Source organism: Cetorhinus maximus, chromosome 15, assembly GCF_964194155.1.
Source record: "Cetorhinus maximus chromosome 15, sCetMax3.hap1.1, whole genome shotgun sequence".
Lineage (NCBI taxonomy): Eukaryota > Metazoa > Chordata > Chondrichthyes > Lamniformes > Cetorhinidae > Cetorhinus > Cetorhinus maximus.
In genome coordinates, this window is record NC_135893.1 from 107,222,741 (window position 1) to 107,342,975 (window position 120,235).

At 43.4% G+C, this 120,235-nt stretch overlaps 2 protein-coding genes across 2 annotated transcripts; one reads left to right on the forward strand and one right to left on the reverse strand.

Annotated features, from left to right (window-relative positions):
• Positions 1-17,886: 17,886 nt before the first annotated feature.
• On the reverse strand, positions 17,887-32,464 carry coq7 (coenzyme Q7 homolog, ubiquinone (yeast)). Its single transcript, XM_078559165.1, has 5 exons — positions 32,177-32,464; positions 29,661-29,775; positions 27,077-27,216; positions 24,758-24,826; positions 17,887-19,538 (listed from the first exon to the last, which is right to left on the reverse strand). The coding sequence occupies exons 1-5, from the start codon at positions 32,411-32,413 to the stop codon at positions 19,461-19,463; spliced, it is 639 nt and encodes a 212-aa protein (XP_078415291.1). The 5' UTR covers positions 32,414-32,464; the 3' UTR covers positions 17,887-19,460.
• Positions 32,465-33,083: 619 nt separating this feature from the next.
• On the forward strand, positions 33,084-115,307 carry LOC144690319 (uncharacterized). The gene is made up of 13 exons (XM_078557673.1): positions 33,084-33,181; positions 40,106-40,196; positions 57,292-57,489; positions 64,056-64,108; positions 66,380-66,491; positions 75,743-75,793; positions 80,839-81,033; positions 82,063-82,141; positions 83,407-83,577; positions 100,768-101,798; positions 108,051-108,217; positions 109,116-109,185; positions 114,673-115,307. Exons 1-13 carry the CDS (start codon positions 33,084-33,086, stop codon positions 114,886-114,888), a joined length of 2,532 nt encoding a protein of 843 aa, XP_078413799.1. The 3' UTR covers positions 114,889-115,307.
• Positions 115,308-120,235: the final 4,928 nt, after the last annotated feature.

Sequence of the window (120,235 nt, forward strand, 5' to 3'; positions counted from 1 at the left end):
TTTAACTGACTCGAAATAGAATTGGTGTTTTAAGGCTAATTTATTTATTTATGGACTAGGCCGGCATTAATTGCCCTTGAGAACTGAGTGACTTGCTAAGTCGTTTCAGAGTCAGTCACATGTAGGCCAGACCAGGTAAGGACGGCAGATTTCCTTCCCTAAAGGACATTAGTGAACCAGGTGGGGTTTTTATGACAATCAATTGATGGTCATCATTTTTTTTTATTATTGAACTCAAATTCCACTATCTGCTGTGGTAGGGTTCAAACCCAGGTCCCCAGAGCATTACCGGTGATAATACCACTACACTACACCACCACCTCCCCACACATGTTTTCAGTCCACGTGGAATGCAACTCTTCTCTGAAATGCCAAACAGATCAGTTTTATTTGATTAAAAAGTAGATTGATAGACATAGGGCAATTCATTTAAATTAGGAAAATGAGAGTTGTCTACAGCATAAGGCGCACTGTTACCTTTTTGGCTGAACACAGGAATGTTTATCATTCAAAGCGAAGGACAGTTTGAGTTGTTGCATTCTGAAGTTGGGGAGAAAAAACAAGTTGGAAAAGAGTTTGTGATTTCCCACTTCATTCAGACAGCTGTCAGCAAAAAAATCAGTGGTCCCTTTTCTTTATTTGCTCCTGTTTTATAGTCAGTATTAACCTCAGCATCATAATGCTATGTCTGTCATGTTAACCATGACATCGTAAACCAGAGTAGGATCAACAGGCTTTTCAACTAAACCTAAAAGCATACATTTAAATTACTGTAAATCTAGGAAAGTTTTGAATTCACACACAAACTCTAAAATTGCCAACAAATACAAACTGTAAATAACATGATAAATGGTGTCTGATGAAAATAATGCTGCAAATAACCAAAACAAAAACAGAATTACCTGGAAAAACTCAGCAGGTCTGGCAGCATCGGTGGAGAAGAAAAGAGTTGACGTTTCGAGTCCAATGACCCTTCAACAGAACTGAGTGTAGTTAGGAGAGAGGTGAAATATAAGCTGGTTTAAGGTGGGGGGCGGGGGGAGAGAAGTTGAGGGTGGGGTGGTTGTAGGGACAAGCAAGCAGTGATAGGAGCAGATAATCAAAAGACAACCACCCCACCCTCAACTTCTCTCCCCCCGCCCCCCACCTTAAACCAGCTTATATTTCACCTCCTAACTACACTCAGTTCTGTTGAAGCGTCATTGGACTTGAAACGTCAACTCTTTTCTTCTCCACCGATGCTGCCAGACCTGCTGAGTTTTTCCAGGTAATTCTGTTTTTTTTTGGATTTCCAGCATCTGCAGTAGTTTTTTGTTTTTATCTCTGCAAATAACCATCCTAATGAAAAAAGTTGAAGTGAGGTAGTTCCAGTAAAACATTGGTATACATTTGCAATATCAGTGGGGTCTATAGTGGGTGCACACCTGCTCAGCCAGATTAGTGGTGAGGCAGTAAAGACCACTATGTCTCTCCATTGTGTTTATATGGTAGCCATTTATACTTCATTAATATCTGGCGTGTTATCATACCGTAGCACATGGCTTCTTCAAGTGTTGAGCTAATTATCCTGGTTTCATCTTTAGTGAAGCAGTGAAATACCTGCCTCTGAATACACAAATCATAACCACTAATATGATGGCCTGGATTTTCACTGAGTCGGGATGACTCGGACATCCTGTAAAAATGGCAGGCGGGTCCCGATTCTGGGATTCCTGACCCCATTCCTGAGCTGTCTGATTTTTCAAGAGTGCCTTTAAAGGCTGGTTCCTGTCAAAAGACTGCATCCGGCACTCCCAACCTGGCCAGTTCCACTGAGGAAATCGCCACGTCCTACTCCGTAATTTTCATGGAGTCGGGCCAACGTTTTAAAGAGTGGTGATTCAAGTCTCCTCAGATGAGTCGTGAACCCTAGCCTGTATGAGGGGACGTTTTTAAAGGTAAGTTCAAAAGGTCCTTCTCATTCCCACCACCCACCCTCATGGCCCCTCACGCCCCCATGCCAAGCTCTACCCTTCCACCTATCCCCCCCCGGCCCTTCATGACCCCCATGCCAAGCTCCACCCTTCTACCCATCCCTCCGGCCTCTCATACACCTCATGGTAAGCTATGGCACTCCCATGCAAATTAACACATTATACATTGTCTAGAACCAATGAAACCTATTTTGACATCAGGATGTGTAAAAAAAACTTTCCCACAGAGACCAGGAAGTCTGAGCTTTCAATCAAACAACATTTTCTCTGGGGCACAGCTGTTTCAAGAAGAGTATTGGATATCTGGGCTCTTAGCCAAACCTTATTATGTATGCTTCCAAACTTTACCCAGGTCAGCTGGTCCGACGCCAGCCCACACCCTCCACTCCAAACTACCCCAGTCCGGCAGGAGATCCTGATGTTGCAGGCATTTTCTCCCAGGGTGGGTGGGTCATTCCTGGCTCCCATATCTGCCTTGAGGATCAAAATCCAGGCCAATATCTCATAAAAAAAACTGCCGGATGCAGTCTTTTGACAGGAACCAGCCTTTAAAGGCACTCTTGAAAAATCAGCACATTCTTGTCGCTTCTATTAACACTTCTGGCATTTTTTTTTATTATTCTTTCACAGAATGTAGGTGTCACTGGCTAGTTCAGCATTTATTGCCCATCCTTAATTGCCCTTGAGAAGGTGGTGGTGAGCCGTCTTCTTGAACCGCTGCAGTCTTTGTGGTGTAGGTACACCCACAGTGCTGTTAGGAAAGGAGTTCTAGGATTTTTACCCAGTGACAGTGAAGGAACGGTGATATATTTCCAAGTTAGGATGGTGAGTGGCTTAGAGGGAACTTCCAGGTGGTGGTGTTCCTATCTATCTGCTGCCCTTGTCCTTCTGAGTGGTCGTGGTTGTGGGTTTGGAAGGTGCTGTCTAAGGAGTCTTGGTGAATTCCTGCAGTGCACCTTGTAGATGGTACACACTGCTGATGTGCATTGGTGGTGGTAGGAGTGAATGTTTAAGATGGCGGATGGGGTGCCAATCAGGTGGGCTGCTTTGTGCTGGATGGTGCTGAACTTATTGAGTGTGTGGGAGCTGTATTCATCCAGGCAAGTGGGGAGTATTCCATCACACTCCTGACTTGCGCCTTGTAGATGATGAACAAGCTTTGGTGAGTCAGGGGATGAGTTACCCACCACAGAAGTTCCAGCCTCTGACTTGCTCTTATAGCTACAGTATTTATATGGCTGGTCCAGTTCAGTTTCTGGTCAATGGTAACCCCCAGGATGTTGATAATGGGGGATTCAGTGATGGTAATGCCATTGAACATCAAGGGGAGATGGTGGGATTCTCTCTTGTTGGAGATGGTCTTGCCTGGCACTTATGCAGTGTGAATGTTACTTGCTACTAAATAGTTCAAGCCTGAATGTTGCCAAGGTCTTGCTGCATTTGGCACGAACTGCTTCACTATCTGAGCAGTCGCAAAAGATACTGAATATCATATAACCATCAATGCACAACCCACTTCTGGTCTTATGATGGAAGGAAGGTCACTGATGAAGCAGCTGAAGATGGTTGGGCCGAGGACACTATCCTGAGGAACTCCTGCAGTGATGCCCTGGGACTGAGATGACTGACCTCCAACAACCACAACCATCTTCCTTTGTGCTAGATATGACCCCAACCAGTGGAGGGTTTTCCCCCGATTCCCATTGACTCCAGTTTTGCTAGGGCTCCTTGATGCCACATTCGGTCAAATGCTGTCTTGATGTCAAGGGCAGTCACTCTCAGCTCATCCCGGGAGTTCAGCTGTTTTGTCAATGTTTGAACTAAGGCTTTAATGAGGTCAGGAGCTGAGTGGCCCTGGCGGAACCCAAACTGAGTGTCAGTGAGCAGGTTATTGCTGAGTAAGTGCCACTTGATAGCACTGTCGACGACACCTTCCATCACCTTGTAGATATCAAGAGTAGGCTGATGGGGCAGTAATTGGCCGGGTTGGATTTGTCCTGCTTTTTGTGTACAGGACATACCTGGGCAATTTTCTACATTGCCAGGTAGATGCCAGTGTTGTAGCTGTACTGGAACAGCTTGGCTAGGGGCCCGGTAAGTTCTGGAGCGCAAGCACTATTGCCGGAATGTTGTCAGGACCCATGGCCTTTGCAGTATCCAGTGCCTTCAGCCGTTTCTGGATATCAGATGGAGTGAATCAAATTGGCTGAAGACTGGCATCTCTGATAAACACAGAAAGTGCTGGAAAAAATCAGCAGGTCCAGTAGCGTCTGTGGAGAGAGAAACAGAGTTAACGTTTCGAGTCCAATATGACTCTTCTTTGGAACAGGATTTGGTGGTGGCATATTGGTATTGTCACTAGACTAGTAGTCCAGAGATCCAGGGTAATGTCCTGGGGACTGGGGTTTGAATCCCACCATGGCAGAAACTTGAAATCAATATTCTTTTAAAATCTGGAATCATGAAACCATTGCTGATTGTTGTAAAAACCCATCTGATTCACTAATGTTCTGCTGTCCTTACCTGGTCTGGCCTACATGTGCCTCCAGATCCACAGCAATGTGGTTGACTCTTAGCTGGCCTCTGAACAAGGTGGCCTAGCCAGTGATGCCCACATCCCATGAACTAATCCAAAAAAACATATTAAAATTGGTAGTAGGTTGCAATTTTCATTCACAACTTTTATGTTATGTTCAGTCTGAATGAACACCTATTCTCAATGTGCCAACACATGGAGGGAGTACCAGGTCGTACTAAGATTACAATTTTCACTGTTAAAGGCCACCGTGCAACATAAGGAGACATTAGGATAGGTGACCAAAAGATTGATTAAAGAGGTAGGATTTAATTGAAAGAGGAAGGAGCGAGGCGGAGAGGTTTGGTGAGGAAATTCCAGAGCCTAGGCCCCAGGCTACTGAAGGCAGGGCTGCTAGTGGTGGAACAATCAAATTCGGAGATGTGTGAGCGGTCAAAATTGGAGGAGTGCAGTGATCTGGCAGGATGGTGGGGTTAGAAGAGATTACAGAGATAGGGAGGGGTGAGGTCAGGGAGAAACTTGAAAACAAAGGGGAGAAATTTAAAAACAAGATGTTTCCAGGTCTGGAATGAACGTAGATCAGTGAACACAGATGTGTTGTGTGAAAAGGACTTAGTGTGATTTAGGATACAAGCAACAGAGTTTTCAGAGTGTGCAAGGTTGGAGAGCATTGGAATAGTCAAGTCTTCAATTGCTTCACCTGAGGAAAATAATTTCATTAGGACTTTAAGATCAACTGGTATTATTTAATATATTTTCAAGCAATCTAATTATTAAAGTAATGATGATCAAACTCTTTAGAAACCATTCACATATTAAAATAGTGAATCTGAAACTTGTATCATCTTAAACTTATGTATTAGCAGAAACATTTTTGGTTATATACTACATATAATGCACTATCATGTGCACTAACCTGTTTCTGGATTCCAATGTCTAGTGACACTGTTTCAGCGTCTGGCTTTACGACCAAAGGAAGACTTTGTGTATTTGACGGCTGTACATGCATAAGATTCAGATAGTTTCTTTTAATAGAGGGCACAGTAATCAGGTCACATTGAATAGGTTCACGTATGGTGTGGACCTACTTGGTAATCTAGTCATTTTTAGCACACAACGAGCATTGCACTCATGTTAAGTTGGATGGGTCATCATTTCTAGAGTTCCTATCCTTAAGGTATGGCATTTAAATTGTTGTCATTTGCTGTTTATTTCATGCGAATACACTGCTAAACAGGCATCTTTGCCTTGTGCGCAGATTGCTTTAGAAAGCAACATGACACATACAGCTGCGTAACAATGTGCCCCTGCATTTGCAGCAGGGCATTTTAAGCATCCTGTTTCAGTGAGTGAACTTTAATTAACAACCTGTGCATGACCCTGAAATTATCTTATTCAATTACTGGGGGAAAAAATTAACATGCTGGAGGTCAGTGATAAAGAGAGAAGGAAACTAAGAATATAATGCGCATTCAGAAATACTGAAAAAAATATTAAAGCATGTCCAACATACCACTAATTATCATTAATTCTTAGCTAAATTATTCCTTTATCTGTACTACATTGTGGGGAACAAACAGAAAGCAGTGAATGACTTGAAGGCCACTGCTTATGGACCATACTATGCTTAAGTTATTTATATGATACATGGGGGTAATTTCCAACTTACCACAGGTGTAAAACTTAATTTGTAATTCATGGGTCCACTGCAGAAACCGCATTACCTTTCCTGTGATTTTAATGAAATGTAAAATTAGATATATGTCAGCAATAGGTACCAGAGCCACAATAACAATCTTATGCTCCAGCTCTAAGCTGAAAATGGACCAGTTGTCTGTGTCCTTTTGAATGCAAAGAGAAGCACAGCTTGGTCTGGTCGGTCAACCACTGGGCCACTAAAAGCCAACATTTCTTCCTCCAAGAGGGAGATTAGGGGTTTGGGCCCTGCAGCCTTGAGGTCAGGTGGCCAAAGCAGGAAAGAGGTCGGAATTGGGGGTCTCAGGTTTGATATGGGAATAGTAGAACGGTATGTCCCCTCATCTTATGAGTATTTAAGTCTGTTAGCTGCTTCCAAAAGAGTTTAAAAAAGCCAGAGATTGAATTTTAAAGTTTTACTCCAGGCAAATGATAACATAGAATTATACAGCTAAGCAAAGGGTCACTTGGTCCATTGTACCTGTGCTGGCTCTTTGAAAGAGCTATTCAACTAGTCCCACTCCCCCACTCTTCCTCCATAACTCTGCAATTCTATTATTTTCAGTTATATATACTGTAGGTCGCAACACATAAATCAAATTTTGAAGCCTTCAAAAATAATTCCAAAAACAGGAATCAATTTATACGCCAAGTATAAAATATGAGGCGCCAGTGTGGGGGTAGTCACCATTTTGAAATGTGAAAAAGAAACATAAAACCGGTAATTCAATGTAATTTAATGTGGCATGGCTTATTGAATGAATTAATTGTACAAAGATAGCTTTAACTATGTCAAAGTGTTTTAAAACCGTCATCGTCTTCAGCATTGGACACAAAAACCTCATCAAATTCATTGAGTCACTTTGGCTATGACATCATCATAAGGATTCCAGATGGGATCTTCTGGATCAGATTTGGCATTTTCGCTTTCAGAATCATCCCTACACAACAAATCACAATTCTCTCCATCCATTGAATTGGATATTCCAACTTTTTTGAAAGATCTGATGACACTTTGTGCACTAATAGCATTCCACTATTTGTTAACGAAACCACACAAAACATCAAGCAGGACAGCACACATATTTCCACTCTTTGTAAAGGTTTTCTTCTACGTCAACCATCCACCTATTCCATTTGGCACAAACACGGTCCTTGAATGACTTGTTGAGGGACACATCCAAAGCTACAGACCTTTGACCTCCTGGTATAACTGCAATGTGGATGCTATTCCTTTGCAGGCAGTGGTTGATCTCGTCAATTGATTGGAATCTGAACATGTCCTACGCATAATTAGCTGCATTCTTTACATGAGCTGCTGTATGGATGCCTACATTATCAATTTATAACTTTGTTTAATCCTCATCCATCCAATCATTGTCATGGACATGCACAAAAACTCCCGCAGGGAACTTGATTTTCAGCATGGTTTTATGTTTAGAAATTACCATCGGCTTTATTTTCACTCCCTCTGCCATGTGGGTTCATACCACCGTGAATCTTGTCTTTTCATTTCCTGTAATTTTCACTTGAACTGTTTCAAACCTTTCCACTCCAAAGTTCAGTTGCTGGACATATCGAAATTCATGGATGCTTCATCCATGTTGTGATGTGACATAATGGGAACTCGTGTTTTTGCCGCTGATGATGAATCGCTGGAAATTGGTCATTTTGGCATTGAAGTCCCTGGGCAATCTCTGAGCAATCGTGGTCTTCTGTCTCAACACTAGGCTGTTTCATTCCATAAAGTGACTGCACCAACTAGCTGCTCTGAAATCTTTACTGGACTCAGGGTTTGATCTGACCCACTTAAGTGCGTATATATGCATTGCATTTCTGGTGGTGATGTAACCATCCCCATGATTTTCGAGGACCCATTCCCAATACAAGTTTCTGAAGATCAGACCAGTGGCTGGTCCCTGTTCTCAGACCACATTTGGTCTTGGGCATCTTCTTCAGGGCCGATTCCTCCTCCTCCTTCCATTCTCACACCAGATTTTTCACAAACACCAAATGCCCTCGCTGCAGCACAGTTATTTGACAAGTTAACAAATCTTATGATTTTGAGCTTGAATCGAGCTTCATACTTCACTTTTTGTTGCTGGAGGACTCATTTCTGTTCATCGCTTTCTGTGCCATGTCTGCTCTGTGTGGGTGTCTTAAACTGCTGTGCATCGTCTTAGCAACACAGCCCGTATCACCTGCTTGATCCTTTGTGCCAACTTACAGTGAAAGGTAACTAAAACATGCATTTCTGCTTCCACCACCCTTTGAGGCAGGGCATTCGAGTTTCTCTCCTTTTTATTTTGTTTGCACACTCAACTTAAAAAAAAAACTCTCAAATATTTTATGATGCAGTTTTTATTTGTTTATGAAAATAAATGTTTAGAAATAATGGCACAAATCAGCAAATTCACTCATAACACTTTGCTGGATAGTTGCTCTATTTTGGAAATTATGCAGCCTAGCCCATGAATTCCTGTCTATTGATTTTACAAAGCAAGGAATTTACTCTAACAAAGTCAACCCTAAATTTTGAAGTCTTTCTCCATATTTGTATTTCCATATGCCAGGTTGGAGCCTAGCTACACCTTCTGAACTGCCTCACATCCTTCCTTTACTGTTCAACCCAAACCTTCTCAGAGTTTTATATATGTTCACCATTATATCTCAACTCTTATGCTTTATACCACTTGCCATTAACCCAGTACTCCAATTGTTGTTTTTCTGGCCATATCCACTTAAGATGCTGCCTTTAATATCTTGTGAACCTATCCATATCACCCAGCTAGCCCACATTAAAAGTATAATTATTACTTTTTTTAAAAGCAAAATGTACCACCTCATATTTGCTGACATTGAATTAGATGTCATTTTTTCCGTACTTTACCTATATCTACTTCCAGCTTCTGTTGATCTTCAGCATTTTACCATTCCTCCAATTTTAGTACCATCTGAAAATTTGAACACCATCCCTTTTAGCTCGAAGCTCAAATCATCAATTTATACAGTGAACAGAGATGTTCTTGGAACAGACCTTGTGGGACACCCCTACCCATGGCCAACTACTCTTAGAAACTGCCATTGATTCCTCCTCTCTGTTTCCTTCCTTCTAACCTATTTTAATTTGCTACCATTCTTCCAGTTCCAAAACCCTTTAATATTCTCCAAAAGTACCCTGTGTGGTCCTTGTCAAGGGCTTGCTCAAAGTCCCTGCTCCCTCACCCATCATATCCATCACCTCCTCAAAGAAATCTGAGAGATTTGTCCATGTGATCTTGATTTCCGAAATCCATGTTGACTCTTTCTAATTATTTTCCTGCATCAGATAATTAGTAATTTCATCTTAAATTAAAGATTCCAAAGTATTTCCTACCACAGATGTTAAACTAACTGGTCTGTAATTATCCGGGTTAGCTCAGTTTTGCTTTTTGAAAATCAGTAAAACATTGGCCATCTTCCAGTCCTCTAGCAAATAAACACTCCCAACAAAACCCTGGAACAGGATTTCTAGGGCCTCCACTACAGCATTTCTACCATTTTCCTTAGGATACGTGGATTGATCCCATTGAAGTCCCAGGACTTGGCCCCCTTTACAGTTCCAACTTCTCCAACCCTTTTTAATTTATTAGAGAGTATCGTTCAATTCACTTTTAACCAACTCTAGACTTTCCAGTAGCTTTCTCTTTTGCAAACCCTGATGTCAATGACTTGTTACATAACCCCACCAATTTTCATTCATCCTCTAATTCACTATCATTTCTGCTCAAGAGTCTCATCTCACGTAAAACAATCTTTTTCCTGACGTGTTTGAGATTCTCTCCCCATAACTCTTCCCGGCTTCTTGTATCCCTCTTTTAATCACATTTCTTATTTTCTTGTACTATTTCTTAGTTTTAATGTGACTCTAGGCGCTCTTCCTCAATTCTAATTTGTTTCGAATCTCTCTCATGGTGGAATGTGTTTACAATTGGCCTTTCTAAAAATATATCATTTTTGATCTGCAGTCCTAAGTGTCAATTTCTCTTTCTACCTCACCTCATTTTCCTAAAACCTGCAACGTAGTATCTACATTCTACTAACATTTTCCCTTTCTATTTGAAACTTAAACCATTTCATTTTTAGTCACTATATCTGCAGTGTCCACTCACATTTAACTCATCATTGTGATTATCTTCTCTACAGTTATCCATAAGACATAGGAGCAGAAATTAGGCCATTCAGTCCATTGAGTCTGTTCCGCCATTCAATCATGGCTGATAAGTTTCTCAACCCCATTCTCCCGCCTTCTCCCCGTAACCTTTGATCCCCTTACCAATCAAGAACCTATCTATCTTGGTCTTAAATACACTCAATGACCTGGCCTCCACAGTTGGTTTTCTCCTTCATCAATATTGCCACTTCCTCCATTCTTACCTATTCAGTCCCTGCTGAAAATATGATAATCCAATGTTTCTTTCCTACACCCACCCTGTTTGCAGCCAACTTTCTCTCAGGGCTGTTAAACCTCTACCTTCCTGTGATGTGATGACTTCTAATTTTCTAGTTTCTAACTTCCCACACACTGAGCTTTGAATTAATTACATACACTTTAACTATTTTTTGTTCTTTCTTATCACTACTATTTTTCCCCTTGATTTTTTTTGGAAGGCAGTGGCGTAGTGGTATTGCCACTGGACTAGTAATCCAGGGGCCCAGGGTAATGCTCTGGGGACCCAGGTCTAAACCCCACCATGGCAGATGGTGCAATTTGAATTCAATAAAAATCTGGAATTAAAAATCTAATGATGACCATTGTCATAAAAGCCCATCTGGTTCACTAATGCCCTTAGGGAAGGAAATTTGCTTACATGTGACTCCAGATCTGGAGTAATGTGGTCGACTCTTAAATGCCCTTTGAAATAGCCAAGCAAGTCATTCAGTTGTACCAAACCACTAAAAAGTCAATATGAACATACAAATTAGGAGGAGTAGACCACCCGCCCCTTGAGCCTGCTCCGCCACTCAATAAGATCATGGCTGCCTAACCCAGATAACCTTTCACCCCCTTGTTAATCAAGAATCTATCTAGAGCTGCCTTAAAAATATTCAAAGCTCTGCTTCCACCACCTCTTGAGGAAGAGAAAATATTTCTCCTCAGCTCTGTCGTAAATGAGCGACCCCTTATTTTAAAACTCCTAGTTCTAGATTCTCCCACAAGAAGAAACATCCTCTCCACCTACACCCTGTCAAGACCCCTCAGGATCTTAAAGATTTCACTTAAGTCACCTCTTACTCTTCTAACCTCCAGTGGATACAAGCCTAACTTGATGCCATGAGACTTCATGAGTTCCGGAGTCGACCTGTGCAACCTTTCCTCATAAGACAACCCACCCATTCCTGGTATTAGCCCAATAAACCTTATCTGAACTGCTTCTAATGCATGTACACCTTTCTTTAAATAGGGAGGCAAATACTGTACACAATACTCCAGATGTGGTCTCACCTGAGCCCTGTACAAATGAAACATAACCTCCCTACTTTTGTAATCAATTTCACTCACAATAAACAATAACATTGTTAGCTTTCCTAATTACTTGCTGTATCTGCATACTAGCCTTATGTGTTTCATGCACTAGGACACCCAGATCCCTCTGAATCTCAGAGCTCTACAATCTCTCACCATTTAGATAATGAGCTTCTTTTTTATTCTTCCTGCCAAAATGGAACATTTCGCATTTGCCCACATTATACTCCAAGCCAGATCTTTGTCCATTCACTTAACCTATGTCCTTTTGTAGCCTCCTTATGCCCTCTTCACAATTTACTTTCCTACCCATCTTTATGTAATGCAGCCAAACAGCGCTTGCAATTAAATGTTAAATATAAACAATATTAGATTTTTAGAAAGATATTTAAGTTTCCCTCAGCTCACCAAACTCTCACACTCTGCTAAGGATTAAAACCGGACGGCCAACCAGGCATCGACCTAGGCACCAGAAACATCAACAGAAATCTCAGCCCTATCGGCCCTGCAAAGTCCTTCTTACTAACACCTGGGGTCTAGTGCCAAAATTGGGAGAGCTGTCTCACAGACGAGTCAAGCAACAGCCTGATATTGTCATACTCACAGAATCATATCTTACAGACAATGTCCCAGACACCACCATCACCATCCCTGGGTATGTCCTGTCCCACCGGCAGGATAGACCCAGAAGAGGTGATGGCACCATGGTATACACTCGGGAGGGAGTTGCCCTGGGAATCCTCAACATCAACTCTGGACCACAAGAAGTCTCATGGCATCAGGCTAAACATGGACAAGGAAACCTCCTGCTGATTACCACGTACCGCCCTCCCTCAGAATGAATCAGTGCTCCTCCATGTTGAGCACCACTTGGAGGAAGCACTGAGGGTGGCAAGGGCACAGAATGTACTCTGAGTGGGGCACTTCAATGTCCATTACCAAGAGTGGCTCGGTAGCACCACTACTGACCGAGCTGGCTGAGTCCTAAAGGACATAGCTGCGAGACTGGGTCTGTGGCAGGTGGTGAGGGATCCAACACGAGGGAAAAACATATTCGACCTTGTCCTCAGCGACCTGCCTACTGCAGATGCATCTGTCCATGACAGTATCGGTAGAAGTGACCACCGCACAGTCGTTGTGGAGACGAAGTCCCACCTTCACATTGAGGATACCCTCCATCGTGTTGTGTGGCATTACCACTGTGCTAAATGGGATAGATTTTGAACAGATCTAGCAACTCAAGGCTGGGCATCCATGAGGTGCTGTGGGCCATCAGCAGCAGCAGAATTGTACTCGAACACAATCTGTAACCTCATAGCCCAGCATATCCCCCACTCTACCATTACCGCCAAACCAGAGGATCAACCCTGGTTCAATGAAGAGTGCAGGAGGGCATGCTAGGAGCAGCACCAGGCATACCTAAAAATGAGGTGTCAACTTGGTGAAGCTACAATACAGGACTACTTGCATGCCAAACAGCATAAGCAGCAAGCGATAAACAGAGCTAAGCGATCCCACAGCCAACGGTTCAGGTCTATGCTCTGCAATCCTGCCACATCCAGTCGTGAATGGTGGTGGACAATTAAACAACTCACTGGAGGAGGAGACTCCACAAATATCCCCATCCTCAATGATGGAGGAGCCCAGCACATCAGTGCAAAAGATGAGACTGAAGCATTCGCAACAATCTTCAGCCAGAAGTGCCGAGTGGATGATCTATCTCGGCTTCCTCCAGAGGTCCCCAGCATCACAGATGCCAATTTGTTTCACTCTACGTGATATCAAGAAATGGCTTAAGGCACTAGACATTGCAAAGGCTATGGGCCCTGACAATATTCCAGCAATAGTACTGAAGGCTTGTGCTCCAGAACTTGCCACGCCCCTAGCCAAGCTGTTCCAGTGCAGCTACAACACCAGCATCTATCCGGCAATATGGAAAATTGCCCAGCTATGTCCTGTACACAAAAAGCAGGACAAATCCAACCCGGCAATTACCGCCCCAGTAGTCTACTCTCGATCATCATCATCAAAGTGATGGAAGAGGTCATCAACAGTGCTATCAAGTGGCACTTGCTCAGCAATAACCTGCTCACTGATGCTCAGTTTGGGTTCTGCCAAGGCCACTCAGCTCCTGACCTCATTGCAGCCTTGGTTCAAACATGGACAGAAGAGCTGAACTCCCGAGGTGAGGTGAGAGTGACTGCCCTTGACATCAAGGTTACATTTGGCCGAGTGTGGCATCATGTAGCCCTAGCAAAACTGGAGCATTTGGGAATCAGGGGAAAACCCTCTGCCGGTAGCAGTCATACCTAGCATAAAGGAAGATGGTTGTGGTTGTTGGAGGTCAGTCATCTCAGTTCCAGGACATCACTGCAGGAGTTCCTCAGGTAGTGTCCTAGGCCCAGCCATCCTCAGCTGCTTCATCAATGACCTTCCTTCCATCATAAGGTCAGAAGTGGGGCTGTTCATTGATGATTGCATAATGTTCAGCACCATTTGCGAATTCTCAGATACTGAAGCAGTCAATGTCCAAATGCAGCAACACCTGAGCGATATCCAGGCTTGGGCTAACAAGTGGCAAGTAACATTCGCACCACACAGGTGCCAGGCAATGACCGTTTCCAACAAGAGAAAATTTAACCATTGGCCCTTGATGTTCAATGGCATTACCATCACTGAATCTCCCACTATCAACATCCTGGGGCAGGGGCGTTACCATTGACCAGAAACTGAACTGGACTAGTCATATAAATACTGTGGCTACAAGAGAAGTTCTGAGGCTCAAAATCTAGTGGCAAGTAACTCACCTCCTGACTCTCCAAAGTCTGTGCAAGGCACAAGTTAGGAGTGCGATGGAATACTCTCCACTTGCCTGGATGAGTGCAGCTCCCACAATGCTCAAGAAGCTTGACACCATCCAGGACAAAGAAGCCCACTTGATTGGCACCCTTTCCACAAACATTTACTCCCTCTACTACTGACGAACAACGGCAGCAATGTGTACCAACTACAAAATGCACTACAGAAATTCACCAAGGCTCCTTAGGCAGCACTTTCCAAACACATGACCACTACCATCTAGAAGGTCAAGGGCAGCAGATAGATGGGAAAACCACCACCTGTAGGTTCCTCTCCAAGTCACCCACCACCCTGACTTGGAAATATATCGCCGTTCCTTCACTGTCGATGGGTCAAAATCCTGGAACTCCCTTCCTAACAGCACTGTGGGTGTACCTACACCACATGGACTGCATCGGTTCAAGAAGGCAGCTCACCACCACCTTCTCAAGGGCAACTAGGGATGGCCCAGCCAGCAAAGCCCACATCCAATAAGCGAATAAAAAAAATAAGGAACTTTTATTAGCCTTTACTTCCTTTATCCGTCCACATAAGGAAAAGTTGGGCCTATAATTATTGGAGTTTAGAAGAATGAGAGGCGATCTTATTGAAACAAGTAAGATTCTGAAGGGCCTTGACAGGGTAGTTGCTGAGTTGTTTCCCCTTGTGGAAGAAGGTAGTTTCAAAATGAGGGATCTCCCATTTTGGTGATGAGGAGGAACTTTTCACAGAAAGTTGTTAGTGTTTGGAATTCAATCCCCCATGGAGCAGTGGAGGCTGGGTCATTGAATACATTCAAGTCTGAATTAGACAGATTTTGAAAACCCAAAAGCTCAGAAGGATCGGGAGGCCCCGCTTTCACGGTCTGTATTCGTACTGAAAATCAAGATCAAGCGAGCTTTTGCCCTTCTGCTCCACGGGAGGTTTCTGTCCTCCCTGAGCTTGCCTTAGGACACCTGCGTGATGGGTGTGACAGGTGTACCACCCCAAACTCCCCACCTGCCACTGTCACCGGAGCGGGTCGCGCCCGGCCGCCCGGGTGCTTCTGGCCAGAAATTAGTGGTTTTGATTGACAAGGGAATGAAGAGTTTGTGGGGAACAGACAGGAAAATGGGGTTAAGGCCACATCAGATCAGCCAGGATTTTAATAACTGGCGGAGAAGACTCGAGGGTTGAAATGGCCTACTATTTCTTATGTTCTTCCACATACTATTCTTTTTACTAGCTTTTTTTGGTATATGTTTAATCTGTTACTACATTTTCTATTCGATTGTTTAAATTATCCTTGCCCCCTTTTCTTCCTAGTTCAATGGTGGGAAAAACTTCAACTTCTCTAATTACCCAAATCCCCAATACATTAGCTCCCTTCCTGTTTAGATGTGGCCTATCCTTTCTGAATAGCTCCCACGTTTTGTGGAACCGTCGTCCATGCTCCATAAAATGGATTCCTCTACCTGACAGCACCTTCAACCACGTGTGGAGCTCTCTAATCTTCCTTTCCTCACTTATTCTACCTGGGAGGGTAATTCAGTTATTACCACCCCACAAGTCCTGCTTCTAATTTCCTAAACACCCATTGCAGATTCTAAAGTGAGCTACATTCCCATTTTGGAAGTGCTGTTTTTCACTATATTCCTAACTCACGGTTAGCAGTGCACTCCACAATGCTCTCCACTCAAAACTGTTCCAATGATTATCTCTGGTCACAGGGACCAGGTGTATGGAGAGAGATTAGAGAGGAGGTGAGGCAGATAAGTGGGAAAGAAGTGATGAGAGGATGCTTGAGAGTGTGAAGACCACTGGTGTTCAGCTTTGGAGGGTGGAAGCAATGAGCACCGTGACAGACGACCCACCAAGTCTCCCTGCTGGACACTTTAACCTCCTGCCTTCAATATTATTTAACACTAGGAAGTCTTGGAAAGGCATTTTCTTTGTTTCTATTTATTTGTAGGAATGAACATTTGCTAACAGGCAGAATGCAGAAATTATTCACAGCACGCACAGGCTGCCACAAAGAATCAGTATGACTTGTGGTTAGATTTTATCAGCTTCTCATAATTGAGTAAGCTGATGGATTTTAACACCATGCAGCATGTTCTGGCAAATTACTCTTCCCAAATAATCAGCTCAAGTCAGATTTGCACTCGAAATCTAACTCTTTATCTGGAACATAATAGAGAAAATAATTTAACCAGCAGCCATTGAACTCTATTTCACTTTTCCCCCACACCGCCAAAATATTGACAATGTGTTAAATTATCTAGGCGTATGAAAAGAATGAAAGTAACATAATTATGCTGTTCATGAGTAAACTAATAACACAAAAGCTTTAATGAATGTTTATTTTTAGTCAGGCTAGTACGTACCAAAATATTCATATCATATCAGTATTGATTAAGATCAATGGCTCAAAGTCATCTAAACGACAATGGTGGGAAAAATTATTAACTGCTCACAACAGCCAAAGTTGAGGAGTGGGCCATTGATCAGCTAACAGACAGAGACTGGAATTGATTGATCCCAGAGATGCGGTGCTTGTCTTAAGGGGGGAGATTGAGCAGTTTAGGCCTATACTCGCGAGAGTTTAGAAGGAAGAGAAGAGATCTAATAGAGGTATATAAGATGCTAAAGGGGATAGACAAAGTAGACGTGGAGCGGATGTTTCCCCTTCTGGGGCATTCTAGAATGAGAGGCCATAGTTTTAGGCTAAGGGGGGGTAGATTTAAATCAGAGATGAGAAGGAATTACTTTTCTCAAAGGGTCTTGAATCTGTGGAATTCACTATCTCAGAGTACAGTGGATGCCGGGACACTGAATAAATTTAAGGAGGAGATGGACAGATTTTTAATTAGTAACGGGTTGAAAGGTTATGGGGAGAAGGCGAGAAATTGGAGTTGAGGCCGAAATGATGGTATTGAATGGTGGGGCAGGCTCGAGGGGTTCAATTGCCTACTCCTGCTCCTTGTTCTTATGAACTACTGATGGCCCAGAATGGGTTGCCAAGACGATAGTGAGCCAGTTAGTCAGTGAAAGTCTTCTCTAACCAGTTCTCTCAATATGGCTTAAAATACATTCAAAAAGATTCCCAAAAAGTAAAAGAATAAACTGTACTTTTAAGGCTGCATCACATTAAGGCACATCTGTCTTATCCAAATATAAAATAATCTAGGAAACAGCACCACCAACAGGTAAAAAGGTTACACAGGAGTGAGTAGAAAGATGCCAGGGCAAATGTAAGCCAAATTTTCCGGAAAGTTTGCTTTGTGTTATACTGACCCCAGCAGTCATGTTTTAGAACTGCATGCAAAGCCCTTCGACAGTTTGAAGAAAACACTTACGATTTCAGGTAGTATATTTTAATGCATTTTCAAAAATTTAAGAGTTTTACAACAGTAAAACATTAAATATTTGCATAAGGACTCAACATTTAATTCCATAATCACAAAGAAATTGTTAGCTCTTCCACTCTGCAGGACAACTAGCGTTTTAACCAGGAATGCATTTCAGTTTCCTCTCTAATTTTCTCCCACCGCTGCTGTAGACATTGAAAGCAACGCCTGAGTAAGGAAGTGAAAGTGGCAAGGTGTCCTCAGTACCTCTCCCCAAGTGGTTCTTATTCATGTAAGCCTTGACATTCAAACTATCTGACAGGACAGGAAATAATTGCCAATGATTGCTGATCGCTAGCTAGGTAGTGATCACAAGTTAGGGCTGTGGATCAAATTTCTCTCCACGTAGGACAGGATTTCTTTAGCGCCATGGAGGTGGCTTTGGCCATGAGGGGGCCAGGGAAAAATGCATTAAAAAGCGTCACTGACATACTCCTGCCTCCTGCTTTTCCCAGGAGCAGTCAGTAATCCATCCAACAACGGCAGGAATGCAATCAAGCTAATTAAGGAGCCATTTAATTGGGATTTTTTAGCACCAGGACTGCAATATTTCCAGTGTTGCATGGCCAGGTGCTCCCCCACCCACCCCAAACCCAGCTGTGTCTGCACCCCAGCAAGTGAGAGGCAGCGGCTGCACAGAAGGAGGTCAAGGCTGCATTACAGCTGAAGGAGACCCAAATGTTTCAGGCAGAAAATGGCAAGGCTGTTGTCTTCCCATGTCACAGCCTTGCCACTGAGTGTGGGATTCCTGGAGAAGAATGGCCCCAATCGTCATGGGCCTAATAAGGTCTCAGCCACTCTCCTGATACCACCAGTGCTTCCCGGCCATTCCTGCAGCTTGGACCTCCGCACCTCTCCAAGTGGTCACACACTGGGAGCTGTCAGCCTCCCTGGCACTGTCTGCATCTTCCACTTCCCAAACCCACCCACCAAGCTTATTTGGATGACGAATGAGGCAGCAACCTACTAATCGCTGCCTCCCGTAAAATTCAGTGGAAAGCATGCTGCCACCTCAAGAAGAAACAACCTGGTCATCACGTTGCTGATGCTCTTGGCAAAATTTAGCCAGCAAAAAATGCAGAGCTGAGATCAACAAATTCAGCAGAAACATGGGTCCTTCCTGGTTTGCTTGACTCAGAGGCAGTGGCTTTACGGTTAAGCATGGAAAAAGTTAGCACTGGATTGTGTAGACTTTTTCTCCACAGCCCTTGAATTTGAATTCACACTCGAATTTTAAACAGTGCTAGTGAACTGAGCATGTGTTGGCTGTAAAGAAAACTGGATAATTCTCCTATACTCAGGGAACCAGGGCATTTCATAGACACTCCAGGTTTAAACACAAAGTGAGCCTGGGAAATAGGCAGAGTGTTACAGCACACACAGACACAAATTATTTTCATAATTGAAAAAATAATGATATCATTGCATACTAAAATAAGTTAGGACATTATCCTATTTTACTGTGTATTGGTAATCTATATTACAGGTTATACAGAGTTGGATTGATTTTGTGGAGAAAATGTTTAAATGCGTTCAGATATGTAGATAGCAGCCTTGCATCCAGCTTGTATAACATTCTTCAATAATGAATAAGCAGGTGCCTAAAAAACAAAATTTTGAGAATAAATTAATATGGCAGTACAGCTTTTCCCACCGTTTCTCATTTCCTTTTCCACCTTAATTATCACAAAAACACACAAATTTTGGAAATCTACAGTACATCACATTTGTGTCAGATTACCAACTTGTCGGTCTTCATTCTTCAACGGATACGTATCCTTCATATACTGCATTACAGCCAAGCCTCCGCAGGCTCTGCAGGTGTAATTTTATCACCTGTAATAGCGGGGGCAGGGCCACAAAATTCAGCGAGTCGTTTAAAAGTCCAATGACTTCGGCAGGACTGTAAAATCCCACCGGTGTAAAATTCCGCCCTGGAGGTACCATAAGCATACACATAAAAATGTCTTTATGACATTGCTGATAGTGGTGTCAGACAGAGCCTCCTATTTCCTATATGTATACCATGTCACAACTTACACTATGTACCAGGATGAAAGTAAGTTAAAATTAAATTGATCGTTCACTTAAATGTACTCAATCTCTTCACCAGAACGAAACCAGTAGAGGACCTACCAGAATGAGTGAGATTGCAAAGCAAGGATACACAAGACCCTGCGTCAGCTCATCTGCTGAAACATTCATCCATGCCTGTATTACCTTTAGACTTGAGTGTTTCAGCCTCCCATCTTTAGCCCTCCATAAACTTAAGCTCATCCACAGCGCACTCTGTCCTGTTAAAGCCATCACCTTTGTGCTTGCTGGCTAACACTAGCTCCCAGTTATGTAATATCTCAATTTTAAAATTCTCATCCATTCAAATTCAAATCCCCCCATGGTCTCACTCCTTTTCACCTCTGTAACTTCCTCCAGCCCCAAAACCTCCTGGGATATCTGGAATTCTCCAATTCTGGCCTCTTGCGCATCCCTGATTGGCAACTGTGACGTCAACAGCTTTTGAAAGTTACTACTGAATCTGCTTCCACTATCAGGCAGTGCATTCCAGCTCCAAACTACTCACAGTAAATTTTTTTCCCCCTCAAGTTATCTTAAATTGATGACCTCTGGTCACCAACCCTTAAGTCACTAGAAATAGTTAGTCCTTATTTAATCCATCAAAATCCTTCATGACTTTGCAACACCTCTAACAAATCTCCCCTTAATCTTCTATGGTTTCCTTAAATCAATCTCAACTTCTCTAGTCTTTCCACATAACTGAAGCTACACATTCCTATTGCCATTCTAGTAAATCTCCTCTACACCCTCTCCAAGGCTTTGCCATACAGAAATCTAATGAAATATATAGAAATCTGATGACATTAGTGATATCAGTTTGCTTTAAGTCAATGTCAAAGAGACCATTCTCAATTTTCAGATTCCACAATCACTTCAAGACCTCGAGATTAAACAGAGAACTGTGCCCTATTGGCTTTTTGGGACTATAAAATTCCTGGAGCAAAAATATTTTTTTAATTGGGAGTAAATCTTTCTATCGTCCCTAATGCTAGTCTTGGCTGACATAATCGTTTCATGATCGAGTCCCACAGCTGGTCTGATCTGGGGAATGTCGGTGGTGTATTTGTGTAGGGGTTTCTCTGGCAGTTGCTAAGGTCTATGTGTTATAATGCTTGCATGTGAGGGATAACAGTGGGAGTGATGAACCTAGAAGACCTTAATGAATAAGTTTGATGGGAGGAAGGGATCATCTGCCCTGATCGCCTACGTAGTGCTGGGCAACAGGCATGGATGCGGACCAAAAAAATTCAATGGTTTCAATGAATAGTACTACTAACCTTGCCTAGCCTTGAGCTGCCCTTCTGAGACCAGTGAAAAGGCCTTTTATAGGTGCGATCTTTTAAAAAAAAAATGGATGCTAATGAGTTCAAAACTGCAGAGGAATTTTGCTGATTCTACTCGTTATGTTGGTGTAACCAGAAAGGAAAAGGCTAGACTCCAGTCCATACGACATAGGAGCAGAAGTAGGCCATTCAACCCATCGAGTCTGCTCCGCCATTCAATGAGATCATGGCTGATCTGATAATCCTCAACTCCACTTTCCTGCTTTTCCCCATAACCCTTGATTCCCTTACTGATTAAAAATCTGTCTATCTCAGCCTTGAATATACTTAACGACTCAGCCTCTTATAAGAGCAGACAGTTAATGGTTTTATTCAATATCACAGAACAGTGCAAGGTTTAGGGAAGGCCTATTACATTGCTTTAATCGATTGTCATGAGGCTATGGACCTAGAGTTTCACACAGCCCTCTTGGAAAGCCAGAAGCTATTTTAGTACATTTAACACTGGAAACGCACTCCAGCTCTAAGGTTCATGTATATGCAGGCTCACTCATACTATCTATTAAACACCCTCCAATTGTATGCTGGATAGCGTCACGAGTGGGATAGAGTTTGAATGATGCCTAACTCAAGCATTTCTGAAAGTATTGTGACCCTATTCTTTCGTCATTGGCAGAGTCACCTAGGGATCTGGACGGCTCTAAGATCCAAACCCAATTTTTTTCCTTCACCTCCAAGGGGACAGGTTGGTGTAGGCTGGGGTGCTTTATTCCTGCTGCTATTACCTCTTCATTCCTTGATCCTGGGTCCCTGGCTACCAAAGGGGGATCTCAGTGTCCAAAACTGTAAAGAGCTTTGCATGGTTACAGAAAGTTTTTTTGTTCCGCGCCTGGGAATACTTAATCATGGAGGAGAACTGTTTGAATGTGGATTCTTCATCACAAGATTAATCTATTTTCTCCCATTAAAGAAAGAATGCTCTTTGCCCCTTTCCAGCAAGGTCTCAAAAAAAACAATGCTTTCAGGTATATAAATAGTCGTTTGGTAGTACAGAACTTGAGTACTGTGGGGAAAAAGAGACATGCCGATGCTTTTCGGCTTGAACTCATCAGGACATTTTGCAAGAATACCAATATAAGGGGAAAACAACAATTTATACTGTATGTGAAAAGTGCGCTGATTGGTTGGCAAGTGGCGTTGCTGTGGAGAATGTACCACTGATGGCAACTGACAGTCAACTGTCAAGCATATTTGTGGATGGGGTGTCAATCAAGCAGGCTGCTTTGTCCTGAATGGTGTCAAGCTTGTTGGAGCTGCACTCATCCAGGCAAGGGGAGAGTATTCCATCACACTCCTGACTTATGCCTTGTAGATGGTGGCCAGACTTTGGGGAGTCAGGTGAGTTATTCACTGCAGAATTCCCAGCTACTGGCCTGCTCTTGTAGCCACAGTATTTATATGACTGGTGCAGTTCAGTTTCTAGTCAGTGGTAACTGCCCGGATGTTGATAATGGGGGATTCCACTATGGTAATGCCATTGAATGTCAAAGGGCGATGGTTATATTCTCTCTTGTTGGAGATGGTCAATGTCTTGTATTCGTGTGGTGCAATTGTTACTTGCCATTTATCAGCCCAATCTGGAACGTATTCCAGATCTTGCTGCATTTGGACTACTTCAGTATCTGCAGTGTCGTGAATGGTCCTGAACACTGGGGATGTTCGCGGATCTTTGCACACTTATGACCTTATGCTGGAGGGAATGTCATTGTTGAAACAGCTGAAGGTGGTTGGGCCGAGGACACCACGCTGAGGAACTCCTGCAGTGATATCCTAGGACTGAGATGATTGACCTCCAACAACCACAGCCATCTTCCTTTGTACTAGCTATGACAGTGGAAAGCTTTCCCCTAATTCACTGTTTAAAAAATAATTGGTTACCCATTTAAAACAGAGATGAGGCGAAATTTGTTTCACTCATAGGGTCATGAATCTTTGGAATTCTCTTACTGAAAAGGCAGTGGAAGCAGAGTCTTTGAATATTTTTAAGGCAGAGGTGGATAGATTCTTGGTAAGCAAGGGGGTGATATGTTATCGGGGGGTGGGTGGGATGCAGATTTCAGGTTACTATCAGATCAGCCATGATCTTATTAAATGGTGGAGCAGGCTCGAGGGGCTGAATGGCCTACACCTGCTCCTTGTTCGTATGCTCGTATGATTTCCATTGACTTCAGCTTTGCTAGCAGTTCTTGACACCACAATCGGTCAAATGCTACCTTGATGTCAAGGGCCTTCACTCTCCCCTCACTGTTGGAATTTAGCTGTTCTGTCCATGTTTGGGCCAAGGAGAGTATTTGGTGCTGACCAACAGCCACGCCCAAAATAATTCTAGGAACTCTAAGCTATGGAGTATAATTTTACTAATGTAATACTAAGGATCAGAAGCAATTTCTACTTGATTTATATACAGCTCAACGCCAGCCTGTGCCAACATTACCCGTGTGCTGGTTTATGGCAACATTCTTTCTGTTAGCCCAATGCAAATATGGCAATTCAGAGCATATTTGGAAGACAATATTTCACTCAATGATTATAAGCATCAACAAATGTAAATAAACTGTTGCGCTTAACTGAAAAACTTGTATAGTCCTTTTCATTATCTCAGGAACTCCAAACCCACTTTTGCATCTAATGATGCACTTTGAAGTGTGGTCACTGTTGAAATGTGGGGCAACATGGCAGTCAACTTGTGCACAGCAAGATCTCACAAACAACCTACTAGCAACATGGAGCATTTTTACCTGCATGCTCAGCACATGCTTTCCTCAGAAACTATTAAGCATGAATACAAATGTACGATGTGGTGGATGCAGTATGAATCAGGTTAATTTTTGAAATTAATGCATCAAATTAAAATTCTCACTGAAGCACGCTACCCTTTTTAAAACTATTTTCTTTCTCCCACACTTTTCACAAACTAGGGTTGCATTCGCTAGAATTTAGGAGGTTAAGGTGTGATTTGATCAAAGTTTTCAAGATATCAAGAGTAACAGATAAGGTAGGTAAAAGCAATTTCTGTTAGTTAGGAGTCTAAGCCTGAGGACAGAGCTTTTAAAAAACTAGTGTCATATTTTTCAGGAGTAATATTATAGGCAACACTCCTGTAGGATAAAAATGCAGTTCTTCTGCTCATTACCAAAACATGCAAACATCACCAAGTTTGATTTGTCTTAATTATCCCTGTCACTCTGATGAAGTGTCTGGCTATCCATTGAGGTTGCCCCACCTCAGATAGACGATACGAGATCATACACACCATATGTAGAAATTATGGGAATGAACTCACCTACACCATTTCATACCACAGTTCATTACCAACACAGGCACCCATTGAGCTCGTTATACAGTACTAATGTTGGTTAATATATAAGACATTTTCTGTTTTTTATGAGCATACAGCCTACCATTTCTGCATCATGTGCTAATCCTGTGTCATGATGCTCCATTTCTTCATCTCTGAATTTCTTTAAAACCTGAAATAAAGGTATGTTTATTCCTCCACATTACCATAAAACTAGTACATCAAAACTATGTACATCACAACAAATCTTAAGGCTAAATTACTCTTTATTGAATATAACGTGTAACAGCAGTCTCAATGTGAAGACTACAAATCTACATGTTGGAACATTAAACATTTTTACTATTACATCTTTATTAATGGCCCATTAAACTTTGGTGCTCAGTCTTGAACAGGGAAGTGTGTATTTGATTGAATTACATTAACCCCCCCATCTAGATTCTCCATGACATGAAGCTATACCTATTTTTGCAGACGTCTGGTTTTCTGAACCACACCGAAATGTGTTATTGGAAAATGGAAGAAAGGATACGGCCTACACATAACTAATGTTTCATTTTCTAAATATATCAAGCTAATAAACTAATATAGCCTCATAGCAATACATTTATATTAGCTAGATTTTATACAATTAGAAACATTATAAAGCTTATTTAAGTAGAATAGTGGCACTGTTATACCATCACTACACTATCAGTATAAATCCATTTCAGCAGCACGTGCTGAGATTCACCATATTATTTAATTAATTAAATAATCATTAATCTGACAGCGCATACTGAACTCAGCTGGTGGAAGTCTACAAGGAGACAATCTTATACCACATGCGCTTCCCACTGGGTGTTGCATAATTCCAGCCCAGTGAAAAGACATTTTAATGGTGCTTAGGTGGTTCATTGGACCTCTTTAAGAATGGAATCTCGTTAATCTAGAGGAACTGCCAGATCTCTCATTACTTTCCAAACGAGTAATGCGGGGGGAGCCCAGTTCTGCAGCACACATGCACAGCAATACTTTGCTGATCTCAATGTTAAATACAACTAAAAGTGTTACTCATAGGCTGGCTGATTCTTCTATATGCATACCCTTAATTGTGATGCAAATGCCATAGGGAAAACAATCCTGAAAAAGGGACAATTTTGGTGTTCAAATCCATTGGGACACAATTCATTACATTCAGCTTGTGCATTTTTTTAAATCTCAGCATTGAAAACTTACAATGCAGGTTTGATGCAATACAGTAAAACTCAAAGCACAGCCAATCCCCCAAAAGGATGACATTTTCCACCGCATCAACATATTGTTTTAATTGGTGGAGGAGATGAGGTTACATGGTTAAGGTGAAGGATATAAGTGCTGAGGGAATAGATATGTTTTCGCATTTATGTTACCCCATTTTAATATGAATGACTCTCAGGTCAGCTACAGTATCGCACCACATGGAGAGTAAAACTCCCTTATTTTGCTCTGACAAATGTGCCTCTGCTTCAGTCTCATTAAAAGCAGCTCATGTTGTACCCACATAAATTTTTCCACTTCCCATAACATCTAGACTTATGGTCTTTCAACTTATTAGTCTGTGTTGAATTAAAGCAGTGATTGGAGGTGATGACTACCCATTATGCTACTAATTCCCAAATTAATTTTATTTCCTAATACTGTAGTTATTTTAACATGTAAAAAACAGTAGAATGACAATCGCCCTTTAAAATGCATATTTTGTATCCTCAATTTATCTTCTGAAAACTTTGTGACACTCTTGTTGCTTATGAACTATTGATTATTCCCAGGTCACCAATTTAGCTATACAAACTCATGGACAGTTTTTTCCTCTTGCAACCAATACATGGTACACTATCACTGAAAATCCAGGTGAAACACTGGCAAGCAATGACGGCTATTATGTTTCAGAGATGCTTTAGGTCATACAGCAATTACAGTAATTGTTATTCCTAATTTATTAACCCGTATTCTAAGTATCCAGAAATTACTGCACTATTACGGTTTAGAATTGTTATTTTGTATAGCTTAAAAAACATATTTTAAAGTCTACTATATTTAATTTTCTTGTCAAATTCAAGAGATTATAATTCCCTTCAAGACTGAAAAGCCCATGTTTTCCAGTCTATCCTCATAACTCAGTTTGTCAGGGAAACAATCTTTTGGATCTTCTATGTGCTGCTTTCAAAGCTGCTTTTTATATCTAAATGACCTGTTCTTTTTCTCTTCCCACCTGCACCCTACCAAAAAAATGACTGACAAAACAGAGGTGAATCTGTCAAACTGGAGCCAAGGAACTTAGTAACCATAATTGAAGTATACTATAAATCTTAAACTGCTTTATTTCAAAGCAGTGAAGCCTGTGGCAGTTATTTGCCTAATACATCTGTGTTACATCCCATTTAATAGCAAGAATGCTTACTTCAAGTAACTCTGTGTGTCTTTCTGGATCTTCTTCCATTAGCATCCGGATCTGATTGTTGTAATGTTGTGATATACTTTCTTCAACTGCTACTGTACAAGCCATGGCACCCTCTTTTCCTAAAAGAGCTGTCCCAGCACCTATACAAACGGTGGCAGATGGCACCCATTTATATCAGCACAGTTACTATATATCATTTCAAGATCAGCAACCACAAATAAGAAACAAATATAGGCACTGGACACAGAGTCAGAGGATTTATTGATTTGTAATGGGGTATTTATGTCATAATATCAAGGTTACTGATTTACAGTGACTGAATACATTAAAATTCATTTTAAAAACGGATTCTGGGGCTATATCAAGCTAAAAAAAAAGTCATTCTGAGTCCTGAAGTTTATTCAATAACAAAGGGCATGTAATAGGCGTCAAGTCTTATCTCTCACATACACTACACTGGATAAAAATTTGGAAATTTGCTTCAACTAACTCTTGAAGAACTTGAGCAAAAGAAACAACAACAATTAGGATATTCCTTCAATACAACAGACTGAATGGTTTGGATGATTAGACACACTGTAGGTCAGGGTCATACAGTCCAAATCAAGCTCAGAGTCATAGTTCTGGGCAAAACTATCAATTCCAAGCTTTTAGAAAAGGCTGGGGGTTTCAGACTAAAATTTTAATGAAGGAAATAAAGGATACAAAATATTTAATGTACAAATTTAATCATGTTGTGAAATATGCATTTCTTTATTTTGTTTAATCCCTTATGTTAGAATTAAAATTGTCAGTTATTGAGGAAAGAAATATCAAATGAAGAAAGCATGCAGAAAGCATCGAGTAACTTAACGAAACCTGGTGGCCTGACTGCACAGCACAAGGATGGGTAGGAAGATAAGCTATGAAGAGGACATAACGAGTCTGCAAAGGGACATAGATAGGTTAGATGAGTGGACAAAAATTTGGCAGATGGAGTATAATGTGGGAAAATTTGAACTTGTCCACTTTGGCAGGAAGAATAGAAAAGCAGCATATAATTTAAATATAGAGATTGCAGAACTCTGCAGTACAGAGGGATCTGGGTGTCATGGTACATGAAGCACCAAGTTAGTATGCAGGTACAGCCTACTCCTGCTCCTAATTCGAATGTTTGTATGGTGATATATCCTCGCTACAAAATAGCAACTATTATGTCCCACAAAACAGCACTTAACACTGAAATGACCTACAGGAGTAAACTGTACTGCAGGTAGCAGTGTGCTTGCAATGGAATGTTCACAAAATTAGTGTCATAGTCATTTACAGCATTAAAAAAAGTGCATACAGGCTCTCCGCAGAGCAATCCAGTCAGTCTCACTCCTCCACTCGCTCCCTGTAGCCCTGCAGGTTCATTTCCTTCAACGGCTCATCCAATTTCCTTTTGAAACTATTGATTGTTTCCGTATCCACCACCTTTGCGGACAGCGAGTTCCAGGTCATTAGCACTTGCTGCATGGAAAAAGTTCTCTCACATTCTCACTGCATTTCTTGCTCAAAAGCTTGCATCTGTGTTCCCTGGCCCTTGTAGAATCAGCTAACGAGAACAGTTTTTTCTTGTTCACCTTATCCAAACCTGTCATCATTTTGCGCATTTATATCAAATCTCCCCTCAATCTCCTTTGCTCCAAGGAGAACCCCAGCTTTTCAAACCTAACCTTGTAACTAAAATTCCTCATTCCTAGAACAGTGCTGGTAAATCTCTGCAGCATCCTGTCAAGGACTCTCACATCCTTCCTAAAATATGGTGACCGGATTGGATGCAATACTCTAGTTGGAGCCTAAACAAAGTTTTATATAAGTTCAGCATAACTTCCCTGCTTTTATACTCAATCCTGCTATTTATGAAGCCCAAGATCCCATAAAAGCACTCAATGTGCCCTGCCACCTTTAAAGATCTATGCACATGAACCCCCAGTTGCTCTATTCTTGCACACTCTTTAGAACTGTGCCATTAAATCTATGTTGCCTCTCGCTAACCATTCTGCCAAAGTGTACCTCACACTTCTCTGTATTAAATTTCATCTGCCACTTGTCTGCCCATTCTGCTAGGCTACCTATGTCCTGTTGCAGGTGATTCGTATCATCCTCACTGTTTGCCCCTCTTCCAAGCTTGGCACCATGGGCAAATTTTGCAATTCCATCCCGTATTCCAAGATCCAAGTCATTTATAAAGCAAAATAATCAATGAACCTAGGCCTTTGGGGTACACCACTGTCTATCACCCTCCAGTCTGAAAAATAACCATTTACTACTTTCTGTCCTAAAGACAAGTTTTTTTTATCCAATTGGACACTGACCTTCCTATTCCATGAGTGTCAATTTTGTTAACCAGCCTTTTTTGTGATACTTTGTCAAATGCTTTCCTAAAATTCATAGGGATAGCATTCACTGCATTCCCTTTAACAACCTTCTCTGTTACTTTTTATCAAAAAATTAAATTAGATTAGTCAAGCATGATCTGTCTTTTACAAACCCATGCTGGCTCTCCTTAATTAATTAATTGAATGTATGATAGGAATTTTAAGCATATATGGATGTTTACCCAACACGAATCCTGCAACGTTCCAGAAAGGCATTAGAAGGGTTGGCCGAACTCTGTGATCAACTAACAATTCATTGAATTTCTCCAGGTGTTCCTTTTCTTGATCCCACATATGCTGTAACATGAGGATTAATTTCAGTTAATTTAATGCACTATAGATTTCAACTAGTTTATAAAACTGCTGTCCTTTAAGGATATTTTTGGCTATGAAAAAGTCCCTTGTCCCTATTTTAATTAAACATTCATTTACATTTCAACTTTTCTTTTCATAGCAAAATTAAGATTTTCAGTTCACTGCTGAAATCAATGAAAAATCTATGTTTAACATAGTAACAGATTGTCCATTTACACAACTGGTTAAGTCTCCACAGGGCAAGACAATATTGACATTATGAACACATTGTGGTACTAACAATGCACCAACATTATAAAGCACTTTATGGTAAAATACAAGAATGTTTTGGATTTTTTTTACATTGTTTTCCATCCTATCACATCAATATATAATATTATTATTTTTCCAAAGTTTATTCCGCCATGAAGTCTAACAGAGAAGAAGTAAGGTGACAGATGGGCAAGTGACATGTACAAAATTACAATGGACTTTGTATTTGAAGTTTAAAATTAGAGAAGAATTCTGACATAAAAGACCAAGAATGTTGTCCCCAATAGAGGCATGGCTTGGTGCAACAGTTAGAGTTTACAGGTCTGATGACCACAACTTTAATTCGTGATTGGTGTTAGATTAGATGATCTCAGCCAAGCCAAGGAAGAAATTACAGCTTTACAACTGTCTTGAGTGCAGTGGACTAGGGAGAGGAAAGAGACCCAAAACCCTGCTCCCTATCCAATGACTCCTGCAGGACAAACTGGCCATTGTGCCCGCCTCTGGTGAGTACAGGGCTGAGTTTGACGATCGTGTCTTCCATCAGCAAACAGCCCACTAACAATCTTTTGTCTAAGCTTAAATATGAGCCTCATGTTGATGAAGTACCATTGCTCCCAATGAACTAAATACAGTGAGAATCAACATCTTGTAGAGAAGCAAATCAGAAAAAAAGTGCAGGACATTACATCAATAATAAAAAAAAGCATGATAGTGTTAAGGCTGCATTCTTTCATATATGTTAATTATTTGTTACATTAATCTAATACTCAAGCTTTTATCCCTACCGTGTGATTTCTCATAAGGACAGAAAGCTGGAGTCAAGCAGTAAATTCAGGATATTCTGACTTCACGTGAAGGAATCTCCTTCACAACTGAGGCCACCTTTTATCCAATTACACCACATTCTGCCATATGTGCAAATACACCAAATTCCATGAATTTATCATGAATTGGGACACAATTTAAGTAAAATTATGCCTCACTCGATCTCACGATAGACTTCTGAAATCTCAGAATTTTTCACAGGCATTCAAAACAAGCAATAACAGAGGCAGCTGGAAATTACGCCAAAGCCGATTACTAATGTTGACAGTCTAAGCTTTGACCAATAGGAGAGGAGCAAACGGTTTAGGTGTGTGAATCCATGAGCATGGATCAGTAGCAGAAGTTGGGATTGTCGGTCCTTCACAGCGAGGGGGTCAGTTCGCTCAGTTGGACAGACACAATGTGTGATGCAAAATATCAACAGCACAGGTCCAATCCCTGTACCAGCCGTGGTAGTTCATGGAAGCCTGCCTCCTTGCATTGCCCCACAGTTGATGCAGAGTGGTGCTCCTCAAGCTATAATACCGTGGGAGCAGTGTGAATGGAGCCGCTGATGAACTGGGAGCAGGAGAATGGCTGTTGAGCCGCAAGGAAATAACACAGTGGAATGAGCATGAGTCAGAAAGGCAGGATCAGTAAACAAGACACACTTTGGTTCTAGCAAACTCCTACACTCCAATGTCTTGGTTAGTCTCCCAGAACCTGCTGTTTAATGCAACATAAGAACGTATTACTAATATCCTAGCCTTTACATACAACACCTCGTCACATCAAAACATTGGGAACTTTCTATAAGAGGGCCTCAGGGCTATAAGTCTAAAATTCCTCCACCCCCAGCCCCAATATCCTCTTTCGTTTCTATGGCTCCAGCATTTTCTTGGTCCCATGTCACCATAGGGTGAACCCTCTGCTCCTCCTGTCCCCGACATCCAACATCTGGGAGACTCTGGGGGGGTTCTGCACCTGGTGCCTCCCAAGAGAACGTGACCTTGGACCTTTCCATCTCAGGTGGGATGATGATCATTCTCAGATCACAGGTAAGAGTTTTTAAACCCTATTTTTCGCAAAGCATTTTCAGATGCCATAATATGGTATTGAAAAGGGTTGAATCATTGCTAACAGACCACAAGCCTGTGAAATCCATGCCTCTACCTGCAGGTGCTGGTTTCATAATGTGTAAAGTTTAAACTCTACAAAAACAATCTGGAATCACAAATCTACTTCACAACAACAACTGAACTTTTACAGCAGATTGAAGGATGTCACTGGCTGTGGTCCGACTGGAGTTTGGTTAAACACCAACCTGGATGACAGGCCCCACTGGGCTCTTCCCCAGCACCGCCATTTGTCCGGCATAGATCCGGTTAGCTCCGTACTCGCCGGCATGGTCCACCCGGATAATCCGACCCAGCATCGCCCTCTCGGCCCGGTCACTCAGGCACCGGGCGGCCGGGGCGCTCCGCCGCCTCAGCTGCAGGCCCGGCCTGGCGTTTCTCAGCAGCAGCAGCGAGGACAAAGCGGCCACTCGGCCTCTCTCCATCCTGGAGGCGCCTGGACTGTGGGGAGGGGAGGGGAAACCGCCTACATCCGGGCACCACCCCCCATGGGCCACGCCCCCTCCTGCTCTCGGGCTCCGCCCCCTTCTACCTCATCCGCCCCTCTACGGGCAACGGCCCTCTGAGCCGCGCCCCTTTCACCGGGCCCCGCCCCTGCTCTGGCCACTTCGACCTAGCGCCGCACCCCTTTCCCCTAGTCCCGCCCCTTCCCAAACCCGGCCTTCCTTCCCAGGGCCCCGCCTCCTCTCCCGGGCCCTGCCCCTGTCTTATCCAGCGTCACGCACCTTTCCCCTGCCCCCGTCCCCTTCATCTAGTCCGCCCAAGCCCCGCCCGGGTCCCACCCCTTCACCGATCTCCACCCCCCATCCTCTGCGCCCCGCCCCTTCAATCCGTTTCCCCGCCCCTTCAACCCGTTGCCCCGCCCCTTTTCCCGAGCCTCGCCCCTTTCCCCGGACCCCGCCCCTTTCGCCTGGCTCCGCCCTCTCCCCAGGCTCTGCCCCCTTTTCAAGCCCCGCCCTACCGTGTGCTTCGCTTGGCGTCAAACACCGATCCTCCCCTCCCATTGGTTAATTATGTCCCGAAACCTGTTACCGAATTGGATGATCCAGTTGTCAATCAGCCAGCCCGTACCCGCCCCCCCGCCAGCCGGTTACCATGGGGACTGGGCGCTTTACCCGACTGAAGTGTTCGAGCAGCTCCTCAGAAATGTATATCTCATCCAAGGAGGTTATTCATTCTGTTGCCAAAAACCTGTAAGTTATTTTATTCCCCCTTTCCGAATGCTAGTTTTTAAAGCTGCCGTTGACAAAGCTGAAAGGCATCAGATTTTTAATTTGTTAAATTGTTAATTTAAAGTTTCGGGGAAAGATTTGCATTTACATAGCGCTTTTCTCAACCACTGGAGTTTTACAGCCGGTGATGTACTTCGGAAGCCTTACTCACTTTCGGTAATGTAGGAAAGGCAGCAGCCAATGTGTGCATAGCAAGATCCCACAAACAGCAATGTGGAAGGTAATCTGTCCTGGTCATTGTGCCTGGAGATCAGTAGGAAGCAGCTTGCACAGCAAAGATATCATAAAACTTTCACTTGCCTTTTATACCTAAACTTCCGAGATATTTCAGGAGATGGAATTTCGCCTGCGACCTTAATTGGGGAGTTGCGCCTGAAATTCCGCCAATTTGTTTAGATTCTATCAATTTGCACTTGAACCTCCTGCCAATTTCATTAACAGATGCCTGAGCATAAATAAGGGGAAGTCGGTGTAAACAAAGAAGTGGAATTTGCACCATAACGTCCTTATTGGAGTGTGGAAACTAAAGTTTCAACTTCACGTACCATAGATTATGTACAACCATCCAGAATTTGTTGCAGGGGTGAAGCTTGAAGTCAAATCCAAAAATACCTTCATTTCCGCATGCATTTTACCAATGTCAAGTTATGCTCAATTTTCCTGCAAAATCGCGTAGAGTATGCCAAAATCAGCATAAACAATCAGAGCCCAAGGATAGCTTCAAACTTTCACCATATATTTCTCTTCCTTAAGTCTTAAGATGAAAGTTCTGACTTAGGTAAACATGATTAAGAACCTGCAATCAGAAAAGCGTTTCAATTATTCATGTATTATGCCATAGAAATGCATTCAAAGAAAGAAAAAAATACCCAGAGATCCCAGTGAAGATAAATAGAGAAAAACACTTAAATAACTTCAATAAAAGAATACAATTTTTTTCTGCTGCATTTGCAACTCTTTTTTGAACAGAGCTGAGCTGAGTGTAACTGTGTAGTAAACTTCACTAGGGACTGTCACTAAAGACTGGGCTAGTTTTATGGCTAGAGATGTATTTGAATGGTGGGATTGGTAGAAAGCTGTAAAAGATCAGGGATTTGGGCATGTTTTAGTTCTTCACATAATCCATTTGTGCCCAAAATACCATGATCCTTTAGGCTGCATAATCGATTTATGTCCTGATTTCGCATGTCTCTGGGCACACAAACAGAATTAATCCAATACCAGCATGATTACCAACATACGATCTTGAAAACTTTTCAATTTTGCTCCTGTGTGGAACATTCCAGTAATTCCACAATAATAGCTAGCTGGCTTTTTCTCCTCATATCTCTATAAACTTCTCTCTCTCTCTGAAAACCCCTGTCAAGAGAAAAAGGGGAAAATCACCATTAGAGACATTGAAAAGCGAGGGCTCAACCAGTGAACTAAATATTGAAAGTGCTGGAAGACCACCTCACGTCATCAGCAAAGAACTGAAAGGAATTTGGAAGACATCGATCAAAATCAACCCTTCCAATCCTGTACTCTGAATTGGTGCTGCTGAACTGTTTAATCCCACCCTTAAAATCCATGTCGTGTGTGTGTGATTGTGTGTGTCTGTGTAGGAATTTAAGAAGGGGGTAGAGTTTAAGTTATGGAGTTAGAAATTAGCAGTTCATATTTCTTTCTTTTGCCACTGGCTAATGACAGTTTGTTCAATAAGCAGTTATTTACTTATTAAGTTTAGAAACCTGGTGCTCATTCTGCTAACCTAAATTAAACAGTTAGGTGGAATTGGGCAATCTGGTGGCTTGATCAAACTTTTCACATTCGTTGCAGCTTGGGGAACAGTGGGGCTTGATACTACCCCCAGTGAGCCGTGACAATAGACAGACGTAAAAGACTTAAAAGATGTAAAACACGTGAGCCTGAGTTTGCTCTACGCTGGGTATTTCCTGTATATCTCTGGGTGCAAATACACAATGTCATAAAACTCAAAATACTTATCTAAATCGGCAGTCATAGTTCCGGAACTATGGTTCCCAGCGGGCCTCGGGACCTCTGCGCATGTACTGGCTGGGAAAGGGCCACAGATGTGCAGTGTTTTTATGTTCTCTAGGCCAGGAACCAGCCCTGCGCATGTTCATAGAAGAAAAGGAAGTAAAGAAGTGAAACGGCGTGAAACTGGAAGTCAGGTGATCTGAATTGGAGCGCCATTCAGGAAACGATGTCCCAGGGAGCAGGACACAGGGAAGAGCACAGGGAGAAGGTCCCAAACCAGGGAGTGAGACAGAAGGAGATCCCAGAAGAAAGTCCCACGCAGGGGCAATGACAGGCATTGGAGATATATCCCATTGAGTCAAGATAAACAATAGGAGCAAAGAAAAAGGCTCTGAATTAAAGAAAGAGCTGCAGGGAGCAGACTTGAAGCGGAGCTTGAGAGAAGTCCTGAAGCTCTGAGAGGACAGCCAAAGATTGGTGACTCCATGCTGCAGGCCGTAAGGGCATAAGACGATAAGACCTAGAAGTAGAAGGGAACCCTTTGGAGCAGTGGTGTTCTGATTGGCACAGCCAAAGATCTGAAACTGTGCTTGGAAGGTGAGGCATGCGTGTACTCAAAGATCCAAGGGAAAGGAACCTCGGAAGACAAGATTGAGACCCTGAAGATGCATCATTGTTGAATCCATCCAAGTGGGAGTGACGTTGGGAGAGCATTCCCAGGTGAGATCTTCAAATGTGGTGATTGGAAACCCTTGTGAGAAAGACAGAGTTTCAGTGAGACCGGTTGGTTCACAGTGTGACAGCGTCTGGGTGGGTTGTTGAGAAATCCATTGTCGATTGTTGTGAAGACCCATTTGGTTCACTAATGTCCTTTAGGGCTGGATATCTGTTGTCTTTACCTGGTCTGGCTTACATGTGACTCCAGACCCACAGTAATGTGCTTGACTATTAAATGCCCTCTGAAATGGCCTAGCAAGCCACTCAGTTGTATCAAACCACTACAAAGTCACAAAAAAGGAATGAAACCAGACAGACCACCCAGCATCGACTTAGGCACCAGAAATAGACAATGGCAAACTCAGCCCTGTTGACCCTGCAAAGTCCTCCTTCCGAACATTTGGGGGCTAGTGCCAAAATTGGGAGAGCTGTCTCACAGACTGGTCAAGCAACAGCCTGACATGGTCATCCTCACGGAATCATACCTACAGATAGTGTCCCAGACACCACCATCACTATTCCTGGTTATGTCCTGTCCCACCGGCAGGACAGACCCCACAGAGGTGGCGGCACAGTGGTATACAGTCGGGAGGGAGTTGCCCTGAGAGTACTTAACATCGACTCTGGACTCCATGAAGTGTCCTGGCATCAGGTCAAATATGGGCAAGGAAACCGCCTGCTGATTGCCACTTACCACCTCCCCCCCCTCAGTTGATGAAATGGTGCTCCTCCATGTTGAACACCACTTGATGGAAGCGCTGAGGGTGGTATTCTGTATGCAGAATGTTCTCTGGGTGGGGCACTTCACTGTCTATCACCAAGAGCGGTTCGGTAGCACCACTACTGACCAAGCTGGCCGAGTCCTAAATGACATAGCTGCTAGATTGGGTCTGCGGCAGGTGGTGAGGGAACCAACAAAAGGGAAAAACATACTTGACCTTATCCTCAGCAACCTGTCTGCCACATCTGTCCATGACAGTATTGATAGGAATGACCACTGCACAGTCATTGTGGAGACGAAGTCGCACCTTCACATTGAGGATAGCCTCCATCTTGTTGTGTGGCACTACCACCATGCTAAATGGGATAAGATTCGAACAGATCTAGCAACTCGAGACTGGGCATCCATGAGGCGCTGTGGACCATCAGCAGCAGCAGAATTGTACTCGAACATAATCTGTAATCTAATGGCCCGGCATATCCCCCACTCTACCATTACCATCCAGCCAGGGATCGGCCCTGGTTTAATGAAGAGTGCGACGAGCAACTCACCTCCTGAGTCCCCAAATCCTGTCCACCATCTACAAAGCACAAGTCAGGAATGCGATGGAATACCCTCCCCTTGCCTAGATGAGTGCAGCTCCCGCAGCACTCAAGAAGCTTGACACAGTCCAGGACAAAGCAGCCCGCTTGATTGGCACCATATCCACGAACATTCAGCCCCTCCACCACCGACGCACAGTAGCAGCAGTGTATACCATCTACAAAATGCACTGCAGGAATTCACCAGGGCTGCTTAGACAGCACCTTCCAAACCCACGACCATTACCATCTAGAAAGTCAAGGGCAGCAGATAGATGGGAACACCACCACCTGGAAGTTTCCCTCCAAGTCACTCACCATCCTGACTTGGAAATATATCACCATTCCTTCACTGTCGTTAGGTCAAAATCCTGGAACTCTCTTGCTAACAGCACTGTAGGTGTACCTACACCACATAGACTGCAGTGGCTCTAGAAGGCCGCTCACCACCACCTTGTCAAGGGCAACAAGGATGGGCAATAAGTGCTGGCCCAGCCAGAGAAGCCCACATCCCGTGAATGAATAAGACCATATGACCATAAGACATAGGAGTAGAAGTAGGCCATTTGGCCCATCAGGTCTTCTCTACCATTCAGTGAGATAATGGCTGATGTGATAATCCTCAACTCCGCTTTCCTGTCTTTTCCCCATAACTCTTGATTCCCTTACTGATTAAAAATCTGTCTATCTCAGCTTTGAATACACTTAATGACCCAGCCTCTACAGTCCTCTGCGGTAAAGAATTCCACAGATTCACTACCTTGTGAGAGAAGAAATTGCTCCTTATCTCTGTTTTAAATGGGCGAGCCCTTACTCTGAGATTTTGCCGTCTGGTCCTAGACTGACCCACAAGGGGAAACAACCTCTCAGCATCTACCCTGTCAAACCCCCGAAGAATCTTATATGTTTCAATAAGGTTGCCTCTCATTCTTCTATACCCCAATAAGTACAGACCCAACCTACTCAACATCTCATCATAAGAAAATCCCTCCATCCCTGGGATCAACCTAGTGAACCTTCTTTGGACTGCCTCCAATACCAGTATATTTTTTCTTTGATAAGGGGACCAAAACTGTTCACAGTTTTCTAGGTGTGGTCTAACTAGTGCCTTGTATAGTTTTAGCAAGACTTCCCTATTTTTTTATTCCATTCCCTTTAAAATAAAAGCTAACATTCCATATGCCTTCCCTATTACCTGTTGAACTTGTATGTTAGCTTTTTGGGATTCATGCACAAGGACTCCCAAATCCCTCTGTGTTGCAGCCTTCTGCAGTCTTTCTCCATTTAAATAATATTCAGCTCCTCTATTCTTCCTGCCAAAGTGCATAACCTCACATTTTCCCACATTATATTCCATCTGCCACTTTTTTGCCCATTCACTTAACCTGTCTATGTCCCTCTGTAATAAAAAAAATCCATAGAATCTGCTCTGGCCACATCTACCATTTACTTTGGAGTATAGTGTGTCTGACCATGCTCGCCAGTTGGTTCACATGTACTGCATACTTACCTTGAATATTAGAGTATAAATTGTTTTATCTTTCTGAATGTGTACGTGTCTGTAAAGATATAGCTGGTGTGAAGGAATGGTGAATATTCTTTGAGATCATATTGAGATCCTTCCAACCTTTTTGTATGGTGTAATATGGTTCATTTACATTGTTTAATAAATGTTTGATTCTTTGTGTTAAAAATTCACCAGACTCCTGTGAATTTGTTCAGTAACTTAGAAGTTCATCAGACTCCTGTAAGTGTGTTCAGTAACTTTCCTCTGCGGTTAGGATCTATCAAGCCAGATTTCACTCTGGGATCTGACTTGTCTAGTATTAACATCAGTTAGGATCGTAACCACAGAAAATGTCACCTTAGGGTGAGGTGCGACTGTGGTCACCCCGAACAGACCATGGAACACATAACGACTCAATGCCTGACTCATAACTATGAAGGAGGTATTATAGCGATACACACCGCCACTCCTGATTAACATGTAAATACCATATTGATGTAAAATTATAGTTGTTGCTCCATACCTAGCTGTATAAAAGAAGAAAGGTGGGGAGCAGCCATAAACTAGAATTGGGAAAAGAGTTAAGAGAGGTTACTGAAGGCATTTATATATGACATTCAATCCACTCCCACCCTGACCTCACTGCCCTTAATCTCCTTCACCGTTCTAATGAAGCTGAAGGAGCAGCATCACATCTTTTTGATTAGACATTTTACAACCTTGAGTCCAACAATTTCATATCATTAACATTGCTCCCATTTTATCAGATTGCATTTGTTAATGGATCTGCCATTGTCACTTACAGCACCTCTAGTCCCATGTTTTGTTTCTTTCCTTGTCCCATTACCATCTTTTTGCCTTGCATCATCATCCCTTTTGTCATTTAATCTCTCCTGTCTTCCATCCAATCACAAACCACCTGTTTTTTCCTTCCCCTTCCCTCTTTTCCTTGCCTCTTTATTTACTTAAAATCTGTTACATCTCTAACTTTTTCCAGTTCTGATTTAAGGTCATCAACCTGAAACGTTAACTCTGTTTCTCTATCAAAAGATGCTGCCAGACCAGCCAAGTATTTCAGATTTTATTTCAAATTTCCAGCATCCACAGTATTTTGCTCTTGTATTTTATGTGTTCACATATATTAAAATGTGATTCATGAACTGCAAGTCATATTTCCTTATTATTTGAAAGCAATCCAGTTAAAAATATTAAGTATAGAAACAATATGGCCATTTAATATTTTATTTCATTGTAGTAAATTTATAAAGATCACATATACAGTACAACTTTTTAAAAAGTCTTATTATATGTATTACTTTAGGTGCGTAGTGAACGTCAATAACAAAACTGCTCTGATATTCTCTCTTTGTTATACTTAGAAAATATTATATTGACGTTCAAAGAAAGGAAGATGGATTTGACCTCTCTGGAATTGATAGATCTCAACCGCTCTACCCTAATCTTAAACCAGTAAGTATAATTCATTGAAAATATTTTTGATTCTTTAAAAATCAGACAGTAAGTTTTTTGGTTTAACTGTAAATCAACCATCCAATAGTTTTCCCTATCACAAGACAGGTTATCACCTCTGAGGCTACACCGCAAAATCAGTATGCACTGTAACATTGTGTTGATAATGCACATATGATTTTAAAATACTTATTCAAAATAATTTCCCAGGTGGATCACAGCTGGACCATGATAGATTACTTTGAATTTTGTTGGCAAAAATGACCTAAATGCTTTAAAATCTAATCAATTGTGTAATGCAAATATGCACAGCAGATGAGCTGATATGTTTCTCACATATCAATATTAAATCAATTTGAATTGACTTTCATTTACAAAATGTACTGCCATTATGAAGTAAAATTTTCAGGAGAAGTCTTTGGTCCATCTAAAACTATGATTTTAACATTCAGGTGTACTGAATTGCCATCCAATTACCTACTCACCTCCCTCAGCATTCTCTATTCAAGTTAAATAAATCCACTCATTCCTAGCTACCAGCAATATCCCACATGGCTCAGATTGTAGCTTGCTGTCCTCCTTGTCTTACTGACCCATTATGTTGGCTTCAACAATGCTGACCAAGTTATTTTCTTCCATCAGTTCACTTGCAAAATTCCCCACAACTGTTTTAAAAGGGCTCACATTATACTTTCTCTCCTAATAACAATTGCAAAATCTATAGTGTTATTTTGAAAGCCCTCACAAGTTTCTTTTCATATTTCCTTTTGCAGCTCTTACTATCTTTCTTTGCGGTACTTTATATCCCTCCCAGTCCCCTGGACCTACACAGTTCTGTGCACTACTGTTGTTCTTCCCTTTAATTCTTTGTTATCCTCACCTCTTTTGTTGATTATGGCTGGTTTATTTGGTTAGTAGACCTCTTACAGGGGGAATTGTGGGGCAATGGGTAGTGTCCCTACCTCTGAGCCAGAAGCTCCGGGTTCAAGTCTTACTGCAGGACTTGGTGGCCAAGCAAGGTGTGTTCATAATGTGTCCAAACAGGTTGATTATCAACTTGCAAATCCTTCCAACATACCTATGGCAGGCAGTAAAAGCAGGAGGGTCTCTTGGTCACACAGAACCTGCAGAGGCAATTGTTGTGATGTCGCTTTAAGAGAGAATATGCTAATGAGAAAGTAGCAGGATGTAAACCATGTGACCAGCAGGCATTGTTCAGAGAAGCTTTCAGTTTAGCTAGCTGTGTCTGGTGTGAAGGAGTTGTAGATGTACTTTCCTGTGGACAATAGATTTTGAATCTTATAGTAAATCTGTCTGCTGAGCAATCCTGTATTACATTCGCAAAGTGGTAATGTCACTGGACTAGTGGTCCAGAGGTCCAGACTAATGCTGTGGGGACATGGGTTCAAATCTCACCATGGCAGCTACTGGAATTTGAACTCAATTAATAAACCCTGGAATTAAAAGCTAGTCTCGGTAATAGTGACCATGAAACCATTGTCAATTGTTGTAAAACCCCATCTGGTTCACCAATGTCCTATAGGAAAGGAAATCTGCCATCCTTACCCCTTATTGAGCACAAACTGTTCCTGTAATAAGCTAAATTCTTTTTTGAACATGCTGATCTGCAGTTTTACCTGTAACTGTAATTTACACTTCTCCTTTTCAAATTGAACATTTAATATGATCATGTTATAATACTTGTTCAAGTACTCAGTCGCTCTGTCTCTGACAATGGATTCTAGAAACATCTCCACAATTGGCATTAAATTGACATTTGTATTATTACCAGGTTTCACTCTTCCTCCCTTCTTAGATAATGGAATGACGTTTGCAATTTTCTAATCTGAAGGAACAAATCCTCAATTTAGAGATGCTCGGACAATTATGAATAATGCACCTGCATTTATCTCATCAATTTATTTTAATACACTAAGGTGGAAAAAATCAGGTCTTGACTATCTTAAGTCCCATTATTTCTTATTACCTTTTTTTGAAGTTGTATTAAATCTATTATGTTCATCCCCTTGACTTATTTTTAGGTTCTCTGGTAATTTTCTCCTTCCTCCATTTTGGTTATGGATTCAAGAGTCATAGTCATAGAGTCATAGAGGTCTACAGCACAGAAAAAGGCCCTTTGGCCGATGGAGTCTGCGCCGGTCAAACAAGTACCTATTTTAATCCCATTTTCCGACACTAGGCCCATAGGCTTGTATGCTATGGCATCGCAAGTGCACATCCAAATACTTCTTAAATGTTATGAGGGTTTCTGCCTCTACCACCCTTTCAGGCAGTGAGTTCCAGATTCCTACTGCCCTCTGGGTGAAAAAATTCTTCCTCACATCCCCTCTAAACCTCCTGCCCCTTACCTTAAATCTATGCCCCCTGGTTATTGATCCCTCCACCAAGGGGAAAAGTTCCTTCCTGTCTATCCTATCTATGCCCTTCATAATTTTATACACCTCAATCATGTCCCCCCTCAATCTCCTCTGTTCCAGGGAAAATAACCCCAGTCTATCCAATCTCTCCTCATAACTAAAACTCTCCAGCCCAGGCAACATCCTGGTAAATCTCCTCCACACTCTCTCTAGTGCAATCACATCCTTCCTATAATGCGGATTCCAGAACTGCACGCAATACTCTAGCTGTGGCCTAACCAGCGTTTTATATAGTTCCAGCATCAAAGTACTCATCTAACGGCCTGAATTTTCCTGTCGGTGATTTGGGGGAGGGGCCTACTCGCCGAGGGGAAAATGATGCGGGATGATGTCGGGAGGAATCCCCAACGTCATCCCGGTCCCTTTAAATTTTTAGGAAGGCGGGCGGACAGCGAAATCAGTTTTCCGCCCGCCAACCTGTCAATGGCCAATTGAGGCCACTGACAGAGTAATTAAGATAATTAAAGACCTGACCGTCCAACCTTGAGGCTGGCGGGCAGGCCAGGAGCCCCAGCGGGCTTCTGATAATACATCAAACCTCATCCACTGGTGGGATGCGGCTTCATGTCCGTTTGTAAAAACTTTAATACATTTTATGTGATATTTATTAACATGTCCCATCTCGTGTGACATTGTCACACGAGGGGGACATGTTAATAATTTTTTAATGTTTCTATTTTTAAAGTTTTCTGGACTGTCACTGATCTCCCTGAGACAGCACTTTGCCTCAGGGAGCAGTGCGCTCACTTTGACAGCTGGGGGTTCCCTACCCCCCCCACCCCTGCACAGGGAGCACATAGCGTTTCCCATCGGGGATGCCGCTGGGTGGGCCTTAATTGGCCCGCCCACTCAAAATGGCGACGGGACCCGTTTCAGTGGCGGGGGTCGGCTGCCCGCCTGCCGCCGAGCCGGTGGGGCCCACACGCCCACCAAGGGCTAAATTCTGCCCAACAAGTCTGCCTTTTTCTCATTATCCATTATAACTTCGCCTGAACTGCCTTTAATGGGCCTGCATTCCCCATTTACTACTATGTTTCAGTTGATGTATTTATAAAAGCTTTTGCTGTTGACTTTAATGCCCTTTGTGTTTTTTTCACATTCCCTTTTTACACTTCACTACTTTCATTGTATCCTTTTGTTGCTTTTAATGGTTCCCCAGTCTGCTAGAGTAACACTTTTTGCATTTATTCTTTTCAGCTTGAAACTGACACTAACTCATTTGTTGATCATAGTTGCTTAACTACACAGGTGGAGCATTAATCTTGTAGCAGTATGCACAGATTTTGTATGATACCAAATATTTGTTTGAATACTTACTGTTGTTTTCCTATAGGTTTATCCATTAACTGTTCAGCCCAATTTACCGTGGTCAATTTATTTCTCACTCCATCAAAGTTTATCTTACTTAAACTTAAAACCTTGGAATGTGATTCTCCTTCTCCCTCTCAAACGTAACGTCAAATTCAATCATAATGTGGCCACTAATCGCAAGACACTCACTTGCCATCAGATGGTTAACTAATTCGGGCTCTGAACTTATCACTAAATCCAGCATGGTCTGTTCTCTTGTTCGTTCTAAAACATACTCTTCTACAAAATTAAAATCTCCCAATATGACCATTTTGCTACATGTTTCCTTGTTTTTCATATTTATATACACACTATTGCATCACTTCTATCAGGAGGTCTGTGGAGGTATAGCTTAATATCAGATTCTTACATCCTCTGTTGTTCTTTACACCTACCCACACTGCTCATAGGGTCGAAGGAAGATTAAGGCAGGTGTTAGCAAACTGTAAATAGCCAAGACACCCAAAGACATCAAAATGGTAGGGTGAGTAGCGGAAGTTTGGATGAGGGGAATGTCAGATTGGAACCAGTATTAGGGTTGAGTCAGCTGGGACATAGATAGAATAGGTGCAATATTCCCACCTACTTTTGGGAGGCCTGTACTTCAAGGTAGAGTGAGCTGCCCAGGGACTACCAACGGCATTATACACAAGGATTTACCCAGATGTTACTAAGCATCGCAGAAGTGCAAGAAAATAGTGATGAGGGACATAATTGTGACACTATGAAGTTGGTTCAGTCACAAGAGTTTTAATATATCACTAATGGATCTCCCTTGATCTCCCTCACTCATCTTTATGTTCTCTTACCCTCTCTCACTGCCTCCTTCTTTGTCTCTTTCTGGTAGATGGGGGTGAGTGTAGTGGCATGCAGGGTGGGAAAAGGAGACTGACAGCCGCAGGCTTCAATTTTGATGGTATTCAAAAGAAAAGCAGCGCTCAGTGACTCCCTTCCTATTCCCCTAACCTCAATCTGCCCTCTGCCACTGCCACTTGCCCTTCCCAAGGCTGGTGAGTTAGTCAGACACTAACTTCATCCTCATCTTGCATTCCTCCTCCTTTTCTCCTTCTATCCTCCCTATTTATTTTCTTTCCAGAGATTGTGTTTGTTATACAATCTACTGTTATTTAATAAACCAAAGTAGAATGAGGAAAGGTTTTTTGTCTCACCCTCTCTCTCTCTCACTGCCTCACAAATTTTAGCAATTAGAAGCTATGTCGCAGGTGTTGGCATTTAGATTTTCTGTCAACAAGAAGACGATATAAGCTGTTGTCTTCAAAATTCAGGGGCAGAATTTTCTGCCTGCCTGGCGGGCGGGCAGGCCCGACCCAATCTCCGGCAGGCAGGGAGATGATCCCCGCCGGAGAAGCAGGCCCTGCCGCCATTTTACGTGGGCGGACCAATTAAGGCCCACCCAGCGTGACTTCCGGCGGGAAGCGCTATGCGCTCTCTGTACAGGCAGGGGGGATTCCCTAAGTGCAGCCTCAGGGAGATCGCTTACACTTTTAAAAATATTAAAAATAGAAAAAAAAAATTCCCTAACATGACACCCTCATGTGACAATGTCACATGAGATGGGATATGTTCATAATTAACATAATAACTTTATTAAAAATTTTAAAACCCTGCATGAAACCTCATCCCGCCCGTGGATGAGGTTTCATGTTTTTTCTAGTTGCTGCCGGGGCTCCTGGCCGACCCGCCAACCTTAAGGTTGGACGGGCAGGTACACTAAGTACTTCAATTGATCTGTCAATGGCCTCAATTGGCTATTGACAGGTCGGCGGGCCCGCAGCTGATTTTGCTGCACCCCCGCCTTCCTGAAAATTTAAATGGAGTGGGATGGCATTGGGGGTTCTGCCCGACGTCATCCCGCGTCATTATACATGTCGGCGAGCGGGCCCCGCCCCCTTCTCGCCGACAGCAAAATTCTGCTCCAGGAATTTTTTTTCAAATTTAACTATAGAATAATATAGTTAACTATATAACCACATAGTTAACTAGATAACTACTCAGGGTAGTGTCCTCAACCCAACCATCTTCAGCTGCTTTATCAATGACGTTCCTTCCATCATAAGGTCAGAAGTGGGGATGTTCTCTGATGATTGCACAATGTTCAGCACCATTCACAACTCCTCAGATACTGAGTCCATGGCCAAATGCAGCAAGGGCTGACAAGTGGCAAGTAACATTCACACCACACAAGTGTCAGGCAATGACCATCTCCAACAAAAGAGAATTCAACCATCACCGCTTGATGTTCAATGGCATTACCATCACTGAATCCCCCACTATCAATATCCCAGGGGTTACCATTGACCAGAAACTGAACTGGACTAGTCATATAAATACTGTGGCTACAAGAGCAGGTCAGAGGCTAGGAATCCTGAGATGACTAACTCACCTCCTGACTCTCCAAAGCCCATCCACCATCTACAAGGCACAAGTCAAGAGTGTGATGGAATACTCTCCACTTGCCTGGATGAGTGCAGCTCCCACAACACTCAAGAAGCTTGACACCATCCAGGACAAAGCATCCCACTTGATTGGCACTACATCCACAAACATTCACTCCCTCCACCACCGACACACAGTAGCAGCAGTGTGTACCATCTACAAGATGCATTGCAGGAATTTACCAAGGCTGCTTAGACAGCACCTTCCAAACCCATGACCACTACCACCTAGAAGAACAAGAGCAGCAGATGGATGGGAACACCACCAGCTGGAAGTTACTCTCCAAGTCATTCACCATCCTAACTTGGAAATATATCACTGTTCCTTCACTGTCGCTGGGTCAGAATCCTGGAACCCTCCCTAACAGCACTGTGGGTGTACCTACACCACATGGACTGCAGCGGTTCAAGAAGGCAGTTCACTACCACCCTCTCAAGGCCAACTTGGGATGGACAATAAATGCTGGCCTAGCCAGCGAAGCCCACACCCTGTGATTGAAAAAAAAAATAGCCATATAAATACTGTGGCTGCAAGAACAGGTCAGAGGCTAGTATTCCTGTGAGTAACTCACCTCTTGACACCCCAAAGCCTGCCCACTATCTACAAGGCACAAGTCAGGGGTGTGATGGAATACTCTCCACTTGCCTGGATGAATGCAGCTCCACCAACACTCAAGAAATTTGACACCATCCAAGACAAAGCAGCCCGCTTGGTTGACACTCACCCACAAACACTCATTCCCTCCACCACGGACACATAATGGCAGCACATTCACTCGCTCCACCATCTACAAGATGCACTGCAGGAATTCACAAGGCTCCTTAGACAGCAACTTCCAAACCCACGACCATGAGCACCTAGAAGAACAAAGGCAGCAGACACATGGGAACACCACCGCCTGGAAATTCCCCTCCAAGACACACCATCCTGGCAATTAGGGTGGATCAATAAATGCTGGCCTAGCCAGCAATGTCCACATCCCATGAAGGAATAAAAAAGAAACTAGTGTTAGCAGAAATAACTGTCTATATCATATCTTACAGTCAATGTCCTAGACACCACCATCACCAGCCCTGGTTATGCCCTGTGCCACCGGCAGGACAGACCCAGCAGGGGTGGTGCCACAGTGCTGTGCAATTGGGAGGGAATTGCCCTCGGATTCCTCAACATCGACTCCGGACCCCATGAAGTCTCTTGGCATCAGGTGAAACATGGGCAAGGAAACCTCTTGCCGATTGCCATGTACTGCAACCCCTCAGCTGATGAATCAGTGCTCCTCCATGTTGAACACCACTTGAAGGAAGCATTGAGGGTGGCAAGGGTGCAGAATGTACTCTAGGTGGGGGACTTCAATGTCCATCAGTAAGAGTGGCTTGGTAGCACCACTACAGACTCAGCTGGCCGAGTCCTGAAGGACAGGATTAGTTCTGCGGCAGGTGCTGAGGGAACCAACAAGAGGGAAAAACATACTTGACCTCATCCTCAGCAACCTGCCTGCCGCAGATGCATCTGTCCATGACATTTTAGGTGGGAACGACCACAGCACAGTCCCTGTGGAGATGAAGTCCTATCTTCACATTTAGGATACCCTCCACGTGTTGCGTAGTACTACCACCATGCTAAATGGGATAGATTTCAAACACATCTAGCAACTCAAAACTGGGTATCCATGAGGCGCTGTGAGCCATCAGCAGCAGCAGAATTGTACTAAACCGCAATCTCAAGGCACAGTGTCTTCCCCATTCTACCATTACTACCAAAACAGGGGATCAACCTGGTGCAATGAAGAGTGCAGGAGGGCATGCCAGGAGCAGCACCAGGCATACCTAAAAATGAGGTGTCAACCTGGTGAAGCTATAACACAGGACTACTTGCATGCCAAACAGCATAAGGGGTAAGTGATAGACATGCTAAGCGGTTCCACAACCAATGGATCAGATCAAAGCTCTGCAGTCCTGCCACATCCAGTCATGAAGGTGGTGAACGATTAAACAACTGACTGGAGGAGGAGGGTCCACAAATATCCCCAGCCTCAATGATGGAGGAGCCCAGCACATCAGTGCAAAAGATAAGGCTGATGGATTTTCAACAATCTTCAGCCAGAAGTGCCTCCTCCAGATGTCCCCAGCATCACAGATTCCAGTCTTCAGCCAATTCAATTCATTCCCCGTGATATCAAGAAATGGCTGAAGGCACTGGATACTGCAAAGGATATGGGCCCTGACAATATTCCAGCAATGGCACTGAAGACTTGCGCTTCAAACTTGCCGGGCCCCTAGCCAAGCTGTTCCAGTACAGCTACAACACTGGCACCTACCCGGCAATGTGGAAAATTGCCCAGGCATGTCCTGTACACAAAAAGCAGGACAAATCAACCTGGCCAATTACTGCCCCATCAGTCTACTCTCCATCATCAGGAAAGTGATTGAAGGGGGTCATCAACAGTGCTATCAAGCGGCACTTGCTAGCAATAACCTGCTCACTAACACTCAGTTTGGGTTCCGCTAGGGTCACTCAGCTCCTGACCTCATTACAAACTTGGATCAAACCTGGACAAAAGAGCTGAACTCCAGAGGTGAAGAGTGGGAGTGACTGCCTTTGACATCAAGGCAGCATTTGACCAAGTGTGGCATCAGGAGCCCTAGCAAATTGGATTGAATGGGAATCAAGAGGATAACTATCAGCACAAGGGAAGATTGTTGTGTATGTTGGAGGTCAATTATCTTAGTTCCTGGACATCACTGCAGGAATTCCTCAGGGTAGTGTCCTAGGCCCAACCATCTTCAGCTGCTTTATAAATTACCTTCCTTTCAACATAAGTTAGAAGTGGGGTGGTTCACTAATGATTGGGCTATGTCAGCACCCACCCATATCTAAGACTCCTTAGATACTGAAGCAGTCCATGTCCAAGATGAGGACAATATCCAGACTTGGGCTGACAAGTGGCATGTAACATTCACACCACGCAGGTGCCGGGCAATGACCACCTCCAACAAGACAAAATCCAACCATTGCCCCTTGTCATTCAATTGCATTACCATCACTGAACCCCACTCTATCAACATCCTGGGGGTTATCATTGATCCAGAAACTAAACTGGACTAGCCACGTAAACACTGTGGCTACGAGAGCAGGTCAGAGGCTGGGAATCCTGTGGCGAGTAACTCACCTCCTGACTCCCCAAAGCCTGACCACCCTCTACAAGGCACAAGTCAGGAGTGTGATTGAATACTCCCCACTTGTCTGGATAAATGCAGCTTGAACAACGCTCAAGAAGCTCGACACCATCTAGGACAAAGCAGCCCGCTTGATTGGCACTTCATCCACAAACATTCACTTCCTCCACCACCGACGCATGTTGACAGCAGTGTGTACCATCTACAAGGTACACTGCAGGAATTCACTAAGCCTCCTTAGACAGCACCTTCCGAACCCACAACTGCTACCATGTAGAGGGACAAGGGCAGCAGATATATAGGAACACCACCATCTGGAAGTTCCCCTCCAAGACCCCCACCATCCTGACTTGGAAATATATCGCAGTTCCTTCACTGTCATTAGGTCAAAATCCTGGAACTCCCTTCCTTACAGCACCGTGGGTGTACCTACACCACATGGACTGCAGTGATTCAAGAAAGGCAATTAGTGATGGGCAATAAATGCTGGCCGAGCCAGCGAAGCCCACATCCCATGAATGAATAAAAAAATCCACTTCCTGAAATTTATAGAATAAAAGCTATAGCAGGAAACTAGTTGCTAAAAAGCTGCTTGTCTTCAAATAATTTTGAAAAACTGACAGAATACAAATAAAAACACTCTATGAGTACAGCTGATTGAACAGTATGGTTACATCGTTGGAAATTAGATACAGTGAACATTCTTTGACCACATAATTCAAATTTAATTAACAGCATCACCGATCTGGGCAAAGTATCAAATCCAAACTCGGGCTTTTAGGAGATGATCAAGTCGTCAAGTATAAACTTATAATGAAGGCACTTGAAGACACAAAACACAGTTCAGTAGATATATGTAATATTATTATGAAAAATGTACATTTTGAATGTTTCATTTTATTTAAACCCTTATTTTGGGCATTAAAAAATTCAGATACTTAATAAAATGCAAATGATTGGTGTGATCAATGTTACTTTTAATCTTTGTAGAATAATATGTTTGTGAGATGAAAAGGAGATTAGATGTGGCAAAAAATGCAATTTCAAAATAACTACATAAGTAGAAAAATAAGATATCTGCAGTATTTAACAGCATATATAAACACAACAGATATATTTGGATCATATCAACGAGTGGTTGCACAATTTAGTAACTTAATATTGACATTCTGAAGCATTGTTTGATTCAATTCTGTGGTTCGAAATGCTTCTACTTATAGAAAACAGATCATTAACTTTGCCTTTCTAAATTCGTTTCTTCCTAACTGTATTCATTGTTTTCTCAACAGACCTGTACATGCATTTAACAATCTTTATGGTTTGTTTGCTTCTCAGTTTTTAAATACACACAGCAAATATATCAATACAATTTACTGCTCCTTATAGATGCATTAATGCCTCCTACTGTGAAGGAGTTAACATATTTATTCCTTAAGCTAATATATATATATATATATATGCTGTCCAATATAAAATATATCTGTTCCTGATAATGTTAATTTAATATCAGTGGAATAACCTTAATAGGAGTAAAAGAATAGGAAAGTAGTTATATTTATTATGTAATTTATTTATATACTTATTATTTAAAACTTAACATTGTACCAATTTAGTAAATCAGCAATAAAATGTTTTCTTTCTTCTGTTATGTTTGTATCTCTCTGGAGCCAAAATTCAGAACTGTATTCTAGAAATCACTCCTTGTGCTTTTATGCATGGAGACAGGAATGGGGAAATGTGCCTTGATTTTAATATTTGCTGAAAGAAGCTGAGGCCATCCTTCTCCAATTAAAGGCATGATTCAGGGTAAACCTGAATAAGAGAATGTTTCAGTTTAATATTCTCAAACACTTTTATCTGTTAGGGACAATGTATATCTTTAAGTTTAATTTATATTTTGTATTTGGGTGTTAAGAAAGGTGAAACCTGATTTTAGTTTCATTTAGAGCAGTGTTCTTCTTTGCAAGGCCCTCGAGCTAGTGGTGACTCCTGTCGACGCTAAGTGCGGCTCCCCGACTCCATCCATCCATTTTCAGTAACTGTTTTATCCTGAAAGAGTCGCGGCAAGCTGGAGCCCAACCCAGCCTTATATTCCTATTTATTTTATTTTTAACATTAAAAAATGTGCACTGAGTCTTATCAAAAGTCAACCTTCTTTACATGTCACATTGACCATGTGGTATAATGTGCGGCAATAGGTATATCAAAGTATGTGCGTTGTATACTATATTACCATAGTTATATTACCATAGCAACCACCATAGAACTAACAGAGTATTCAAGCATTGGTGTTGTGTATTTTTTGACCCAAGTGAGTGAATAGAGTAGTAAGCAATGATAATTTTGTAGTCGACGTGGCTCTCACACCGCAGGTTATTTGCTAAAGTGGCCCTTGCTTGAAAAATAGTGAAGACAACTGTTTTAGAGGTTTTTGCAAGCTGTGTACCGGCAAGTCTGGGGTCCTGTTTGTATACATGCATTTTTAATGAGGTTTTACAACTCTTGATGTGAAGAGATGGGATACCAAGAGGTCAGTAGTTTAGTGAAGTTAAAAAATAAACATGGGGCAGAATCTTCCGGTTGGCATGTGGGGGCGGGCCTGACATGCTGACGTGTAAAATGATACACAATGACGTTCAGCGTGTGGCCCGACGTCATCACGTGCCATTGCGATATTTCATTCGGCAGACCCGCACCAGAGTTGGCTGCGCGCCCGCCGAAATGTTAAGGGCCTATTAAGGCCATTAAGAAATTAATTAAAGTACTTAAGAATGCTACCCATTCCACCTTAAGGTTGGCGGGCAGGTGAAAAGCCCAAGCTGCCTTCGCATTTTTCAGGAAACCTCATCCACGGGTGGGATGAGGTTTCCTGAAGCTTTAGTAAAATAAATGAATAAAATTTCACACCTTTACAAACATGTTCCATATGACACAGTCACATGAGGGGACATGTTTGAATAAGTTTTTAAATCCATTCTTTAATTATTTTCATATCCATTCAATCTCCCTGAAGTAGCTCTGTGCCTCAGGGAGAGTGCTGGTCCCGATTCTCCCTCCTCCCCCCCGCCCGCACAGGTACCATTGGCCGCGTATTACGCTGGACAGGCCTTAATTGGCCGGCCTGCGTAAAATGGCGGCGCGTCCGCTCCCGCCCAGCCTGCCCACCATAGGAAAATACCCGGCCATAAAGTAGAAAAATCTGTTCTGTTGCCAACCGGGGTCAAGAGACACACAGAGAGATAGGGAAACACAGAAGAGCGGTCAGTTAGTGTGTGTATACCAGAGAGTGCAGGCAGAAGGTCTAATCTCTCTAATAAGAAACCCTGAAATCCTGCTGGGGAACTTAGTCTAGCTAATTCATGGGTAGAATTTTACATTGATCGGGCAGACGCACACCCGACCCGATCGGGCGTGAAATTGCACGAGATGGCGCCTAGCGAGTGTCCCGATGTCATTGAGTTCTCGTGCAATATTTCACTCAGCAGGCACGTGCAAAAGTCGGAAGTGCGCCCACCGACAATTAAGAGGGCAATTAAACCCATTAATGGTGCAATTGTTTGCTATTTATCGTCACCCATCCAACCTTACAGTTGGCGGGTGGGCGACTCGGCCAGGCGGCCTTTACACTTTTCATGCAACCTCATCCAAGGGCTGGATGAAGTTTCCGTTATAAAATAAAATAAAAATCTGGGGGCAGCATTTTTATCATCTATATTTTCAGGAGCCTGACTGTGATGCTTGGATAGTTTTTTTGCTTTTTAAAACTTTATTGGAACATTTTCCGGTCTGCAGCTCCCTGAGGCAGCTTGCTGCCTTCAGGGAGCTTTCTCTCAGTGCTCATCCACGCCCGCGTTGACGTCATTGCCCACCCTCCCCACAGCCCCGGCAGCGCTGAGCTTTTCAGCGCACACTTCATGCTGGCTGGCTGTTAATTGGTGAACTCGTGGTCGAGTGCCGACTGCAGTCAGCGGTCCATTTCCCGGCTGATCCCAGGCCCGCCAATCACGCCCACCCGCCAAGCTAAAAATTCAGGCCCATGTGTTTGTTCTGAAGTTGAATTAATAGTGAGTTTAGATTCTGGTTTTGAGGCATCTCAGAGAGAGAGAGACCAGCTGAAGAAAAGCTTCTAGTGAATGCTCAGAAGTCCAGAAAACTGCTTGAAACTGAGCTAACCCAAGCAAGATACCTTGGTGTCGAGACAGTGGTAAAATCTTCACTGGGGTTTTGTGCCCGTAAGGTTTTCTGGGATAAAAGGAATAGTGTGAGTTTGAATCATTTTCTGGTCTCTGTATTGAAATCTTTCCAAACTTTATGTCTAGTGTAATGTAGGCCTGAACCTTCTGGTCGGCGTGCGGGTGTGGGTTCCACTCACCAACATGTAAAATGACCAGTGGTAACGTCGGGTGTGCGAAAGAGTGCAGGCCCCAACTTTCCCTCCTCCCCCCGCCCACACAGGGAGCACTGCGGGCAGCGATTGGCTCCACACCTGCACTACAGGGAGAAAATCCTCCCCATAGTATATTTTTTCTTGTGTAATAAACATTTTATTCTTTGTGTTGACAGTATACTGGCAGGCTCTTGTGAATGTGTTCAGTAACTGACTTCCACGGTTTCTAAAATAATTAACAAAGTTGGGATCTACCTGGCCAGGTTTAACTCTGGGATCTGACTTGTTCAGTATTAACATGAGCTGGGATCATAACAAAGTGGGGGCCGTTCAGGATTGAAAATCCTTAAAATTCAATGGGATCTGTGAATCTTTAAAGAAACGAGTATATGGAGCTACTGGGCATCGTAACAGGATTTGCTGTGAAGTATATTACTTGGTTGGAATTCAAAAATCGCTTTGACTGTTGCTAAGACTTTTCTGGGAGTAGAAGATATAAGAGTAGATTATTTGAAATCCTTGACTAAGGCTAAACTGAGAGAGTTAGTAGATAATTAAAGGTAGAAATAAAAGCAGGATTTTGTAAGGATGGTGTGATTAAAGTGATTACCCGGCATTTAGAATTAAAAGAAGAAAAACCGGAAACTGGTGTGTCACAGCTAAAGTTGGCAAAACATTCAGTTGCAAATGAAGCAGCTTGAGATAGAAAATGAAAAAAGAGATGAACAAACTTGAATTGGAAAAATAAATGCTTTGTGTTAACAATATACTGGCAGACTCTTGTGAATGTGTTTAGTAACTGAGCGCCAAAAAAAAAACAAAGTTAGGATCTACCAAGCCAAGTTTCACTTTGGGACCTGACTTGTCCAGTGCTAACATCAGCTGGGATCATAACATTTCACAAAGTTTGAAAATAAAGGACTTGTATGCATTTTTGCTTATAATGATTTAAGTACAGAAAACTACATGTACATAATTTGAAGTACTTTTTAAAAATTGTTGGAAACTGCTTCAAAATACAACAACAAGCCTTCTTCGAGAAATATTTAAATTCACTTCTACTGCAAAATTCAATTCTGCATATAGGTGTGTTCTAGCTTAAGTCCTATTGTGGCACAAACTCTGAGAAATCGCATGCAGTAAATGATGGTATTGGAGCTTAATTCAAATATTGAAAACGGGAAACTGGTGAGTAAGAAAAAGGAGCAGGAGTAGACCATACGGCCTCTTGGGCCTGCTCTACCATTCAATCGTGGCTCATTTTCTGCATCAACTCCAATTTCCCACCCTCTCTCCATATGCATTGATTCCCTGAGAGGTCAAAAATCTATCTATCAAAGTCTTGAATATAGCCGTGATGTTGCTACTCTCTGGAGTAGAGAATTCCAAAGATTCACAACCCTCTACTTGCAGTGGTAGAGTCTGCACTGTTGCAGATCTTGCCGAATTCAACAACAAGGCGCAAAAATGTGTTCAGTTCTGGCTGGGCCATGTATAGACTGTCCGTGGACACGATAAGAAGAAGACAACCCTCTGCGTGAAGTAATTTCTCCTCCTCGGTGTCTACTCTGTCAAGTCCATTAAAACTCAGATGTTTCAATGAGATTCCCCTCTCATTCCTCTAAACTCCAGAGAATATGGACCCAGTTTACTCAGCCTCTCATCACTATCCTCTCATCCCAATGGGCAGGGAATCATACAAGTGTGAGGTTATCCAATCTGGTCAGAAAAATAAAAAGGTGACTTATTATTTAAATGGAGAGAAACTTCAGAATGCTTCAGTACAGAGGGATCTGGGTGCCCTCATGCATGAATTGCTGAAAGCTAGTATGCAGGTACGGCAGGTAATAAGGAAGGCAAATGGAATTTTGGCATTTATTGCTAAAGGAATAGAGTATAAAAATAGGGAAGTGTTGTTGCAACTGTACAAGACATTGGTGAGACCGCACCTGGAGAACTGTGCACAGTTCTGGCCCCCTTACTTGAGGAAGGATGTAGTTGCATTGGAGGTGGTTCAGAGGAGGTTCACTAGATTGATTCCAGAGATGCAGGGCTTGTCTTATGAGGAGAGATTAAGCAGTTTTGGCCTACACTCGCTAGAGTTTAGAAGGATGAGAGGAGATCTAATTGAGGTATATTAGATGCTAAAGGAGATAGACAAAGTAGACGTGGAGCGGATGTCTCCCCTTGTGGGGCATTCTAGAACAAGAGGCCATAGTTTTAGGCTAAGGGGTGGTAGATTTAAATCAGAGATGAGGAGGAATTACTTTTCTCAAAGGGCTGTGAATTTGTGGAATTCACTAACTCAGAGTGCAGTGGATGCCGGGACGCTAAATAAACTTAAGGAGGAGATAGACAGATTTTTAATTAGTAACGGGTTGAAAGATTATGGGGAGAGGGCGGGAAATTGGAGTTGAGGCCGAAATGAGATCAGCCATGATCATATTGAATGGCGGGGCAGGCTCGAGGGGCTGAATTGCCTACTCCTGTTCCTAGTTCTTATGTTCTTATTCCAGGAACCAATCTAGTGAATCTTCGCTGTATCTCCCCAAGGCAAGCATATCCTTCCTTAGATATGGAGACCAAAACTATACACAGTATAGTGTGGTCTCACAAAAGCTGTATAAAACTGTAGCAAGACTTCCTTGTTCTTGTACTCCAGTCCCCTTGCAATAAAAGCCAACATGCCATTTGTCTTAGTTGCTGTACTTGCATGGTAATTTTGATTGTTATATGAGCATACTCAGGTCTCTCTGAACATCAACGTTGAAAGGTTTCACACCTCTTAAAGTAAACATTTTGCTGTTCTAATTACCAAAGTGAATAACTTCACCCTTTCCCTGTTTTGTGTCACTTGAAAATAGAGCAAGAAAATTAAATCAGCCACCGCATCCAACATAACTGATTCCTGTCCATATTTCTGATCGGTTACACAAACTTTATGCTCATTTATCAACATAGCCAGTGGTACTTGTATCCAATTGGTGTGGGTGATGCCCCCTCGTCCCCATTCCCCGCCCATTGGGTAGATGGAGCTCTTTAGCTTTTACTGCAGCGCACCTAGGAGAAAAACTGAAGATAAAAAACAGTGCTGAAGGAAATGCAAAATCGCTTCAGCTATTCTCCTGTAGTAAGTTGCTCAGGAATCTCTAGTGTAAGACTTGAGTTAGGACTTAGATCACAGCACAATGGATGAATAGATCAACAAGTTTAATTTTGTTCAGTTTGCTGCAAAGTCATTACATTCATGTATATTTTTTGTGTTAAAATTGAACCTCTCTCTACAGCTTCCCATTCTGTGTGTTGAAAGGCTCCATGATCAAAGCCTCAAACATTATTTCAATGATCCAAATATTAAGACAACGCTACAGATGACCTTTAGAAAAACAGTTGAAGAACAAGAAAGAAAACTGCACTTAAACTACATCAGGGAAATGAGAGTAGAAAGAATCATCAAGAAAAAAATGTCAAAATGTTCTTTTTCTGTAAGTCTATTATATTAACCCAGTATGAAAAATGAAAGGTTTATTTATATATGAAATTGCAAGTATTAACATGTTTTTTACATGAAAGTTTATCAGTGGAATTTGGCAACTTTTGAATTGTTTAACATTTATTTCAAAGGTAGCTCTGGCTAAGAATAAAAAGGGAGATTCAACTAGGTGGCGCGTGAGTTTGACACAGGTTTTTCACACTGGGCCCAAGATTCAAATTTATAGGGCTGGATTTTCATCCTCAAGGTTGGTAGTGGGAGTCGGGAAACTTCCAAAAAGCAGGATTTTCATTCCGGGGAGGCAGATGGTATCAGGAGGCAGGCCCACTGTCCCCGGAAAGAGTTCAAAGATAGCCACGGGGCTGCCGGGTGTGGGGGCAGGCTGTTTAAAAAGCCTGCCATAGTGCATTGGGGCTTCATCCCAGTTATGGATATGACCTTTTGAACTGTACCTTTGAAAAGGTACCCTCATGTAGACTATGGTTCACAACATCTCTGAGGTGCCTTGAACCACAACTCTTTGAAAAACTGGCCCGACTCCATGAAAATTGCAGAAGACTAGGTCATGTCTATCCCAGCAATGGAGCTGGCCAGGTCAGGAATACAGGATGTGGGTTTGCAACCTGAACAGCCCTCACCCTTAAACAGCACTGCTAAAAATCGGAAACCCAGAACGGGGTTGGAAATCTTAGGGCTGAATTTTCTGTTTGGCAAGTGGGGGGATGGAGCGGGCGTGGACCACGCCACCATTTTACGTGGGTGGGTGGGCCAATTAAGGCCCACCCAGCGTAATGCCTGGGATAGCGTAATCCTGAGGATAGCGGGAGCGGGCAGGCGGCGGCGGGAGTGCATTGTCTGCCGGGTCCAATGACGACCCGGCGGCCTTCTTATCAGAAGCGCTCACAGCCTTTACAAGGCTGCTCACAATGTCAGGAGGAAGGGCTCACCAGAGGGCTTCTGGTAAGCAGCGGAGGGTAGGCCAGCGGAGCAGGCGAGACTGGAGTGTAGGGCAGCGGGACAAGCCAGGGAGGGTAGGGTGGGGGGCCAGTGTGACTCTCGTTTCTCGGATGACTGCCTTGCTGCCCTCCTCGAGGAAGTGGCAGCAAGGCGGGAGGTGCTGGTTTCCCAGGATTGGAGGGGGAGGCCCCCCCATGTGATGAAACGGGCCTGGGAGGAGGTGGCGGAGGTGGTGAGCTCCTGTGAGGTGGTGCGGTGCACCTGGATCCAGTGTCGCAAGCGCTTCAATGATTTATTGTGCTCTGGCAGGGTGAGTACCATGTTGGCATTGGTCATGTAACCCAGTAGGTTGGCTTATCCCCCTGCTGCAACCCCCCCCACCCCCCCAAGTCTGAGTGTAGAGACTGCATTGAATCATTGACGGCATTTTTCCTTCACTGGGTGGGCAAGCAGATATTGCCCGTGCCGAGGTCACCCTGAGAGGGTGGTGAAGAGATGGGTATTGCCCTCGCAACATGTGTTACACTGAGTCCCACATGACTGGTTTGGGGGCAACCTGGAGGAGCTGCACCTAGGCGCTGTGTTTGAACTCCAGGACATGTCCAAGTCAGTGTGATGAGATGCTGGGAGGGGAGCTTCAAGGTGGCGTTGGCAACGAACCATCTGCTGCCCTCTACGCTCCATGTGCTTGCGCCTCCTTGCTATGGAAGGATATACTGTGTGGTGCCTAATGTGATGTAGGCAGCATGTGTCAAAGGGGCAGGTGGGGGGTGTGGGGAGCAGGCCCAGCACCTTTGTCTGAGTGTTCGGCAGCAGCGGGGTGAGGAGGCTCTGGACTCCTGATATGTCCCACTCTGGTTGGGGTGGGCCATGCATGAAGAAAGTCCATGTGCAATTTTGACTAATCAATGCTCGTCTCTCATTTTCAAGAGAAGAATGCTCATTATGCAGGAGGCCCTGGATCTGGAGAGACACCATGCGCCAAGGTCCACTGGTGTTCGTGAGGCTGGGGTGCCACAGCCAGGTATTTATGCCCAACAGTGAGGTCAGCATTGCTCTCCCAACAGCCATAGCAGTGCTGAATGTTAATGGATTTAATTTTGCAACATGGCTTGACCATTGGCTATGGAATGATGAGTGCATAATGATCCGAGGGACAGGGATACACATTAACATTGTCTTTACGTTAACTGATCCACTATCCTTGTTCTTCCTTTCAGCATCATTGGAGCAGGGCCAGGAGGAGCAGCAGGGGCCCTCTCTCACACCTGAAGTCTCACCAGTGTCACACCATCTCTGCCATGCAGGCACCAGCGCAGATACGAGCACCTTGGTGGGAATTCAAACATCGGCTAGTGTCCTGGGGAACAGTGGTAAGGGCACTTCACAGTCACTGGAGGAGCTGGCAGAGACAGAGAGTGCCCATGGCGCCAGCAGTCGGAGGACTGCAAGGAACCAGGCACATGCTCAGTCGGTGCCTGATGATGGAGTCATCAGTGATGCAGCAGGTGCAGGAAATGCGGCCGGGTGTGCGGGAGCATCTGGGGGAGATACATGAGGCTATGCTTGGCTTGGTCGCCGTGGTGGAGGAATCTACGTGGATAATCGCCGAAGTAATGAGCCTCATGTCCGAGCGCCATGCGTCCTCCATGGAGAGAGTGACGACTCTTGTGGAGAGGCTCCTCCAGGAGACCAGTCAGGGCTTCCTGGGGATACGCTGTGACCAGCAAGCCCTCACATCAACATTGACCTCAGCTAGTCAATGCCAGTGTGGGAGATGGTGTGGGCATCAACTTCCCCAGCTCGGTGCCCATCCACCCATGGTGAGCAGGGAGATCTGAAGCGACCTTACGTTGGCGCAGCAGCTGCCTGTTGTCTCTGCGGGCACCTCGCAGGGCGTTCCGGATGAGGGAGGCAGCTCCTCTGCCCCTTTCCCAGTGACCATAGCATCCGGTGAGGCTGTGACGACTGGGGTGATGCCAGCTGTGGAACTGGCAGCTCCCTCCCAGGCGGGGCCAGCACTGGCTCCACGGGCCAGAGGACGATCACCAAGGTCATCGAGGCCAACAGGACAGCAGAGTCAGCAGGCTGGCTCAGATGCCACTCCGAACGATGGGGCAGCACCAAGATGTAGCACCCGGAAATGAAAATATAAGGCACCTTAGGCACACCATGGGTCTTTCACTGGTGCTTTTGTGTTGGCCTGAGATTAGGTCCTTATGATTTTTTTTTGGATAATGCTATTCTCTTTTTTGGAATAAGTTGGTTTGCTTGACACAATGAATTCAGATATGTCACCATGGCTGAGGTTGCCTCTTTTCTTCTGCATGTGTATGGTTTCCAAAACTGTAATGAGTGCTTGGTTGGACATTCAGCTTCATTAACAAGGCCCTTAGTGACTATTCCTAACCTGGCAGATTTTGCACTTAGGTATCAAGTATGGAGCCTACAGCCCAGGCTTGTCCTGGAGGTCCATCCATGGTGTGCTATCTGAAGGTTTGTTGGATTAAAGCCCTCCCGGGTGTCCCTGCCTTCCTGGAGTATGCCCGCGTCAGCGTCTAACCCCTCAGCATTTCCCTGTACATGCTCATCCTCGGACTCACTGCTGGACTCATCGAGTGCAGCCGCAGCCACTGAGTCAACGTCTTCATCGTCCACTGCGTCCCCCTCTTTCCAGCGCAGGATTGTGAAGAGCGCAGCATGCAATCACTATTACCAAGACACGATCTGGGGGGTACTGGAGTGCGACCCCTGAGCGGTCCAGGCATTGAAAGCGCATCTTGAGAAGACCGATGGTTCTCTCCACCACAGCCATTGTGGTGCTGTGGCTCCTATTGTAGCGCTGCTCAGCTTCTGTTCTTGGATGGCGGAGAGGCGTCATGAGCCAACTTCTGAGGGGATAGCCCTTGTCACCCAGCAGCCATCCATCAAGCCGGGCTGGAGCACTGAAGAGTGTCTGAGGATGTAGGCATTGTGGGAGCTGCCAGGGTACTTTGCACAGACTTATAGAATCTGCATCCTGTGGTCACACACTATCTGCATGTTCATGGAGTGGAAGCCCTTCCTGTTTACGAAGGCACCGGGCTCACCTGCCGGCACCTTGATGGCCACATGTGTACAGTCTATAGCACCCTGGACGCAGGGGAAGCCAGCAATTGCTGCAAAGCCTCTGGCTCACTGTGTCTGACTTGCCTGGTCCCAGCGGAAGTGGATGAAGGTCAATGCCCGTCTGAACAGAGTGTCTGTAACCTGCTTGACACAAGTGTGCACGGCTGATTGGGAGACACTGCAAAGATCACCCACCGAGCCCTGGAAGGAGCCAGAGGCATAGAAGTTGAGGGCAGCTGTGACCTTCAGAGCCACTGGCATGGGGTGTCCACCCACACAGTTAGCGGAGATCTCAGGCCTTATCATCTGACAGATATAATTGACTGTCTCCCTTGAGAGACGGAGCCTCCTTCGGCATTGCACCTCAGACACATTGAGGTAGCTGCTTCACCGCCTGTAAACCCTGGCAGCAGGATAGTGGCATCTTCTGCGGCCTCTTCCACCTTGGTCTACCTCTTGGCCCTGCGCCCTTTGTGTCTGCGCCTCTCCTCCCAAAGGTGGCTCTCCTGGAGGCTGAATGTGCACTCCTGGCCTCCTCCCCCTTTTAGCCCTCTCTTTCTCCTCAGTGGAGCTGCCTCCAGTGGACAGTTCAGTTCCCATTCCCAGGCTAAGGGAAGGCTTCCTGAATCCTGCAGGCCCAGAAAAGATTCCTCACTGCAGAGTGCAGACCTGAAGGTTGTGAGTCCAGAAAAAGCTGCTGGGATGCGTTTTGAAATACTGCAGATCACACAGGCAAGTTTTAAAAACTTTCATTAATAAATGCTTGACAGTGCACACTCGCGACCCCAGTGAGCCCTCTTATCCCGCCCGTGGATGAGGTTAATACAAATGTGACCTATCCACCTGCCCACTGCGTCCGTGCGCCGAGCCGAAGATTGCACGGGTGCCGAAGAATCAGCATCGATTAGCGCCTCAGGGGCCTTAACTGGCCCGTTAATTAATGGCGGGCACGCGTCAGACATCATCGCGTGCCCGCCCAGTGAAATATCGCGGTGGCGTCGGGACGCTCGCCCGACGTTACCGTCGCCAGGCCCGCATGCCAAAGGGAATCGGGTCCTGATTGCCATTTTTACCCCTCCGCAGAATCTCTCTGATTCCATACAAATCCAGCCTATAGACCTTTTTTGGCACATAAACTTCTATGGAGTCCCACTGCAAGGCAATAACTTTAGGCAAAGAATGATAAACGTATCACAATTGATGTTTTTACTTGTTGTTGCTAATGTGTTGTGTTTGCATAAACATAATAATCGTACTTGTGTGTGAATGCATTGAACTGAAAATCCATTTATTTCACATTATCACCAGAAACTGCACCCTTCTTGCAGATCATCGAGTGTTGTTAGGCATCATTGCAGTTCCAGTCCTGACAATACCACTGCCCCATTAAGGAGGAGAGTAAATAGGGCCAAATTCACAAGCCCTCCACAGTTCCTCTAACTTTGAATTCTATCTTATATCATGGTTGATGATTTAAACGGCCAGCTGCTAACGCAAATTGCACATGTGTGAACCCCGGCCCGCTCCAGTCCTGCCCTGAGAAGATGGGACATGCCAGGTTCGGGGGTGGGGCTTAGAAATTTCAACCACTTCTGGGATTTTTGCCACAATGGAGAGCCTCTCCATTGTGAAAAGATTTGGGCCCTTGTCTCCCACAGAACAACCAGCTCCACTATGAGTACCATCCAAAATAAGACAAAATCTGGACTCAGATTGGTATTAATTATTTGTACCAGAAAAGAGTTTTGTTGCCCAGAAGCTTTCTGGTCAAGTTTCCAACTTCTGCAATAATCCACCTTTTTTCCCTCTTATTTCTCAAATGCTCTCCTCTCCCACAAGCTCAATAATGTCCTTTAGTGCATTAAAAGAAAGATCTTCTGTTTTCATAGCACTTCATCATGGCACTTGAAACTGTGATCAGTGTTGATTATTTAGGCAGCCATAGTAGCCAATTTTGTACAGCACAAGATCTCATAAACAGCAAATCAAATCAATGACCTTACGTAGTTCGGTGTTTACCTTCATGTGTTTCGGTGTCAATTTTACTTCACTCCTGTGAAGAACTTTGAGGTTTTTTTATTACATTAAAGGTGCTATATAAATACAATGGGTGAAATTTTATGACAGCGGGATTTTACGTTCCCGCCGAAGCCAATGAGGTTCAGAATGTCTCACCACATTTTACAGCCCCGTCCCCACCGAAACAGGACCGTAAAATTCTGCCCAAGCTGCTTTTGTCATTTAATAGTTTTGGTTGATTTAGAACTATTAACAAGGACACTAAAAAAACACCCTGCTCTCCTTCAAATAGTGTCATGGGATCTTCCCATGCATTTAAACTGACAAAAGAGACAGTGGGGGCATATCTCAACTAAAAGGCAGCATTTCTGATACCTCTGTCAATGCAGCACTCCCTCAGTACTCCATTAAAGCATCTACCTGGATTATGCCTTACATCTTATGTTTAAAAAGTAATTTTAAAATATATTTCAGAATTTCAACCCTGGAGATGCATTCAATCTAGAAAACTTGAAGATTAAAAAACGGTAATGTTACTATTTTATTTCAATACATTTAGAACTTCTTGGTCATATCAAATGTTTAACCAATTTTTTGGAGTTCTTTGAAGGAGTCACATGTGCTGTGGATAAAGGAGAATCGGTGGATGTACTGTACTTAGATTTCCAGAAGGCATTTGATAAGGTGCCACATCAAAGGTTATTGCAGAAATAAAAGCTCATGGTGCAAGGGATAACATATTGGCAAGGATAGAAGATTGGCTAGTTAACAGGAAACAGAGGGTAGCCATAAATGTGTTTTTTTTCTGATTGGTGCGATGTAACGAATGGTATGCTGGGGATCAGTGCTGGGGCCTCAACCTTTTACAATGTATGTAAATGACTTGAATGAAGGGGCAGATGGTATGGTTGCCAAATTTGCTGATGACACAAAGATAGGTAGGAAAGTAAGTTGTAAAGAGGACGTAAGGAAGTGACATAGCTAGGTTAAATGAGTGGGCAAAGACTTGGCAAATGAAGTACAATGTGGGCAAATATGAAATTGTCCATTTTGGCTGGAAGAATAAAAAAGAAGCATATTATCTAAATGGTGAGAGACTGCAGAGCTCTGAGATGCAGAGGGATCTGGATGTCCAAGTGCATGAATCACAAATGGCCAGTGTGCTGGTACAGCAAGTAATTAGGAAAGCTAATAGAATGTTGTCATTTATTGCGAGGGGAATTGAATACAAAAGTAGGGAGATTATACTTCAGTTGTACAGGGCACTGGTGAGATCACATCTGGAGTATTGTGTACAGTATTGGTCTCCTTTTTTAAGGAAAGATATAAATACGTTAATATCAGGAATGAGCAGGTTGCCTTATGGAGAAAGGTTGGACAGGTTAGGTTTGCATCCACTGGAATTTAGAAGAGTAAAAGGTGACTTGATCGAAACCTTTAAGCTCCTGTGGGGTCTTGACAGATTGAATGTGGAGAGGATGTTTCCTCTTGTGGGAGAATCTAGAACATGGGGTTACTGTTTAAAAATAAGCAGTCGCTCATTTAAGATAGATTTGAGGAGAATTTTTTTCTCTCAGAGTGCTGTGAGTTCTTGGAACTCTCTTCCCCAAAATGCAGTGGAAGCAGAGTCTTTGAATACTTTTAAGGCAGAGCTAGATAGATTCTTGATTAACAAAGGAGTGAAATGTTATCGGGGTTAGGCAGGAGGTTACAACCAGGTCAGCCATGATTTTATTAAATGGAGGAGCAGGCTTGAAGGGCCGAGTGCCCTACTCCAGCTCCTAGTTTGTATGTTCGTATGTAAATTCGTCAGCTAAAGGGTTTTACTCCCTCTTGTGTACTGTTTTTGCACAGTGCCTTTTTAATACAAAATATATTGATCTTCTGTCCCAGTTGTTCTAATGCATCTGTTAACCCATTTAAAATAAAACAGATTAGTCACTGTCTTAAAACCATACAGATAGCATGTGAATGAAAACATGTTAACCAGTGCATTAAAAAAAAGAAAGACTTGCATTTCTATAGTGCACTTCATGGTGTCCCAAAGCAACTAATGAAGAGCTTTTTAAGTGCAGTCACCATTGATATATGGGAATCATGGCAATCAATATGCACACAGCAAGCTCTCACAAGCAGCAATGTGATAACAACCAGATAATCTGTTTTTGTGTTGTTGAATGAGGGAGGGATAAATATAGATCTGGGCACCATGGATAACTCCCTTGCTGTTCTTCAAGAGAGATCTTTTACCAGAGAAGGCAGACAGGGCCTTGGTTTAACATCTCATCCAAAAAACACCTGCTGCGACGGGGCTATAAAATGCAGCAAGCCGTACAAAAGTCCATTGACTTTTGCGGGACCAGAAAATCCTGCCGGTGGGAGGGGCCATAAAATCTGGAGTGTCAGTCTAGATTCATGTGCTCAAGTCCTGGAGTGAGACTTGAATCCATAACCTTCTGACTCTGAGGCAAGAGTGATACCAATTGAACCTCAGCTGACAGAGAAAACTAAATGCATTAACTTCACGTACTTTGTCATTGAGCTGTACATAATTATCTAAATATTATGTACTTTACACGTCTATTGTTTCTCTTGTAAAAATCTGGCAATATAAGTATTAATATATCTTTGGATGGGTCAATATTAAGTTTCAAATCATATAATTTTTTGGCATTTGTCCATGTTGGAGAAGTCTATTTTTATTCAGCTTATCAGCTTTTATGAATTAGAAGATTTTATTTTCATATTAGTGTAAACATAACTACAAGAATTCTACTTTCTTATTTTGGTAAATTTAGGAACCGAATTCACCATTGCCCCAAAATTTTGAGTCAAGTTCCACCCCCTAATATTTCAAGGAGTGAAGTACTTCGATTAATTTCCTCTGCATCTAAAGTAATAGTTGCCACTGTAAGTAATCTTTAATTTGTATTTTCATTTTCAGACTGAATCATTTTCAGAATGACTTTCACTGTCAAAACTCTTTCCAAAAAAAATAAAAGCTGCAAGTGACTTTGTTCATTTAACAAATTAGCTGGATATTTTCCAAAGATTACAATGTAGTTACGTTATTATTTCCAATTCTGTCAAAAATCAAAGCTGTTATCACGCAAATGGCTTACATCTTTTCCTATGTTCAGTTTTCAGAATAGATCATTTGCACAAATTACGTAAGTGTGTAAATGGATCACAGCTGTTCAACTTATTCCAAAACCTTAGGAAGAAATATATACACATTGGGCGTAGTTTTCTGTGCCCGCCGATGTCAGGCATGTTCAGTGGCGTGAGCGGACAATATGGCGTGATTGGTTTTACGACAGTGTGAAACCAGTTCGCGATCATCCGCTCAGTCTGCCGATGGCAGGCTGCCATTCCCATTCGGATGTCAGGAACCTCATTGTAATACATCAGCATATCCACTGCCAGTGGCCATGAAAGTGACCAGGGTGCTCAATTTCCGTGCCAGTGGCTCCTTTCAGGACCCTACAGGTGACCTCTGGGATCTCACAAGCTTCCACCCACAAATGCATCCATTAGGTTACGGATGCCACCTTTGCGAGGACACACAACTTTGAGCATTTCGCCCGAGACCAGGACAACCAGGATGCAAAAGCAACTGGATTCACCCAGTCTCGGGTTTGCCACAGGTGCAGGAAAGCCCTGGACCAAGGTCTCCACGGCAGCCGTCATCCTAGCAGTGTTGACCTCGGAGTGAAGGCAGACAGACTCCTCCATCGTGCCTTGCAATCTGAGGAGTGCAGTGGACGTCCCTTCCTGATGTTCCCAAGCTTGACTTTGCAGCTCCAGCAACTGTGACATGATCAAGTCCAGAGGCTCATCATCTGACTCAGACTCAGCAAAGTTCTGGCCTCCAGCAGTCCTCCGAGTGCCGGAAACCGGGGAAGTCCCTGCCTCCACCTGCTGTGGATCAGACAGTACAATGTACTCACCAGATTGCGATCTTAGAGCTATTCTAAAGCTAGGTCCCACTGAGGTATGTTCCTTGTGCTGGTGGAGGGTGTGAGTGAGCGCTGTGACGGGAATTCAGGGAGAGTGTCTCTAGATTCCTCTTCAGAGGTTTCTTCAGGGTTTGATTGGAGGCCCTGGGCTGTGGGTTGTTTGGCAGATGTGCCTATGAAAGCAAGGAGAGATAATTAGTGCATGGCAGTGGCCTATGAAACAGGACACATCACTCACAGCCTGGTTGTCTGATCGATGTTGCACTGCTGGACCCTCACTTGATAGAGCATCGCTGACCTCATTCAGCACAGGACAGGTCCAGATCCTCAACGGCCAGCTGGATGGCTCTGTTTTCAAAGTCCGTGAGGACCTTGATTTCGGGCATTCCGCCACCAGTCTGCGACCTCTCACTCTTGTTGTGGGCCAGCTTGTTCTGCATGAATAGAGATGGAGAAAGTGTAAGGAGGACGCCTGCCAGGTCAGATGATAATATGCCTGGCATGTGTGGGTTGTGAGTGGTCCCATGGACGGAATGAGGACAATGAAGGTGAGTGTGTGAGAGTCAATGGTGATGTCCCTCGAACCAGCAGTGAGTGAGGGCCCTGTGGATGTGTGATGGGCTTGTGAGTGTGTGAATTGAGAGTGATGAGAAGAGTGACTTATCCTGGCAGAACGGAGGAGATCATTCATCCTCTTGCGGCACTGGGTGGCTGTCCTCTTTTGAAGGGCGTTGGCACTGACCACCGCTGCCATCCAAGCCAGGTTAGTGCTGTTGCTGCTCATCCTGCGGCCAGAGCGGGGGTAGAGGACATCCCGACGGGCCTCCACGGCATCCAAAAGGCACTCTCGGGTCGCTGAACCTGAGGTTGCAGTCTTCTTCAGTTTCAGGGCCATGTCTTCTGTGCAGTGGTGGACTGGAAGCACTGATATTTGTGTTTGAGGCTGGACTTTAAATAAGGCACCCGATGTGATGCAGCAGTGGGGTGATGGCGGGAGGGCGAATGAGAGACTGCTCACCATCAAAACATGATATGTTATTCCAGGAAGATTATCTTAGGACAAAAATCCAAGTTGTCTGAAATATTAGTCTTGTGTGGATGTTGCCTTAACAAGCATCAGATTGGTGAATTACATGAGGAGTCATTCTCAGAACATAGGAACACAGGAGCAGGAGAAGGCCATTCAGACCATTGAGCCTGCTCCGCCATTCAATACAATCATGGCTGATCAAACACTTCAATGCCTTTTACCCACACTATCCCCATAACCCTTTATGTTATTGTAAATCAGAAATCTATCAATCTCTACCTTAAAAATACTCAATGACTGAGCTTCCACAGCCTCTGGGGTAGAGAATTCCAAAGATTCACAGCCCTCTGAGTAAAGAAATTTCTCTTCATCTTGGTCCTAAGTGTCCTACCCCCTTATTTTGAAATTGTGTCCCCTGGTTCTAGACTCCCCAGCCAGGGGAAATATCTAACCTACATCTACCCTGTCTATTCCTTTAAGTATTTTGTAGCTTTCAGTGAGATCACCTCTCAATCTTCGAAACTCTAGAGTTTCCCCAATCTCTCTTCATAAGACAGTCCTGCCAACCCCGGAACAAGTCTGGTGAACCTTCGCAGCACTCCCTCTATGGCAATAATATTCTTTCTGAGGTAAGAGGACCAAAACTGCACACACTACTCCAGGTGTGGTCTAACCAAGCTTCTATACAATTGGAGCAAGACTTCACTACTCCTGTACTCAAATCCTCTTGTGATAAAGGCTAACATTCCATTAGTCTTCCTACTTGCCCACTGCACCTGCATGTTAGCTTTCAGCGACTTATGGACAAGGACACCCAGGTCCCTTTGTACATCTGCACTTTCTAATCTCATTTATACTCTGCATATCTGTTCCTTCTACCAAAGTGGATAACCTCACATTTTTCCACATTATATTCCATCTGCCATGTTCTTCCCCACTCACTAAGTCTGTCCAAATCCTCCTGTAGCCGTTTACATCTTCCTCACAACACACATTCCCGCCTAGCTCTGTGTCATCCGTGAACTTGGAAATATTACATTTGGTCCTCACATCAAAATCATTGATATATATTGTGAATAGATGGGGCCCAAGTTCTGATCCGTGCGGTACCCCACTAGTCACAGCCTGTCAAGGTGAGAATGACCCATTTATTCCTACTCTGTGGGCAGGATTTTTCAGTCAGCATGCGGGGGCCCAACACACTGATGTATAAAATGACATGTGATGATGTCGGGCGTGCGTCCCGATGTCATCACGCCGTCTCGCGATGTTTCGTTCAGCGGGCACGCGCTGGAGTCAGCTGCGTACCCACCGATATGTAAACAGCCTATTAAGGCCATTAAGGAAGTGACTAAGGTTGACGGACAGGCGGAAAAGCCAAGCGGCCTTCATGTGTTTTAGGAAACCTAAAGTTTTTATTAATTGAATAAAAAGGTTTTCCTAAATATAAAAACGTGTCCCATCTCATGTGACAGTCACATGAGGGGACATGTTTAAATAAAATTTTAAAACATTTATTCATTAATTGAAATAGCGATTCAATCTCCCTGAGGCACGAAGCACACTTCAAGAGCGCTGGCCCCGACTCTCTCTCCTCTCCCCACCTGCACAGGTAGCGCTGAGTGCTACGGCTCGCATCTTACGCTGGGCAGGCCTTAATTGACCCACCCGTGTAAAATGGCTCCGCGACCACCCCACCCGCTCCCGCCAGGCCCACCTGCCTCCTGAAGAATTCAGGCCTCTGTTTTCTGCCTGTTAGCCAATCCTTAATCCATGCCAGTATATTGCCCCCTATCCCATGTACTTTTATTTTGCTAATCAACCTCCTGTTGACTTTATCAAAAGCCTTTACGGACATCAAGGGCAGAATTTTCTGGCTGGTGCGTGGGCGGAGCGGGCATGGACCCAGACCCGATCACCGCCTGCAATCGGGTCCGCACCCATTTTATGCGGGCAGGCCAATTAAGGCCAGCCCAGCGTGAATCGCAGCTCCCGAGGACAATGGGAGTAGGTGGGCGGCGGTGGGACTTCAATGTCTGCTGGGTCCATTGGCGACCCGACAGCCTGTTTTAAAAAGTTGCTGCAACCTTTCGAAGGCTGACAAACATGGCTACTGGGAGGGCTCCCCAGAGCGCTGCTGGCCAGCAGACCAGGCAGGAGGGTAGGGCAGGGGGGCACTGTGCCCCTCGTTTTTCCGATGATTGCCTTGCTGCCCTCCTCGAGGGGGTGGCAGCACGGTGGGAGGTCCTTGTACTCCAGGACGGGAGGAGGAGGGCCCCCACCCACATGACCAAACATGCCAGGGAGGAGGTAGCGGAGGTTGTGAGTCCCCACAACGTGGTGCAGCGCACCTGGATCCAGTGCCGCAAGCGCTTCAATGATCTCTCGCGCTCGGGAAGGGTGAGTACCATGTTGGCATTGGTTATTTAGCTCAACAGGTAGACTTCCCCCCTGGCCACACCCCTTCCCCACCCCCACCCCCCCGCCCCAAATCTGAGTGTAGTGCCTGCATTGAATCATTGACGGCATGTATCCTTCGCTGGGTGGGCCAGCAGATATTGCCCATGCCTAGGTCACCCTGAGAGAATGGTGATGAGATGGGCTCTGCACCCACCCAGGCGCAGTGCTGGAACTCCAGGGCATGTCAAAGTCAGGGTGCTGACATGCTGGGAGGGGAGCTTCAAGGTGGCATGGCAGCGATTGATCTGCTGTCCTCTGCACTCCACGTGCTTGGACCTCCTTGCTATGGAAGGCGTGGTGCCAAATGTGATGTAGGCAACACTTGGCCAAGGGGGTGTGGGACAGGCCTGGCATCTTTGTGTGAGTGTTCAACAGCAGCGGGGTGAGGAGGCACTAGAGCCCTGCAATGTCCCACTCTAGTTGGGGTGGGCCGTCCGCAAAGAGAATCCAGGTACAAGTAGCACTAATCAATGCCCTTCTCTCCTTTTCAGGAGTAGAATGTACATAAGGACTCCAAGCAGGTGAGGACTGGCGGAGGGCCGGCCCAGGTGGCGATGCTTAGCCGGTTCGAGCAGGAGGCCCGAGATCTGGAGAGGCGCCATGCGACCAGGTCCACCGGTGTCGGTGAGGCTGGGATGCCACCGGCAGGTATGTTTGCCCAGCACTGAGGTCACCATTGTTCTCCCAGCAGCCACGGCAGTGCTGAATGTTCAGTGATTGAAGTTTGCAACATGGCTTCACCATTGCTTATGGAAGGATGAGCGCATAATGATCCGGGGGACAGGGATACACATTGACATTGTCTCCACGTTAACTGATCCAATGTCTTTGTTCTTCCTTTCAGCATCAGCGGAGCAGGGCCGGGAGGAGAAGCAGAGACCCCCTCTCACACCTGAGGGCCCTGAAGTCTCACCAGTGTCACACCATCTCTGCCAGGCAGGCACCAGCACAGATACTAGCACCTCGGTGGGAATTAGATCATCGGCTAGTGTCCCGGGGCGAGGGCACTTCACAAGCGCAGGAGGAGCTGGCAGAGACAGAGAGTGATCATGCTGCCAGCAGTCGGAGGACTGCAGGGGATCAGGCATATGCTCAGTCAGTGGCTGATGATGTGCCTCTGGAGTCGTCCGCAATGCAGGAAATGCGGCCGGGTGAGCGGGAGCATCTGGGGGAGATACACGAGGCTATGCTTGGCTTGGTGTCCGTGGTGGAGGAGTCCACGCAATGAGACTCATGTCCGAGCGCCATGCATCCTCTATGGAGAGAGTGGCGACTCTCATGGAGAGGCTCCTCCAGGAGACCCATCAGGGCTTCCTGGGGATGCGCTCGGACCAGCAAGCCCTCACATCGGCATTGACCTCAGCTGGTCAGTGCCAGTGTGGGAGATGGTCTGGGCACCAAGTTTCCCAGCTCGATGCCCATCCATCTATGGTGAACAGGGAGGTCTGAGGTGACCTCATGTCGGCGCAGCAGCTGCCTGTCGTCTCTGCAGGCTCCTCTCAGGGCGCTCTGGATGAGGGCGGCAGCTCCTCTGCCCCTCTGCCAGTGACCATTGCATCCGATGAGTCTGCGATGACTGGGGAGATGCCAGCTGTGGAACTGGCAGCTCCCTCCTAGGTAGAGCCAACACAGGCTCCACGGGCCAGAGGGCGATCGCCAAGGTCATCGAGGCCAACAGGACAGCAGAGTCAGCAGCTGTCTCAGATGTGAGTCCCAACGAGGGGGAAGCACCAAGACGTAGCACCCGAAAGCGTAAACATAAGGCACCTTAGGCACACCACGGGTTTATCACTGGTGCTTTTGTGTTGGCCCGAGATGAGGTCTTTATGAGTTGGTGTGACGTTGAACACCTTTGTCATTTTGTTTCCTTAAGTTCCTTTTGTTATACCATTAAATTCAGACATGTCACCATGGCTGAGAGTACCTCTTTTCTTCTGCAAGTGGTTGGTTACCAATAATGTTATGAGTGATTTGTGGGACATTCAGCTTTATTGACAAGGCCCGTAGTTAGTGTTCCTATCCTGGCAGATTTTGCACTCAGGTATCGAGTATGGAGCCTACAGCCCAGGCTTGTCCTGGAGGTCCATATGTGGTGTGCTAGCTGAAGGTTTGTTGGATTAAAGCCTCCTGGGTGTCCCTGCCTCCCTGGAGTATGCCCGGGTCAGTGTCTACCCCCTTAGCATTTCCCTGTGCGTGCTCATCCTCGGACTCACTGCTGGACTCATCGTGTGCAGCCGCAGCCACTGTGTCGACATCTTTTTCGTCCACAGCATCCCCCTCTTTCCAGCGCAGGATTGTGGAGAGTGCAGCATGCAACCACTATCACCAAGACACGATCTGGGGGGTACTGGAGTGTGCCCCCTGAACAATCCAGGCTTCGGAAGCGCATTTTGAGAAGACCAATGGCTCTCTCCACCACAGCCATTGTGGTGCCTTGGCTCCTATTTTAGTGCTGCTCAGCTTCTGTTCTTGGATGGTGGAGAGGCGTCATGAGCCACCTTCTGAGGGGATAGCCCTTGTCACCCAGCGACCATCCATCCAGCCGGGCTGGAGCACTGAAGAGCCCCGGCACCTGAGAGTGTCTGAGGATGTAGGTGTCATGGGAGCTGCCTGGGTACCTTGCACAGACTTGTAGAATCTGCATCCTGTGATCACACACTATCTGCATGTTCATGGAGTGGAAGCCCTTCCTGTTGACGAAGGCACCGGGCTCACCTGCTGGTGCCTTGATGGCCACATGTGTACAGTCTATAGCACCCTGGACACGGGGGAAGCCAGCAATGGCTGCAAAGCCTCTGGCTCGCTGTGTCTGACTGACCTGGTTCCAGCGGAAGTGGATGAAGGTCAATGCCCGTCTGAACAGAGCGTCTGTAACCTGCTTGACACAAGTGTGGACAGCTGATTGGGAGACACCGCAAAGATCACCCACCAACCCCTGGAAGGAGCCAGAGGCAAAGAAGTTGAGGGCAACTGTGACCTTCAGAGCCGCTGGCATGGGGTATCCACCCACACAGTTAGGGGAGATCTCAGGCCCAATCATCTGACAGATATAGTTGACTGTCTCCCTCGAGAGGCGGATCCTCCTTCGGCATTGCACCTTGGACACATTGAGGTAGCTGCATCGCCGCCTGTTTACCCTGGCAGCAGGATAGTGACGTTTTCTGCTGCCCCTTCCGCCTTGGTCTGCCTCTTGGCCCAGCGCCCCTTGTGCCTGCGCCTGTCCTCCCAAAGGTGGCTCCCCTGGAGGATGAATGTGCACTCCTGGCCTCCTCCCCCTTCTAGCCCTCTCTTCCTCCTCAGAGGAGGTGCCTCCAGTGGAGAGTTCAACTTCCATTCCCAGGCTGGGAAGGCTTCCTGAAACCTGCAGGCCCAAAAAAGATTCCTCACTGCAGAGTGTGGACCTGAAGGTTGTGAGTCCAGTCCAAGTGGCTGGGATGCGTTTTGAAGTATTGCAGCTCACACAGGCAAGTATCAGTAACTTTGCAAATTAAATATTTGACAGAGCACACTCACAACCCCACTGAGCCCTCTTATCCCGCCCAAGGATGAGGTTTATAGAAATGTCTCCTAGCTGCCTGCCCATTGTGCCCATGCGACAACCCAAAGATCACACAGACACCGAAAAATCAGCGTCAATTGGCGCCTCAAGCCCTTAAGTTGCCCGTTAATTAATGGCGGGCGCACATCGGATATCATCGCGCGCCCGCCCAACGAAATATCGCGATGCCACGCAGTGACGGGACACTCGCCTGACGTCACCGCGCGTCATTTTACACACCGGCGTGCGGATCCCACCCCCTCACGCCAACGGGAAAATTCTACCCCAAGATACCAAAAATGACAATGAGACAATTGGGCAAACAATCATTTTTATGGTGATCTTGGTTTCGGGTTAAATGTTGGCCAGGACACCTGGAAACCCCCCTTTTCTTTCTGCAAGTGCAATGTGATCTTTTACATCCAGTTCAGAGGGCCTCAGTTGATCTAAAGGACAGCACCTCTGACTGTGCAGTAATCCTTCCCAATGCTCAAGCCTCTTGAGTGTGCCTTAAGACAACAATCATCTGACTTAGAAGTGAGAGTGCCAGCACTAAGCCAAGGCTGACATCCAAGATCTCAAATCCTGTCTTGGTCTGCCGCAGTGGGTTTCAAGTCCAATTTAGCATATCCTCCAAATAACTATTTACATGTGAGTGAGAGCCTGGGCAACAAGTAGAAAAGACCATGTTCTCTGACTTTACTTAAACTGAATACATCAAGACAATTGTTACAGATAAACAGCAATTTGTTCTGTAAACCAACTTATTTAAATTGTTTATTTCCAGCTTAGGTATGAAGTACTAATAATATTACTTAGAATTGGTTCTCAGAAGCTGCTATATCTTACAGTAACCATGAGCTAGCTAACTTCTGTAGAATTGCACGCCTGTGATTTCCACTGTGGGTGGGGATTCTGATATATATGGCTGATTATGCCATTTCCCCATAGCCTTCGCTCAGCCTCCACTGAAGTAAAGGCAGCAGAACGTCCATAGAAATCCTACCCTGTTATCATTTTCCAGGATGATTCAGGAATTGTGTCAAGTCAGCTATAATTTCAGATTTCTTACACCATTGGTTTCAGAAATTAAAGCATGAGATCATAAAAGATTTTGAAGTGTCAACATGAAGGATTGCAATTTAATAACAATTTTCCACTTCTAAAATATTAGGAAGTAATACCCCAAAATCCAAACAAGAAACACAGTCCAAAGATAAGAACGGTAAGCATTTGGAAATTTTGTTTCTCTGCTAACTTTATTTATATAGTAACTTTATTTATGAAATTATTTTGAGAAGGTATAAGAACAATTAAAAGAAACTCTTGAAAGTAATTATGACATATTGATGATTAATACTTGTTCAAAAAAGTTATTTCACAAAATGATAAATGGACTCTAATAATTCAGTGTAAAGAAAATCAGCATAAATTTGTTTACCATAAATTGAAATGCGGGAAATTCTAAACTTGCATTATTTTGGAATATAGAAATAACATTGCAGTCATTAAAGAACAATGATAATTAGAGTATTGACAATTATCAAAACTATCTTGTTTGTATCTTTTGCAGGTTTTGGGAAGTTAAGTCTTATGATCAAATGCCAATAGACAACTTCTTAAACATCAAACTCCTCTCTATTTTTTTTCATCAAATCTATAACCTAAATATTACAGTTAATTTATGTTATCATATGAATGCATAACACACTCAAATTCTTCTCTTCAATATTTTAACAGAAGTGTTAGCCTATTTATTTTAAATAGGTTTCCACTTCTGATCAGAAACAAATTTAATAAGAGTACAGTAAACATTCATATGTTGATAATGTAATAACTAGCTTTATGTTTTTAAATGTTCATATTTACAAATTTATATTGATAGAAAGAGCTTTGCATACTCTCCATTTTGATTTGCAGACAGTTGAATAAACTGGAGTGCCATAAACCAAGGTGTTCCCTACAGAGCTGGTCATGATCTGAAGTTCTGTTTAGACATTTAGGGAAAGCTGGATGCTTTCATGTTTTTCATTTTGGCTGAATATTTCCAACATATGTGTCAGCGTATACCTGGCAAATTTTTATTTCAAAAAAAGTGACCTGACAGCCATTAGTAAATAAACTGGTAATAATGATAGGCAGTGGACACAGTCCGCAATTTGTTTTACCATAATAGTCGGTCTACAAACAAGATGCTCCTGGGTAATTGATGTTGTACAAGTACAGTGTGGTCTTTTCCTTTTTTAAAAAACATCTTTTACTTTCTTTATTTTTAGAACCAACATCATTTGCCATGTATTTATGATAAAAGTTATGTCTTTCTTACTAAGATACGACTGTCTTTTTTCTTTTGATGCAATTTTGCTATTGTTGGAAGTAAAAGCACTGTTGTTCCTAAAACGCTGTGAATATATTTTTTTCTGGTGTCCTTTATGTATTCTATTGCTGTACACTTTGAATCTCACATAACTATCCAAGAAGACCTTCATTGACTGGCTCCCTGCCTGACTGGAAGTCAAGCCTGACAATCAGATTTGGCTCACCGTCAGGGGACCAGTTGATGACGTCAAGTGCACACTGTGGAGTCGAAAGCCCACAGTATACAGGGAATCCTAGCTGCCAGATTCCTACAACTATTGTCTTGTCTTCCCTGCCAAGTTAGTCAAACGTGATTTTTCCTTAACAAATTTGTTTTCCATGGTTTTCCATGCTTTCCCAAGTGGGTGTATTTATATCACTCACATATATATGCTGAATGTACCTCGGTGTTCATAATCATCACCTATGTATCTACTAATAGTGTTTTATAAACTTTGGTTTATATTCATGAGTTTTCTTCTGTACTAATTAGAAATATACTGATGATCTGTGTTTTTGATTGTACAATAGCACCCTATTTGATGCTAATAATTACATTTTAACTTTGTCTATTGTGAGACTTTGCTCTATTTAACAAAGCTATCCCTGTCCAATATATGAACTATTGCCCAAATTGTAAACAGTTCAAAACTGCTCTTATTTGTATTGATGGACGTAATATCTATGAGGAAAGGTTAGACAGACTGGGCTTGTTTCCTTTGGATTTTAAAAGAGTGAGGGGTGACTTGATTGAAGTATATAAGACCCTGAATGGTCTTGACAAGGTGGACATAGAAACGATATTTCCTTTGATAGGTGAGTCAGAAGGCTGTGAATCTTTGGAATTCTCTATCCCAGATGGTTGTGGATGCTCCATCATTGAATATATTTAAGGCTGGGATAGGCAGATTTTTGGTCTGTCAGGGAATCAAAGGATTTGGGCAGTGGGTGGGAAAGTGGAGTTGAAGCCCCAAGATCATGTAGATCGCGGAGCAGGCTCAACGGGCCATGTGGTCTACTCCAGCTCCTATATATTGTGTTCTTGTATATTGAGAACTTGCTGGATGAATATCAGATACCTTGGGCTGAATTTTGCCGTCGGCGAGCAGGGGGGCGGGGCCCGCTCGCCGACACGTAAAATGACACGGGGTGATGTCAGGCGGAACCCCCAACGTCATCCCGCCCCTTTTAAATTTTCAGGAAGGCAGGGGCACAGCCAAATCAGCAATTAAGGCCATTGACAGGATCATTTAAACAATTAAAGGACTTGCCCATCTAACCTTAAGGTTGGCAGGCAGGCCAGGGGCCCCAGCGGGCAATAGAGAAAACATGAAACCTCATCCACCGGCGGGGTGAGATTTCATGTAGGGATTTAAAAAGTTTAATAAACTTATAATGTAAATTATGAACATGTCCCATCTCATGTGACATTGTCGCATGAGGGGGACATGTTAGGGAATTTTTTTTTTCTAATTTTCATATTTTTAGAAGTGTCAGAGATCTCCCTGAGGCTGCACTTAGCCTCAGGAAGATGTGCGCTCTGTCGTGCGCATGTGTAGAAGAGCACACTCTCGCTTTTGGGGAATCCCTCCCACCCGCATAGCGCTTCCTGCTGGACGTCACAGTGGGTGGGCCTTAATTGGCCCGCCCACGTAAAATGGCAGCAGGGCCCGCTTCTCTGGCGGGGATCAGCTCCCCACCCGCCGGAGATTGGGTCGGGCCCGCCCGCCCGACAGGCAGAAAATTCTGCCCCTTGAGTTTGGGCTCTGGTGTCTTTAATTCAAATTGCAAGTCACTAGGATCGTAGAATTTGGAAGAATAACAAAACCACATACTGATTAGAAAATAAGTGGTGGAGATCTGGGGGTACACAAATCACTATAAGCAACAATTCAAGCTAATAAAGCCACAACAAAGAGCAAATAAAGCACTGGTATTAATTTCTAGAGGGATAGAATTGAAAGGCTGAGAAGGTATTGCACAAAGCAAAGGAGCCATATCCTGGTGCTCTCTTCCATGCTTGTCCTCCAGCCAACTGATGAAGAGCGCAGTCTAAATCCTACAGAAAAGTTTCCTGTTAACGCCCATTTTACACTAGTCTTACAAGCAATACTTGCACCAACCAGTATGCAAGTAAACAGCTAGGAAACTTTTCTGTGCCCTGCTAAGGGCCACAGGCAACTGCAATAGTAATTTTTAAGGTGCGACAGCAGTGTAGATCACATTGAGGAAATTCCAGGTCCAAATTTTAATTTTAATCTAATGAATGTATATTTACTTTCCTTTGCATTTTGAGATACAGTGCTATTGGTTCAAAAATTGCTGTTAAAATAACAGTGAAGCTAAATGCGTTCACCATTATTTATGTACAAGTGTCACAGTAACTTCAGGTGAGGGTAGCTGCGCAACTAAACACGGAAGTCGAAAGGTTGCTATTAGAGACCTGCTGCACCTTGCTGACTGACCCCCCATTCAAATGTATTGTGTGACAAGAAGTTCCTGTACTTGCACGTTAGAAAGGAAATAAACTTACTACAGAAAATTAAGAAAGGTCTAACAATGTGCTGAGTATCAATGACAGCCAGTCACTGGCACTGAATGTGGCGACTTATTCTTTCAGGTTTTAAATGTTTTTTTAAACTTTTCTTTCTCTTTTTTTCTTTTTTGCTCTTAAGAAAATCTTTCTTTCTCTCTTTTTATTTCTCTTTCTCTACCTGATTTGACATCGACCTTTCCAATTTACACTTTCATTCAGATTCCAGATACACTGTAGAGGATGTTGCATCATGTCCATCCCACACTTTCACTAACTTGCAGGGCAATATATCAGCACCATTAAACAGACAAGAACAAATCCAACAAACAACAAGCACCATTTGTCAATCTGTCACAGGACACGTTTTAGAGCAGTGTGTTTTCGAAATTGGCACTCACTAGGGTTGCCAACCCTCCAGGATTGGCCTGGAGTCTCCAGGAATTGAAGGTCAATCTCCAGGACACTGCCATGTGCAACCCTGGAGAAAAATCATCGGGATATTAAGAAAGATTGTTTTTTGGCCATTTTCTTTGAACATTTGTCTTTACCAGATATAAAAATTTTGAAAATGGGAAATGAAAAGCTATTTGGCTGATAGGCAAGCATCATCCAATTAGGTAATGAATCTTTTTGCTTTCCAATTAACGTAGGAAGGCAATACATCACAAGGGTGGATATGTTGACCGACTAATAGCTGGAGCGTGGATTAAAGTCATGTGATGAACCTCCAGAAATACATTTAATCAGTTGGCAACCCTAGCACTTGCTATCATTTGAAATGTGAAAATATAGTTCTGATGATCTCAAACAACATGAGCTACTTATTGTACAAAGATACTGTGAGACCCAGAAACCATGGTGGTGGTGGTGGGGGGCGGTGGCTTAATCCTCCTGATTACTCCATCCCTGGATTTACTTTAGGCCTATGGATGTCTCCCAACTGCCCTCATTCCCTCATCTCTGCAACGAGCAAGCTACTCCTGCAAACACAGCTTGCTACCACTATCCTAATGAGGCCAGTAGACTAATTTGACATGGTCCTGCCACCAGACTCATTAAATATGTGCTGCACCTGCATGCGCCTCCAATACGACTATTTCTAGGCCATCTTAGTTTGAGGTGGAAAATGAGCAGCAGTGTGCCTTTAATACACGCTCCTATTCTTTGGCTGCTATCATAATTTTAAACTTTTAAGAGCTGGATTTAACATAAAGGTAATGTCTTGAATACCTAGATTGTTTCTGCAGCAAAATGATTAAAAGTGCTGAAACATGACAATGCTCAATTCAAAAAGCTGTGATCACTGAGTTTATCCACCAAATACCAATCTGTAGTATAATTAACCAGTACCGTGTTCACCTTCTAAAACTTTATAGAAACTACAAGTTGACAAGCCAGGTGAAATAAAGCCAAAGTGGACAGAGTATGAAGTTACAGTTCATACAGGAAGCTGCCTTGGCTCTGACTCAAAGGCAGACATTTTTATTAACTTCTATGGAGAAGAAGACAAGGTGGAAGATGTACTTTTGTGCAACTCACTTACCAATCGTATTCCATTCCAAAAATGTCAGGTAAGCAGCAGTTCAGATAATGGTCAAACTTTTCCTATAAACTACATCTTTTTTTCCCTTAATTCTTAGATGCTTCCCAGAGCTAAAAAAAAATACAGTAAAAAGCGGGAAATAAGAGTACTGGCCGAAACAATTCTTTCCATCTGGGTTTCGGGATATTTCCTGAATTATGGACACAAGTGGGAATGCAGCAAACATAAAAGAATTTCTCAATTTAAACTTAGAATGCAAAATATTGATAATGTCCTAATTTAAACAAAATGACTATTATTGATCCTCCAAAGAAAGCATTTTGTCCTTGTGGCAGGATTTTCCGGTCCTGCCCGCGGAGGCACTGGAAATTCTCACCCAAAGTCAATGGACCTTTGCCTGCCTCTTCACCTTTTCTGTCCCAACTGCAGTGATTCCCACCAAGGGCGGGAGCAGAAAATCCCGGCCCTTGTTAGCACCTTCATTTTACATCCTTACCTTCAAAATAGGTAAGACTTTATATTTAGAAATGTTTCTGGATCACTTTTTGCCTCATATATTCTAATACAGATATTACTTTTAGTCATTTGGTAGTACAGAACTTGAGTATTGCTGAAAAAAGAGACATGCTGTCAAAGCTTTTTGTCTTGCACTTATCAGGACAGTTCGCGAGAAGTTACCAACAGTATCGGAGGGAACAACAATTGTGCTGCTTGGTTGGAAAGTGGACTCTGATTGGTGGAGGTGTTGCCATAGAGAATGCAGCATGGAGCAGTTAACTGCCCAGCTTTGTTCAAATTCAAAATGGGCAGGTCAACTCTGATTGGTCAAGGCCTTGACCTGGGGAATGAACTAGGGAATGACTGTTTCCTAAGATTTTGTTTAATTGAAAAAGGCACATGTCTGCTGTTTGCCAAGAGAGAGACAGTTTACTGGGTAATATGGCAATTTAAAAAGGATGCACACAATTGTCAGAATGGCATTGTTAATTGTAAAAGTACAGCTACTATATTCCAATTGGCAGCTTGCTTTCATACCTTAGTTGAATATGTTTTACAGACTGATGTATTTCTGGTGGAAATTCCAAATGTTGGAAAACTTCAATACATCATCATAGGACATGACAGGGAAGAGCCTGGTAAGTTTAAGCATTTGTCCCCAACAGTGGGACATCTAATAATTGGGAGAGTAGATGTTTGAAAATGTATATAATGTGACCATTAAAGTGGATTTGTTTTGCCTCTGATAAAGAGAATGCATGAAGGGATTGCAGTGTAAAGGACAACAGCTTTATACAATGCTTTTATATAGGCCCAGGCCAGCTCATATGAGTATAATCAGACAGAAATGGACACCAAGGCAGTTTACAAGATATTAGGACAGGTGAGTGCCTGACAACATGGGATGTCCATCTCCTCCCCGCCACCCCCCCCCAACCCACCCTCCTCCTCCCCGCTGTACAAGAAGCCCAAAATCAACTTGCCAGGGTTTTCTATTCGGGTTTCGAGTGTGACAACAAACCCACCCGCTGCTGGGTTAATTAATTGTCCACTTTAAGGGCCTCAAATGGTGGTGGGTTGAGAAGGGTCGGGAAGGTTGTCCACAAGCCTTCCAGCCCTGGACTTAATTTTGGCAGAGGCGGGAAGGCAACAGGTGCCCACCCACTACCCTCCTGCCTAGTAAAAGCCCTCCCTGCCACCAAATTTGCCTTGGGGGAGGATAATAAGTTATGCTCGTTGGCTGACCTTGGAGTTTTTGAAGATTCACCAGATTTTAGAAAATATCAGGATAAACTGTTTTTGGAGAAATTGTCTGTGAGTTGTTGGAAGGACATAATCTGGCCTTGGTTGAGGAATTGTGCTGCCTTTCTGATGCCAGATTAAGAACCCACCAGTGGGAGTATCCTATTGTGCCATATTGGCGAATGACCCAGTAGAACCTGAGAGTGTTTCAGACACATACATCGCTCTTTCCAGGTTGTCAATAAGGAGTATTTTTGAACCTCTCTCAGTCTTTTTTGGGCATCTGTGAAGAGCAGATTTTATAGGGGTATTAGCTAGAATCCCCAGTCTCCAAGGACTGAAGTTGGGCCATACAATATCAGTACACGAGATTAGGAAAACGGTCCTCCTCTGGTACCTGCGGAATTGTAAGAGGCCGAATCATATTCGTCTGTGCCTGGAAAGCTGGAGATTTGCCTGTTAATCAAATGGACATGCTGGAATAGGGTCCTGCCAGGTAACATTTGTAACAGAGGAGGCCGAAAAGTATATTCATATTAATTGTGTCGCCCTGGAACAATACAGACTAGTTGCTCCACCCAGCCACGCCAGCTTGCATTCTGGTCATGGTGTGCCAGAAATGTATTTTCGATCTGAGATGTTGCATTATTCTGTTTTTCAGGTTGTGGTTGGTACTTAGAAGACATTATTATAAAGGATTGCTCAAATTCAGTGACATGGGTATTTCACTGTAACACATGGTTTTCACCGCAAGCTTATGGCGAACTCACTTTCCAGAAGTTCATGCCTTATTCTGGGCAATTTGATGACAGAGAAAATGTCCAGACAGGTGGTGAGTCATTAGCAATGAAAGGTAACGGCTTTATAAATTACATGCTGGGATCATTTACATTACATGGCCTTATCAAAACATTTTGGACAGGATTGTCCTCCCATTAACAGATCTGCAGCTGGGTGGTCTTAACAGCCAATGATGTGTGTTTGCTGCTGGTTTGCCTTAACATCCCAAAATCCTCATTAGTTAAGCAAAGTGGTTTGGAGACCAGAAAACTACTCATTATTGGTATATCACTGCTGGGAGGGAGGACAATACAATTCACATACAGTCTTTAAAAGACAATTAAATAGCAACACCGTTTCTCAGCAAGATAGCAGAAGGAGTAGCAGCCTGAGTGGTGTCAGCAGCTGGAAGGTGTAACAAGTTAGATTCCTGACACCAGATTATTCTCCATTTATTGCATGAGACCAAGATCAGATATACACAATGGGCTGAATTTTCCCCCCATTGGAGGGGGAGTTGAAGGGCAGGCACGTACAGGCACGCTTCCGATTGGCACCCCTGATCGGAGGCGTGCCGCCATTTTACGTGGGCGGGCCTTAATTAGCATTATATCCGCACGGAAGCGCTATGCGCACTCATCTCCCTGAGGCTAAGTGCAGCCTCAGGGAGGTGAGCTGTAAATGTAAAAAAGATAAAAATAGAAAAATAAAATTTCCCTAACATGTCCATAATTTTTACAAAACCTTTATTAAAATTTTTTAAAGCCGACATGAAACTTCATCCTGCCCGTGAATGAGGTTTCATGTTTTTTCTAGTTCCCATTGGGACTCCCAGCCTGCCTGTCAACCTTAGGTTGGACGGGCAGGTACTTTAATTACTTAAATGACCCTGTCAATGGCCTCGGGGAGTTCCCCCCGATGTCACCGCGCGCCATTTTACGTGTCGGCGAGTGGGCCCCGCCCCCACTCGCCAGTGCGTAAAATCCTGCCCAATGCCTCTAAACTGTAGACATGCATAGAAATAAAACAGTATCTCTGCATGTTTGCTTACAACAAATCTTATCTATGTATACGTTGTTAAGATATCATACAAAGAGTCATGGAGGTATTTGAAAACAAGGATGAGAATTTTAAAGCAGGTGTTGATTAACTGGAAGCCAAAGTATGTCAGCAAGCACAAGGGTGCAGCAGTGATCCCCGTACTCCTATATTCTTCACAGTCTTGGACAACCAAAACAGGCACCTCAAAGTACTTGAGAAGTACCACCAGCAGCACCTTCGCAAGATCCTCCAAATCTGGTGGCAAGTAAGGCAGCCCAATTCTGCCCATTCCTCTCCCAAGCCAACACGCCCAGCATCGAGGCGCTAATCACCCTAAAACCAGCTCTGCACGGAGGGACATGTAGTTTATATGTCTGACAGCAAACTCCTGAAGCAACTGCTTTACTCAGAACTCAGTCGTGGCAGGAGACTCCCAGGAGGACAGCGGGGATGCTTTAGGGATGTCCTCAAAGCATCACTAAAGCATCCCTGGCTTGTGGCTGACCAAAGTGGAGAGGACTCATTCGGGAAGACATCGAGAGACTTTTTCTGGAGCGTGCAAAGGTGAAGTTGAGACATTGGAGGGAGCGCACAAAACTCCAAATAACCCAACCTATCAACCACCACCTGCCCTATGTGTGGCAGGATCATGCATTGGACTTATCAGCCATTTCAGAACCCTTTGAACTGGAGTGGAAGTGAGTCATTCTTGATCCCAAGGGATTGCGTAAGAGAAGAGAAGAGATAGGTGAACAGGATTTGGTGCAAGTGAGGACGGGGACAGCAGAGTTTTGACAACATGGGAAGCCAGCCAGAAGAGTATTAGGATATTTATGTATAGAGGTAACAAAGACACCTCAAATGAACTATATGAAGAGCTTCTAAAATTTAAAGTAATTTCCTTGGAAATATTTATAAACTAAAACAAAAAAAATATTGTTAATTATTTTAAATAAACATTTGCACAAGAAGTGAATGTTTAATATGTAGTGCTCTCCTTAATAATTTTAATAAGTACTGGATTTTACTGCCCCCCTGAGGCAGGTTTGCAGACAGCATGCCTGCTGCCTTCTCACCCATCCCTACCCTGTTGCAGTTTTACCAGTGGTGAGTGAGCCATCCCACCCAAGGGCCAATTGAAATCCTTAGTTGGCTAATTAATGACCACTTAAGGGCCTCATTCGACCACTGCTACAACACTGAAGAATCTGGACACCGTCCAGGGCAAGGCAGCCCGCTTGATTGGCACCACATCCACAAACATTCACTCCCTCCAATACTGACGCACAGTAGCAGCAGTGTGTACCATCTACAAGATGCACTGCAGGAGCTCACCAAGGCTCCTTAGACAGCACCTTCCAAACCCACGACCACTACCATCTAGAAAGACAAGGGCGGCAGATAGATCGGAACACCACCACCTCAATGTTCCCCTTCACGTCACTGACCATCCTGACTTGGAAATATATCGCTGTTCCTTCACTATCGCTGGGTCAAAATCCTGGAACTCCCTCCCTAACAGCACTGTGGGTGTACCTACACCACATGGACTGCAGCGGCTCAAGAAGGCAGCTCACCACCATCTTCTCAAGGACAACTAGGGGCGGGCAATAAATGCTGGCCCAGCCAGCGAAGCCCACATCCCGTGAATGAATTTTTTAAAAATTGACCAGAGGTGGGAGAGGCCCACACCAAGCATCAAGCTTATCAGCTCTCACTGTGTGGGCTGGTGGCGGGCAAGGGGTGAAGTAGCACCTTAACCTGCCCCCTCAACCCAACGGAAGTCTCCCCCACCACCCACCCCCGCCTCCTGCGCTCCCCCTCCTTGTCCTTGCCTGTCTACCACCTCCCCACCTCTTCTGTCCCCCCCAGCCTCTCGCCAAGGCCTTCTAGCCTGGCCCCGATAATACCCCCCAACTTAACTTTCACCCTGGCTCCGGCTCCTCAGCAATGGAGACTGTTGTAGTCCCAGCAGTGGCCACCTCTCAATAGCGCTGCTGGAACCAGAGAGCTGCCAGCCATTTGATTTGCCAGTGGTGGGGGCAAGATGGGGGTGGAGGTCCCGCCTCAAACAAATTAATGCCCCTCCAAGCATTAAGTGCCTGCCGGCCAAACCGGCAGAGTGGGGTTGGACAAGCCCTTGACTTCCTCGCTGGTGGTTGCAGGGCAGGAACACCACCCCGTTATATCCAACCTTAATTGTTTTTTAGAATGACCCAAAAAAAAGTGAATGTTAATAACAGATCCAGTCCTTGTTAAACTAATTTTCAAATTAAATATATTAAACGTTCTTGTTGCAGAAGCAATTGCATAAAACACTTTCACCTTTTGAAGCATTGTTTTACGCTGGCTTAAATTAGCCGAGTGTAAAATGTGTGGCCACCTCTTACAAAGGACAATAGTAACTTGCTAATATATCAGGCTGCACAGATTGCACACACTGGTGTATCCATTACTAAATAACACAACCTGCTGATACTTGATATTTGATCTAAGCATGCAGAGGCTCAGAGCAATGCCACATTTCAGCTGACCTATCAACACGTTTTGTTGTTGGAGATTCTTTTAGTGATGAGTCACTCTCAGCATTTAGTAAAATGAGATCATCAGTGTCCATTTACATGTCAAATGAGCTATATGCAGAGCTTCAAAAGTTTAAAGTGATTTCCTTGTAGATATTTATAGATTTAAATCAAGAATATCACTCCTTATTTTAAATGCAAAGTTGTAGTATACTCAACAGACTTTTTTAGGGTGATTTTAATAAAAGAAAAGCATAAGTAAAATATCTTTACATTGATAGTTCTGATACTCTGACAAGCCATATTGGGCTTGAACTGATAACTTGTGTGGTAATGAGTCCATTGCGTTCATCATTCTAGCATTTGATGCCATCAAAAGAAAGATCAGGATTCCAGCGGTAGGGGTCAGTTACTTGATTAATAACACTGTTAACTAATAATATTTGAAAAGGCAGAACTTGCAGAGAACCAGGAGCCCTCTGTTTCTACATATTTTTTTTCCTGAATGGATTTTTTTTAAAGACCAAAATCTCCAAAGTCATTTTAAATCATGGGGAGGATTATGCTGTGTACAGTTGGGCTTCACAGCCACCAAATCCTAGACTGGGCCAGATTCAAGATTTTAGGTCTTGCAAAGGAGAAGGGTTCCTCTACTTTACAGATTAATGAAGATGAATCTAATATATCGGTCTGGCTTTTCCAAATATCACACTGATGAATACGCATGAAAATTGATGAATTGCAATCATAAGAACATAAGAAATAGGAGGAGGAGTAGACCACAAGCCCCCTCGAACTTGCTCCACCATGCAATATGACCATTGCTGACCTTGGGTTTCAACTCCATTTTCCCATCAGTTCCCCATATTCCTTAATTCCCAGAGACCCCAAAAATCTGTCTATCCCAGCCTTAAATGTATGGCGGCATCGTGGTGATGTTACTGGACTAGTGATCTAGAGACCCATCTAATGCTCTGGAGACATGGGTTCAAATTCCCCATGGCAGCTGGTGGAATTTGATTAATAAATCTCAAATATACAAAGCTGGTGTCACTGATGGTGACGATGAAACTATCATTGATTTCCGTAAAAACCCATCTGGTTCACTAATGTCCTTTCGGGAAGGAAATCTGCCATCCTTACTTGGTCTGGCCTACATGTGACTCCAGACCTACAGCAATGTGGTTGACTCTTAATTGCCCCTCTAAAATGGCCGAGCAAGCCACTCAGTTAAAGGGCAATTAGGATTGGGCAAGAAATGCTGAGCTTGCCAGCAAAACTGACATCCCATGAAAGAATAAAGAAAAAAACATTAAACGATGGGGCAGAGAATTCCAAAGATTCACAACCCTTTGAGTGAAGAAATTTCTCCTCATCTCAGTCCTAAATGATCGGCCCCTTATCCTTAGACTGGAGCCCCATGTTTTAGATTACCCAACCAGCGGAAACAATCTCTTAGCGTCCACCCTATAAAGCCACTTCAAAATTTTGTAGGTTTCAATGAGATCACCTCTCATTCTTCTATACTCCAGGGAATATAATCATGAGTCATAAAAGCTGAAGCTTTTTGTTATTGTTGTACATTTATTTCTACATTATAAATTTGTACGCTAACCATAGCTTAAGGAAGATTGTTGCATTTACCCTTGACAGTAAGTGTAATTTCTCAAATGTGTGAAATGTATATTTAGCTAATCTGAAAAATTTGTCCCAAAGCAGTAACAGTAAACTCAGGTATGGTCATATACCTGATATCTAATTGGTGAAAACTATAATGGTTCTCTACATTAAAGCACAATACAACTCATCCAGGAGAACCAATCTAGCATGGCAAACATTTCTGACATCATTGTTTATCTTTTCGAGGGTGAAATTCCTTTTAGAGGTATCTTCACCACTCCCCTCACCCTCTTGGATGTCTCCACATTATTCTTTATTCTTAGCTTAAACAGCTACCAAACAACTGTTTCCAGGCCTAAATCGGTGCTGTTTAAAAATGAAGATGTGCATAAGCTCCTTAGAGTGACGCTCTCTGGTTTTCTCCATCTCCCACTCGGGATGTGCTTGTTCCCTGCTTGGTAACTTGCACGGCTGTAGTCAGAATGCCTGCATGGAGATGATTATGTGCACAAATCCATATCCTACCACACTATTGTGTTTGGCTCCCAGCACATTGGCCTGGTTATTGCAGTCAGCAGCAATGAATAGCACTTACCGTTCATTACATTTACAGCTGCCCACAGATTTAGCATGGACTTTTGAGCAGTTACTTGAGGTAATTAAATATACATTCCAGATGGTGTCTTCTACATGTGATCTGGGAGCTGTGTGATCAGGCCAAGCAACAGTGTGTATCTTGAACCAATCAGGTTGTGGAATCCATACTGAGCTAGGAATCATCAGTTAGAATATCTAATTCAGAGTAGAAACATAGACTGAAAATGAATTAAAGAGAGGGAAAGAAAGATGGTATTAAGAGAGAATAAAAGAGACAGAAAGAAGTTAAATAAGGTTTTATTTCAATTTTTACTTTTTGCAAGCTCCAATAATTAAAATGTGAAGAAATGAGATTCCACATTTGTAAAAGTACATTTTCAGTGTCCAGAGAGGTAATTTGGTAGTACATAAAACTTACCACAGCATTAAAAATTCATTTACACTTGAATGGACAAGCCCTAACTTTCTCTGGCTGGTTTAGTGGGTATCTAGTGGACAAGTGCACTGCAACTTCACATCCTTGGTGTTTTTAATGCTAAATCGCTCAGCAAGGTAGGGATGTAGTGAAGCTTGCAAAGGAGGAAGGCAACTCAGACAACATTTTTCTAATTTCTGCATTTAACCACAAGTTGCTCTCTGATTTGCTCCATAATAACGATGATGCTGATGACCTCACCATTATTCCTACAGCAAAATCCAAGCTATTATCTTTGAATATTTAACACATACAGACGAACTTTACTTTGCTATTTTAACACTCATTCAACTATTTAACTTAAATGGGTCAATGCCTACCAATAAAACTGCAGACAGACAAATATCATAAAAGTACATTAAGTGTTCAATAAGCATTGTTGGATCACAGGGTGGAATCATCCCAGATTTGCAGAAAGTGCAGTAGCAGATGTGAAAAAGGACAGCCGCAATGGCTGCTTTTCGTGCCGTGTCGTCCCTTTCCTGGCGTGTCCCACCTCATTAATAATGTATTCCCGGGAAATATGGCAGGTCGCTGGCGGAGCGGCTTCTGATTAGCCTGCCCCGCCATCACCTCAGGCCTTCAGCAATCTGGGCGTAATATTGAAAGAGCCAGCTCTCTCTAAGGGATCGGAAGCTGCTGCAACGTCATGGCTGTCAAAGGGAAAAAACATGCTGCCCCCCCAGATTGAGTGACACTTCCCTCAGGTGCATACTGGACACAGTGGAGGGCCGCTATGAAGTCCTCTACCCCAGCTCTGGGTGAAAACCAGCAAGCAAGGTCACCAATCCAGCAGGGGAGGGGTGGCAGCAGTGGTCAGCGCCAATGCCCTGCAAAAGATGACAGCCACCCAGCGCTGGAAGAGGATGGATGAGCTCCTCCATTCCGCCAGGTTAAGTCACTCTTCTCATTACTTTCAACTCACACACTCACAAGCCCATCACACATCCACATGGATCTCACTCACTGCCGGTTCAAGGGATATCACCATTTATTCTCTCACACACACCTTCATCTGCCCTGCGGATCATGTCCTTATCCCATCCATGGCATCACTCACCACCCACACAAGCCAGGCATCCTTATCATCTGGCCTGGCAGGCGTCCTGCTTCCACTCTCTTCATCTGTATTCATGCAGGACAAGCTGACCCACAACAACAGGGAGAGGTTGCAGACCGGTGGGTGGAATGCCTGACATCAAGGTCCTCACGGACTTAGAAAATAGAGTCATCTAGCTGGCTAGTGATGATCTGGACTGTTCCTTTGCTGACAGTGAGGTTGGCAGTGCTCAACAAAGTGAGGATCCAGCAGTGCAACATCCATCAGACAGCCATGCTGTGTGTCAGTTCCCCTGTTCCGCAGTCCCCTGCCATGCACTAATTATCTCTCCTTGCTTTCGCAGGCACATCTGGGAAGCAGCCAAGGGGATTGACGATCCAAGTCCTTGACTCAAGCCCCGAAGGCACCTCAGAAGAAGAATCTGATGACACCCTAATTGAAGACCTGCCACAGCACTCACCCATACCCTCCAGCAGCGCAGAGACACACACCACAGTGGGATCTAATTCTAGAGTAGTTTCGGGGTCACAATCTGGCGAGCACATCATACTTTCTGATCCACAGCAGGCAGCGGCAGGGACTTCCCAGGTGTCTGGCACTCAGAGGACTGCTGGAGCCCAGAAATCTGCTGAGTTCGAGTCAGATGAGGAGCTTCTGGACTTGGTCGTTCCTCAGTTACTGGAGCTGCAAAGGCAAGCTCGAGAACATCAGGAAGGGATGTCTGCTGCACTCCTCAGGTTGCAAAGCACGATGGAGGAGTCTGACTGCCTTCAGTCTGAGGTGATAGTGCCGACATGCCAGTGCACCGAGGTCAACACTGGCAGGATGACGTCCACCATGGAAACCTTGGACCAGGACATTGGTCCTGCACTGTTGCGCAGGCTGAACTCCATTGCTGATGCGATAGTTGGCTTCCAACAGTGTCAATGCGAGAGGGGTGCTGAGCAGCTCAATCTCACTCCAGCTTCCCCTTCTCCTCAAGGAGTCAGCCAGGGGCCCTCAGGCACCCATAGGGAATAGGAGCAGCAGTTTCACACCCCCAGGCCATCCACCCAGGTGACTCCGAGAGCTTCCGGCCTGTCCAAATTCCCTCTCTCTGTGACCCCAACAGCTCCAGCTCCACAGGCTGAAGTAGGGTGCCATTGCCACACAGCAGGACCCCGGGAGCTGCCAAGGCCCTCCAGGTCTTGGCCCTCCAGAGGATGCTTGCCAAGGTCATCACAGACAGGGCGTAGCAGTCAGCAGGCTGCCTCCACCTCCGCTGTGGATGTCTGGGGAGCACCACGATGTAGCGGCAGGGTTAGGAAGGTTAAGAAGATGTAGTTGCATGGACTAGGCACAGGTATTAATCACTTGCATTTAATGTTCACTATTGTAAATAAACTCCCAAGAATGTCTCCCTGCCTACGGCTCCTTGTTAAGATGAGCAGTGTTCTTGTCACTCAGATGTGAAACCTTGATTCCAGCACAAGATGAAGGCAGGTGTCTCAGTCCAGGGCCTCTTCCCTGTGCAGTGTGTAACCCTCAGAGCAAAGTGATGGTCCAGCCTCACACTCACTGGGCACATTACAGATGCCTGCACCTCGATAGTGCTGGTCATTGCTGCCAGAGTGTTGTCGCAGAGTTCCCTCATTCTCTCTGTGTGCTCTCAGCACCTGTAAGGTCGGGCTGCCCCACATTCAATGGGCAGTGGTAGGTATAACAAGACAACCGTTTTGGGTGTGCAGAGCAGAGGCAATGTAAGGTCAAAAGGCAGCTGCAAGCTCCCAACTGGCTCCACAAGGAACCAAAGAGAAAAGAACCTCAAGATAAAAGCAAAATACTGCGGATGCTGGAAATCCAAAACAAAAACAAAAATACCTGGAAAAACTCAGCAGGTCTGACAGCATCTGCGGAGAGGAACACAGTTAACATTTCGCGTTCGTTTGACTCTTCAACAGAACTAAGGAAAAATAGAAGAGAGGTCAGAAAAGAACCTAATTTTGAATTCATAAGGTGAAAATGCTTTGCCTGGTGTCTAGTTAAGTCTATGGGTTGCTGTTGCCTCAGTGGAGATTAGTTTGGGAATTTGTTAAAAGTTATGATAGTAGTAATTTGTAGCCATGTATATATATTTTAACTTGTGTAAATTAATAAAATGTTTCATTTAGTTTAATGTAAAACCTCGAGAACTGGTGGTCTGATTCCTGAATTTAGAGTCGCATCTCAAACATAACACTTAAAATTATAGGCTATGACAGTTGTTTAAAGTTTCCCTCTGAGGTTTTTAAATAACTCAGCTTTACCAACTGCATCGGTCATAACAGTGGACAGTGAGTTTGACATGGGAGGGGGGGTGATTCCAGCGAGCAGGGCTTATAATTAGAGGCAAATGTATTAAAATGATGTTCCCGACATGTAGCAGACTTGTGGAGCAGACGATCGCAAACTGGTTTCATGGCGGCGTAAAACCGATTTTTGGCCTTCTCGCCATATTGTCCCCACCGCCCGCCATGACGCCCAACGCTAACGGGGCTGGAAAACTCCAGCCAAAGGTTTGCAATGGTTACTTTACATGCATAACAGAAAACATTTAATATATACTTAAAGGTAAAATGACAGATTCTTATGTTGATTTTATATAACATGAATTTTACAATTTTAAAGAAATTATAAATTGTTTTTCAATTTGTAATCAATTGTTCAAGTTTAATTACTTTTTATTTCACTTTCTTGAACTGTTAACCTGACACATATGTCATACAAACTCAAATTTTACATTTGAAGGGCCAAGTTATAGCACATTGACCTTAATGACATGTAAGGTGATGTACATTCAGGCAGCAGATATGCTGAGGATTTACAGAATGGGATTGTGTGACTATTTAACTACTCTTGTCCAGATGCAAATGCATCCTATGAATCCTAGACTCCTAGGGAAGAATTTTCCCCCCATCGAGGGGGGAAGTTCAGGAGCAGGGGTGTGCTGGTGCACCTCCAATTGGCGCCCCCGATTGGGGGCGTGCCGCCATCTTACGTGTGTGGGCCGATTAAGGCCTGCCCAGCGTGATGTCCGCCAGGAAATGCTATGTACTCCCTGTACGGGTGGGGGGTGGGGGGATTCCCTCAGCCGGGAGTGTGTTCTTTTGCGCATGCGCACAAAGGAGCGCACAGATCTCCCTGAGGCTAAGTGCTGCCTCAGGGAGATCAGTGCCAAATTTAAAAATGGTAAATGTAGAAAAATAAAATTTGCCTGACATGTCCCCTCATGTGACTCTGTCACATGAGTTGGAACATTTCCATCATTTTTAATTAAACTTTTATTACATTTTTAAAAACCTACATGAAACCTCATCCTGCCCGTGGATGAGGTTTCAGGCTTTTTCTGAAGCCCGCCTGGGTTCCCGGCCTACCCGCCAACCTTAAGGTTGGACGGGCAGGTCCTTTAACTAGTTCTATTCATTTTTAAATGGCCTCAATTGGCCGTTGACAGGTCGGCGGTCACACAGCTGATTCAGCTGCGTCCACGCCGACCTGAAAATGGAAATGAAGCGGGGTGACATCGGGAGTTCCACCCGACATCATCCCGCATCATTTCACGTGTCGGCAAGTGGGCCCCGTCCCCCACTTGTTGACCTCAATATCTTGCCCCTAATTTTATCCAAAGGTTTTCAAATTCTTTTAAAATAAAGAAAAATGTATTTGACATTAGACCATGATTATATATGAATGGCAAAGGTGGGGTTGAGTTGGCTGAGGTTAACCCGTGCTGGCAGCTCATAGGGCAAGACGAGCTGTACCTTAAGTGAATTTTGAGATGGGAGTATTTGAATAGATTATTAACACATGAGCTTGCCCAGATAGCTTGTCCTGTAGCACATTTGGCTGAAGAGCAGAAAATTCAATGAGGCAGCAGCCCTTCAAGAGGTTGCAATCAAAGGTTAGATTGTGATTATGGCAGAAAAGTCAATTCAGTGTTGACAAGGGCTCAACAAAACCATGTGAGTATTATTGCTATCTTCAATGTTGATGAGTAGAGCTGCACCAAAGAAGGGTAGCCCTTTTGGGGGCTGAATGTTATCCTTCTACTAAAATATACAGCAGTATAGAGGGAGGTTGCAACTAAGTCAACACAGTTACCCAGGCAGAAGCAAAATACTGCGGATGCTGGAAATCTGAAACAAAAATAAAAATAGCTGGAAAAACTCAGCAGGTCTGACAGCATCTGCGGAGAGAAATACAGTTAACGTTTGGAGTCTGTATGACTCTTAATCAGAACTGAGGAAATATAGAAATGAGGTGAAATATAAGCTACTTGAGCGGGGTGGGACAGGTAGAGCTGGATAGAGGGCAATCTCTTCTTTACTTCTACCTATCACTGGCCCCCTATCCAGCTGTACCTGTCCCACCACCCCCTCTACCAGCTTATATTTCACCTCATTTCTATATTTCCTCAGTTCTGATGAAGAATCATACAGACTCGAAACGTTAACTGTATTTCTCTCCGCAGATGCTGTCAGACCTGCTGAGTTTTTCCAGCTATTTTTATTTTTGTTACAGTTACTCAGGCCCTTTGTACCCAGCTACAAGTGAGGGAAAAGCTTACTAGTATCAATTGCAAGGTGTGTTTTTGTACATTTTTCTTTTGGAGCCCACAACTATATACCTGAATGGAGACCTATAAATGGAATTTGTGAATTACTCCCTGCATGACTAGTACAGACAAAACACCTCAGATAAGTTAAAAACAAAAAGCTAAAAGCTACTGCGGTTGCTGGAAATCCAAAACAAAACAAGAACAGAATTACCTGGATAAACTCAGCAAGTCTGGCAGCATCGGCGGAGAAGAAATCAGTTAACGTTTCGAGCCTCCATGGCCCTTCGGCAGTTCTGCCGAAGGGCCATGGAGGCTCGAAACGTTAACTGATTTCTTCTCCGCCGATGCTGCCAGACTTGCTGAGTTTTTCCAGGTAATTCTGTTTTTGTTTTACCTCAGATAAGTTTCCTATTTTCAGTGTATTTATCGTAAATGGCACAGGAAGTTGTCTTGCGAGGAAATTTGTGAGGAAGCCACGTTCTTCCAGGTTCCAGCTGAGGGCCAGGATCAGCATCTACAAAAGGCTTATGGAGCTGAGATCTTGTCTTGTGGCAGGGATGAACTGCTAGATGCATTTTAAGAGTTTACTGCTGAGCAGCCTAGTCTTGCCTCCCATCTGCCCCTGGTCTAGTGCTCTGAGGGGGAAGGCCAGATGCCTGACATGAAATACTGCCTGGAGAAATGGAGGTATTAGGGAGTTGGACTTCAGCCTGAGACAGTCACCACAGTTTGGAAGCCAGAGCTCATGCTGTGCTACATCCTGCCTTTAGGGCTGCAGTCTGTACTTTCACTGAATGATCCCAGGCTGCTTCTTTGCAAGGGATCTGCTGCAATGAAGTTGCCACTCACTCTACTGGCATGTGCAAGAAAGATAAAGACAATGATGTTGCAGTAAAAGAGAACTGTCAACTTGAGTCACATGTTCAAAAAAGGGGCTAAAGATAAGCCCAGCAACTACAGGTCAGTCAGTTTAACTTCGATGGTGTGGAAACATCTAGAAACAATAATTCAGGACAAAATTAATTGTCACATGCACAAATGCAGGTTCATTAAGGAAAGCCAGCATGGATTTCTTAAGAGAAAATCATGTTAAACTAATTTCAGGAGTTTTTTTGAAGAGGTAACAGACAGGGCTGATGAGCGCAATGCTGTTGATGTAGTGTGCATGGACTTCCAAAAGGTATTTGATACAGTGCAGCACAACAGACTTACGAGAAGTTATTGTTCATGGAATAAAAGGGACAGTAGCAACATGGATACAGAATTGACTGAGTGACAGGAAACAAAGAGTAGTGGATAATGGATGTTTGTCGGACTGGAGGAAATTTGTAGTGGAGTTCCCCAGGGGTCAGTGTTGGGCCCCTCACTTTTCCTGATATACATATATATAAATGACCTGGACCTTGGTGTACAGGGCACAATTTCAAAGTTTTCAGTTGATACAAAATTTGGAAGCATTGTGAATTGTCAGGAGGATTGTGTAGAACTTCAAAAGGACATAGACAAGTTGGTGGAATGGGCGGAGAGGTGGCAGATGAAGTTCAATGCAGAGAAATGTGAAGTGATTCATTCTGGTAGGATGAACATGGTGAGACAATATAAAATAAAAGGTACAACTCTGAAGGGGGTGCAGGAGCAGAGGGACCTGGGTGTATATGTGCATGTCATTGAAGGTGGCAAGGCAAGTTGAGAAAGCAATTAATAAAGCTTACAGTATCCTGGGCTTTATTTAGTAGGGGCATTGAGTACAGGAGCAAGGAGGTTATGTTGAATTTGTATAAGTCATTAGTTTGACATCAGCTAGAGTATTGCATCCAGTTCTAGGCGTCTGTAAAGAACATATCTTTTTATTTTCTGTTGGACTGTGGATTGGGATTGCAGTGGCTATAGTTTGAGAGACAAGTCCACTGGAACAGGATGAGAGATATATACAATGTTGCAGTCCTGGGACAGAGTGTGCCACGAAAGACAGGATGGTGCCGGAAAGGAGTCCTGGACCAAGGGAGCTGCCTGACAACAACATTTTAATTGGCTTCTGACCAGGTGACCAGGTTTTGTTGTGAGAACAGGGCAGAATAGCTCTGAGCCTGAAAGGAACAGGACCTAAAACCTCTTTCTCCTGTGTCTGTAAGATTCCAGTAGTCCTACAGTAATAGCTAGCTGGCTTTCTTCCTCCTCATATATCTATAACCTGCTCTCTCTCTCTCTCTCTCTCTGGAAACCCCTGTCAAGAGGCAAAAGGGGAAAATCGCTGCTAGAGACATTGAAAGGCAAGTGCTCAACCTGTGAACTAAATACTGAAAGTGCTGGAAGGCCACTTTGTGTCATCAACCAGAAATGAAAGGAATTTGGAAGACATTGATCAAAATCAACCCATCGAATCCTGTACTCTGGAATTTGTGCTATTGAACTGTTATATTCCACCCTTAAAATCCATGTTTTTTGTGTGTCTTATGTGTCTTGTATGTACATGCATAGGGATTTAAGAAGGGGTAGAGTTAGAAATTAGCAGTTCATATTTTGTTCTTTTGCCACTGGTTAATGACAGTTTGTTCAATAAACAGTTATTTACTTATTAAGTTTACAAACCTGGTGCTCGTATTCTGTTAACCTAAATTAAGTAGTTAGGTAGAATTGGGGCAATCTGGTGGTTTGGACAAACTCTTCACATATGTCGCGGCTCGAAGAACAGTGGGGCTTGATGTTACAGTGCACTGTCCCCAGTGAGTCTGAAAGTGCCACACTTTAGAAAGGATATAAAGGCATTAGAGAGGGAGCAGAAAAGATTCACAAGGATGGTTCCATGGATGAGGAACTTTAGTAATGAAAATAGATTGGAGAAGTTAGGACTGTTTTCCTTGGAGAAAAGAAGGCTGAGAGAAAACCTGATCGAGGTATTCAAAATTATGAGATGTCTGGACAGAGCAGATAGGGAAAAACTACTCCCAGTCATGAAAAGATCGTGTTACGACCAGATGAGAAGGATTGAGCTGGCTCCCTTCTATTCAACTACCTCGGTTGGTCACAACAAAGATTTAAGTTGCTTTTACACCAGAATATGGCTTTTCCAAATCTGAATGTATTTAACTATTTAAGGTGTGAGCAATAAGAAACCAATCAAACAAAATTTTCTTGAGTCAAAAAAGAGCAAATTTACTACCCAGAAGGAAAAAACAGTTCAGCCCAGTACTCTTATTTCCAGTTTTTGCCATTTTTTCCTTCTGGGCAATTACTAAACCCGAGAAAAATAATAAAAACGCAGTCATGCAGTCAATCAGGCACACACACACACACACAGAGGTTTCAGACAGAAGGGGAGTTAGAGCCCAATAAAAAAAGGTAACAGAATATATGGTTAAGAGTCCTTGAGGCATAGATTTTAAATACTGCGGCCAATTTAGATTAGCTGGTTTGTTGGATGCGGTCAGATGTTGAAGATGTTGCAATTATTACAAGACCTCGGTTTGCTGGTAGGTTTCTAGTAGAGTTGGCCTCTCGAACCAGGCGACACTCTTATTCCTAAAGAGAGAGAGGGACAGAGAGCAGCCTTTAACCTGTTTCCTCTGCCAAATCCTTTCTTGACAACACCTGTGTCACTCGCAATAGCTCTCTAATGTCTGGGCAGCCTTGCCTTGAAATACTTCACCTATTCAGTATTTCTAAGTATCTGTCTGTGGCAACCATTGTTTCAATATCCAGTACTTAACATTTTTAACGCCTGTTCCTTAGACAGTTATGAGTTTTGTTGGGTGGTATATCTTTCCTTAGATAAGGGAACCAAATCTGTTCATAGTATTTTCTAGGTGTGGATTAACTAGTGTCTTGTATAGTTTTAGCAAAACTTCCCTATTTTTATACTGCATTGCCTTTGAAATAAAGGCCAACATTCCATTTGCCTTCCCTATTACTTGCTGAACTTGTATGCTAGCTTTTTGTGATTCATGCACAAGGACCCCCATATCCCTCTGTGCTGCAGCTTTCTGCAGTCTTTCTCAATTTAAATAATATTCAGCTCCTCTGTTCTTCCTGCCAAAGTGCATAACCTCACATTTTCCCACATTATACTCCATCTGCCAAGTTTTTGCCCACTCGCTTAACCTGCCTATATCCCTCTGTAGACTCTTTGTGTCATCCTCACCACTTGCCTTCCCACCTACTTTTGCTTCATCCACAAACTTGGCGATAGTACATTCATTTCCCTCATCCAAGTCATTAATATATATTGTAAATAATTGTGGCCCCAGCACTGATCCCTGTGGCACTCCACTAGTTACAGGTTGCCATCCTGAAAATGTCCCCCTTATCCCAACTCTCTGTCTTCTATTAGTTAGCCAATCCTCTATCCATGCTAATATACTACCCCCAACACCATGGGTTCTTATCTTATTAAGTAGCCTTATGTGCGGTACCTCATCGAACACCTTTTGGAAATCCAAATGTATTACACCTACTGGCTCCCCTTTATCTATCCTACTTGTTACCTCCTCAAAGAATTCTAACAAATTTGTCAGGCATGATTTCCCCTTCATGAAGCCATGCTGACTCTGCTTGATTATATTATGCATTTCTAAATGCTCTGCTATTGCACCTTTATAATAGACTCTAACATTTGCCCGATGACAAATATTAAGCTAACTGGCCTATAGTTACCTGTTTTTTGTCTCGCTTTTTGAATAAGGATGTTACGTTGGTAGTTTTTAATCCTCTGGGACTTCTCCAGAATCTAAGGATTCTTGGAAGATTACTGCCAGTGCATCCATTATTTCTACTTCCTTTAATATCACGACTTTTAAATCTTCTAATTTATCACTTATTAAATGTTGATGCTCATACTGAACAAGTATATTTTATACATTGGATATTACATTTTTCCGATGTGTCACTGTTAGGTACTTTGAGTTATAAGGTGCGATGGTGACACCTATTGGCAGAAGGGATAAGTGATGTCTCTTTCACCACCTTTTGGAATTTTTTAGATATTTAACTGACCAAATGTGTAAAAGTTGGACATTTTTCTTAGATACAGTTGGTCATACAATATATTTTCTTCTCCTTCACTTTATGTCTCTGTCAGCAGGAAATAAAATTGTTAGCTGTGATTAGTCAATTCTCATCTTAGTAAATGCTCTCTAATTTATAATAATTTAAGTAACGATAGTTAGCGATATTATTTATCAGACCTGAATAGTTCATAGAGTATAATTAACACAGTTACTCTATGCAGGATATATTCTGATGGTACAAAATAAACGATTACTTCTCAAATGACAATTCCTTACCTCAGATTTTAAACTGCATTTATAAAGTTGTAATCTACTTTATTCTATTAATGTTTTATTTTTTAAAAATAGGTCAAAATGAAACAAGCAAGCAAAATACTGAAATTGGTAGAGCTGTCAGTAAAGCTACTTCAAGATCTACAAAGAAACAGCCTCAAACAGTTCCGAATAAAAAATCAACATCCTGCAGCAGCATTACAGCTTCAAAGGGAAAGGATAATTCACATTCAGCACTTTCTTGTCCAAGGCAGTCATTCAGTTCTCAGAGTACATCAACATTAAGCACTGACTCAAGATGTGAAGCCTTAAATAAGTCGATGCCAAAGTCATTTTCTAAAGGTCAGGTTGAATTTTGTTTGTTAGAATGTCAGAATTCTTTAGCAGAGAGTCCAGAAAGATGGCCAGCATCTGCTGCCCAGATGAAAAATCAAAAAGTTTCCAAAGAAGTGGATAGTATAGATAATGGGAACAATATCAACAAAGAGAACACATTTCAGAGTTTTGCCTGTATCAGTTCAGATGAGAGGAAAGTGACTACTAAAGAATCCTTAAATGTGGACAGCCAATACTCTGAGAAAATCCAACCACAACTTCCAGTTACCTGCAAGGAAGATGTAGAAAAATCAAATCTGTCTGAAAAAGAATGGAGTGAAGGCAGTCCAAAGTACGCAACTGGAGTGCCACATCTTGTTCATGGTTGTTTGAAAATGACTGAGTCTAAATCACAGATATCGGGAACACAATCTCCTCATGAAAACATTGCCGCTACTGAAGATGACAATAACTTGGCAAACATGAAGCAGAAACCCATAAGCTTCATTCATGACATTGTTAGAAATACTGAACTTCCACAGAAAGGAAATGTGACAACAGAGAGAACTATTAATCCAGTGCCATCCGCTATGAGCAACCTTGAAAGCTTACAAAATTCTAAAGTAACGTTGGATGGGGGTATCGAATATCGGGCTGAACCTAAGGAACATTCTGAAGAAGATCAATTTAAAGAAGCAATATGTGAAGAATCAAAAACTGAACACCCATTAAAAAAGGAGATTGCAGCTACCAAACTGTCTGACTGTGATACAAGAAGTAGTAAATTAACGGTAGGAAAGAACTGCACTTTTTTCACAGTATTATAAGTATTTGATTACTAATTAACTGACATGTACAAGATCAAGTTTTCAGTAGTCATAGTGATGGATTCCAGGTGGAAACAGTCAAAGCTGTGCACTGAATTTAAAACAGAGAAGTGTCATTAAATAAATTTGCACACTACTCAGATTGATATTATTCACTGCTCTTAAAACTTATGCAATAATAGATTCAAATTAATTTCCATGAATAAGATAAATGCTGTTAAAACTATAGAGGGAGGACACATGGAAATAAGGTGTTTGCAAAGAAAACCGTCTACCTTTTGATCTTCAGTCTCATTCTAAAGAAATTTTCTTTTTAATGACTTTTATAGACCCACTTCTCAGATATTTCAGTCCAATTGCCGCTGCCCCAGTCACTACTCATTTCACTCATTTCATTATGGAAGTGAATGTGGATGGAAATTTGAAGCTTTAAATCAGAAGAGCACACAACAGACTAATATACGAATTAGAAATAGGAGTAGGCTATTTGGCCCCTTGAGCCTGCTTTTCCATTCCAAAAGATCATGGCTGATCTAATTGGAGCCTCAACTCCACATTCCCACCTACCGCCAACCTCACCCCCTCCCCCTCACCACACACGTTTTGACTTCCTTGTTAGTCAAGAATCGAAGTGCCTCTGCCTTAAAAATATTTAATGACCCTGCCTCCACTGCTCTCTGGGAAACAGAGTTCCAAAGACCAATGACCCTTTGAGAGAAAAAAATTCTCCTCACCTCAGTCTTAAATGGGAGATCCCTCAATTTTAAACTGTGTTCCCTAGTTCTAGTCTCTCCCACAAGAGGAAACATCCTTTCAGAATCCACCCTGTCAAGTCCCCTCAGGATCTTATATGTTTCAATAAGATCACTTCTCATTCTTCTAAACTCAGGTGGATACAGGCCCAGCCTGTCTAACTTTCCCTCATAAGATAACTCCCCCATCCCAGGTATCAGTTGAGTGAACCTTCTCTGAACTGTTTCTAATGCATGTATACCCATTCTTAAATAAGAAAACCAAAACTATACACAATACTCCGGATGTGGTTTCACGCACGCCCTGTAGCAAAACATCCCTACTTTTATATCCCATTCCCTTTGCAATAAATGATGACATTCCATTTGCCTTCCCAATCACTTGCTGTTCCTGTATACTAACTTCTTGTGATTCGTGTATCAGGACAGCCAGATCCCTCTGTACCTCAGAGTTCTGTAATCTCTCTCCATTTGAATGGTATGCTGCTTTTCCATTCTTCCTGTCCAAGTGGACAAGTTTACATTTTCCCACATTACCACATTATACTCTATCTGCCAAATTTTTGCCCACTCACTTAACCTATCTATGTCCCTTTGCAGGCTCCTTATGTCCTCTTTACAACTTACTTTCCTAACTACCTTTGTGTCATCAGCAAATTTAGCAACCATACATTCAGTCCCTTCATCCAAGTCATTAATATAAATTGTAAATAGTTGAGGTCCCAGCACTGATCCCTATGGCACTCCACTCGTCACATCCTGCCAACCTGAAAATGACCTATTTATGCCTACTCTCTGTTCCCTGTTAGCTAACCAATCCTCTATTCATGTAAATATGTTACGCCCTACACCATGAGATTTATTTTGCGTAATAACCTTTGCACTTTGTCAAATGCCTTCTGGAAATCTAAGTACAGCACATCCAAGGGTTCCCCTCTATCCACATTGCTTGTTACTTCCTCAAAGAATCCCAATAAGTTAGTCAAACATGATTTCCCTTCCACAAAACCTTGTTGACTCTGCCTGATTGCATTGAAATTTTCTAAGAGCCTTGCTATAACCTCCTTAATAATAGATTCCAGCATATTCCCTCTTACAGATGTTAAGTTAATTGTCCTGTAGTTGTCCTGCTTTCTGTATCCTTCCTTTCTTGAATAGAGGAGTCACATTTGCTAGTTTCCAATTAATAGGACCTTTCCAGGGTCTGGGGAATTTTGGAAAATTAAAACAAATGCATCTACTATTTCAGCAACCACTTCTTTTATGACCCTAGGATGAAATCCATCAGGACCTGGAGACTTGTCAGCATTTAGTTCTAATAATTTTCTCAGCACCCTTTCCCTGGTGACTGTAAGGAGAGAATTTTCCCCCTGTCGGGGGGATTGTGCGGGGGCAGGAGCGGGCGGGCGCGGACCCGATCACCGCCCCCGGTCTGCCATTTTACGTGGGTGGGCCTTAATTGGCCCGCCCAGCGTGACGCACACCCGGAAGCGTTGTGCGCTCCCTCTGAGGGCGAGGGGGTGGGGGTTCCCTGAGTCGAGAGTGTGCTCTTTCACACGCGCCTCAGGGAGATCAGTTTTAAGTTTTAAAAATTTTAATAAAGAAAAAAGAATTTAAGACATGTCCCCTCATGTGACAGTGTCACTTGAGCTGGGACATGTCAATGAACTTTATTGAAAAAATGTATTTAATTTATAAACCCTTCATGAAACCTCCTGCCCGTGGATGAGGTTCCATGAAAAATGTGAAGGCCACCTGGGCTCTTCGCCTGCCCGACAACCTTAAGGTTGGACAGGCAGCATTCTCAATATCCTTAATTAGGCCTTAGCAGGCCTTTGACAATTCGGCAAGCGCGCAGCCAAGTCAATCACGCGCCCACCGAACTGAAAATCTAAATGACGCGTGAGGACACACGCCTGACGTCACCCCGCGTCATTTTACACCTCGGCGAGCAGGCCCCGTCCCCTGCTCACTGAGCTGGAAATTCTCCCCTAAGTGTTTTAAGCTCCTCCCTCCCTTTCATCACCTCTTCACACTTATTTTTGGGATGTTATTTGTATTCTCTACAGCGAAGGCAGAGGCAAAATATCTGTTCAGTTTGCCCGCCATTTCCTTATTTTTCATTACTAATTCCCCATTCTCACTCTCTATAGGACCAATGCTCACTTTACATGCTCTTTTCCTTTTTAAACTCTTTATCTGTTTTTATATTTCTAGCTAGCTTTCTCTTACACTCTAATTTCTCCCTCCTTATTAATTTTTTAGTCATTCTTTGCCATTCTTTATATTCTGCCCAATCTTCTGACCTGCCACTCACCTTTATGGAATTATATGTTTTTTCTTTCAACTTGATACTAGCTTTAGCTTCCTTAGTTAGACATGGATAATGAGTCCTTTCCTTAAAGTCTTTCTTTCTCACTGGAATATATCTTTTCTGAGTATTCTGAAATGTCTCCCTAAATGTCTGTCACTGCATCTCGAATGATTTATCCCTTAACAGAATTTCTGAGTTCACTTTAGGCAGCTCTGTCTTCATTTCCTCATAGTTATCCTTATTTAAGTTTAACACACTAGTCTTGGATCCCCTCCACTCTCCCTCAAACTGACTGTGAAATTCAATCATATGATGATCACTGCTACCTAGGGTGGCCTTCATTATGAGGTCATTAATTAATTGTGCCTCATTGCACATTACCAGATCTAGTATAGCCTGCACTCTGGCATTCTGGTTGGCTCTAGAACATGCTACTCGAAAAGACTGTCCTGAAAACACTCTATGAACTCATTGTCCAGGCTACCTTTGCCAATCTGGTTCATCGAATCTATATGTAGATTGAAATCACCCATGATTATCACCATATCTTTTTCACAAGCTCCCATTATTTCTTTTTGTATTCCTTGCCCTACAATGTGGTTACTGTTGGGGGGCCTACAAACCACTTCCACGAGTGTCTTTTACCTTTACTATTGCTTATCACTACCAAACTGATTCTACATTTTGACCTCCTGAACTAAGGTCATCCTTCTCTATTGTACCAATGTCATTCTTAATTAACAGAGCTACCCCTCCATCTTTTCCTAGCTTCCTGAGCTTCCTAAATGTCATGTACCCTTGGATATTCAGGTCCCAGTCTTTGTCATCTTGCAGCCATGTCTATGTAATGGCCATCAGATCATACATATTTATTTCTATTTGCGCTATCAATTCATTTGTTTTGTTAGGAATGCTATGTGCATTTAGATACAGAGCCTTTAGTTATGTCCTTTTATTACTTTTGTAACCTCTAGCCTTACCTGCTGACGCACACTCAGGTTTGTGTATTTTGTCCCTTTCTGTTACACTCTGATTATCATTTCCATTACTGCTACCTTGCTGTCTTGCCTTTTCTCTATTTAATTTACCACATTTTCCCAAACTTGACCTCTTGCCCCCATTATTTAGTTTAAAGCCCTCTGTACTGCTGTAGTTATATGACTCGCCAGAATACTGGTCCCAGTATGGTTCAGGTGAAGACCATCCCAATGGTACGGCTCCCACTTTGCCCAGTACTGGAGCCAGTTCCCCATGAATCAAACCTATTTCTCCCACACTAAACTTTGATCCACACATTTAACACTAATCTTATTTAGCCTACATAATTTTTTTGAGGCTCAGGTAGTAACTTAGAGATTAAATCTTTTGAGGTTCTGCTTTTTACTTTAACCCCTAGCTGCCCATACTCCCTCAGCAGAATTTCTTTCCTAGATCTACCTATGCCTTTGGTATCAATGTAGACTACAACAACTGGATCCTCCCCCTCTCACTGCAAGTACCTCTCTAACCCAGAGCAGATGTTCCAAACCCTGGCACTGGGCAGATAACACAGCCACCTGGACTCATGTTCTCAGCTGCAGATAACTGCATCAATCCCCCTGATTACTACTGTCCCTTACTACCACTACATTCCTATTAAATGCCCCCCAACCATGAATGGCTTCCTGTACCATAGTGCCATGGTCAGTTTACTCATCCACTTTCATCCATATAGGCTGTAAGAGCCCCAAACCTGTTGGACAATTGAAAGTGCTGAGGCTCCTCCACTTCTACCTTCTCGATCCTCTTACCTGCCTCACTCATCACACCCTTCTGTACCTGACCACTGACCAAATCAGAAGACCTTATCCTAACGGGTGTGACCGCCTTCTGGAATCAAGTGTCCCGGTAACTTTCTCCCTCCCTGATGCATCGCAGTGTGTACAGCTCGACCTCCAGCTCAATGACTCTGAGCTGAAGCTGCTCAAGCTGCAGACAGTTAGTGTGGGATTATTTGTCGTGGATCACACTGTTGTCCAGGAGCTCTCTCATTCTGCAGTCACAATATCATCATGTGCTCTGTCATCTTTATTATGCGTTAATTAATTTATTATTTTCATAAATAATTTATAATTAATAAATCTACTACTCACAATAAGCTTACTAGATTTTATAAACCTAACAGATATTTATAAAACCTTTACAATTACAAATAAATGACCAGTTTTGAAAAATAAACAAGCAAAGCCAATCGATAGTCACCAGCCAATCACCGACCTGCTTCCCTGTGATGTCACATCTCGATTTTTCTTTTAGAGCCCGGGTTCTGACTGGAAAGTGGTTACAGGTTAGAGCCCAGTGTTCTCACTGACCCTTCGATGGAAGTCCCACTCTCTCTCTCTCCCTACGCGCTTTTAGCCCCCGCAATTTCAGAGCAGTGCAATTTCAACTTCATTTCGGGTACAATTTCCCGATTGTGCCAAAAGTGCAAACATAGCCCTGTAATCTTGTTAAATCAAATAATGAATAGGTAAAGCAGTTGTAAAAAAGAACTGTTGCTCTGTTTGTTGTCTAATAACTTTAGAACCAAGCTACTTGGCTGTGAAATCTCAGAGAATAATAACATACTTGTAAATATGTTTGAATTATGCAACATCTATTCATGCAAACTTATGCATTAGGAGCATCGCACAGATGCTGAATATAAGCAGAACCAATTCAATACCAGGTCTGAATTTACAGGGAAAGACTCAGGAGCAAAGCTAAAGGAACAGTTCCATCTGCCAGCTTACCACATGTATTTCCTTGCGACCAGTATTAAATAGTGTATGGTAAGAATTCTGAATCTAGCCAAATGAAATATTAATTAAGTCACTTTTGACCTAATAATGTGCTTAACTCTGCTATCTGTATCGGCTCTTGTCAGCATTTTTGTACAACGGGATAAAGAAAAGAGTCAATTTTACAAGTCTGTGTTGGCAATCATTTTAATGGTTCGGGAAGTCATTTCAATGCATGTTTGCTGGCCAGAAGACATCAGCAACATGGACTAATAAAATAATTCCTAACACCTCTTCAAACCAGTCAAATGGAAGAAAATACTTTAATGTTACTTGTTCTAGTCATTAAGGAAAATAATTTTTCACATTCTTGTCCAATGTGCTTTCATAGGACAAAAAGCCTCTATGTTCTACCGAGGAAAATGAAACAAATATAAACTGTATTGACACAGATGGTGTAAACCTCTGTGATATTTTCAAAAATGCTCTAAGAACCATTGAGAATGGAGAACATTATAAGTTGGAGAATCTATGTCAGCGTCATAGTGGCCTTTCTAGGTAAGTGCCAGCCTGAGGGGTTACCAGAATGTTAATGGGAAGCTAAAATAACTTTTAAAGTATGTTTGCTGTGCCCAGAACGTGACAAAGTGATTGAATTTAAGCCAGTGGAGGGCTGGGAGGGCACATCCCTACACCTGCCTGCGGAAAAAGCTCAGGAGATTTTATAGAGGGGCAGAATTTTGTCAGCAGTCTCACAATCTGAAAGAGGAAGCTGACCCAGCTCCAGTAGGCAGTGAGATCTGAGGGGAACAGTGTTTTACCTGCAGAGGCCTATTAACAACCAGCCAAAGTGAATCACTTCACTGCATTAAATTTCACCTGCCACTTGTCTGCTATGCTCCACAAACTCCCAGGTAATTCAAAAATAGCACAAGGCTTGAACATATTCCTTTTGTTTTCAGAGAACAGTTCCCTGGGTATGAGTGCCTGTTGCTTCTAGCAAGCATAAATGAGCCACATTGTGAGCTCGACTGATTATCTTAAATTAGTTGTTAGTGTAGCTATTAGCACACTCAGGATTGTTCAGCAAGTGCTGCTCAATCACGGAATCACATCTAACAGTTCGCTGTTGCTTTCTGCATGGTAATGTCTCAGCCAGAGTCGACTTGCCAACCAATCACAAACCCTTTTCTCTTATGAAATTTGGCATTCTTGCATTTGTCCTGATGAGTGCAAGATGAAAAACTTTAGCAACATGTCTCACTTTTCAGCAAAATTCAAGTTCTGTACTACAGAGCGAATGGTATACACAATTGCATACCTATATTTGGGAGACACAGTAAAAGAGTGTGCTTTTATAATTGAACACAAGTATGGATGTCAATCTTTGCATTTAATTAAGTTATTATGCTACATAATTCGGCACTAATAATATTTTGTATCTAAAATTATACAGTTACAGAGATGATGATGGAAGGACTCTCTTGCATATAGCTGCTATATATGGGAATGCTGAAATCTGCCAGGTACTTTTACTTTAGTATTCGATAACTAGACCTACCAATTGAAAGTGTGAATTTGAATTTTATCTATGTCCAATTAATTGTATTATGTCATGAAAGGAAACAATCACAATTGTTGTATGAAATTAATCTCCAGTTGATTTGATGCTTTGTAGTATGTAATATCTATATCAAAAATGAACGTCCCAGTACTCAAAAATTAATAGCATGCATCCCTCACATGTACAAGTCATTAATGTCAAGCTACATTGCAGTCTCAGTAGGTAACTAGAACCAGAGCCAAAATATTCACATCAGGATATAGTACACATATGGGCCTGGGTTTGCACCCTTGAGGCTGGTCAGGGGGAGTTGGGAAAATTCCCAACTTGGCCCGCCCGCCTTGGGAGAAAGTGCTGGCAAAGGCGGGATCTTCATTGGCGGGGGCCAGGTGCAGGGTGGAGTTTGGCTAGCTGACCCACGAAAAAGTGCAGAGGCAGCCACAGGAGCTGCTCGGTGTGGAGGTGGGCAGTTTAAAAGCCTGTATCAGTACCATGGGAGTTTGTCCCAGTGAAAAGAAACACATAGGTCCTTCAGTCCTCACACCTCACACCCCGTTCACCCTCCAAATACTCCCCATGCCCCATCCATGCCATTTCATGTCCTCCACCCACCTCCTATGTCCCCTCATGTCCCCGTGCCAACTCTGCCCTTCCACCCACCCCTTATGACCTCTCACACCCCAATGCTAAGCTCTGTACTTCCACCCACCCCCTCAGTCCCCTCATGCCCCCTATGCCTAGCACTGCCCCTTCACCTACCATCAATGTCCTTTCATGCCCCCATGCCAAGCACTGCCCCTACGCCCATCCTCTCAGGCCCCTCATGCCCCCCATGTCCCCTATGCCAAGCTCTGACACTTCCATACCTGTTGACCTACTGTATATTTTCTAGAACCAATTATGACAATTGTGTTTTGTGGAATGTATAAAAAAAGCTTTGAAAAAATGTAATCCATTGATAACTTTCTCCTATGCTTGAAAAAAGTCTGGAGTGCAATCTAATAAAAAAGTTAATCATCCAGGCCCTTTGAAGTTTCAAAGACACAAACCACAAATCCTTGAAACCACTTAACTTGTTTCAACAAACATTGTCAAATTGGCCACAGAGATCACAGAGCCTGAGCTGTCAATTAAACAATGTTTCCTCGGGGGAACAGCTATTCCAGTGTTCTAATCTAATAGCTGTCTAAGCTCTCAGCTAAGCATACATAATGAAGCTAGGCTCTCAGCTAAGCATACATAATGAAGCTTGGCTGAGAGCCCAGACACCTATTACAAGAGAACACCTACTCCCCAGAGGAAACATTGTTTGATTCTTTAAAAACCTGGTAGGACTTGATGAAAATTGTGGAGGAGTAGGACATGCCTATCCGCGCAATGGAGCCAGCAGATTGGGAGTACAGGATGCGGAATTTTAACAGGAACCAGCCTGCACCTTTTAAAGGTGCTCCCGAAAATTAGACAGCCCAGGAATGGGGTCGGCAGTCCCAGAATCGGGAACTGCCTACCCAGCAATGTGGAAAACTGCCCAGTTTTGTCCTGTCTACAAAAAGCAGGACAATTCCAACCCAGCCAATTACTGCCCTATCAGTCTACTCTCCATCATCAGCAAAGTGATGGAAGGTGTCATCGATAGTGTTATCAAATGGCATTTACTCAGCAATAACCTGCTCACTGATGCTCAGTTTGGGTTCTGCCAGGACTGCCCAGCTCCTGACCTCATTTCTTGCCCAAACATGGACAAAGAGCTGAAATCAAGAAGTGTGGTGAGAGTGACTGCCCTTGACATCAAGGCAGCATTTGATCGAATGTGGCATCAAGGAGCCCTAGCAAAACTGGAGTCAGTGGGAATTGGAGGAAAGCTCTCCGCTGGTTAGTCATACCTAGCACAAAGGAAGATGTTTGTGGTTGTTGGAGGCCAATCATCTCAGTCCCAAGACATCGCAGCAGGAGTTCCTCAGGATAGTGTCCTCAGCCCAATCATCATCAGCTGCTTCATCAATGACCTTCTCTCCCTCATAAGATCAGAAATGGGGATGTTTGCTGATGATTGCACAATGTTCAGTAGCTTTCACGGCTCCTTGGATGCTGTGGTGGAGCAGGCTCGACGGGCCGAGTGGCCTACTCCTGTTGCTATGTTCCTATGAAGCGATCCATGTCCATATGCAGCAAGACCTGGACAACATTCAGGCTTGGGCTGACAAGTGGCAAGTAACATTCGCGCCACACAAATGGCAGGCAATAACCATCTCCAATGAGAGAGGATCCAACCATTGCCCCTTGATGTTCAATGGCATTACCATCACTGAATCCCCCACTATCAATATCCTGGGGGTTACCATTGACCAGAAACTGAACTGGACTAGCCATATAAATACTTGGCTACAAAAGCAGGTCAGAGGCTGGGAATTATGTGGTGAGTAACTCACTTCCTGACTCTCCAAAGCCTGTCCACCATCTACAAGACGCAAGTCAGGAGTGTGATAGAGTACTCTTCACTTGCCTGGATGAGTGCAGCTCCAACAACAGTCAAGAAGCTTGACACCATCCAGGAAAAAGCAGCCCCGCTTGATTGGCATCATATCCACAAACATTCATTCCCTCCACCACCAACACACAGTGGCAGCAGTGTGTACCATCTACAAGATGCACTGCAGGAATTCACCAAGGCTCCTTCAACAGCGCCTACCCTAAATCCATGACCACTACCATCTAGAAGGACAAGGGCAGCAGATAGATGGAAACACCACCGCCTGGAAGTTCCCCTCCAAGCCACTCACCATCCTGACTTGGAAATATATTACTCTAAAAAAGAGTAATGCAGACTCGAAACATTAACTCTGTTTCTCTCTCCACAGATGCTGTCAGACCTGCTGAGTTTTTCCAGGATTTCGTGTTTTTATTTCAGATTTCCAGCATTCACAATATTTTGCTTTTAAATTATGAAAATATATCACCGTTCCTTCACTGTTGCTAGGTCAAAACCCTGGAGCTCCCTCCCTAACAGCACTGTGGGTGTACCTACACCACATGGATTGCAGAGGTTCAAGAAGGCAGCTCACTACCACCTTCTCAAGGACAGCTAGGGATGGGCAATGAATGCTGGCCCAGCCAGTGACACCCAGGTTCCCTGAAATATTTTTTTTTCAATTACCATGAATTAGAATTGGCAGTGAGATCTAATTGTGAATTGCGAAGAAATCATTAACATAAACAAACAGAAATACTTGGAAAAACTCAGCAGGTCTGGCAGCATCGGCGGAGAAGAGCACAGTTGACGTTTCGAGTCCTCATGACCCTTCAACAGAACTAAGTAAAAATAGGAAAGGGGTGAAATATAAGCTGGTTTAAGGAGGGCGGGGGGGCGCGGGGGGTTGTTGGGACAAGCAGCCAGTAATAGGTGGAGATAACCAAAAGATGTCACAGACAAAAGAACAAAGAGATGTTGAAGGTGGTGATTTTATCTAAAGGAATGTGCTAATTAAGAATAGAAAGCAGGACAGACAAGGTAAAGATAGCTCTAGTGGGGGTGGGGTGAAGAAATACTAAAAGGGTTAAAATGTAGAGATAAACAATGGGTGGAAATACATTTAAAAATAATGGAAATAGGTGGGAAAAGAAAAATCTATATAAATTATTGGAAAAATCAAAAAGGAGGGGGAAGAAACGGAAAGGGGGTGAGGATGGAGGGGAGAGTTCAAGATCTAAAATTGTTGAACTCAATATTCAGTCCGGAAGGCTGTAAAGTGCTTAGTCGGAAGATGAGGTGCTGTTCCTCCAGTTTGCGTTGAGCTTCACTGGAACAATGCAGCAAGCCAAGGACAGACTTGTGGGCATGAGAGCAAGGTGGAGTGTTGAAATGGCAAGCGACAGGGAGGTCTGGGTAATGCTTGCGGACAGACCGAAGGTGTTCTGCAAAGCGGTCACCCAGTCTGCGTTTGGTCTCTCCAATGTAGAGGAAACTGCATTGGGAGCAACGAATGCAGTAGACTAAGTTGAGGGAAGTGCAAGTGAAATGCTGCTTCACTTGAAAGGAGTGTTTGGGCCCTTGGACGGTGAGGAGAGAGGAAGTGAAGGGGCAGGTGTTGCATCTTCTGCGCTTGCATGGGAAGGTGCAGTGGGAGGGGGTTGGGGTGTAGGGGGTGATGGAGGAGTGGACCAGGGTGTCCTGGAGGGAACGATCCCTACGGAATGCCGCCGGGGGGGTGAAGGGAAGATGTGTTTGGTGGTGGCATCCTGCTGGAGTTGGCGGAAATGGCGGAGGATGATCCTTTGAATGCGGAGGCTGGTGGGGTGATAAGTGAGGACAAGGGGGAGCCTATCATGTTTCTGGGAGGGAGGAGAAGGCGTGAGGGCGGATGCGCGGGAGATGGGCCGGACACGGTTGAGGGCCCTGTCAACGACCGTGGGTGGAAAACCTTGGTTAAGGAAGAAGGAGGACATGTCAGAGGAACTGTTTTTGAAAGTGGCATCATCAGAACAGATGCGACGGAGGCGAAGGAACTGAGAGAATGGGATGGAGTCCTTACAGGAAGCGGGGTGTGAGGAGCTGTAGTCGAGTTAGCTGTGGGAGTCGGTAGGCTTGTAATGGATATTGGTGGACAGTCTATCACCAGAAATTGAGACAGAGAGGTCAAGGAAGGGAAGGGAAGTGTCAGAGATGGACCATGTGAAAATGATAGAGGGGTGGAGATTGGAAGCAAAATTAATAAATTTTTCCAGGTCTCGACAAGAGCATGAAGCAGCACCGAAGTAATCATCGATGTACCAGAGAAAGAGTTGTGGGAGGGAGCTGGAGTAGGACTGGAACAAGGAATGTTCCACATACCCCATAAAGAGACAGGCATAGCTGGGGCCCATGCGGGTACCCATAGCCCACACCTTTTATTTGGAGGAAGTGAGAGGAGTTAAAGGAGAAATTGTTCAGTGTGAGAACAAGTTCAGCCAGACGGAGGAGAGTAGTGGTGGATGGGGATTGTTCGGGCCTCTGTTCGAGGAAGAAGCGGATCTCCACCTATTGCTGGCTGTTTGTCCCAACAACCCCCCCTCCCCCCCGCCTTTAAACCAGCTTATATTTCACCCCTTTCCTATTTTTACCTAGTTCTGTTGAAGGGTCATGAGGACTTGAAACGTCAGCTGTGCTCTTCTCCGCCGATGCTGCCAGACCTGCTGAGTTTTTCCAGGTATTTCTGTTTCTGTTTTTGTTTTGGATTTCTAGCATCCGCAGTTCTTTGCTTTTATTAACATAAAGGAGTCCAGTATGAGCTGTATGTATAAAATATGAGGGAAAATTTATGGAAAATAATTTATAACTTTTATTTTCCCTTTCTTAGATTCTGAGAATTATATGTTCAAATCAGAATTGTACCCAACATAACACATGTATGTTAGAATAACAACAACAATTTCAATATACATTTAAAATTAATTTAAGTATTGGATTTTGCAGGTGTTATTCCAAAATCCCGGTGTGCAGAAACAGTTAGACAGCCAGGACAAAGAGGGCAGAACAGCATTGCATTATGGGATCCTACAAAATAACAAGAGGATTAAACGACTGCTTCTAAATCATGGTGCGCAGTCTGATATTCCTGATAATAACTTAGATACAGCATTGGATCTGGCTCTCAATATGATCAATGAAGAAGAAATTAACAATAATTAATTCTTTGATTGTTGTTGGCTCCAGAGCATTTCAGGAGTTTCAGCTTCCTTCTTGCAATTAGGAAACACTCTTTAATATTTCAGCTATTAAGTTATTCCAATGTTAGGAGTTTTTTTTTATTGTAACACTCTTATTATATTACCTGTGGTAATGCTCATGCATAAAAATTAAAATGTGTTTGCTGTTGTACTGCAATATATCTTCTATGATATTCGTCATAATTAGCCGAGGGTCGACTGTTAAAGTCAGAGAACATTGTGCTGTGGAAATGAAGAACGATCCAAATAACCACTGAGATTATATGGAAAGCATTTGGTAAGCGTTTTGCTTAAAGCTAATGAAGTAAGAGCTTTTGATCGGTACCTAGAAAGTAACTAGTTTTCCTGATCTACTGTGGGTAAACAAATTAATTTGTTCTCTTCACAATTGTGGTTCTGAGATATGGCTACATAAATAAATTCATTTCAGTATGTAGGTAGTTTTTGGAAAATTGTTTTTTTCTGTCAGCTTTGCTTTCTAGATTTTTAGAACGAGATTTTAACTCATTTAAAACCCACCCATGAATACAGAGTCAAAATTAGGCCCCTAATTTGTTATTTTTGCCAAACCCCATCCTTTGGATTTTGATGCAGAATTTCCCACAGAGACTTAACCTCATGCATGCCGAAAGGTTATTTTTCCAGCGTCTTCACACAGATGAAGATTGAAACATGTTGGGAGTTGTTGGCACAGGTGCATGTTTTATCTGCTCCATTGTCGAGACTCCAACTAAGAATGATGGCTTTAGAAAGTACTATGAACTCAAACACCACCACCTGCAAGTTCCCCTCCAAGCCACTCACCATCCTGACTTGGAAATTTATTGCCTTCATTCACTGTCACTGGGTCAAAATTCTGGAACTCCCTTCCTAACAGCACTGTGGGTGTACCTACACCACATGGACTGCAGCGGTTCAAAGTGGCTGTTTCTCAAGGGCAGTTAGGGATGGGCAATAAATGCTGGCCCAGCCAGCGATGCCCACATCAAATGAAAGAATAAAAAAAGTCTTAGATCATGTAGAGAGGCATGCAGTTGGCAAATACAGATAAAAAGCAGTAAAACTGGGGACATTTGTTTTGAGCTATTTTATTGATTCACCTCCATTATAAGAAATGTGCATTTGGCTGAATTAAACATATTTATAACTTAATAATTGAATCTGCATGATACCCAATCAGAATTGAGAAAGGATAAATTATAAGCATGGCATAAAACTTTTCTTACATTAAATGTGATGGAACAACATGGTGTCCAAAGTGTGATGGATAGGAAGTCCATGGTAGAACACTATAGAACACTATAGAACACTACAGCACAGAAAACAGGCCATTCGGCCCTTCTAGTCTGTGCCGAAATATTATTCCGCTAGTCCCATTGACCTGCATCTAGTCCATAACCCTCCAGACCTCTCCCATCCATGTATCTATCTAATTTATTCTTAAAACTCAAGAGTGAGCCTGCATTTACCACGTCAGATGGTAGCTCGTTCCACGCTCTCACCACTCTCTGAGTGAAGAAGTTCCCCCTAATGTTCCCCCTAAACCTTTCCCCTTTCACCCTAAAGCCATGTCCTCTCGTGTTTATTTCTCCTAATCTAAGTGGAAAGAGCCTACTCGCATCTACTCTGTCTATACCCCTCACAATTTTGTAAACTTCTATCAAATCTCCCCTCATTCTTCTACGCAGTGTGTCCTGAAGAGATATTAATGTGTATAATGTTATTGGAAATTATTTTTAAATTGAACTTGTAATAGGGTCTGTGTCTATGTGTATATCTATGTGTGTGTCTGTGTGTGTCTTAACTGGATTAAAGCCAACTAGTCTGGGTGTTTTGATGTATAATAGTTTGAGATGTTAATTAAATAAATGTAAGGATAGAAGGTTAAAGAGTACATTTGCATTTGTTGAATGAACCATTCAAAAGAATGGGTAAAATCTTGCACCTAGCTGGGAGACACCAAGCAATGTGTTTATATTACTAATAAAATTGGTGGAATGAAAGGATTATTGTTAGGAGACGTAAAATTAAAAGACCTAATAATACAGTGGAAAATTTACAATCAAAGGGAAAACTTCATATAAACCGAAAGGAGTTTGTGTGTGAGTCAGAGGCATTTAAGATCTAACCAGCCTGTAAGCCCTAAAAATGTGTCTGCAAAGAAACCAAATTGCAAGGGAGTTAATTTTGAATTCATAAGGCCAAATGCGCCTTGCCTGGTGTCTGTTTAAAGTCTATGGGTTACTGTTGCCTTGGTGAAGATTTGCCTGGGAGTGATTGATTTGGGGATTTGTTTAAATTTTATTATGATAGTAATTTGTAGACATGTGTATGTGTTTAATTAGTTGTTAAACTGATAAATGTTTAATTTAGTTTTATATAAGAAACCTCTTGAGGCTTGATGGTCTTCTTCCTGAATTCAGAGCTGCATCTCAAACATACCAATTGAAAATATAGGTTATGACAGTTGTTCAAGTTTCCCTCTGGGATTTAAATAACTCAGCCTTTACCAACTGCTGTGTCATAACAATTGGGGGCTCGTCCAGGATATATTTGTAATTGCTTGATTGGTTTGGAATTGGTGAATGTTAAGGTTACTAGTACAAGAAGCACTTTGAATTCAGGAGTTGGTGAGGTTTTTTAGAAGTGGTGAGACTGCAAGGTGGCTTTGGCAATTGCTAAGACTTGTTTTGGAGTAGAAGATATAACTCTGATTAGGTTGCAGAGAGTAACCAGGAGTAAGTTAATGGAGTTGGTGGATAAGTTACATTTGGGGTTACCTGCGGGGGCTAGGAAGTCAGATATAAAGGTATAGAACAGCATCTACACTTGGAAGTGATACCTGACACTAGTGAGTCACAGTTGGAGGTAGTGAGACTTCAGTTAGAAATGAAGACACTTGAACTTGAACAAGCAATGGAACTGAATAAACTTGAATTAGAAGCAAAGTAAAGAGAAAGAAAATAGGAAAGGGAATTAGAAATTGTGAAGATAGAGAGGGAGGAAACAGAAAAGGTGGGAAAGAAAGAATTTCAACTGAAAATGTTGGCAGTTAAAAGAGAGACTCCAGGAGGTGAGGAAGGACTTATCTCCAGAGCAGAGCCCAGTGGGTAAATGTTTAAATTTGTACAAGCTCTTCCAAAGTTTGAGGAAAAAGATATTGAAGCATTCTTTATTTAATTTGGGAAGATAGCTACAGATGAAATGGCCACAGGAGTACTGGATGTTATTTTTCCAATCTAAGTTGGTGGGTAGAGTGCATGAGGTGTATGCTTCGCTCTCTGAAGAAGTATCAGTGAATTTTGAGTGCATGTGGATTGGTCCCCGAAGCATACAGGCAGAAATTTAGGAATATAAGAAAACAGCCTGGACAAACTTATACTAAGTTTGAAAGAGTAAAACAAAGTAATTTTGACCAGTGGATACAGGCGTTAAAAATAGAGACAATATATGCAGCTCTTAGAGAAGTAATTCTTTTGGAAGAATTTCAAGACTCAATCCCTTTGATAGTGAGAACACATGTGCAGGAACAGAGGGTTGATTCTGTAAGGAAAGTAGCAGAGATAGCTGATGATTATGAGTTAGTGCATAGAGCTAAATCTTTTTTTCATCAACCTTTTAAATTGGAAAATAATAGAAAGTGGGAAGCTGAAAGGAAGGTAGGTAGTCAGGGAAGAAAAGGAGTAGGTGGAAATTCCCAGGAAGTTTTTTCTCAGACAAAAAAGGAAGGTGCTGAGGGTAGGAGTGACATTCGAAAATTTAAGTGTTTTCATTGTAATAAAGTAGGGCACAAGAAGTCAGAGTGTTGGAACGTACTGGGAAAACCTTTGGAATTATTGGGATGCAGAAAAGTTCTGGAAGTAAAAGTACTGTGGGTTCTGAGGTTCAGGCACAGGAGAAACCAATGGTTTGTGTACAAGTAAAACAGGAAGAATCAGTGATAGGTAAAGAAGTGGGAATGTGTTTACAGTTTACCCAAGAGAATTCTGAGGAGCAGGTTGTAGAAATGTTTAAAGACTTTGTGTGTGAAGGGAAAGTCTTCCCATTTGTATCGGGTGGAGCTGGTAAAGATGTTAAAATTTTAAGAGACACAGGGGCTAGTCAATCCTTAATGTTGTGGGATAGTGAGATTTGTTGTTTAGAGGGAGTATTGCAGGAGCAGGTGATAATAAGTGGAGTTCATGGAGATGCTAAACCTATCCCCTTGTGGAAGATAAATTTAAAGAGCAAATGGAAGAGGTGAAGTTATTGTTGGAGTAGTTGAAAAATTGCCCAATGCAGGAGTTCCATTTATTTTGGGTAATTATATAGCTGGGTCACAGATTTGGGTGATGCCTACAGTAGTTAAGCAGCCTGTAGAAATTGTTTCAACCAGAGGTGTTACAGAAAGAGCATCCTGAGTTGCTTCCAGATTGTGTGGTAACGAGATCACAGGCTCATTGATTGAAACAAGAAAAGCAAGTAGGGCAGACAGTTCAAAGGCAAGAAGAAGGTGTTGAAATCCAATTGGCAGGCACTGTGTTTGATAACATTGCTCATGAGGAAAGACTACAAAATAATTCAACTGAAGTGTTTAACTCTAGGAGGTTAGTGGAGTTACAGAGAAATGATATGTAATTAAAATAGTTATATCAGAAATCTTACTCAGAAACAGAAGCAAAATGTATTCCAATGTTATTCCTTAAGGGGAATATTTTAATGAAAAAATGGAGGCCGGATCATGTCTCAGCAAATGAAAGCTGGAGGGAGGTGCATCAGATTGTTATCCCAGTTGGGTATAGAAATGAGATTCTGAGGATTTCTCATGAAATTCCAATGGGAGGACATTTAGGAATTAGGAAAACACAGGAACAGGTACAGAGGTTTTTTTTGACCAGGATTGCATAGGGATGTAGTCAAATTCTGTAGAACAAGTCACACATGTCAAGTAACAGGGAAATCACAAGCAGTGATTAAGCCAGCGCCTTTAATCCCAATACCAACATTTGAAGAACCTTTTACTAGGGTCATGATTGATTGTGTAGAACCCCTCCCTAAGACTAAAAGTGGAAATCAATATTTACTGACAATAATGGATGTGTCTACTAGGTTTCCTGAAGCTTTAAGAAATATTACAACTAAGAAGATTGTGGAGGAGTTAACTACATTTTTTTTACAAGATATGGTTTACCTAAAGAAATACAATCAGATCAGGGGTCAAATGTTATGTCACAGCTGTTTAAGGAATAATGAACAGTTTGGGATAAAACAGTTTAAGTCAACAGCTTATCATCCTGAGTCACAGCTGCTTCATCAATGACCTTCCTTCC

Bases quoted from the DNA above. Each gene is read 5' to 3' on its own strand.
- coq7 (XM_078559165.1), bottom strand. From the start codon at position 32,413: ATGGAGAGAGGCCGAGTGGCCGCTTTGTCCTCGCTGCTGCTGCTGAGA. The intron at 27,217-29,660 runs GTAAACATCCAT...CCGTTTGTATAG, and splicing joins CGTTGCAGGATTCGTGTTGG to GTGCTGGGACAGCTCTTTTA. The intron at 19,539-24,757 runs GTAGGCTGTATG...TTTGTTTTTTAG, and splicing joins TAGCACATGATGCAGAAATG to GCACCTGCTTATTCATTATT.
- LOC144690319 (XM_078557673.1), top strand. From the start codon at position 33,084: ATGGGGACTGGGCGCTTTACCCGACTGAAGTGTTCGAGCAGCTCCTCA. The intron at 57,490-64,055 runs GTAAGTCTATTA...AATATATTTCAG, and splicing joins TGTCAAAATGTTCTTTTTCT to AATTTCAACCCTGGAGATGC. The intron at 108,218-109,115 runs GTAAGTGCCAGC...AAAATTATACAG, and splicing joins CGTCATAGTGGCCTTTCTAG to TTACAGAGATGATGATGGAA.